The following is a 144,179-nucleotide window of genomic DNA, read 5'->3' as shown; positions in this document are numbered from 1 at the left end:
TCTTACACAGAATATTTGCAAAAACCTGCTTCCCTGAACACAGTGTAAACAAACAATAGCAGAATGCTTCCTTGCTCAGAAATCCTCAAATCTGACACTCGGCTTCCCAAGCTCAGGCTGCCAACTGCATCACAATTAAACATCACCACAGCCCAAACCTCAAAAGCCCAAGTCAGTTGGCACAGGCCAGCCATGGGTGTTGTGACAGACTCAGCGCAGCTGGCTACAATAGTTTGGGGGAGGGCAGACATACTAGGCGCTGCGTGAATGCTTCTCTGTTTTCTGAATAAACTGCAGGAGACTGCAGACACATAATCAAGGCAGGCAGGCAGCTGAAGCTAATTAAGAGCTTGCCTGAAGCAGCAGGCTAATCAGACACCTGCAGCCAATTAAAGCCTGCTGCACTAACTTTAAAAAGTTTCCCCTCAGGTAAGGGAAGAGGAAGGCGAAGAGTGAAGGACTGAGAGGAGGAAGTGTGGTGCTGAGAAAGGAAATAGTGGTTGTGCTGAAGCAGGCAAGATTCACTCAGGTACCAGGGACAGGGTATATGGGGAGTGTTTGGGGAAGTGGCCCAGGAAAAAGGCTGCTGTACTGGGACTAGAGAAAAATCCCTGTCAATTGCTGCTACCTGGGTTGGAATCCGGAGTAATGGGTGAGCCTGGATTCCTCCCAACCCTCTCCACACCACTAAAATGTCTAAGCCTGGAAAAAGGAGGCCCAGGATTACGGAGGGTCTCTCCGCAATCCTTTGACTTTGCCAATGATGAGACTGGCTCGGTAGACTGAGACAATGAGCCTCTGAGGCATATAATAACCTCCTCGAAGCATGGGACTCATGGGGCACGCCAGAGCTTTGTCACAGCGTCTAGTTGCAGTGTGAATATACCCAAAGAAGCTCTGTTCTTCTCCCTCTTAGGGTCACTCTCACAATGCCTTCTCTTGCCAGCACATACAGCCTGTAACTGATATCCGTGCCCTTGCGTACATTAACAGAGAAACCCCTCAGTTTACACTGCTTAGATCTGATCTGCCATGTGGCCCAGTACCTCAGGTGATAGCCTTCCAGCTGGTTTTATTACATCATGGGGTTAAATTGTTTCATCTGTTGAGCCTGGAAGAGTGCTTTGCATGTCCATCGGCTTTACCAAGGTCTGTAATTGTCTTTAAATCCAAGTCTCACCTGCTGGAACCCACTAGCATTTTTTCAGCAAAACAGATAGAGCCAAATTCAGCTTAAACCAGATCTTAACTTGGCCCACATATTTTTTTTCACCAACTATGGTCCACCCCAGTCAGTAGTGACTTCAGGCTGTCATCAGCAATGTCTTTTAGGTGGCATATATATGTGACATGAATTTTGTGGTCTCAGTCAAGTTCCCAGCAAATGGGAGCCCACATCTCCAAAACCACCACCACCCTTGGCATCAATTAGTATCCTTGTTTGCTGGCTCCTTAGCAAGACCAAAGACTGGATGGACATAAAATATTCCAGCATTCTACTGTAATGGTCCAATGTACTGCAGTTACATCTGTATAGAATGTTTGGTACAATCAGTCTAGAATGCTGGACTCTTTTCTACCATATCACCATATTACAGTGTGCTCTTTACAGTGGAGCAGAACAACATCTTCCCCAGAAAAAGATATATTGACACCATCTAGAGAAACCATCCTAGCATCCCTGGGAGGATCCATCACTCTGAGTCAGCAAGCTACTAAAACATGCCTGGCTTTAAGCCTAGAGAGACTGGATGAGCAACGAGCTTTTTCACTAATAGAAGTGCATCCAATAAAAGATATTACCTCACCCATCTTGGCTCTTTAATATCTTGGGACCCACATGACTACAACTTCACTTTAAGCTATTCCTTTGAAATCAACAGGCTCATGACAGAAGAGAGCGGACTAGTAGACTAAATGAAATTTTTTCATTTAATGTATTGCTTGGGATTGAGCAGGAGGGAGTGTACCTACAAATACTTCTTTGATGTACGTTATTAATCTATGGACCGCAGCTGCTTCTGTTATAAATCATTTTGCCAAAGGGAATTTAACTCCTTCATAAAATCTTCAGGGAACTCCATGTATGTGTGCATGCGTGCTAACATGAAACCCCTTTCTGCAGATGTTAATTGTCTTAAACAATACAAAAGTGATTAGACAACATTTTCTTGCCAAATTAATATTTTTTTTTTAAAGATACTGTTTCGTGTTTTAGGAGTGTTAACATTTTACTTATTCATTGGCCAGTTTGTGGCAATGACTTAAAAGGGAAAAAACCCTCACCTGAGGCTTTTTTTAATAACTCTATGTACTGCAGATTTGTTTCTAGAGAAAGCCAAAGTTAAAAAGAAAGTACTATACAATTTACTGTATCTCATGATTGGATAAGTATTATATTTATACCTTTTAAATAGCTGGAGTTCAGTCCCTGAGGGAAAAGAGAACCAAGAGGAGAAAGAAATGAGGATACAAAAATGTTGAGGTAGATGTATAGCAGGTCACTGCTTTTCTATCATTAAAATCACAGGCAATGCTCTTGCAAAGTAGTTGTATCATGAGAATCAGAGTGTCTCTTCTTTCAGCACTTTGGACACATATGAACTTACATACTGTTGTCGCACTCTAATCCTCCAAATACTCACAGATCACTAGGGACATCCTTCTAGCAAGGTCAAAGGGTTTACAGACTTTGACACTGTTGACCGTTTTTTTCTTCCACTTCCTTCCTTCTTTTGACTCCACTGACATTTTGCACTCCTGCTTCTCCTCCTGCCTTGCTGAATGCTCCTTTAGTGTCTGTTTTGGTAGCTCCTAACCTTCTTTTCCTGTTCTTACCGGAGGGTGGTGGCTATTGTTGTTTTCCTGTCCATGTAAGTAATCCACCTCCCCAAGGAGCAGGAGGTAGATTGATAGAAGAATTCTTCCATCAACCTAGACATGTATACCTGGAAGGTAGGTTAGTTTAACTATAGTTAACTGACGAGTAGTTCTGTGGCACGAAGGGGTATGTCTACACTAGCCACCCTAGTTCGAACTAGGGTGACCAATGTAGTCATTCAAACTTGCAAATGAAGCCCAGGATTAAAATATCTCAGGCTTTATTTGCATGTTCCCGGGCGCTGCCATTTTTAAATGCCTGGTAGTTCGGACTCCCTGCCCACGGCTACATGCAGAATGGGCTAGGTAGTTCGAGCTAAAGCCCCTAATTTGGACTACTGTTACTCTTCATTGCAGGAGGAGTAACGGTAGTCCGAATTAGGGGCTTTAGTTCAAACTACCTAGCCCATGCCGCATGTAGCCGCGGGCAGGGAGTCCGAACTACCGGGCATTTAAAAATGTCGGTGCCCGGGAACATGCAAATAAAGCCAACGATATTTTAATCCTCGGCTTCATTTGCAAGTTCAAATGACTACATTAGCCACAATAGTTCAAACTAGGTTAGCTAATGTAAACATACCTAACAAAAATATATAGTATCATGAGACTAACAAAAATATATAGTATCATGAGCTTTCATTTTTTCAAACTCCTGAGAGCAGTAGCTATGCTGCATTAACATTTAAGTGTAGAGAAGGCCTCAGTCTTTCCAGAACTCAGTTGCTTATTCGTCTTCCTACTCTTCCTACTCTTTGTCTACTGCCCCAGCTCTATAATACCTTTGATAATTGCATCCTCTTTTGTATGTCCCCAGGTTTTCAGACCCAAAAGTGTCATCTTTTAGTCTCTTTTCCAAAAGCAGATTCTCATATAACTTATTCCCAAAACATAGTTGTTTTAACATAATTTTACAAAACCCATTTCAAACAGAATCACTCAGAAAACAGGTATGTGGGGAAGTGGTAAATAACGAAGTTTTTTTTTAAAGTTATTTCTCCAGATTTTTTTTCAAATTTTGTTAAACCTCCAAATAATTTCATCCCACACACCACACTAGTAAGAAAAAAAAAACTGGTGAAAAATCTTGGTTCCTTTTTTCAAAACTTGAAGCTCCTAAATTAAAATTTCATCAAACTTTTGAAATTCAAAATCTCTGCCTAGAAAACTTTCCATGATATTTTCATTTCAATTAAACTTTTTTTTTTTGTACCTCAGCACTTTAAGGGAATGCTTATCACACAACAAAAATGACAATAGGTCACTTTCTGAGAATTAGAAAGAGAAATTGTTTATAAATCAAAGGGTATGTCTAGACTACATGGCTCCGTCGACGGAGCCATGTAAACTAGTTTACCTGGCATAGGCAAAGAAGCGGGGATTTAAATAATCCCCACTTCGTTAAAATAAACATGGCCGCCACGGTGTATTGACGATCAGCTGATCTGGCACAGCGCGGCAGTCTAGACGTGGACCTGTCGGCTGGGGAAGCCTTTGCCGACCGATCCCTTATGCCTCATGAAACAAGGTTTACAGGATCAGTAGGCAAAGGCTTCCCCAGCCAACAGATCTGCGTCTAGACTGCCGCACTGTGCCAGATCAGCTGATCATCGGCACAGCATGGCGGCCATGTTTATTTTAATGAAGCGAGGATTATTTAAATTCCTGCTTCTTTGCCTATGCCAGGTAAACTAGTTTACATGGCTCAATCAACGGAGCCATGTAGTCTAGACATACCCAAAGTGAAAATGACCTGTCTCACTTGACTGCTGAGCCAAGTGAAATGAAAAAGTAATAAGAGATATACACCAGAAAAATGAATTAGAACAGATATTTTTAGTAGCTTGTTATTGATCACACAGGGAGAGATGTGCTTTATTATACAAATATAGACCGCACTCTTGCAATCAGATATGATAATGAGTGAATGGGTCTTTGTGGCCATGTGAAGGCCCACTGTAGGATCAAGTGGTCAGTAGCATGGTGGTTGCAGTGCAGGCTTACAGAAGCAGGTATGGCCTTGTGCATCAAGTGCTACACGGGGACTTGAGAGACCTGCATTCTACCCACAGCTCTGTTGTTGGCTTGCTGGTTGATCTTGAGCAAGTTAGTTCATAAGATTTTTTTTGCCCTTAAAGCCAATCTCTAACTCAAATTCCCAATGCTTTTCCCAGTGTGCTTCATCCCAGTGACAAATTAAAAGTTATCTTCCCTTTGTGCTTTTTTCTATAATAAAATCAGATGAAAAATATTGGGCTCATTTTTATGGTTCTGATGTGTCCCACCACCTGGCTATGGCTTCCTTGAATATCCCTATTGTCTGCTGCCCACAACTGCTTCACTTCACTAAGGCTACGTCTACGCTGCACAGTTATTTCAGAATAAGCTACTCTGGAATAGTTATTCCAAAATAGCTTATTTCAAAATAGAACATCTGCACTGCAGGAAAGCCTCAAAATTAGTCTGAGGCAGGCTTCCCTAATGTAGACACACTATCTCGATATAGAGCCCCAGGAGCAGGGCCGGATTAAGACCTTTAGAGGCACTAAACACTGAAAAGATTATGGTGCCCTCCCATATGTAATTCAAAATAAAAAACAATACTATCCTGTCAAATCTCTCTTTTTTTTTTTCTTTTTTTTTTTTTGTGCCCCTGCTTTGCTGGTGCCCTAAGCACATGCTTAGTCTGCCTATTGGGTAATCCAGCCCTGCCCAGGAGGAATAACTTAGAATGGCCCTTGTGAGGGGCTATTTCGAAATAGCAGAAGTGGAGCCTTGCTATTATTTTGAAACACATGCCTTATTTTGAAATAGCTATTTTGGAATAGGTATTATTCTTCGTAGAATGAGGTTTACAGCAGTCGGAATAAGCCATCCATTATTTCAAAATAATTTAAAAATAACAGAATTGCAGTGTAAACATTGCATGGTTATTTCAGAGTAACGGCCGTGATTCCTAAATAAATTTGCTGTGTAGACACACCCTAATAGCTCTATTTATGTATGTATTCTATGACAATGGTAATGTCTTAGGTGGAAGAGGAGTAGAAACAGAGACATGAGTGAAGTTATCAAACAGCTCTCTGGGGAAGGCTGACAAAATTTTATTCTCAAAGATCCACATCTAGGGGACTTACATAGCAGAGTGTTGTCTTGTGGGTTGCTCTAACGTCCCCAGACCAGAGAAGACTCTCATCTAACACCCATATAAAGTGAGATAGATACATCAGCCTCTATTAACCCTTTCCTTTAGGCCTCCTGTTAACTAAGAGTGGAACACAGGTGCTTTCCTTGTAGCTCCACCTCTTGTCATCCAGGATAAAGGGGCAAAGCCGACCACCTGCCTCTCCCTAAGAAAAGACGTAATGATGATTACACTGTTGCCATGACAGAGTTGTATGTTCTCTCAAGTAAGATTTGAATCTTTTCCTAGACAAAAGATCTATGAAAAGTAAGTTGGAAAAAATTCTTTAAACCTGTTTATAAAAGGTCACATGGGGGTATAATAGTCCAGATCCAATTAAAGGGGTAATAGAAGTTTCTCATAAGGTGATAAAAATTCCCAGTGAAATATTAAAACTTAACTGAGCTAAGGGTCTGCTGACTGCAGTCTGAACACATTTTACAGAGAACTGTTTCCCTACAGCTGTGCAGTAGGTAATATAGGCAGCCTAATTTGTGCCTTAGTCATACAGTAGCTTTCTTGGCTGGATTTTTCAGCTAGTTAATTTCTGTCACCTTATTGTATTCTAGACCATTAAGACTCATTTTCCCCATAGGGATCATCTTTTGAGGTTATACTCGTTGTAATGTAGTTTAGTGCAGTGTTTCTATCTACATTTAACATACTGTCTACTAAAATTTCCTTGGGTACCAGAGCTAGAATATTGTAGATTGCTAAGAAGAAAAACAAATCCCCAGGCTCTGCTGATGCCAACAAAGCCATGGGAAGAGTGCTCAAAATCAAATCTAATTTTACATGATCTTCACAGATCCAGGAAGTGGACAGGTCAGAGGGCTGGTAACAAAATATAATTCTAGGTTCCTGGCTTAGATCTACCCCAGATAAGTAGTGATTAAAAATTGTTTTCATCCAGCTATTCAGGAGTCAGTGTGAAAAGAATTAATGACCTCGGACCAGTTCCTAGCATATTGGTGCCCATATCTCACAGGACACCATAACTGAAAGTCTTCCGCAGGCACACCATTAATCTCCTAGTGACTGTTTCTTTCAGGCCAGAGTATAGGTACAAGCAACGTGGTGTGTGGGGTCTTTGTTGCTGCTGTCTGTGCTGTGTCTGGTTTGTAAGGAGATCTTTAGGAGGAGATCTATAAATGAAAGTCATAAAATGAAACCAACAGTTAGTCATTATCTGCAACAGACTCATTTGTAAACCAAATGTTTACTACTTTGCAATCTCATCAGGACATGAGGAATGAATTCCTCCTCTTCCGGAACCTTATAAATCCCTCCTCTTCTGGAACCTTACTGGACTATTTGTCCAGGGTTTTTTTTCCAGAAAAGCTGTAAACTGAAAGCTGTCATCAAGAATCTTGAGCTCCTGCTGTCCTCTGTCCCACTTTACAAGTCTGCAGCTCTGCAAGGGATTCCACTTTAGGCTGTGTCTACATTGGCACTCCTTTCCGGAAAAGGGATGCCAATGAGACCAGTCGGAATTGCATGAACATGACTGCCGCTTTTTTCCAGCTCGGGGTTTTGCTGGAGAAAAGCGCCAGTCTAGACACGATTTTCCAGAAAATAAGCCCTTTTGCGAAAGATCCCTTTAAATCTCCACTTTATTTGCACTTTTGAAAGTAGGAATAAGGGATCTTCTGGAAAAGGGCTTATTTTCCGGAAAATCGCATCTAGACTGGCGCTTTCCTCCGGCAAAACCCCGAGCCGGAAAAAAGCGGCAGCCATGTAAATGCAAATGCCGCGGGGGATATTTAAATCCCCCGCAGAATTTGCAATTGCGATGTGTCTCATTAGCATCCCTTTTCCGGAAAGGGGTGCCAATGTAGACACAGCCCCATTGTGTATCTGGTGTGTGATAAAACCACAAAATTGTGTGAAATGTTCTTTGGATTTTAAGTCTTTGGAATAGCCTACAGATCCTTTACTTAAAGAGTCATTACTTTTGACTGGACAGAGATATAGTATTTATGAAATCACTCTTCTCTAAAAGGCTTTTTGGAGGGAGGAAAGGGAGACAGACAGCAATTTCCCCTTGATATGTTGTAGCAGAACTCCAGAATTACAATGAGGTATAGTCTGTTGTGAAGGTATTTTTAACATTTACTAGGATTGATTTGCTTTGGGGAGCGAGAACAAAGCCTCATGTCATGCCACTCAACATAATGTTCTGGGCCCCCCACTAGAGAAAGGATGTGGAGAGGGTCCAGCAGAGGGCAACCAAAATGATAAGGGGGCTGGAGCACATGACCTATGAGGAGCGACTGAGGGATTTGAGTTTGTTTAGTCTGCAGAAGAGAAGAGTGAGGGGGGATTCGATAGTAGCCTTCAACTTCCTGAAGGGAGGTCCCAAAGAAGATGGAGAAAGGCTGTTCTCAGTAGGACGGATGGCAGAACAATGGTCTCAAGTTACACTGGGAGAGGTCTAGGTTGGATATTAGGAAAAACTATTTCACTAGGAGGGTGGTGAACCACTGGAATGAGTTACCTAGGGAGGTGATAGAATCTCCATCCTTAGAGGTTTTTAAGTCTTGGCTTGACAAAGACTTGGGTTTGATTTAGTTGGGATTGGTCCTGCCTTGAGCAGGGGGCTGGACTTGATGACCTCCTGAGGTCTCTTCCAGCTCTATGATTCTATGATACCAAAAGAGAAGAATATGGGTGGAAAATAGAGATTATTTTCAGACCAAGAAGTACAAGCTGGGTTTGACATGGTCATGCAGTATGTTTCTGCCTCATTAGAAATGGCTATGACATGTGAAATGCAGTGGAGAGGGGTAGGATAGGAACTATGAACAACTTTGACACAATCTGTCAGCAGAGGGATGTAAATGAAGCACTTCAAAAGTGCAAATGAAGCAGGGATTTAAATGTCCTGCACTTCATTTGCATAATCACATAATGGCGCTCTTTTGAAAAAGCACTATTTCGAAATTGAAACTGCACTCTAGACATGCTTCTTTCGAAAATGGGTGCTTTTCCAAAAGATCCTGTAAACCTCATTTTTTTACAGGATCTTTCGAAAAAACTCCCCATTTTCAAAAGAACCGTGTCAAGACTGTGGGTTCAATTTTGAAATAGCACTTTTTTGAAAGAGCACCATTACATGATTATGCAAATGAAACATGCAATATTTAAATCTCCACTTTATTTGCACTTTTGAAGTGCTTCATTTGCATCCCTCTGCCAACAGAAGGATGTAGTCTAGACATAGCCAATGTGGGGGAGAACAGAAGGCATTTCTGTACTCTGTAACTCTTATGGTGTGTCTAGAATACAACCGTTTCCACATTAGGGTTGTACTGGTGAATTGATAAAACCAATTCACATCCTTAACCAACATAGTTATACTAATTCAAAAACTGGTCCAGAAGTTAGGATGGGATATCAAACTGTTTCATTATGTATTCTGCTGCTCCATTCTCAGTGTTGTCCCTTGTTTTCAGTAAGGGTGTGTCTAGACTACATGGCTCCATTGACGGAGCCATGTAAAGTAGTTTTCTTGACATACTCAATGAAGCGGGGATTTAAATAATCCCTGCTACATTCAAATAAAAATGGCCGCTGTGCTGTGCCAACAATCAGCTGATCCGGCACAGCGCTTTTTAGCCATCGGGGCTTTTTTGCGGAAAACAGTACTGTGCTGTCTACACTGGCCCTTTTGCGCAAAAGTCTTTTGGAAAAAGACTTTTGCCTGAACAGGAGCAGCATAGTATTTCCAAAAAAGCACTGACGATCTTACATGAGATCGTCAGTGCTTTTCTGGAAATTCAAGCGGCCAGTGTAGACAGCTGGCAAGTTTTTCCGCAAAAGCAGATGATTTTGCGGAAAAACTTGCCAGTCTAGACACAGCCAGAGGGTATATCTACACAGCAGGGCTAAAGTCAAATTAAACTATGCAACTTCAGCTACATCAGTTGTGTAACTGAAGTCAAAATACCTTAACGCAGCTTTTGGCACTGTCTACACAGCAGGAAGTCAAAGGAAGAACACTCTTCCTTCAACTCTCTTTACTCCTCATGAAATAAGGATTACCATGCGTTGGAATAACAAGTAGACATTATTTTGAAATAAAGGCTTGTGGTGTAGACGTGCACTGTTATTTCAGAATAATGCCAGCTATTCTGAAATAATGCTGCTGTGTAGACATACTCTTAGAAAACATTTAGGGGTAAATTAGAGCTAAATAACAGCACAGAGCACTGAGAGCCAGGACTGGTGGCTATGAATAAACTTTATGGGACTGCAGGAAACCTGGCCATATCCATGATAAGTGGACATTCAGCTAACTAAAATCATGCCAGACTATGGATGTTGCTGGACCAGAGTGTGCCGGACTAGAGAGGTTCGACCTGAATTTGTAAGAGCCTAGTCGTGGAACAGGACCCCATTGTGCTAGATGTTGTACAAACACAGAACAAAAAGAATGTCCCACTCTGAAAAGCTTACAGTCTTACAGAACAGAGGAGACTGAAAGGCTCATATCTTTGCTGATGGGAATATCCAGTCACAGCTCTACGTTGCTAGTTCAGATCCAGTCGAGATTCATGGTGACCAAAAAATTGTTACATTTGTGTGTTGTCTGGATGACTGCTATTATAATTATTTTCATGATCACAATTCTATTTACAATGGACACAATGCACACAAGCACAGCACTGTAGGTGCTAATTTGCATCCTTACTGGCAGTTTCAAGAGAAAAGTCAAATATTGAACTAACTTGGATTCAGAATTACCCCTTCACCCACAGAGATGACTCCTCCAAACTGGTGAGGGTGGGAGATTTTGTGCTGCTCCTCTGCCCTGCCACTTCTATAGATAAAAGATTTGGGTCTCCAGTTTTCTCACTCTGGAACTTTTCACTTCATAAGTTATGAAAGGTCTATGTTATCTTTAAGGTCTAGAACACTCTAGGAAGGCAGAGTTCCAAAGACTTTCTAGTTGGCACTGGCAACAGTTGCTCCAGCTACAGACTGAAATGTAGAATCAAGTGTGGTCATATATAGCTAACAAAGTCCCTTTCATTGTCCAGTTTACATATAAATCCCACATACAGTCCTCCTTTTGCCCTCCCCCCCCCCCACCATATAGGAACCATCCCAGAATAAGGCTACGTCTACACTGCACCTCTTTTGTGCAAAATCCTATGCAAATGAAGGATGGATTAGCATATTGTGGAACTTCATTTGTATACAGGCAGTCCCCGAGTTACGCGGATCCGACTTACGTCGGAACGGGGCTTTTTTCGCCCCAGAGGACAGGAGCAGCGGGACGCCCAGATGCGCCGCAGTCCGCCACCCCCGTTCTCCGGGGCGAGAAAAGCTGCTCCCCGTCTCCCTGGTCTGCAGGGAGACGGGGAGCAAAGCCTTGGAGCACGCCCGCAGCGGGACAGCCCGGGCACGCTTGAGCTGTCCCCTTGCGGGCGTGCTCCGCGGCTTTGCTCCCCGTCTCCCAACCAGCAGACCAGGGAGATGGGGAGCAAAGCCTCGGAGCACGCCAGCAGTAGGACAGCCGCAGCGCGCCTGGACTGTCCCGCTGCCCACGAGCTCTGCGGCTTTGCTCCGCGTCTCCCAGGTCAGCAGACCAGGGAGACGGAGCAAAGCCGTGGAGGACTTGGGCGGTCCCGCCACCCCCGTCTCTCTGGTCTGCTGGGGGAGGGTGCAGCTAGTGCCCCCCCCCAGCAGGCCAGGCTTTTCTTGCCTACCCCTGGGGTAGAGCAGCTGGGGGCTGCCGGGTTGGTCCCGCAGCGCCACTCTGGACCAACCCGGCAGCACCTCAGCTGCTCTGTCCCAGGCGTCCTGATTCAGCCGCTGCTGGTCAGTTTCAGCAGCGGCTGAATCAGAATGCCTGGGGCAGAGCAGCTGGGGTGCTGCTGGGTTGCTCCAGTAGCGCCGAGGAGCTGCACTACTGGAGCAACCCAGCAGCACCCCAGCTGCTCTGCCCCAGGCGTCCCCAAGTCAGCCGCTGCTGAAACTGACCAGCGGCTGACTACAGGAAGCCCGAGGCATAGTTGCTCTGCCCCAGGCTTTCTGGAATCAGCCGCTGATCAGTTTCAGCAGCAGCTGACTTGGGGACGCCTGGGGTTCTTAAGTTGAATCTGTATGTAAGTCAGAACTGGCGTCCAGATTCAGCCGCGGTTGAAACTGATCAGTTTCAGCAGCGGCTGACGCCAGTTCCGACTTACATACAGATTCAACTTAGGGACTGTAGGTTTGTTCTTATCTTGTATGTAACCCGGGGACTGCCTGTAATTAGTTTGGGGCTGTTTTTGCGCAAGAGGCTTTTGCGCAAAAAGGAGCTGTGTAGACAGCTCCTTTTTGTGCAAAAAGCCCCTCTTGTGCAAGAGCTGTTCTTCCTGAAATACTTTGATCAGCCACCAACATCGCATCTAAAATCCTGAAAGCCTCCCTGGCAGGAAGCAAAGGGAGTCACAGCCAATGTCAAGGAATTATGGCAAGCTGAATGGCAGCAAGTAGACATCCCAAACATCTTGGGCTCGTCTACATTGGCCCCTTTTCCGGAAGGGGCATGGTAATTTTTGAGATCGTAATAGGGAAATCCGCGGGGGATTTAAATATCCCCTGCGGCATTTAAATAAAAATGTCCGCCGCTTTTTTCCGGCTTTTAGAAAAGCCGGAAAAGAGCATCTACACTGGCCAGATCCCCCGGAAAAAAGCCCTTTTCCGGAGGATCTCTTATTCCTACTTCAAAGTAGGGCTTTTTTCCGGAGGATTTGGCCAGTGTAGACGCTCTTTTCCGGCTTTTCTAAAAGCCAGAAAAAAGCGGCGGACATTTTTATTTAAATGCCGCGGGGGATATTTAAATCCCCCGCGGATTTCCCTATTACGATCTCAAAAATTACCATGCCCCTTCCGGAAAAGGGGCCAGTGTAGACGTAGCCCTTGTGTCAGATCCCACCAGTGAGCAGAAAGGCTTCGATCTTCCCTGGAGACTGTGGTGTGTCCTAAACCGGCTTAGGACTGGTCAGGGCAGGAGCGGTTATCTACTGCATAAATGGAATTTGTTGCCATTTCCATTTTGTGACTGTGACAGTCCACAAACCATGCATCACATTGTTGGGGAATGCCCAACACGAAAATGCACTGGCTCATTGGAGGATATCCACAGTCTAACCAGCGACACTGTTCACTGGCTGGAGAGCTTGGACATCCAACTTTGATGAAGAAACACAACATTCGAAAGAATAAGAAGAAGTGCCTACATGAAAACAGAGCAGTTATAATATATGGGACTTTTACATGCCCTGAGAAAGCATGATGCTGAAACACTAGAGTGAAGTCACCTTAGTACTTTGGCGCTTTTATAATATCTTCTGCATGGTTTGTGCATTTAAACAAAAAAAGTGCTGTTAGGTCTCACATGAAATTAAAATGGCTGGCAGGAAGAAGAGTTAGAGGTGGCTTAATTTGGTTATGTTGTTTTGTTTTAGTTTGACATATTCTTTCCATCTTATTTTTCAGAAAGCTTATAAATAAAAGAATTCTTTAAAATCATTGTTCCGCTCACAGTTCTTTCAAAATCAGTATCTGATCTTTCTGTTCTTTCTTCCAATGATGTTTTCTCAGCTTGCTGCATTGAGAAGTAAACTATATCCTCTTGTAATGATTCACACATTCTGAAGCTAAGTGGAATCTTTTTTTCTCACTTCCCTAAAACTTTCTGTAAACCAGTATCAATATATATTTTTCCTCGTCAGTAGAAAGACTTAGAACTACTTAGTTCAAGAAGCTTTATTTGGAGTTTATTTATAGTAGCCAAACATAGAGGGATTTTTCTCACTTCTATTTCTGGCTCACATCTTTGTTCAATATTATCTTCAAGATGATTCTGTTGGATCATCTGGAAAATTACACAGGATGATTGAGAATGTTCAGTCAGACCTTACCAGAAAATTGGTATAAAGTTACATGGGAGATTGACCATAGGTTCAGTTCATAATTCAGGCTATTGAACAGCTATAGAAGACTTAAATATTTCATGATTTTTAGCACCTCATCATTTACAGTTACAGGTTGCACCTCCATAAACTGGGACTCTCTGGTCTGGCAACATCCATGGCCCAAGAGGACTGTGGATGTTCCAGGATCAGAGTCCTGGTGTACTGCGGGGGAACAGGAGCCCACTGTGATGCACCTGGACTGCCCAAGAGGGGCCAGGAGCCTGGCACATAGCTCAGCTTGGTTGCAGGAAGGGAGGCGAGAAGCCCTGTGATGCAGCAGAGCAGGGGATGGGGCCAGCAGTGATACCACCATCCTGCAAGTTGGCAAAATCCCTCATCCGGGACCAGTCTGGTCCCGACAGTGCTGAACCGGCGAGGTCCAACTTGTAGAAAATATAACTATTGTTTCAGTTGAGATCACTTTAATACAGCTGCAGTGATATCTAGACAATCTAGTGTTTTAGAAGCAAATAAATGACTTAATACTAAATTAACAATTCAAATATGGTATCAAACACATTAATGGCTTTGGATTATTTTGCTTCTTTAGACAGTTATAGTTATCTAGACCTCAGTTGTTCTCAGTCTTTTTCATGATGGGTCTCCTGACAAGGATCTAGCTAGGACTCACCTCCCATTTAATATGAGGAGAGCAGGGTGTCTGCGATACCTAAAAACCTATCTTGGAGCAACTGTTTCAGGCTGTTTGCAGACATCCTTGCATCAGTTTATATTTGGCTCACCTGTCTGAGATAACTAGAAGAGGTAGAAATAGTTATTTTTTTTAAATGAAAGGGAGGAAAAGGGATGGAATTTGTAAAACCACTGTCCCAAACCTGATTCACAACCCCTAGGCCTAGTTATAGGACTGGGAGTGCCAACCAGAACTGTACACACAGTTCTACCACTGTTGTGCTGTATGGTGCTGAAAAGTTTCAGGGGAAAAAATCAAAAGTGATTTAGGGATGTAAGTACCATTATATTTGCATAGGATGTAGACTCCTAAGACACTAAAATGCTTTTACATTAAGGCCGGTTTGGTTTATAAAAGCAGCTGAAGTACCCTTGGTTCTTGACTTCTAAAAGAGCGGGGGGTACCCTGGACTTCTGAAAGTCTAACCCTTAACCTCAGTGGGCTTTTATCTATTAGGACTGAGGATCAGTACCCTTGGATGATGTGCTGTATGATATAAAGAATCCGAGTTAGAGCTTTGAAATCAAATAGGGAAGAGGTACAATTGTATCCTCCCATTGCTTTTTTTCCTTGATTCACAAGATATATGCACTACTTACTCCAATGGAGTAAGGAGGAGCTATATACATGGCTTTTGGAAAGTTTGTTTGAATTTCAGTAGTTTGTTCTGAGTTCATTCAGCATATCCTATGCCACTTTGCTACAGTTCACTGAATTAAATTAGCTACCACCATAGTTAGAAAATAAGGGCCTTTGTTTTTCCATTCATATTCTCTGTTTCTTATTTGGCCATTGCTGATTCACAGTATTCTTCCCCAATAGTTGGAGGGCATTTTCATTGAAACATGCCTTCAGCATAAACCCCGAAGTATATAGTCTTAAATAAAGTTGTAGGAACCTGAAATACTTGCTCATCTGAAATTCTTAAATAATAGTGTTTATTGTCTCTGAATAAGCATTTACTTAATATTCTACATTTATCTTTTTACATAACTTCAGTAAACATTGTGCCAGATTTGGATACTTCCACCCATCTTGAGCAGTTACACTGATTTCATCCTGAGTAAGGATATCAGAATCTAACCTGAGTTACAAAGCCAGACCTCAAACAACCATAGTCTCCAGTAGTTACTCAGAGCTGTGTTGTGCCTTTAGGCCAAACACCACAATGAAGACTGGGGATAGTTGCACCACTACACCTTGGGAAGAGGGAAGCCTCCCAGGGAGAACACCCATTGCATCACTCCATACGTGGGAGGAGCATGGCCCCTTCATAATCTCACCTTCTCCTTCGAGTGGTCCCCGTGGGTGCTCCACTCTGCGTGGGTGCTCCACTCTGGGTGCTGGTGCGTCCTCGCGCCGGCGACCGGAGACTTTTCTAGCTGTTTCTGCCGCGGCGCGCAGGCGCCGTGGCGCCCTCTAGTGTTGTTCGACTGAAGGGCGCCTGCGCGCGCGCGGCTCCTCTGTTCCTTCTCTACCGTCCTCGGCAGCAGACGGAGCTCTCTCTCTGCCAAATCTGTCAGAGGAAAACAGTTAAAAATTATCGTTTTTACCCCCCTCTTTCCTCATTATCCAAGTTCTTAGACCCCCCCTAACCAGTTAAACTAAAAAAAAAAAAAAAAAAAAAAAAAAAAAAAGTTTTTCCCCCGTTGCGGTTCGCCGCTTGTTCCCCAGCCCTTCATGCCCGGCTCGCCGGGCTTTAAGCGCTGCGAATCATGTCGGGACGCCATGCCGGCGTCCGACGGACACTCTGCGTGCATTAAGTGTCTGGGGGAGGCACACCAGACGCAGAAGTGCCAGCACTGCTCTAAGCTAACAGCCAGAGCGCGACGTGACAGAGCCAACAGACTCACGACTCTCTTATACGAGAAGTCGCTCCGTCCCTCCTCAGACGACTCGCCTCAGCAAGCTAAGGGTATGGAGAAAGATCAGCCTCCTACCCATTCTTCCTCGGCGACACCAAAATCTGCTCTCCCTCCGGCCTCAGCTATGTCCTCAGGATCGCCGGTGAGCACTGTGGACATGCCGGGAACCTCCGGTACGCCGCGGTCTAAGACGCAGGCACCGCATAAGAGAGCTCATTCTGAGCCGAATCAAAAGGCAACGGCACCGGCCGCCTCGGCACCTAAGCCGTCATCGGCTCCGACGGCACCGTCTATGGAGCGCTCGGTACCGAAACAACACCTAACGGCACCGGGCCCTGCACCGAAGAAAGCCCGCACCGAAAGCCTATCCACTAAAACCTCGGTGCAGAGAGGTGCGTCGGCACCGACATCACCGCCGAAACCGCACCGCTCGGCACCCTCTCACAGCCGAAGTCGGTACCGATCCCCGGTGCGGAGTCACACCTCGTCGGCACCGCCATCCCCGACTTCCTCCATCCATTCTACCAGATCACACCATTCTTCAGCTAGTGGCATCGGAACCGAACCTAGAAGCAGATTCTCGTCACAACATTCCAGCCCGTCTCAAAGACTTCCATCCTGGCAAATGCCTGCGGTTCAGTACGCATACCCTCCCCCCCCGCACCAATGGTATCCACACCAATATCCATATCCACCACCACCATACGCCACACAATGGCAACCGTGGAGTCCACACCCAAAGAGGTCTCACCACCGACCCTCATCTACAGTCTCTAGGCCACCTCCAGCCTCTCCTCCTGCTACCACATCAGCTACAGAGCCAAACTCTCCTGCTCCTTCAGATGGCCATGATTCACTTTCTGACGGCGAGACCAGATCTCCGATGCATAACTCCTCTTCCTCCCCAGACGAAGCGGTCACCACTGATGCCCCACCGTCGGGAGATGACACTAAAAAGTTTCAAGAGCTCTTTAAACGAGTTGCACTAGCTCAAGAAAAAGATCTTCAGGAGGTCCAGGTCAAACAATATCGACTTCTCCGCTCACTTCAACCCCCAACAGCTACCAGAATCGCCATCCCGATGGATGAGGCTATTATGGACCCAGCCAACAACATTTGGCAAACGCCAGCGTCCATTACACCAACAAACAAGAGAGTAGACCGCAAATATTTTATCGCTCCCAAGGATATGGACTTTCTGTTCACCCATCCACCCCCTAACTCCCTGGTAGTAGATTCGGTCCGACACAAGGGTAAACAGCCTAATTTAAGATCAACCCCACAAGACAGGGATCACAAAAAGGTGGACATTATGGGCCGAAAGGTCTATTCTTCTTCCACACTACTCCTTAGAGCGGCCAATTATACCGCTATGCTGGCAGACTATGATAATGCCAATTACGCGAAGCTCCAGGACCTTCTTCAACATCTCCCGGAGCATAAACGCCCAACCCTCCGTAGCATTATGCAGGAGGGCCTGGCCATTTCACGCACAGCTTTACAGTCAGCCATGGACGTGGCAGACACTGCGGCTCGAATTACAGCCTCCGCAATAGTCCTACGCCGAATGTCATGGCTACAACCTTCTGGTGTCCCTAGGGACCTTCAACAAAAGGTCGAGGATTTACCCTTTGATCGCACCAATTTATTTGCATCCAAGACTGATGAGGTGCTACATTCTATGAAGGACTCCCGTACAACCCTTAGAACTCTAGGAATGTACACTCCTCCTTTTAGAAGGAATAGATATCAGCCTTACCAACGGCCCAGGGAACCATTCCGTCAACAGCCCAAATACGATTTCCGTAAACAAAGACCACTTCGCCGTAGACCTCAGCGTCAACAGCAACATGCCACACCTCATCCCCCGGCTGGCAAGCAGCAGGTTTGAAGGCCTGGTCGAGAGCCAGGAGGCCAATCCGTCGACCCTCCCGATAGCTACCCTACAATTTCACTACCCCCTCCGAGCCTTTTTCCACCAATGGTCCCTCATTACCTCGGACAAGTGGGTTTTGAATCTAGTCCAGTCTGGCTACGTCATCCCCTTTACCTCTACCCCGCCCAACCACCCTCCTACCCTTCCCTCTTTCAGGGACCCCTCTCACGAAACCGCACTCCTACAGGAAGTCTCACGCCTCATTCAACTGGGCGCAGTAGAACACGTACCAACACAATTCCGCGGCCGGGGATTCTACTCGACGTACTTCCTAACCCAGAAGAAGACAGGAGGCTGGCGTCCCATTTTAGATCTCAGGCGCCTCAACAAATACATCGCGTACCACCGTTTCAAGATGGTTACCCTTTCAACTATCATTCCCTCTCTCGACCAACACGATTGGCTTTCGGCTCTCGACCTTCAAGACGCGTACTTCCATATTACAATTCATCCTGCTCACAGACGCTTCCTACGATTTATAGTGGGTACCCAACATTACCAATACAGAGTACTCCCGTTTGGCCTTTCTACGGCTCCCAGGGTATTCTCCAAGACCCTATCAGTCGTAATGGCCTTTCTCCGACGCCAAGGCATCATAATATTTCCATACCTGGACGATTGCCTCATAAAAGCTGCGTCTTTCCAAGAAGCAAAGGCCATGACAGACACCACAATAGACCTCCTACTCAGTCTCGGGTTCCACATAAATTACGCAAAATCCACTTTGCGTCCCACACAGAAACTGGAATTCATAGGCGCCCTCCTCGATACAATCACAGCAAGGGCCACTCTTCCCGATCACAGGTTCGCAACGATATGCGACCTTGTCAGAGCAACACAGGCGGCGCCTACTGTCACGATCCGCCATTGCCTCAAAATCCTAGGGCACATGGCCTCTACGACTTACGTCGTCAATCTCGCCAGACTCCACATGAGGCCCCTTCAGTCCTGGCTCGCTACGGTATACAAACCTTTCAGAGACCAAATGAGCAAGCATGTTGCGATCCCACCTCGCGTTGTCAATTCCATGCTCTGGTGGACAACCCCTCGAAACATGCTACACGGTGTCCCCTTTCAACGTCCAGCGTCTACTCTAACACTCATAACAGACGCATCACTCATGGGATGGGGGGCTCATCTGGGAACCATCACAGCCCAAGGCAAATGGTCATTCGTAGAGCAAGCACTCCACATCAACATTCTCGAGCTACGGGCAGTCAGATACGCATGCCAGCATTTCACTCAGCACATAGCTCACAAGACCATCACCATTATGACGGACAATACCACATGCATGTATTACATCAACCGTCAGGGTGGCGCTCGCTCCCCTTCTCTATGCTCGGAAGCCACCAAATTTTGGACCTGGTGCCTATCCCATGGGGTCACCCCCTCTGCAGTATACCTTCCCGGAATACTCAATGTCACAGCAGACACCTTAAGTCGCACATTCATGGACCAGCACGAGTGGGAGATCGACAAACGCGCCCTCACACCGATCTTCCGTCTTTGGGGCCATCCAGAAGTGGACCTTTTCGCTACAAAGTACAATCGCAAGTGCCACCTCTACTGCTCCAGGGGAGCCCTGGGCAGGAATTCCCTCGGAGACGCCCTTTCCATCGCATGGAACGCCTCCCTCCTCTACGCCTTTCCTCCCCTCCCACTTCTGCACAGAGTCCTAGACAAGATCAGATTGAGTCAGGCACGCGTGATTTTGGTGGCACCTGCTTGGCCCAGACGAACATGGTATCCTTACCTCCTCAAAATGATGATAGCAGAACCGTATCCCTTCCCTCCACGCTGCGACCTCCTCTCACAAGATCACGGTCAAACCCTTCACCCGGACATCACCAGACTGAAGCTCCACGCTTGGCTCCTTCATGGCTCCATGATGCCGAAACTGCCTGCTCAGAACAAGTAAGACACATATTAATTAATAGTCGCAGACGCTCTACTAGGAAGACCTACCGCTACAAGTGGACGCGCTTTTCCCTATGGTACGCTCAGACTCATGCAGACCCACCACACCTTGCTCCAATACATGACTTATTGGACTACTTACTCTCTCTGAAACATTCCGGTCTAGCACTTAGTACTATTAAGGTCCATGCCGCAGCCATAGCAGCTTTCCACCATCACCCTCCAAGCTCTTCTTTCCTCGCTGACCCAATAACCAAGCGCTTCTTCAAAGGCCTGCAGAACACCTTTCCTCCGGTTCGTCCGCCAGTCCCCATTTGGGACCTCAACCATGTCCTCAAAAGCCTCACAAAACCCCCGTTCGAGCCGATAGCAACCTGCTCATTCCCTCATTTGTCGATGAAGGTGGCTTTCCTAGTCGCCATCACCTCCAGTAGGAGGGTGAGTGAGCTTGCAGCTCTGATGGCTGACCCCCCATATACCGTGTTTTTACAGGACAGGGTGGTACTTAGACCCCACCCTAAGTTCCTACCCAAAGTACTCTCTCCCTTCCACGTGAATGAACCCATACACTTACCTGCATTTTTTCCTAAACCACACACTGAACCGTCCCACGCCGTGTGGCACACTCTCGACGTCCGCCGAGCTTTGGCGTTTTACATAGATCGCACGAGACCATGGCGGGCATCGCCTAGACTCTTCATCTCATACGCGGACAGATCTAAGGGACAAGCAGTCTCATCTCAAAGAATCTCTAAATGGATTACATCCTGCATCAAGACCTCTTATACTTTATATAACAAAGATTTACCTGGACTTATCACAGCTCATTCCACTAGAGCAGTGGCTGCCACGACCGCTTTTCTCCATAATGTACCATTACAAGACATTTGCAACGCCGCTACCTGGTCATCCGACCATTCCTTTGCACAACACTATGCTCTCTCCACCTCGATAGCATCTTCTATGGCGGTTGGGCAAGCAGTGCTGTCTACAGTTACTACCACACGGCTCCAAACCCACCTCCGCGAGCCGACAACTGCTGTGTAGTCACCCAGAGTGGAGCACCCACGGGGACCACTCGAAGGAGAAGAAAGAGTTACTCACCTTGTGCAGTAACGGTTGTTCTTCGAGATGTGTCCCCGTGGGTGCTCCACTACCCTCCCTCCTTCCCCTGCTTGGAGCCTGATGCTCTGGTGGGTAGAGAAGGAACGGAGGAGCCGCGCGCGCGCAGGCGCCCTTCAGTCGAACAACACTAGAGGGCGCCACGGCGCCTGCGCGCCGCGGCAGAAACAGCTAGAAAAGTCTCCGGTCGCCGGCGCGAGGACGCACCAGCACCCAGAGTGGAGCACCCACGCAGAGTGGAGCACCCACGGGGACACATCTCGAAGAACAACCGTTACTGCACAAGGTGAGTAACTCTTTCTTCTTCATTTTTTGGGTGACTAGTTCTCCTAGCGATACACAACTTTGTTGCACTCAGCTGGGCATAAGGACTGTGAATGAGACTGTGAACTTTGTTGCACTCAGCTGGGCATAAGGACTGGTCAGTGTGGGCAAATGAATGGAGAAGCTGCTTGTTTTACCCTCATTTCCCTTCTGCATGCACAATACTGCCCCATATATAATTATTTGCTACTATACAAGTGTCCTCATGATTAACTGTTTTCACCATGTCTACAGCCCTCCCTCAGGCAAAATGGGAAGTAGACATGGTTGAAATGTGCATCTTGAAACTACAGAAGCCATTTATAAATAGATTTTATTTATAAAGTCAATTTACATAAAATACTCTTTAAAAACTGCTTATGTACACACTTAAGAAACCCTTGCGAGTGCATATAAAATGCCTTCAAAACATTAAACTTCAGTTTTCAGATAAGTGAACCTTCACACCTGACAAGACTTTGGACACCACATTTAAGACAAAACATACATTTTTACAGTCCTTAGTAAAGTGTTGGAAAAAAATATTATCTAAACTGTGTAAGTTCTCAAAACATTCTAGCTGGCAGTGTTAAGGAACAAGAGGATAGGATTTACTAAAATAATTCCTCCTCCCTGTCCCCTTTTCTAAAGTTTCTTGTACAAAAATAAGTCTTCATATTGATAGTGTTCCCATAGGCAGTTCAAGTTACACATAAAATAGAATCTTTGACATTACAAAAATTCCCTCCCCCTTCAGAAAAAAGGAAGCATCAAGTGTTAATTTTTCATCCCCTCCCAAATACAAAAAAAAAAAAAAAAAAGCACGTGTATGGTAAAAATTGGAAGCCTGGTAGATTTCAACCTATCCCTTGAAACATGAGTATACCAAATCATTTCATTGGCAATTAAAGCCTTGGAGGGTACCATAAACTCCTGTACAACAGCAGTTAAAGATACTGGTCCCTATAACCTATTTACATAATTGCACTTTCACAAAAAAAAAAAAAAATCAAGAGCCATAGTCTTTTGTTCGGAGTAAGAACCCTGATAGGTAGATAGGTAAGCCCAGTCCCTAAAGACCTTGGTAATAGGGCTCCTTGAAGGTAGAACACATGTAAAAAAAGAGTCCATTTTACTCTTCTGCATCATACTAGGCATCAAGGACAATGAGGTACTGAGGTCCTGCACATCTCTGCTTTCAAGGCTGCTACAAAGAAAAAGAGAAAAAGCCATTAGCACTGCAGCATGTGACTAGCAAGCCTCTGCCCCACTCCTGGGAGAGATGCACAGCTTCCTCGCTGGCCCGGTTTCTACTCTCGTTAATGTCCGTGTAGTTTACATCTCTTCCAAAGCCATGTGCCAGTGATTTAGTGCCTTTATCAAGTACAAGTAGAACTTGCCCCACATGGCCAATGTAACCTTTCCACTCCACCCTTCCCTCAGAAAGCGACTGCTATAAATTCCGGTTCCTCGTTTATTTTGGATGCTTGCCACCCAAATCTGAACGTTTTTATTCTCTACTTCACTTCCCCCCCCCCCCCATCTTCACAACCTATAGGTTGCAGCTATTTCCACTTGGGACTCACCGGGGACCTAAAAGTTTGGGGAAAAGTTTCTTGCAACCGAACTCACGGGCAGCATGTGCTTCAACTTGACCCACACGTTTCCCCCCGGCTGCGTATTTACGAGCTGGCTTAAAGGCCAAGTCCATTCACGTTTGCGATTAAACTGGTTTTGGGGGAGGAGGAGGGGGGCATGCAACCCCACAGCTCCCGGGGCCAGTGCAACCGACTCGGGCACGCGAGCGCGGCAGCCACAAGCTGTTTGCAGCGTCACTGCCCCTACTGCACGCACGGGGAAGGATGGGGGGGGGGGGGGAGGTTGCACGGAAGGTCACACGCCGGCCGCTTTACCTGCGGGGAGGGCACGCGGCGGTCAGTAGCTCCCGATCCAGCTGGTGAAATCCAGCAGCTCCCGCTCCTCGGGGCTCAGCGCCCCCTCGTAGCCGCTCTCGTCCGAGGAATAGGCCGAGTGCGGGGATCCCGGCACGGAGCTGCCCTCCCGGCCGCCGGAGGAGGAGGAGGAGGAGGCGAAAGAGGGCGACGCGGAGGAGTAGGAGCAGCCGCCGGGGGCTGCCCGCGCGGGGGGCAGGAGGCCGTCGTGGAAGGCGGCGCTGACGGCATCGTGTTCGTCCAGCAGCTGCTGCAGGGCTCGGATGTACTCCACAGCCGAGCGCAGCGTCTCCACCTTGCTCATCTTCTTGCTGGCGGCGCCGTTGGGCACGTGCTGGCGCAAGGTCTGGAAGCCCTGGTTGACCAGCTTCACCCGGTTCCTCTCGCGCTCGTTGCGCCGGGCCACCGCTGCGGCTCCCCCCGCCGGGTGCGGGGGTTGCCCAGCCAGCCCCGGGAAAGCCAGGCGCCTCTTGCAGCGCAGGAGCTCGGGCGAGCCGGAGCGCCGCTTGGAGCCTTTGCAGCGCGTCGCGGAGGGGCCGCTGCGGTTCTGCGCCGGGCTCTTAGCGGCCCCCGGCGGCGGCTGCACCGAGCAGGAGGCTGCTGCACCTGGCATCGGCTGGAACTTCATCCCCAAGGAGCCGGCGCCGCATCCGTGCAAGGGAAAACTTGTGCAAGGCGGGGATGGCTGGTGCATGGCAGCTGCTACTGGCCCGCCGTTCATCTCGGGGCATCTACCCTGCCTCAGCCTCCGGAGGCAGGTGACCGGGGCGGGGCTGCAAGTGGGAGAAAGTTTGCAAGGGGGGGGACTTGCAAAAACAGGTTTTGGGGGGTAAAAAAAACCCTGCCAAATATTTCCCCCTCCCCTTTAATTGCAAACAGTGGGAGCGTGCCCAGCGCGTGGAGCCGCGGCTGCCTCGCTCAGTCCCAACCCCGGCGGCCGCTGCTTCCGTAGCCTGCCCCCTCCCCTTCTTTCCAGCCGTGCTCCCTTGCGCGCTGTCAGTGCGCCTCTGCAGCAGTTTCCTCCCAGCGCTGCCCCTTATCAACACGCGCTGCTGCTGCCGCCGCTCGCGAGCCCCCGGGAGCAGCACGCGACGCACCGCGCGCCACACACACAACAGCCCCCCCCCCCCTCTTCCCCACCCGCCCCCGCACTGCTCCCGAGCCTCCTCCCACCCAATGGGGAATTCGCTTGGCAGCTTCGTACGCCTGGCGCGTGGCTCCCGGCGGAGGTTCCATAAACAATCCCTCCCCCCAGAGAGGAGCACGCGCTCTGCCTTATTTGCATCCCAATGCAGCCTGCTTGGGGCCTAAGAAGGCTCTCGCTCTTGCATCTGTAAGCAACAGGCATAGAGGGAGACCTTCCTTTCCTTCTGCTCCTGCACGCTTGCACTAAGGGGAGTGCACTTTTCCTGCCATACTATCTTCCCCAGAGAGACACAGGAGAAGACCTTCCCTCATTCTCAATTTCACCCCGCACATGAAGGGACCCGTTCCGTTCCCCCCTACCCACTCCTCCTGCCCTGTAAACCTCAGGACTGTTTAGCACTAAATCTCTCACCCTCCTTGCCAGACACGCTGCTGAGCCACAGATATGCACCGAACACACCACAACATTATTTTAGATATTCAAAGCCATGTTGTTTTTCCAGTACACACTTGCAGCAGTTGCATAATAATTTCCCCTCCCCACGAAATGTATAGACGTAAACGTTACAATATAAAATTATTTTGCATAGCCATGTTTGCAGAATAACCAATACTGTCTGTAACACCTTACCTGACTAATTGTCCTATACAAACTTTCTACTCAAATATCACCTTTGACCTGAGACCAAACATGGAAATGTCAGCTCAAAAGAAATTTGAAAAATATATGAGGAAAAAGAAGTGGTCACGGAAGTTGGACTGTATTGCCACACATAAGCAATGGACAATCATGCATCAGCCCCCAGGTAATTATATTATTACACTGAAAATCACAATAAATGATTTTAAATACTTTTTGGTTTCTGAGGTCTTCAGCGCACACATTTCGTGTTCAAGCTTTTCTTTGCAACCATGAAGGCTAGAAAACATTTTTAATGAACCTTGGGATTCTCATTCTTTAAGTCTAGATCTTAAAAAAAATTCCAAGCGTTGGTAGACGTGAAATAAAATCGTGAGAACTGGCAACACTGTTTGCAACTCAGCCTCGATCACTGCATTTGCTACCTGTATCTGTTTAATAAGTGTTTCTTTTGAATCAACTATATGTTCCCAATATACTTGGCAGGCAGATGGATTTAAATGATACAATAGAACCTTTTGTATTCATAAAGCGTCCATAACCTTTGTAAAGTTATAGCTATAGTTACGGTACAGTAATTATAACAAAATGTATCTCTCAAAATGTTTTGCAGTATTAAAAATGTACAATAAAATATATTTTTATACTTAAGACATTGACTGTATGGCAGTTATAGCCACAAATTACATTCTGAACTCATATGTTGTATAATAAAGTGCATCTCTAACAAGACACATTTTGCAGAAATAAACAGTGTGGGGAGAGAAAAATGAAGTCCCTGCCAGTGCAAAGACCAGTGAACTTGTTTAAAATCAAACCTTCCAGTAGTCTCTTTTGACTACAAGTTAAGTGCTTGGAGGATAGGGGGCAGGAGGGAAAAGATGATTTCAGAGAGCTGAAATTAAAAGGTGGAGCTGATACAATAGAGCTAAAGAAAAAGCATTTTCAGGTTCACTATCTGTGTCAATTATCACTATCTTCCCCAATTATCACCCCTAGTATCATTATCTCATAGATACTAGCCCTCCTCCCTACCCACCCCTGTTCTGATCTAAATCTGATTTGTCAATTTTATAATGTGTTCACTTTTTTTTTCATTGTATTCCTTTGGTATATATGGTCTTGCCAATTCTCTTCCAGAATTTGATCTGAGGAAGTGGGTCTGGCCCACAAAAGCTCATCACCTAATAAACCATCTTGTTAGTCTTTAAAGTTCTGCATAGTCCTTTTGTTTTATCTGTGTCAAGATTGTGTAGAGAAAGAGAAGACAAGGCAAGTAGTCTATAGCAGAGACAATAATCTTATGTTTAAGGAACTGGATTGGAAGAGAGGCGATTGTAGTTCCATTTCCAGCTCTCTCACAGACTGGGGATATGTCTACACTACCGAGTTTTGTCAGAAAAACTGCAATTTTTCTGACAAAACTTGAGTAACATCCACACTGCAATCGTGTTCTTACAAAAGTAAATTGAAAGAACAGAAGGGTTTTTACGGTGTTGGTAATCCTCTTTCTACGAGGAAGAAGCCTTTTTCTGAAAGAGCTCTTTCGGAAAAAGCGTGTGTGGATGGGGAAGAGGGAGTTCTTTTGCAAGAAGAGGGAAAAGGAAAAAGCAGAAGTGCCCTGGTGGCCATTCTGCCCATAGTAATCACATTTTACATGTGAGATAGCATCCAGTCAGTGTGGATGCTATCTGTCAAAAAAGCAGATCGCTTTTTTGATGCGCTTTCGCAGTGTGGATGCTCTCTTTCGGAAGTTTTTTTGGAAGATCTTTTCCAGAAAAGCTTCTTCCAAAAGAGGCCAGTAGTCTAGATATAGCCTGCAACCTTGGGGAAATCACTTAATCTCTCTGTGCTTCTGTTCAGAGAGAGAGAGAGAGAAAGAGAGAGAGAGTTAAATAGAAACTGCCCTACTTCACAAGTCTGAGGATAAATTAAGATGATTGAGTCATACATCAAAGGAAAAGCCTACACATGAAAGAAGCTTCATGGGCTATGTTGGAGCAAGAAGATGGAATGGATAGGTGATTTTGGATTGAGCCCTGAAATGAAAGGGAAATCAAATGGTATTGGCAAGAAATGTGGTATGATTAATCCTAGTCTGCAAATACTGGAATTATAGTACCTTGAATGACAGGGAAAGCCTTCAGAGCAGGAAGCAATGACTTCCCTTCCCCATCTCTCTCTTCCATTTTCCCGAATATTCACACACTTCCTCTCAAAACAATATTGTTAGTTTAACTAAAGTAAAAACCAGTAGCCTCAGTCCAAGTGCCAACATTGGCAGCTTGGCAAATTTCAGAAAGATTATTTCCTGCAGTGTCTAAAGAATATGAGCTTAAAAGGGAAGAATTTAAAAAGTGTTAAAATTAGTGTGCTAATACAATGTAATGCAGTAAGTGATTTTTATAGAAAAACTCATCTGTTCTGGATTAAAAATAGTACTTAAACACATTTTCCCAATGCTAGCTTCTACTGGTTGAGAAGAATGCATTTTAAATAAGTAGAATATGCTCAATAAGAGAACTAGATGAGTAACTTTATTCCATTTTACAATAATCTTACTGTCTGCTTCCCTTTTAGTGATATCACCAGAATATTTTGCTTAATACAGATGTGAGCACTAGACTCCCATCTCACAGGCCACAAAGCTAGTTTATAGCTTTTGACTTCTATACATTGGCTGCCCTGGGTGGAGAGAGCCCAAATTAAGATCCATGTTAAAAAACATGTTTCATCATTTATCTGTGAATTTATTAGAAACACTGTAGCAGCTTTTGTCAAGTATGATACACATTTAGTACAGCAAACATAGTGGATGCTAGTTCTTTGGGAGGAGAATCCAGAAGAGACAGCAGGCATGGTTCTGTTCCAGTTATTAGAGTGTGGCCCCCTTCTCCAACAGATTCACAATTTGGGGGAGGGATCTTACTGGCACCTCATTTTCTGATAGAATTAAAGGTGACAACGTACTTATTAACATGTATATGTATACTTCAGACTTTTGTCAGATATAAACTTTGCCATACTAACCCTTGCCTTCATTTTCCAGACGGGGTTACTACAATGTGGGCTATGGTGCTACACTTAGAGGCCACTCAGAACAAGTGAAAACTGATGCAAAATTCTGCTGCCTGTTTTCCAGTATTAGATACAGGAAACATATTGCACCTGCTTGACAACTGCATTGGTTTCCAGTGGTAATTCAGGTACTGACTTTACACTGTAAGCATGAAGCCCGCTAAAATTTATCAAAGCTTTTACATGGACCTCTATGGGATTTACTCTGATGCTGTGTGTGTTTTGGTTTCTAGCTGTATCATAGAGCTTTTTCCATATGCCATCACAACAACTGAGTTGGGATGCTTGAATGAATGGCCCTTAGAGTTAGGCACATGAGAGATGATTTCACTGGAGGATACTCATCTTTTTTGAGATTTGTTCTGCTATGTATCACTGTAGCGCCTAAGCACCTTCCATGTAAAACTGTGAACAATGCTTTCCTTACTAGCCCAAACTTACTGTTGTTGTTGCCATTCCTAGCATGGTGAAGGACTTACCTTGTTTCCAAGTTGTTTGCCAGAGTTGGATTGATGGAATTCAGTACTGGGTTCCATTGTTTGGGCTAGGCAAGCCTTATTTGCTGTGGAAAGATTGTGTTATTGTAGACTTCGTATGTGCTCCCTGCAGTGCTATGACTTGGGGGAGGCAGAGAGTGGAGGAAAGATGGGTTATGGAGAGAGTTATTGAAGTATGAAGTCTTGGTCTATGCCTAGGGCTCCTTGACATTACCATGCTGAAAAAATTAATTGCATATTGTTCATATATGGCTTCATTATTTATGGTTTGTATTGCAGTAGCACTTTAGAACTCTAATCATGCTGCATGACTCCAGAACCTAGCTATAAAAACAGATTTTCTATCAGGATATGTCTACACTGCAGAGTTTTCTTGGCAAAACTTTGCTTACGTCCATACTGCAATCACGTTCTTTCAAAAAAAAATCAAAAGAACAGAGGAGTTTTTCCGACATTGGTAAACCTCTTTAAATGAGGAAGAAGCCTTTTTCCAAAAGATCTCTTTTGGAAAAAGGTGTGTGTGAACAGGGAAGAGGAATTTTTTTCGAAAGAAGAGGAAAGAGGAAAAAGCACAGGTGCTCTGGTGGCCACTCCGTCCATAGTAATCACAGCTTAAATGCAAGATGGCATCCATTCAGTGTGGATGCTATCTTCTGAAAAAGCAAATCTCTTTTTCTATGCACTTTTGCTATATAGATGCTCTCTTTCAGAAGATCTCTTCCCAAAAAGCTTCTTCTGAAAGAAACCTGCAGTCTAGACATAGCTCCCCATCTTCTGTTAAATATTCATCCTACAAAGGAGTATTCATATGGCATTATGTATTTGTAGGCCAAATGTTTGGCTTGTAGGCCAAAAATGGCCACTGAATTTGAATGCTGAATCTGGCTGAATCTGTGCTTGAGGATTTGGACCTAAGTGAGTAGAAGTAAATTCAGTAGACATTCTTATAGTAGTGAAATTAGGTTCACATTACATTTAAGAAAGTACTTCCAGTGCTTGGAAACATTTCAGTTTTAAATCTCTTTATAAAGTTGTTATATGAAAAAATAAATTTTCTACACTGCAATTAAGATATAGCACAATACAGTATATGCTTATACTACAACTACTTTGAATAATTAGGATCAAAAGCTGTTCAGAGAATACTCTATCTCCAGATGGGGAACATATCTCCCTTTAATAAACAGCAGCTGTGAGTTGAAATTAATAATTATCACTTATATTACCCTACACCAGTAAGTCACAAATAGATCAGGATGTTTTTGTGCTAAGCACTATACAATCACATAGTAAACAATGGTGTACCTAATATAGAGGAAAATTTATCCATCAGAGGTTGCAATTTGTGTCATCATTTGCACCAATCCAAAGTGAACGCACAATGCAATCAAGTAATTTTGCACAAGTGCAAATGACAATATGCTGGGGAAACAATGGGTGGAGCCCTGCATGGATACAAAATTTGTATCTGCATCCACACCTCCATCCGCAAAAATGAGCTGCAGATATCTACATTGACATATACAGATGTGAATACCCATGGATATAAAGTGGATATCTGTGGATTTGCAGGGTTCTAATTATGGGGATTCAGGTGTGCAATGACCTGATCATTATTATTGTGTTATGGTAGCACATAGAACCTCCAGTCTTCATGTAATACAAGCTCCCCACACAGTAATCCAGTTCACTTCATCAAGGATCACTTACATGAGAATTATTTAAGTTACTAAGGGTTCTAGCACCTGACGTTGACATCAGTAATGTTGTACAGGAAATTGTGATGAAACATTAGCTTAAGCATCTAAAAATGAAAATAAATATAGTGCATCCTGTCAATGGGACTGCCAGTATACTCAATGTGAAGCACATGTGTAAGTGTTCTTAGTGTTGAAAGACTTAAAAAACAAAGAATGGTCCTGTAGCACCTTAAATCCACCCAGGGAGTCATCTGAAGAAGTGGGGTGTGCCCACAAGAGCTCATGACACTATCTACATTTTTTGTTAGTCTCTAAGGTGCTACAGGACTATTCATTGTGTTTTTTTAATTTCTTTCAGTTAGGCACGTCTGCAAGGTTTTTGCGCAAAACAGCCATTTTTGCACAAAAACCTGCGGCACGTCCACACCTCAAGGCTACGTCTACACTGGCCCCTTCTTTGGAAGGGGCATGCTAATTTTGAAAGTGGGAATAGGGAAATCCGCGGGGGATTTAAATATCCCCCGCGGGATTTAAATAAACATGTCCGCCGCTTTTTTTCCGGCTTGGGGAAAAGCTGGAAAAAAGCGTCTAGACTGGCCCGATCCTCCGGAATAAAGCCCTATTCCGGAGGATCTCTTTGAAGTAGGAAGTACTTTGAAGTAGGAATAAGAGATCCTCCGGAATAGGGCTTTATTCCGGAGGATCGGGCCAGTCTAAACGCTTTTTTCCAGCTTTTCCCCAAGCCGGAAAAAAAGCGGCAGACATGTTTATTTAAATCCCGCGGGGGATATTTAAATCCCCCGCGGATTTCCCTATTCCCACTTTCAAAATTAGCATGCCCCTTCCGAAGAAGGGGCCAGTGTAGACGTAGCCCAAATGTGCTTTTGCACAAGTAAATCAACAGAACAATGGCAGAACAGAGGGTTTTTGGCAGTGTGGTTAAACCTCCTTTTACGAGACATAACTCTTTTTTCACTACAGCTGTTGTGCAAAAAGGCAAGTGTGGACACGCTGCAGGTGTTTCTTGTGCAAATAGAGCCTATCCGAAAAAGCACAGGTTCTCTGATGGCCATTCTGCGAATGGCCATCAGAGCTTTCTCATACAAGAGCGTCCATGTAGTGTGAACACTCTTGCGCAAAATCACATTGCAAAAGCAATGCACTTTGAGGTGTGGACGCGCTTTTGCACAAGAAGTTTTTGTGGAAGATCTCTTCTGCAAAAAGCTTCTTTGGCAAAAATCCTGCAGTGTAGATACAGCCTTACAGACTAACACAGCTATCCTTCTGAGACTTAGAATTGAAGCTTTTATCTCAGTACATCCTTTGGAGGGAGCAGAATTAAAGTTGTGTGTTCAAGTCTATTATTTGCATTCCGTGACTTTTGAGTGATTAGATTTGTAACCTTAATTTACTTGAATATGTATGTTTTTTAACAGATGCTTATGTTCTTATGGCTTTGGGGGTCTTTTTTTTCTGATTATATGTTTGTTCTTTACAATTTCAGAAAAAAACTTGTTTTTAATCCCCCCTCCAAAAAAAGAGAGATAGAAATGTGGTTTATTGTTCCACAGATTATGGTCTCTGAAGTTGATGACGCTTTTATCTATTTCCCTAGCACCCTTCTCACTCATTTAAAATTCATTTGAAAATGCCTGAGACTCGGTCTAAGGTTTCTAAGACACATTTTGGAAATTTAAAAAAAAATCCTTTTGGAGGTTTTGTGGTTTCTCTTTGGTTTTGTTTCTTTTAAGGCAGCTACAGGCAAACTTTGTTTCCATTCATTGCAGAGTTGCATCGTGAATTTTAAGCTTGGCAAATGCAATGCCCTCCCCCTTTCCCTTCCTGAAAAGAGACAGCCCGGGTTTAAAAGTTTATTTTAGCTTTGATTGTGTGTATGTGCTATATGCATGTTAATCAGCCTTCACAATGCACCCTTCTGATGAGCCAAAGAATGCAGACTTTGGCTGTGGGGTTTCTTTGTGTTTATGTTCTCAGGTAATTGTGATGGGTGAAGGAGAGCTTGCTCTAATTAATTTAGCTTGTGTGTGTTTTGGTAAGGGCAGAGTTGGGTGATTTACAGTGTGGTACTTTTTATTTAGAAGCAAGTTCTAAAGGGAGTATAACCATATTAGAGACAGTAGGGGAAAGACTGAATGGGTTGAGTCAGACCCAGCACCCCCCTAGTAATTCTGTCACATTTGGGGGCTAGTTTCTACAGCAAGGAGAAAGTATTTTGAGGAAACAATGCCCTGGTTATTTGGCTGCCTGCAGTTCTGCATACAGAGTGTCTCATAATGACCATGAAATTATTTTTCTCCCTGTTCTCAGTCCTGAAAGGCAGCCTAAGAGATTAAAGCTTATGTGGGTTCCATAAGTAGTGGTGGTTCCTTCTGCCAGCAAAGTACTTCATTTGGGGGGTGATGCTTCTGCCCCCACAACAGCAAATCATTAAAGGAATAGGAGTCGTGTGTTTGAGGAAAGAGGGGGCTATAATCTCTGAATCACTCCATTTGCTGCCTGGAGTAGGGGAAGTTTGACTATGCAGAGAAGAGTTCAACAAGCTGTCCTCTTCTCTCCATGCACTCCAGATGCTGCCGATGCCCATCTCCTACTTGGGCCCGTTCCATCACTAGTTCACAGAGTAGGCAAGAAGCCATGGGAAGCTCTATCATGCTCTCTCCCTACATCCCAGAGGGTATGTCTACACTACCCCGCTAGTTCGAACTAGCGGGGTAATGTATGCATACCGCACTTGCTAATGAAGCCCGGGATTTGAATTTCCCGGGCTTCATTAGCATAAGCGGGGAGCCGCCATTTTTAAATCCCCGCTGCTTCGAACCCCGTGTAGCGCGGCTACACGGGGCTCGAACTAGGTAGTTCGGACTAGGGTTCCTATTCCGAACTACCGGTACTCCTCGTGAAACGAGGTGTACCGGTAGTTCGGAATAGGCACCCTAGTCCGAACTACCTAGTTCGAGCCCCGTGTAGCCGCGCTACACGGGGTTCGAAGCAGCGGGGATTTAAAAATGGCGGCTCCCCGCTTATGCTAATGAAGCCCGGGAAATTCAAATCCCGGGCTTCATTAGCAAGTGCGGTATGCATACATTACCCTCCTAGTTCGAACTAGGAGGGTAGTGTAGACATACCCAGAGAGTTTGCTGAGGGACTGTGCCTCTCTGAAGTCCAGTCCCTTCCTGAGCTCCCCTTGGGATGGTGTGGCTCCTCATTGTCCCCTACTAAGAGCAGTCTCCATGAGGCAGAATTTATCTCATAAGAGTGTGAAATTGCTGTGGGTGTCAGCTAAGTGACTGAGCTTTGTTTTCGAGTGATGGAGGTTGGACTCGAAGACGTCTTGAGGTCTCTTCCAACCCTATGGTTCTATGATTCTATGGCGTTGCCATTCATTGTTAGTCTGTTGGCTGTGCTACATACATTATGCATCGCCCGTGCCTTCAAACTTTCCCCCACACAGGTGCACACAGTTCTTATCTGTAAAAACAACAAAGAATCTCATGGCACCTTTAAGGCCAGGTCAACACTAGACCTGGAAGGTCGGCTTAAGATAAGCAAGTCCAGCTATGTAGAATACGTAGCTGGAGTTGGCTTATTTTAAGATGAGTGTGGCACCGTCCTTCCAGTGGGAGGCCAATGGGAGCAAATGCTCCCATCTGCTTCCCTGACTCCTCGCACGTGCTGGAGTATAGTCACCAGTTGGAGCTGCCCTCAGCATTCAATTCATGGGTCTTAACTAGACCCACTAAATCAAATACCAGAAGGTCGACCTCTGGCATGGCAAGTGAAGATGTGCCCTAAGACCAAGGAATTTATTTGGGCCTAAGCTTTCATGGGCTGAGACCCACTTTGTCAGATGCATGAAATGGAAACTAGTTTGACAGGGATGTATACACAAATACAAAGATGGGAGTGTTGCATTGCTATGAAGAGGACTAGTGCTAACAAGGCTAATTCAATCAGTGGACGTGGCCCACTTCCAACATTTGATGAGAAGGTGAGAATACCAAAAGGGGAGAAATTACTTTTGTAATGAGCAGTGTTTCCTCTATTTTTTCCCACCACTGAGCAGAATCAATTGTGTTATGTGCACCAGAGGTGAAAGTAAGCAGATGTGCCATGGTACAGAGCTCTGGCAAGAGCTGGATGAGCTGCAGCAAAAGCCAACAGGGAGCTATTTCAAGAGCTGGAAGGGACCTAGGTTGAAATAGGACAGTACCTGTAAGAATTTTTAAATTACTTTCACCCCTGATATCCACCAATATGGAGGTCATGTGCAACACGTCACCTTTATATTGATGCACATAACAAAATTCATGTGGTGGGGGAACAAGAGGTTCATAGTGGAGGGGTGGGTCAGAGGGTTGGCGGTATAAGGGCATAAAGATTCTGGCTGGGAGTACAAGCGATGGAGTGTGGCCAAGTTTGGGAGGCGTTTCAGGTGAAAGAGAGTGCTCAGGGGCTACTACAAGGACAGAGGACTTCCCCAGCTCTCTCTCCTTGGAACAGCACCATGGCAGCTCTTGGGCCAGGTTGCCCTGGCTGTGGCAAGGTCTGGATGGGCTTCCCCAGGATCAGGGATGGGCTGTAGCTAGGCCACCCGAGCCATGGCAGGATCAAGGCTGGGGCTGGGCTCTGGCCGTGGCAGAGTCAGAGCTGAGCTGGGCCACCCCAGCTGCAACAGGATCAGTGCTGGGCAGTGCAGCCCTAGGGCGGCAGGGCTGAGGAGATACTGTAAATAGGTAACTGCATGGCCATGCAGCTTACATGGAATTTAGGAAGTGAGCTAGCCTAGTCTTTAAAGTGCCACAGGAGTTCTCATTTTTGCTGAAACCAACTAATGTGACTCCCCCTCTGAAACTTGTTCTTATCCGTGATGCCCTCTTTCTTGGTCAACCTCCCTACGGTGCATGCATTGTGCTATCCTGACTTGGCATTGCCCTGGAGCAAGCCACAAGTAACCACAATTTTATCATGTGTCTTTTGACCTTATCTCTAATTACCAGTCTGAGCGGTACCATTTGAGTGCCATAGGCTAAAATTGCTAGGGGGATCCTCCAGTTGCTCTTTAATCATTTCACTACTACCTTGGATAGGGTACAGCAGCCATTTTTTATTATTATTATTTTGTTGAACCAACATTCATATGACAAGGCCAGCTGCACTGAAGCTGAAAGTTTTTGCAACATTCTCCAGTGCAGAAAACTGAATTGTCTTTTGATGGGCTATAACATAACCTTTTTGTCTCCTGTTAAGTGTGTGGAGAAAGCCCATTGTCAGTGCCCAGCCTGAGATACTATAAAACGCCAGTACAAAAATAGGTTTAGTATTTGAGATACTAATACTGTGTTGGGTGAAGTGTGCTTCACTGACAAATCTTTTATGAAGTCGGCTGCATATACTGACCTTTAAATTTCCAGTTGCCTGTACAGTAAATTGTGACCCACTTGTAGAACCCAGAATCAATTGAGTAATTTAATCCTAAATTGCACCATGGATTGGAGAATATAGTGTAAGGAAGAGTCCTACTTTGGCAGTGGGAGGGACAGGATAATCTCTACTCCTGCAAGATGTATCACGCTGTCAATAGGTTCTCAGTTGGGCTCAGTCTCATTTAAATGCTATGTTTCTCTGATATTCCTCTGGTTGTTTATCAAAGAGATCAATGGTGTGTTAGTACAGTGGTTTTCAGCCTGGGGGTCAGCAGATTATGTCTAAGTTTTCCAAAGGGCTCCGTGCCTCCACATGACATTTTTTAGGAGATTTGCAAATGAAAAGAGATTGAACACCACTGAGTTAGTACCTTCCAGGAGGGGAAATACTGGCTACTCAAGGGCACTTGAACCTCGCAGAGAGAGGCATAACAAGAACCAGTGGCTGGAAAACCAGTGGAAGCTAAAGCTAGACATCTTCAAATTAAAAAATTAGTTCAGTTTTAACCTCAGGGGTGATTTAACCATTTTATAAATTACCAAGGGAAGTGGTGGGGTCGTGTCCCTTTGTCTTCAAAAAGGCTGGGTGCTTTCTGGAATAGATGACAATCGAGTCACATGCTTTACTGGGCTCAATAGAGGAGCGTTGGTTGAAATTCTTTGGCCTCTGCTATGCAGCTGGTCACTCTAGATGACTGAATGGTTCCTTCTGACCTTAAAATCTAGTAATCTGGGCTACATCTGGTAACTTTGTGCGTTTCCTCTTTAGCTTGAATAGCTGAAGGTGAAATCTGATAATGTGTTGGGAGAACAGCTTCTGTTGCTTCACAAACTGGAGCTACTTGTATTTCGTACAAATTGCACCATGTAAGTAAAGCATAGCTTTAAGCCATAAGGGGCATCCATATTTTACAGTTAACCTGGAGGCCACATCTTTTCACAGCCCCACCCTTGCCCATGTCTCTGCTTGCCTTTGAGTAAGATATGATGCAGCATTTTTTTTCAACGCTGTGAGGAATAAAACAAAACTGAAGTGCCCCAAAACTGAAAGCCAGTTTAAATAGCTATCGGTGTTTCAGGCATGTGCAGGCTTCTGAGGGTATGTAGGCTGGAGTACCCAAGCTAGCTTGAATCCACTTAACACAGGAAACACTAGGGCTACATCTAGACTGGCATGATTTTCTGCAAATGCTTTTAACGGAAAAGATTCCGTTAAAAGCATTTGCGGAAAAGAGCGTCTAGATTGGCACGGATGCTTTTCCACAAAAGCACTTTTTGCGGAAAAGCGTCCATGCCAATCTAGACACGCTTTTGCACAAAAAAGCCCCGATCGCCTTTTTCGAGATCGGGGCTTTTTTGCGTAAAACAAATCTGAGCTGTCTACACTGGCCCTTTTCCGCAAAAGGACTTTTGCCCGAACGGGAGCAGCATAGTATTTCCGCAAGAAGCACTGATTTCAGACAATAGGAAGTCAGTGATTTTGCGGAAATTCAAGTGGCCAGTGTAGACAGCGGGCAAGTTTTTCTGCAAAAGCAGCTGCTTTTGTGGAAAAACTTGCCAGTCTAGACACAGCCTAGCAACGAGGACGTCACAGAGCAGGCTTCCGAGCAGGTAGTGCAAGCCCAGCAAGATTCCTGGATATGCATTGGCTTCTTAATCATAGAATCATAGGATTGGAAGGGACCTCGAGAGGTCATCGAGTCCAGCCCCCACCCTCAAGGCAGGACCAAGCTCCGTCTACACCATCCCTGACAGATGTCTATCTAACCTGTTCTTAAATATCTCCAGAGAGGGAGATTCCACCACCTCCCTTGGCAATTTATTCCAATATTTGACTACCCTGACAGTTAGGAATTTTTTCCTAATGTCCAATCTAAACCTCCCTTGCTGCACTTTAAGCCCATTACTCCTTGTCCTGTCCTCAGAAACCAAGAGGAACAAATTTTCTCCTTCCTCCTTGTGACACCCTTTTAGATATTTGAAAACCGCTATCATGTCCCCCTTTAATCTTCTTTTTTCCAAACTAAACAAGCCCAGTTCATGAAGCCTGGCTTCATAGGTCATGTTCTCTAGACCTTTAATCATTCTTGTCGCTCTTCTCTGTACCCTTTCCAATTTCTCCACATCTTTCTTGAAATGTGGCGCCCAGAACTGGACACAGTACTCCAGCTGAGGCCTAACTAGTGCAAAGTAGAGCGGCAGAATGACTTCACGAGTTTTGCTTACAACACACCTGTTGATACAACCTAGAATCATATTTGCTTTTTTTGCAACAGCATCACACTGTTGACTCATATTCAACTTGTGGTCCACTATGACCCCTAGATCCCTTTCCGCCATGCTCCTTCCTAGACAGTCGCTTCCCATCTTGTATGTATGGAACTGATTGTTCCTTCCTAAGTGGAGCACTTTGCATTTCTCTTTATTAAACTTCATCCTGTTTACCTCTGACCATTTCTCTAACTTGCTAAGGTCATTTTGAATTATGTCCCTATCCTCCAAAGAAGTTGCAACCCCACCCAGTTTGGTATCATCTGCAAACTTAATAAGCATACTCTCTATCCCAATATCTACATCATTGATGAAGATATTGAACAGTACGGGTCCCAAAACAGACCCTTGCAGAACTCCACTTGTTATCCCTTTCCAGCAGGATTTAGCACCGTTAACAACAACTCTCTTACTACAGTTATCCAGCCAATTATACACCCACTTTATTGTGGCCCTATCTAAGTTATATTTGCCTAGTTTATCAATAAGAATATCATGCAAGACCGTATCAAATGCCTTACTAAAGTCTAGGTATATGACATCCACCGCTTCTCCCTTATCCACAAGGCTCGTTATCCTATCAAAGAAAGCTATTAGATTAGTTTGGCATGACTTGTTCTTCACAAACCCATGCTGGCTATTCCCTATCACTTTATTACCTTCCAAGTGTTTGCATATGATTTCCTTAATTACCTGCTCCATTATCTTCCCTGGGACAGACGTTAAACTGACCGGTCTGTAGTTTCCTGGGTTGTTCTTATTCCCCTTTTTATAGATGGGCACAATATTTGCCCTTTTCCAGTCTTCTGGAATCTCCTCTGTCTTCCATGATTTTTCAAAGATCATAGCTAAAGGCTCAGATACCTCCTCTATCAGCTCCTTGAGTATCCTGGGATGCATTTCATCAGGACCTGGTGACTTGCTGACATCTAACTTTCCTAAGTGATTTTTAACTTGTTCTTTGTGTATCCTATCTTCTAAACTTACCCTCTCTCTGCTTGTATTCACTATGTTAAGCACACCTCCAGACTTCTCGGTGAAGACCGAAACAAAGAAGTCATTGAGCATCTCCGCCATTTCCAAGTTTCCTGTTACTGCTTCTTCCTCCTCACTGAGCAGTGGGCCCACCCTGTCCTTGGTCTTCCTCTTGCTTCTAATGTATTTATAAAAGATCTTCTTGTTTCCCTTTATGCCTGTAGCTTGTTTGATCTCATTTTGTGCCATTGCCTTTCTAATCTTGCCCCTGCATTCCCGTGTTGCTTGCCTATATTCATCCTTTGTTATTTGTCCTAGTTTCCATTTTTTATAGGACTCCTTTTTTATTTTGAGATCATGCAAGATCTCCTTGTTAAGCCAAGCTGGTCTTTTGCCATATTTTCTATGCCTTGAAGACCACATGACTCTGTCTTTACTGCTATTGTTACCCATGCTAGCTGGGGGAGGATAGTTCATTCACAGCTTTTTCTGTTTAGACATCCCATAGAGCAGGAGTGGGAAATAAGCTGGATGTGGCTTAATAGGTTGTCAATGCTTTACTTACCTGCACCTCCACAGGAGCTCCCATTGGCCATGGATCACCATTCCTGACCAGTGGGAACTGTGGGAAAACCCAGTCCTGGTCTCTGCTGCTTTCTGCAGCTCCCATTGGCTGGGCAAATGGGAGCTTCAAGCGACCATACTTGCGGAGATGCAGGTAAACAAAGTGCCAATGGCACACTAGGGTCTAACCTGGTGAATCGCATCTGGCCCACAGGCCAGTTATTGCCCACCATTTCCCTAGAACCTAATACCCCAGAGTACACTCTCACCATTGGAGTGCTTTTGCATTTGAACTAAGAGTTTTCCATGCCCAGAGTACATGAATCAGTTGTGGGCAGCTGATGAAGTATAGCTATACCACTGAGGCGAAGCATATCTATCTCCTTCTTCCTATGATCCCATCAGCTATAAATTGTACAAGTTCGTATTTGGTTTTCTTTGAAGGCCTTTGGCCTAGAGACTACAGGGAGTAGAACTGGAATGAGAGGCACATTTCCCTTATAATCTGGTTCCAGGGTGCTAAGTTATACTGTGCTCAGGAAGGTGCTATCTTTCATTTCAGATGTAAAATAAAGGTCCTTTCTACTGTGGCCATTTAAAAATCCATGCTACTTATTACAAGAGTTGAGCTGTTCACGCTAGCATCCTGACCAAAACTGCAGCTCTGACAGTTACAATTCTTTCTGCTCTTTTTAAGGATGACACGCAAAAGATTTCTTTACAATTGGGTTTTGTCCCTGTTTTCCTTTCTTTATGATGTATAAAGAATGCCTGGAAAACTTATTTTAGGGTGAAAGCAGAAAAAAAATCATCTGATTTCTTTGCTGGTTTTGCAAACGAACATTTTGGTTGTTATTGTAGAGGTCTAAATATATATTTTATGGGCCCTTATACTTAATTTCAAGAATTAGGGATTCTGTGTCTCTAAGGGTATGTCTACACTACAGCGCTAATTCGAATTAACTTAGTTCGAATTAGTTAATTCGAACTAAGCTAATTCGAACTAACGCATCTAGAACTAAAAACTAGTTCGAATTAGCGTTTTGCTAATTCGAACTAGCACGTCACATTAAGTGGACCCTGAAGCGGGGTTAAGGATGGCCGGAAGCAGTGCCGGCAGGGCATCAGAGGAGGAATTAGAGCGTGGAGATGCTGTCTCAGGTTAGCCGAGGGCTGTGCTTAAAGGGTCCAGACCCCCACCCCGGACAGACAGTTCTCAGGGGTGCCCTGCTTGCAAAGCAGTCCTGGCTTGGAGTGCCCACACTGGGCACATCACAGCACTCAGCCATCAGCCCGGCTGCACTTTCCGCAGACTGCCATCTGGGGAGAGGGGGCAATTGGGGGGCTGCAGGAGAGCTTCCACCCCCAAAAGCCCGCAGAGCCAGCCCAGTCCTCCCCATCGGGGGCTCGTGCCCCATTCCTCCCTCACCTCCTTCCACTTACCCTTCCCTAGCCCCTCTTCTTGATGTACAAAATAAAGATAACGTGTCTTCCAAAATGGAATCTGTCTTTATTGAACAAAACTGGGGGAGACTGGGAAAAGGAGGTAGGAGAGGGGAAGAGAGAGGCTGGGAGAGGGGAGGGCAACTAAAATGATCAGGGGTTGGGAACAGGTCCCATATGAAGAGAGGCTAAAGAGACTGGGACTTTTCAGCTTAGAAAAGAGGAGATGGAGGGGGGACAGGATAGAGGTCTCTAAAAGCAGGAGTTGGGTGGAGACGGTGCATACAGAAAAGTTCTTCATTAGTTCCCATAAAGAAGGACTAGAGGACACCAAAGGAAAGGAATGGGTAGCAGGCTTCAAACTAGTATCAGAAAGTTCTTCTTCACAAAGCAAAGAGTCAACCTATGGAACTCCTTGCTGCAGGAGGCTGTGAAGGCTAGAACTGGAACAGAGTTTAAAGGGAAGTGAGATCAAGTCATGGAGGTTGGGTCCATGGAGTGGTATTAGCCAGGGGGTAGGAGTGGTGTCCCTGCCCAAAGTTTGTGGAAGGCTGGAGAGGGATGGCATGAGACAAATGGCTTGGTCACTGTCTTCGGTCCATCCCCTCCAGGGTCCCTAGGGTTGGCCGCTGTCGGCAGACAGGCTACTGGGCTAGATGGAACTTTGGTCTGACCCAGGACGGCCATTGTAAGCTCAGGGCTCAGGGTCGGGGGTCTCAGTGGACCCCCTTGATTCTCTTGCACACCTGCTCCTGGGTGGCCAGGTTGGCAGCTATCCTGCCCAAGCCGGCCACTTTCCCGTGCCTAGTGCGGAGATCGTGGATGAGGTCCACGATATCTGCACTATACCAGGCGGGTGCCCACCTCTTGTGGTCCCGGGCAAGCTCCCAGGAGCCACCGGCCTGGTCCCGGGAAGAGGGGGAGGGCTGGGGGGCATCGGGTGGGTGCCTCGATCCATGCCAGGTGCAGGGTCTGCTGGCTGGGTGCTGGCAGGCTTGCACCTGGCACGGGCACCGTAGCCAGCCCGTGCCCCTTTAAGGGGTCCGGGGCCGGGAGGGGGGCAGTAGAGTTTCCCTGGTGTTGGCCAGAGTGGCCACCAGGGAAACCTGGGGAGGGCTAGCCTCCCACTAGTTCGAATTAAGGGGCTACACACCCCTTAATTTGAACTAGCTAGTTCAAACTAGGCTTAATCCTCGTGGAATGAGGATTACCTAGTTCGAACTAAGCGCTCCGTTAGTTCGAATTAAATTCGAACTAACGGAGCGCTAGTGTAGCGCCTATGAAAGTTAGTTCGAACTAACGTTAGTTAGTTCGAACTAACTTTGTAGTGTAGACATACCCTAAGGGTACATCTACACAGCAACATTATTTTGAAATAACTAGCGTTATTTTTGAATAACTTAGTCCACGTCTACCCAGCAGGCAGTTATTTCACAATAATGTCGAAATACTGTCAAGCTGGAGGACTTCTTATCTGACTTCTGTAACCCTCATTGTACGAGGAGTAAGGGAAGTTGGAGAAAGAGTGCTCTATTTAGAAATAAGTGCTGTGTAGACGCTCCCAATTTTTAAATAAACTACGCAATTGACGTATCTCAGTTTGCTTAGCTCATTTTGAGTTAAGCCTTGCTGTGTAGATGCGCCCTCACTGACCTGTTTTCCATTGGAATGTGCATGCGGTGTTGGAATTAAATAAGTGTTGTAAAAATCTGAGTGAAAATCCCTTCCCTCTTCAGTTGTCCCAGTTAAGTCCAGCTCCTACGCATAAATTCTATTGACTTCAATGGTATTTCAGCACGTACTTAAATGCTTTCCTGAATCAGAGCCTAGTACTTTGGTAACTGGAGAACTAGAGAATTGTAACACTACAGTCTCATCCAGAATAGATGTGAACTTATAATTTAAAAATAACCAATAGAAAAAGCTTCTTAGAAAAAGCCTTTCAAGAGAAAATGGGGAGGAAAAAAGGAAGTAGCCTAATCAATTTTTATATATATATATATATATATATATATATATATATATATATATATATATATATATATATATATATATATATATATATATATATATATAATATAGTAGTGTGTCTGTCTGCCTGCCTGAGTCCATTTGTTCAAGAACTCCTCCTAAACCGTAAGATCTAGGACTATCACATTTGGAATGTAGCTTCCTCTTACCCTAACTTAAACCAAGGTCAGGGTTTGGTTGTGCCTGGAAAACAGGAAGTGCCAGGAATGGAACTGTTTTCGATAACATGGAAAAGTAGGGGGCAGAGAGCAGAGGGTTGTGATACTGAGAGTGGCCACTGTGGGGAGCTGTAGCACAAAGAGAGTGGCCAGCGGGGCTGGAGCTCCACCATCTTGCGTCGCTCCAGACCAGGTAAGGAGCCCCCCCGTTCCAACCCTGGAGCCTGCCCTCCCTATCCCGGAGAGGCTGTAAGTGGCAGGGGGACCACTGAAGGAAGGAGCAACCCCTGGAGCCTCACACACACACCCAGACAGCCTGCAGGACATGGGGGGACCCACTGAAGCTTCATCACCACCCCCTCAACAGTATGCAGGTGGCAGGGCCCCAGAGCCTATGCCCCTCCCAGACAGCCTGGAGGCCGTGGGGAAGCTCTGAAGGCCAAGAGCAGTCCATAGAGCCCCCCTCGAGTACCTCCCAAACAGGCTGCAGGATGAAGAGGGCTGCTGGAGGCACCGGAAGCAGCCCCGGAAGCACCATTCCCCAGACCAGCTGCAGGGCAAGGGGGCAGCCCACAGAGCACCACCTCCCCTCCGAAAAGCTACAGGACGGGATGACCACTGTCCCAAGCAAAGCAGGAGGCATAAGGGATCTGTTGAAAAAGGCTTTCTGTCTTGACACATCCCCCTCTAGACTACCGCTTTTTGCTGACAAAGTGCTGAGTCGGCAAAACACGGCGGCCATTTTAATGCAAATTAGGTACAGGATATTTAAATTCCTGCCTCATTTGCAATGTCAACCTGCCTAATCTGCATCCCTCTGCTGACAGAGGGATGCAGTCTAGACATACCCTTCCGGAAAAGCTTCTTCCAAAAGAAGCCTACAGTCTAGACGTAGCCTTAGAGAAGGCAGGTCAAAGGAAGTGCACCTTGCATTTGGAATGGAAAGTGGTAATGTTAGTGACGGTCCTTAGCTCCTGGGGAAGTTCATTACACAGTCTTGAGCTAGCCCTGAGAAAGCTCTGTCTTCTGCACGAGTTTTATCTTATAACAGTAAATTTGAGTATGCCACAGGTGCAAAGGTATTGATCATGGTCTTTATCCCAGAGCTTTAGGCTAGGTTTACACTAGGGGATAAGTTCTAATTAAGATACGCAACTTGAGTTAGATTATGTTGTGTAACTTGAGTCCAAGTATCTTAAATTATATTTTGGCGCTGTCCACACTGCAGGAAGTCGAAGGGAGCACACTCTCCCTTCAACTTCCCTTACTCCTCATAGGAGCAGGATTTCCAGCGTCGATAGGACCACCCTCTCAGTTAGAATTAGCGTGTCTTCACTAGACCCACTTGTGACAGACCCCCCGATGCTTTATGAAATGGACTTATGGATATGAATATACATAACTCAAAGGTGCTTTGAGCGAATTATTTCGTGTAACCCATCAATCTTCATGTCACAATCCGCTGGTTCTGTTTATCTTACTTTGATGTATGTATCATTTGTGTGTGTAAAATTAGACATATGAAGTGGGGAATACTTTGTGGGTTTAAATGTGTGAATGAGAGACATGGAGGGTGTTACCCTCAAAGTCTTGATAAGCAACTGTAAGACTATCTCTTTTGTCCTTATAGTGATAGAAAGACTCTAATTATCTTAACCATTACAAAGATAGCTTCCCCAGTTATCACCTCTAATATCATTAGCTTACAGACATTTACCTCCCCCCCCACCCCCTTCTGTTCTGAAATTTGATTTGTCCTTTTCATGTGTTCATTTTTTTAATTGTATCCTTTGGTATATATGGTTGTGACAATTTTCTTCCACTATTTGATCTGAGGAAGTGGGTCTGGCCCACGAAAGCTCATCACCTATTAAACCATCTTGTTAGTCTTTAAAGTGCTACATAGTCCTGTATTTTGTTTCTTTTGTCCTTAAGTCCTAGCAGTGGTTAGTAGGGAAGGGCCTCAATTCCTTAACAAAAAGAATAGGAAAGCAGAAGCCTAGTTCTTTTGGCTAGGCTGCACCTGAAGGAAAGGAGCCAAAGACCCCAGGGTGGGAAGACAGCCCGGGTTTGGATGGGCAGCTGGAAAAGAGGTTTTAGGGTGTGTTTGAAAAGTTTGTACTGAGGTTTTAGTGTAGAATTAGCCAAGTGTTTTTGTTTCTTTTGATTTGTAACCTACTTTGCTCTGCCTGTTCTCACTTATTACCACTTAAATCCTACTGCTTGTACTTCATAAAATCACTTTTATTTTCTATCAAAACCCAGTATAAGTAATTGTTACCTGGGAAGGCAAGCAGTGTGCACATTTTCCCTTTCATTCATAAAGGTGGCTTACCTAATTCTTTGGGGTGTAATCCCATCTGGGGAGTGCTCTCTCAGGAGGCTGGGCTCTAAACTGCACTCTTCTCGGACCTGAAGAGGTTCAGTGTCTGTACTGCTTCTCAGGGGGGCAGGGATCTCAACTCGGTGCCATGGCTGGGGGAGACCAGCAGAGCTGGCCCAGCAGGACTGGGCGGTGAGGAGCCCCAGAGAGCAGGAAGGTGAGTGGCAGTGGCCGTGTCAGCATCCCGGGAGTCACCCCCAAGAGGCCCTCTGTGACCACACCCCATCACACCACTCATTTGAACCCCGGAAGAATAACTACGGCTGCTTCGATCTTTTTTGTAGTGTAGACATGGCTTAGATACATTGATCCAAGACAACCGAGCATCTTAAAGATAAGGACTGGGACCTTGAAGCTGCTGATGGGAGTGGAGAACAGGTCTGGGGTGTCTTTCCTAGTCTGTGAGGCCAAGGAGACTTGCTGTAGCATTTTCAGGATGCTATTCCCATGTAAGCTAGGTCAGGTGACGAGAGATCAAATTAGAAATGTGTTAACTCACCATGCACACATCCAGTAACATTGCCTGTTCACACCCGCTGTGCAATGTGTCTTGGGAAACCATCATACCTAATCAACTGAATGCTTGAATTCTTAATTACCTCTGGTTATAAATGACATCACTTATTTCAGACCCAAATGTTCCTAAAATAAGCTAAGATTACAGCAATATATTAATATGGTAAACAAAATAGTCACATATTATTTCAAGCCTTTTCTAATACCCTGTCTTGTCTTGGGATTGTCATTATGATTTTTTCATTGCACAATTGGATTGTATCCGTTTATTTGGTGATAGGGTATACAAAATGGATAAAATGAGCAATTTATTCAGAGTAATGTGTAATATTTGTGTGCATATGGATATGTGGTATTTCTTTAGTTAGATATTCAGCTGAAGTTTCTTAAGGTGCTTGTTACTGTCTTTCTAAAATAGGTATCTCCAGATTTTCTAATCAAAGCTGGAAGGGCAAATTATGACTATGCATGGTTATAACTGAATACAACATTTTGTATAGAAGTTGAAGTACAATTTACTGTAGTCAAGATAGGAAGGTATATGGTCAAGTATTCGTGCCTTCTGTTTTGCTGGATGTAATATGGTAGCAATGAAAGGTTTCATATCTCATTTCTGTCCCCTAAATCACTTTTACAAGAGCTGACCTGAAACCCCAACTAAATTCATATAGGCCACCAGACAGCCAGTTGATGGTAACAGTTTTTATTCATTTTTAAACCTGGCAGGATTAATTTCCCCACCATGCTTCATGGAGGACAGAAGTTCCATTTCACAAAAAGATTTCTAAATTTGGCTTCTGTCCAATTTGGAATGAAGACTGAAGATTTTGAAATTCTTCTGGGGAAAATTAGGGAGAAAACGTTTGGGTTCAATTGAACGGTCTCAACTTTTTTTTTTTAATGTTGTATGATCTTATAACATATAATGCAATTTTTTTTAAATCAAAAGAATGCATTACCAGCATGAAAAATCAAACCATCTCATTCTGAAAACACTTCAGACAAAACAAGAACCCCAGCAAGGCAGAGGGGAAAATTAAACAAAAAGGATTTTTTCTTTAGAATTTATATATTTGCAACGGTAAGCTCCCTTGTCCAGAATCAGAGAGGAGAAAGTAAACAAACACCCTCATTTCATAGTAAATCAAGTCTTCATTTTTCTCTAGGGTTTAAAGTAGTTTTCTCTCCTACAATCTGCAGGGCTGGAGAAACAAAAGTACCAAACTCTCCTTATGATTTAAAATAAATAAAACTCACCTTTCTTCCAGAAAGAGCCCCTCTGCAGGCAATACAGCGTTGCTAGATTACCAGGCACCTTGTGTGTTCCGTCCAGGCTCACTTCCAGGGGGCCTAGTGAACTCCTGTTGTTTCCAATACTTGCTCATTAATGTTTACGTCCCAGCATAGAACCTGAGCTTTAAATCCCAAGGCTTCTGGGTTCTCAGGGAAGTAATAAACATGATGGCTACATCTACACTGCAGGCTTCTTGCGCAAGGACTGTTTTGCAAAAAGTTCTTGTGCAAAAGGTCTTGCACAAGAGTACGTCCACACACCCTCTTCTGAAAAAGCTTTTTCAGAAAAGGGCTTATTCCTCGTGGAATGAGGTTTACCGCCATCAGAAAAAGCTGTCTGTTATTTTGACTTTCTGTCGAAATAACGCAATTGCAGCGTGGACGCTAGTATTGTTTTTCCGCAATAATGGCCGTTATTCCGGAAAAACGGTGCAGTGTAGACACACCTGGGCTGTGTCTAGACTGGCAAGTTTTTCCGCAAAATCATTTGATTTTGCGGAAAAACTTGCCAGCTGTCTACACTGGCCGCTTGAATTTCCGGAAAAGCACTGACGATCTCATGTAAGATCGTCAGTGCTTTTCCGGAAATACTATGCTGCTTCTGTTTGGGCAAAAGTCTTTTTCCGAAAGACTTTTGCGCAAAAGGGCTAGTGTAAACAGCACAGTAGTGTTTTCCGCAAAAAAGCCCCGATCGCAAAAATGGCGATCGGAGCTTTTTTGCGGAAAACCACGTCTAGATTGGCCACGGACGATTTTCTGCAAAAAGTGCTTTTGCGGAAAAGCATCCTGCCAATCTAGACGTGCTTTTCCGAAAATGCTTTTAACAGAAAACTTTTCCGTTAAAAGCATTTTCGGTAGAGTAACTCAGCCTCTGCTTTACTAATGGGTGCAATGAGAATGTATCTGGTGAGAAAATATGAAGCTGAATAGTCAATACCAGTACTCAACAGCAGAGCTGATGTCTCTCTGAGACTTTCCCTTCAATAGGTGGAGTGCCTGGGCATATGACGGGACAAGAAGAAATGTCCAAACTGGGATTCCACATCTGCTTCCCTTCTTCTAATCTACAGGAAGACATGCTCCCCTGCTGATTTTTCCCCTGCTTTCCAAAGAAGCAGCACCTTCTGCCTCCTGTTTTCCTTTCCCTCTGGTGGAAAAGGAAGACTGCCTTGAGCTTCCCTTCTGCAAACCAAAATCCAGGAAAAACAACCAATTTTTTTCAGTTATGTAAGAAAGTCTCTCTCTCCTCTGTCCCCCCTCCTTCTTCCCCGTCTCCCCCCCCCCCCCCCCCCCCCGCACTGCCTTGTGGGAAAATCTAGTGGTCAGGGAATGTGAATAAGGGCCAACACCTGCAAATTGTATCATACAGGAACCCCACTAAAGCTGAGATCAAGGATCTGTCCATGCAGAATGCCCAGAGGGGCTGGAGTCAATTGTCTACATACAGAAAGTGGTGAAACTGCCTATCTACAATATGCTCTCAAATGCAGAAAGTGAACATTGAAAATAGCAGATAACAATACTTTTTCCCTCCTAATCTCATCCAGTTACAGTCATTGTAGGGAGTCCATGACAGCAGAAGTGAAGATTTTCACACAGGAATGTGATTGGTTTCCCCTCTCCTCTAAAAGGACACCACCAGCTTAAATTGATTAGATTCTAATAATATATTTAGAATCCTTGTTCTACTAGTGGCCTGCCTGTCTGTTTTGTCTAACTATGTGGTTCTCAACTAGTGGCCCATGATCAGAGGGGTAGCCGTGTTAGTCTGGATCTGCAAACGCGACAAGGAGTCCTGTAGCTCCTTATAGACTAACAGATGTATTGGAACATAAGCTTTCGTGGGCAAAGACCCACTTCGTCAGATTCATGCATCTGATGAAGTGGGTCTTTGCCCACGAAAGCTTATGTTCCAATACATCTGTTAGTCTATAAGGTGCTACATGACTCCTTGTCGCTTTTCGTGATCCATGGTGACTTTTTCAGTGGTCCACAGGAACATTGTCCAAAATCACATGGCGTGAGCAGGTGCTGCCGTTAGGCTGTTTTACATCGTGTTCACAAGCATGTGGTGTGTCATCCATAGCGTCACCTAGGACGCAACTGCGTTGTGTTGCCAGTAACTTCCGTCTGAGGCTCTGAGCATCAGTGTTGCTGCCGCCGTCATGCTGAGCGGTTGCTGTGTCGTTCATCCTGTGCTACATGTGCTGTTTTACAGGTGTGGTATAGTTTATTTATAATGGCAATGACAGGAAGAAATGTCAAGTGTAAGTATTCGAAGGACTACATCAAATTTGGCTTCACTTGTCAAGAAAAAGAAGGCATGGATTTGCCACAATGTGTTACTTGTTTCAAAGTCTTGGGGAATAACTCAATGAAGCCAGCTAAGCTGAAACTCCATCTCAAAAACTGTCACCCCAACTTGTTGCAAAAGGATGAAGACTATTTTTGAGCAGTGGTTATCAGGTCTGAAACGGCAGCGCCTCAACTCAACAAGTGCATTCTACAATAAGACAAGCAATGCGGTGCGCACTTCCTACATTGTTGCATACAAAGTTGCACAGGCCAAGAAGCCTCATACCATTGTAGAGCAACTTGTGCTCCCTTGTGTCGATATTTTTGGAATCTTGAACAAACTGCAAGCTGCAAGAGAAAGGTGCAAATCTGTTCTCTCACCAAAGCATCATCAAGGCTTTTCTTGACAAATTGGAACTCTGGATCATAAGAGTCTAAGGCAATAATTTGGTTCAATTTCCATATGTGGATGCCATGGTCGGGGAAAAGTAAGCCATTCGGACACAAATTCTTGATCATTTACGGAAGCTACAAGACGAATTCCAACGATGCTTTCCGGAGATGGACAGGACAAGGGATGGATTATCTTTCATCAGCAATTCATTTACAATAGATGTTAATAGTGTTCCAGAGGATCTGCAGGAGGAACAGATCTTGGATCTGAAAAATGATTCTGTGGCTCAAGACATGTACCAGCAGTCTACCATAGAGAAATTTTGGGCCAGTGTGACCGGGAGTTACCCAAATCTGTCAGCACAAGCAGCCAGATTTCTTTTGCCATTTACATCAACTTATATGTGTGAGACTGGATTTTCCTGCTTGTTGCACGTTAAGTCCAAACAGAGGAATCGGCTTGCAGTGGAAAGCGATATTCATTGTGCATTATCAAATACTACGCCAAACGTTGAAAAGCTTGTCAGTGAGAAGAGAATCCAAAAATCTGTCAGTAAGAAATAAATTTCAAACCAAAATGTTCATTGTCTGCTCATTTTTATCATGTCTCAAAAAGGAAGTGGTCCACGAAAATTTTTTGATTGGCCTGGTGGTCCATGGACTGAAACGAGTTAAGAACACTGGTCTAACTTTTGGCAGGTGAGCCTCTCAGCATCATTTATTAACAATGCAGAGAGAATGCAGATGCAGTGTTATTTCGAAATCTGGGATGCTGCCATCTGCAGGGCTTCCATAGAGAGACAACTGGAGCTGCTGCTGTACAAGCCACACTTCAGGAGTCTTTAAATGTTTGGGGATGTTATAAAAAGGAGGGTGATCAATTATTCCCCATGTCCACAAAAGGCAGGGCAAGAAGTAATGGGCTGAATCTACTGTAAAGTAGATTAAGGTTAGTTACTAGGAGACATTTTCTAGCTATAACGATAGAGAAGCACAGAAATAGACTTTCAGTGGAGGTTGCAGAATTTGCAAACTTCATTGGAGGTTTTTAAGAACAGGTTTAACAAACTCCTGTCAGGGATGTTCTGGGTATACTTTGCCCTGCCTCAGTGTAGGGGGTGATGTACTAGTTGATATCTTGAGGTCTCCTCCTGCTTTGCAGTTCTACAATTTCTATGCAGTCCTGAAATACCCATCCCTGTGAAATTAGGTGAAAGCATAATCTCAGGACTGCCCCCTACTGCTGTGGAATGGGGGGGAGAAGGGGACGGGGAGAAGAAGAAACTTACAATAAGCTTTTGAACAAAACATCTTGGCTGTGTCTAGACTGCACCCCTTTTGCGGAAAAGGGATGCAGATTAGACACATCGCAATTGCAAATGAAGTGGGGATTTAAATCTTCCCCGCTTCATTTGCATGAGCATGGCTGCCGCTTTTTTCTGGCTCGGGGCTTTGCCGGCAAAAAGCTCCAGTCTAGACGGGGATCTTTCAGAAAATAAAGCCTTTTCCGAAAGATCCCTTATTCCTGATTTTAAGAGGAATAAGGGATCTTTCAGAAAAGGCTTTATTTTCCAAAAGATCCCCGTCTAGACTGGTGCTTTTTGCCGGCAAAGCCCCGAGCCGGAAAAAAGCGACAGCCATGTTCATGCAAATGAAGCGGGGAAGATTTAAATCCCCGCTTCATTTGCAATTGTGATGTGTCTAATCTGCATCCCTTTTCCGCAAAAGGGGTGCAGTCTAGACACAGCCCTTGTGTGGTGGATGGGGTATAAATCCTATTCCGGGTCATCTTCTACCGCTATTATTATGTAGAACAAAGAGCATAATTCTATGCCCCTCAAATAAAATGCTGTATCCTAGGCTATATCTGTTCTAGCTCGCATATCCTGTGTGAAGGATCAAATGTCTACGCTGCAAGCCTTTATTTCAAAATAATGTTGAGATGGAGGACTTCTTACTCCGACTCCTGTAACCCTCATTTTACGAGGAATAAGGGAAGTCGAAGAAAGAGAGTTCCTCCTTCAATTTCCTGCTGTGTAGATAGCACCAAAAGACAAATTCAGCTGTTTAGACTTAAGCTACGCAACTGACATAGCTCAAGTTGCGTAGCTTATTTCAGCTTTAGCCCTGCTGTGTAGGCGTGCACCTAGCAACCTACTGTAACAGAATGACATTCTGGGTATTTGAGGAAAAATTCCTACCAGAATTATCAGTCCCTAACATGGCCCTAAGGGAGCCCAAAGGTAGACAAAACTTCATTGGTTTCCAGCATTTTTACCTCCCTGTCATCTTGTAATTTAAATGCTGCATAAAGCAGTGGGGGCAGCCAGCAAATCTCTCTTTGCCCTAGGGCTCCAAGTGTTATTTACACCGATAAAGCTCTACCATTGTTGGAAATGGTGGGGAAGCTTTGAGACACTACCACATCTTGTAAATAGAACCAGTATATGCAGATAATGGAGGGAAAAATCAAGTTTTGTCACAAGAATTGAACTTGACAGGTTGGTTACTTGAAAATGTCAGTCCATTCTCCTAGCCTGTGAGGACCTCTAGTGGGCAATGTGAATTTGCTGCCTGTTTTCTCTTTCTATATGTCCTACGCGTTATGGAATTTGGGTTACAGAAGGAAACTAAAGAATAGAAAGGAAAAGCAGAGGATCTTTATTTTTTAAAAGAAGAATACCTAATGTTCATTACCATTTAAAGGTGCAGTTGGTTTAAAAAGTCACTGAAAGGATGGGGTTTTGTGGTTCCTTGTGATCTCTTGCATATTATTCTGTATTACAAAATCTCAGAAGGGTAGCCATGTTAGTCTGTAACTTTAAAAACAGGGAGTAGTCCTGTGAACCAATGAGTGTTTTGCCCATGAAATCTCATGATTCTATATATTTTGGTTAGTCTTTAAGGTGTCATGGGACTACTTGTTTTTATTCTGTATTAAGTCTTTCATGATGTGTCAATCTCTAGTTGCTGTGCCTGAAAATTCAATTTGGGATGTGGCAGTCAGGCTGGGTGCTTTTTTTCTTATTCAATGTCACTTGCAATCAAGCTTCTGCTGGCTAAATTACACCTATGTGCAACTAAGTTGTCCAGTTATGCCCTCACTGGAATCTATTTAACTGCCTTCAGTGGCTTTGCACTAGTTGTGTCAGGGATTTATTTTCAGGATGTACAAGAAGGAATTGAAATAAAACTGTCTCTCTTTTGATCCTACAATACTAAAAGGAAGCAATACAAGTAAGCACTTAAAAATTATGTACCACCTACAGCTAGCCTTAATTGTTTCCATCTTGTAAGTTGCTGTATACGGAGCTGGACAAAATTTTCAGCCAAAACTCTGTACCAAAAAATGTGGTGATACTAAAACATATAATAAAATGTTTCAACTGCACCACCCTACTTTGTCAAGGGAGGGAGAATAAGAAAAGTTGATAAATCAATACATTTTATTTAAATTTTTTAGAAAATGAACTATTTTGGTTTTTCAGTTAAAAACTGCATTGTTTCAAAAATAATTTTAATTTAAAATGTTTGTAAATAGTCACAACTAAGAGGAAGCTTTTTGATTTAATCAAAATATATTTCATTCAAACTGAAACAATTTTTTGACTCTTTGATCCACCAAAAATTTCAAAAAAACATTGTAGAGGCAGTCCCCGGGTTACGTACAAGATAGGGACTGTAGGTTTGTTCTTAAGTTGAATTTGTAAGTAAGTCGGAACTGGTACATATTGTAGGGGAAACTCTAGCCAAACATTTCTCCAGAGCTCAGTTTTATTCTCCCACACCTCACTTCCCTCAGTCCTTTATTCTCAAGCTGAGGTGTCTGCTGAGAAAAGCTGCTCCGCGTCTCCCTGGTCTGCTGGGGGGGGGGGGCGCTAGCTTCGCGTCTCCCTGGTGTGCTGGGGGGAAGCGGCTAGTGCAGGGTTGCCTCACCCCATTTGTAAGTAGGGATCCGATGTAAGTCGGATCCATGTAACCCGGGGACTGCCTGTAGTTCAACCTAAACCCAGAATTACCAGGAAACTGAAAAATGGTGCAGTTCTAATTATCTGGCCTCCACTAGCATAGTATCTCAGCACCAGGCAATCATTGATGTACTTATTCTTGCCCTGCTGCTGCTGGGAAAGCATCATCTCCATTTTATAGATGGGAAATAGGGCACAGAGAAATTAAGTGACTTGCCCAAAACAGAGAATTAAACCAAATCTCCCACTTTTCAGTTTAGTGGCCTAACCACTGGACTGACATTTCTCTTGCTACAGCTAAAATAGGAATTTCTTCAGATATAAGGCATGCCCATATTTCCTGCAATTTATTTTCCTTCTCCAAAGATCACCTTCTCACAAACAGTGGTGGTAAATTTCACTCAAATCTTGCAAGATTTCCGGGTTGCAAACCCACAAGAAAACTTTTGCTTTACTAAATACTGATGCACTTGAGATGGTGTAATGTCCCGTTGTTTTCCCAGGCCATCGTTGTGCAATCTGTTTGCTCTTTGATGTTCTTTCTCTCTGTATCATGTAGTTTCCATTCTTTGCCTATTTTGTTTCCTCCTCTCCTGGGCTTTTTCATCCTTACCAACTGATGAAGATACTGTTACCTGTAAAATCAGTCAGTAGAAAAGGGAGACATTGTTTTTTACATTTCTTACATTCTCTTCTGGCCCTGAAGCTAAGGATTATTGTGTCTATGGAAAGCAGTAAAGAGGACTCCTGTTCAGACCTTCTGCACATGAATGAATTTCATTCTGAATGCTTTGATTTCATCCTCTCTTGGTGTCACACTGCATCTAGATTGTCCTTAAAGCTGATTGTGATTTTCATAGGGAAAATATAAACTTGGATTGCCTGTTTGAAGTGCAGCATTACTAGACAGGTCACTGTGGAAATGGACATGTGTAGGGGAGAGTCCATGTTTGTCTCTAATTTTCATATCAAGTGTGCTCTGTTTTCAGTTAGAAATATTCTTTTTCTTCTTCCAGCCCTGCAAATACAAACAGAAGTCTGAATGTCAGCTTGGCTCCTTTCCTTCTCCCATATCATCAGCAGCAATAAAGATTCTGCAGGTTTATTTATTTATTTTATTTATTTAAATATTTTTACCCCGCCTTTCTATTTAAAATATTCAAGGCGGCTTAAAATAACAAACAAAAACTACAAATATATATAAAAATTTAAAATATGAGAATTTAAAATATGAGACCTCAGAGGGACATAACCAACTAAAAACATAGAGATGAGGAACACACACATACAGACTCAAACATTAATAAAAGCATGAGTAAAAAGGGTGGCTTTAGCCTGACGCCAGAACAACGCTAGCATTGGCGCCATGCGAATATCCCGAGGAAGAGAATTCCACAGCCTGGGAGCAAAAGTTGAGAATGCCCTGTTCCACGTAAATGTTAATCTTATCTCCGCAAGTGGGGGAACATGAAGCAAAGCCTCCCCAGCTGACCTCAATCCCCGGGCAGGTTCATATGGGAGAAGACGGTCCTTCAGATACCCTGGACTCAACTCATTTAAGGCTTTATAGGTCATAACTAAAACCTTAAATTGTGCCCGGAAACATACCGGACGCCAGTGCAGCTGCCGAAGTACTGGCATAATGTGCTCCGTATAACTAGTGCTGGTTAAAACTCGAGCAGCCGCATTCTGGACCAGTTGAAGTTTCCGAAGGCTCTTTAGAGGCAGCCCTACATAAAGTGCATTACAGTAATCCAGTCGGGATGTAACAAGAGCATGGATCACTGTGGCCAAGTCATGTTTGTTCAGTAAGGGTCACAGTTGGTGGATTAAGCTAAGTTGCCCAAAGGCACTCTTGGCCACCAAAGAAATCTGATCTTCAAATGTTAAAAAAGGGTCCAGGAGGACTCTCAAGCTGCATACCTGTCTAGAACAGGTGCCATGCCACATTCACACCACATTCTACCCTCAGACATACGTGGGAAATTCTCTCTTTTCCAGGAATATGGATGTTACTAGGTTCTTGTGTCAGAGAGGATTGTATTTTGGGGGTGAGGCAAATAATATGTTGTTATCCAGAGCAGGCAGACGTTTTTAATAGAAAACAGTTTTCATCAAACAATTTTTTTCCCAAACACTCCAAAGCTTTTTGTGAAACTTTTTTTCAAAATTGTTTCTTTTCCTGGTGACTTATGTTTATCAACGACATTACAAAAACTTGCTGTTTTAATAATGTTTTTGATAAAATATTATACATTTTAATTTACCCAAAACACTAGGTTTCAGTAAAATGACAAATTTCAATACTCATTTTGATAAATATTTCAATACATTTGACTTTAAAATCATGTGACATATTTTTTAAAAAAGGTTCATTTCAAGCTCTCATATTTATAGCTAATAATAAAACTTATAAACATGGAGGACCTTGGATGAAAAATGCTACTAATAATAATCCATTCTGGGGAAGGTATACCAGTTTGTAGTAAGACTACACTTCCCAAGATGCACTTCTGCCAGCTTCTCCTGTGAGTTGCCTCAGCTTAGTAGCAGCACTTTTCTCCAGGGACTAGTTGCCAGAACTGATGAGAAGAGGGTAACATGGGACGGAAACACTGGGTCAGGGCCACCAAATGCCAGCTGCTAGTGACCAGCCTCTTTGTCATGGTAACAGCCGTAAGAGGGAACCTGTATACAACTTGGGATAAGTAAACTGACCACCTTAACGTTCTTTCTTATAGAGGAACGGTAAAAGTTGTTTCTCTCAGTTGAGAAAGTCTGGGGCGAAAAAAGTAAACTGTATGAATTACTGCATCCTGAACTGTTATCGCTGCTCCCCAGCATTGCCTTCTGTCACTGATAAGCTTTTAGTTTCTCAAGCTGTCACTGTAATGCAACTATTTCACAATTCTGGGCTAGCCTTCAAGTAAGAAATATGTTTCAGCCATCAGACAAGGTAGTTTTAAGATGAGGACAGGGATATCTTCTCTTGTTTCTTTCTTTTAAAAAAAGGTATTTTATTACACGTGTGTGAACAATTTCTTGAGGTATTGGATAAGCTGGAACATCTTTGTAGTTTGACATAAGGCTGTCTACTGATGTGGGTATTGGATGGAATGTAACTTGGAATCGTCTAAGTCCATACTGCAAACCAAATGTAATACTATAGATCTATAGATCTGGAGAAGCAAATGTGATGAAATGTGGTGAACGCTTACAAGGAGTTCTGGGAAAACTGCACTGAAATTAGCTCCTCTTTTTAAAAAAAAGAGTGAAAGAAAAATGAATGAATATTTGAGTTCTATAGTTGGTTGAAAAGACTGGGGAGAGAAAAAGTTTTGGAAAAAGTCATTGAAAAAATGTAAATGCTAAATGTAGTTGACCAGCTCTTATTGTAATACATTGTTCTTCCTTCAAGCTGTGTCTAGACTACATGCCTCTGTCGGCAGAGGCATGTAGATTAGACACATAGGCAAAGGCAAATGAAGCTGCGATTTAAATCATCACGGCTTCATTTACATTTACATGGCTGCTGCACTGAGCCGACAAACAGCTGATCAGCTAGTCTGGACACTCCCCTGCCGACATCAAAGCCCTTTGTCGGCAGCCCCATTATTCCTCGTGGAATGAGGTTTACCGGGGCTGCCGACAAAGGGCTTTGATGTCGACAGGGGTAACGTCCAGACTAGCACGCGAGCCGACAAACAGCTGATCAGCTGTTTGTCGGCTCAGCGCGGCAGCCATGTAAATGTAAATGAAGCCGCGATCATTTAAATCGCGGCTTCATTTGCCTTTGCCAAAACAACAAATCTACATGGCTCCGTCGACGGAACCATGTAGTCTAGACGTACCCTCAGAGAGGGATTCTCCTTGTGCTTACGAAGTCTGTGACTCTGAGAATACGCAAGGTAGAATTGCACTCAAACCAGCTGCAGGGGGAGTTGCTTAGCTCAAGTTTAGCTTATTTTGTATTCTATGCATATGGATACAAACAATAACATGCAATTGTGAAGTTATGAGGATTTGTTTAGATTGGTATTTCTGCAGAAAATCTGAGCTGATTCAAGCTAGACACAGCACTACATTCAGGCCCGTGCGCAGGAGATGTGTGTGGGGGGGTGGGGGGGTGCTTTTTTTGTAAATGTGGACTGCAAGGGTATGAATGCACCCTCACCACGGTCCCCCAAGTAAGCAGGGAAATCAGCCCCAGCCTGCCCCTGGCTGCTCAGAGCATGGGGGAGGGAGGCTTGGGGCAGTGTGCTGCTCCTGCCTTCTTCTGGCAGGCCAGAGCATGCTTACTTGGGAGACCTCAAGGGGGAGCTTTCCTACCCTTCGCACCCCCTCTGTATATGGACCTGATACTGTGTATGAATAACAGATTCTCAGTTGCAAATAACCTAAAAATTCATAATTGTTTTTAAGTTCTATTGTACTGAAATTGGGGGTAATTGTTACAGTATATGTTGCACTCCAGAATGGCACCAACAGTTGTGAGACACCTCACTGCCACCTGCCCATAGTGTGATGAAGTCCGTCTGTGCCTGTTGTAGCTTAGTTCCTGGAAATCACCAGCTTCTATCAACCCAAACACTGCCTTCCTGGCCATAGCAAGCCTTACTGTCTCTGTGCAGGTTCGTAATAAGTACGCTCCAGCCCTGGAGTCCTTGGAGTATTCCTGCAGTGTCCAGTCCTGAACGCTCACAGATATACCAGGTCTATTAGCTCAAGGGGACAGTGTACACACTAGCTTGTTTGAGTCAGCTGAGGATCAACTCTTACATAACATCGCAGCACTGAGATAGTGAAAACAGTCATGAGTTTATTATCAAAGATTCAGATTTACACGATAAGGTTAATAATGGAAACAGAAACGGTTACATATAACATAAAAAATATAACACACTTCTTAGAGTCTAAACAGATTAAACCCTTGTCTAAATTAGTTTCTCACTTAAAGCAATCTCCCAGCAACATGGCTGGGATCTTGCTTTCATGAATGCAAAGTGAAACTGCCTTTTGCCTTCTCCTTACATTCCCCCCAAATCCACAGTTTCATCCCCTGAGTCAGGGTAACATCTGATGGTTCAATTTAATCTCCAGTGCCTTGCCTTGCTAACTTCCCATGCCCTTGTTCAGTTCATATATAAATGGGGCTTCCATTGTGTTGGCTTACAATGCTTAGTCTTCATGGCTAGCAAAGGGTATGTCTACACTGTGGGCTAAAGCTAAATTAAGCAATTCAACTTAAGCTATGTTGAGGCTACGTCTACACTGCAGGTTTCTTGCGCAAGCACTGTTTTGCACAAGAGTTCTTGCGCAAAAGGTCTTGCACAAGAGCATGTCCACGCTGCCATGTGCTTTTCCACGAGAGCGTCCATGGCAGTGTGATGCTCTCTTGCACAAGAAAGCTCTGATGGCCATTGTAACCATAGGGATTTCTTGCGCAAGAAACCCTTGTTCCCCGCCCACACTGTCTCCTTGCGCAGGAGATCTTGTGCAAGAGGGCTTATTCCTTGTGGGGAGAGGAATAACTCTTGCACAAAAAGCCCTCTTTTCTGATGCTTTACTGTAAATTTACTTGCACAAGAACACGCATGCAGTGTACACTCTCTGCAAGTTTTTGAGCAAGAACAGTTGTTCTTGCACAAAAAGCCTGCAGTGTAGATGTAGCCTGATTGTGTACCTGAAGTCAAAGTAGCTTATCTCAGGTTTTCAGATGCGCTCTTTTGGAAGAAGTTTTTTCAGAAGATTCTTCCAGAAAAGCTTCTTCCAAAAGAAACCTGCAGCCTAGACAGAACCTAAATGCTACAGGAATTGGTGCCATGTAAATACATTGAAAGATATGTCTGTGAAACCCTGATTCCTCTGTTTTTTCCCAGTAACTGTCCCTAGGATTCTGGAGCAGAAGAAATGCTAGAGTGCGTGGTTTCAGATGCAGTAATTATACAGATCTGATAAGAGTTTAATCTATTAAAGTGCCCAGAGGTTCCCATCACATGTGACTTTCAGGCATATACTGTAAACTAATTCTCTCTGGGAACAGGTTGTTTCTCATTTGGCATGGCTTAAAATATCTGTGTGCGCTTGATAAGCTCTACGGTAGTTTTTCTGTGAATCCTTCATTTACTACTTTCCTTTCTCAGTAAAATCTCTGTTTTTCAGCTGCTGGGGCTGTCAGTCACCGTACTGACCATTATCACCCGCTATGGGGCTCACTTCAGCGTAATCAGTGGTGTCTCCTCTGAAGCAAACCCCTATAGAATCTTCCACAGTGTAGGTAAGTGACAGACCTTTGTTGTCCAGCAGAGATTTCCTGGGAGGGCCAACTTTTTTGGAGTTGCATAAAATTAGGGTGTAGTGAAAGGAAATTTGAAGACTCCACATGAAGTGCAGTCACTATAGACGTATGGTTCCTCTTTTCTGTATGAGACACATGCTTGGCTTCATATGAGGAATAATGGAGGAATGAGTCTACTAATGTTCCCCAGGCTTCAGCTACTGCAGACCAGACCTAGAGTACCAGCAGGGTCAGCGAGTATCATAGGCATGGGAAGGCACTGCCTTCCCAAACTGCCTCATGTGACCCCGCCCATGCTCCACCGGAGTCCCCCAGACCTCCTGTCTCAGCCTGCTGTTGTCATGTGAGAGGCAAGGGCAGGCAGGGTGGGGGCTGTGTCGTGCCACCGGTTCTTCCAGTGCTGGTGCCACTCTGGCCATCCAGCATTGGGGCTGGTGTCTCAGCTCCTGAGGGTGCAGGCTACAGCCGTGCCACCCGCCGGCTCTCCAGAGCAGACTGCAGCCGTGCCACCCGCCAGCTCTCCAGAGCAGACTGCAGCCATGTCACCCGCCAGCTCTCCAGAGCAGACTGCAGCCGTGCCACCCGCCAGCTCTCCAGAGCAGACTGCAGCCGTGCCACCCGCCGGCTCTCCAGAGCAGACTGCAGCTGTGCCACCCGCCGGCTCTCCAGAGCAGACTGCAGCCATGTCACCCGCCGGCTATCCAGAGCAGACTGCAGCCGTGCCACCCGCCGGCTCTCCAGAGCAGACTGCAGCCGTGCCACCCGCCAGCTCTCCAGAGCAGGCTGCAGCCGTGTCACCCTCCGGCTCTCCAGAGCTGACTGCAGCCGTGCCACCCTCCAGCTCTCCAGAGCAGGCTGCAGCCGTGCCACCCTCCGGCTCTCCAGAGCAGGCTGCAGCCGTGTCACACGCCGGCTCTCCAGAGCAGACTGCAGCCGTGCCACCCTCCGGCTCTCCAGAGCAGACTGCAGCCGTGTCACCCGCCGGCTCTCCAGAGCTGACTGCAGCCGTGCCACCCTCTGGCTCTCCAGAGCAGGCTGCAGCCGTGTCACACGCCGGCTCTCCAGAGCAGACTGCAGCCGTGTCACCCGCCGGCTCTCCAGAGCAGACTGCAGCCGTGTCACACACCGGCTCTCCAGAGCAGACTGCAGCCATGTCACCCGCCAGCTCTCCAGAGCAGACTGCAGCCGTGCCACCCGCCAGCTCTCCAGAGCAGACTGCAGCCGTGTCACCCGCCAGCTCTCCAGAGCAGACTGCAGCCGTGTCACACGCCAGCTCTCCAGAGCAGACTGCAGCCGTGCCACCCGCCAGCTCTCCAGAGCAGACTGCAGCCGTGTCACACGCCGGCTCTCCAGAGCAGATTGCAGCCATGCCATCCACCGGCTCTCCAGAGCAGACTGCAGCCATGTTACCCGCCAGCTCTCCAGAGCAGACTGCAGCCATGTTACCCGCCAGCTCTCCAGAGCAGGCTGCAGCCGTGTCACACGCCAGCTCTGCAGAGCAGGCTGCAGCCGTGTCACACACCGGCTTTCCAGAGCAGACTGCAGCCGTGCCACCCTCCGGCTCTCCAAAGCAGGCTGCAGCCGTGTCACACGCCGGCTCTCCAGATCTCTGGGGCCAGGAAAGCAGGGTGTGTTACCCTAGGGCAGGGAGGGGACAAAGGCCAGTGGCCACACTACAGGGGCAGGGCACGGGCCAGCAGATGCCACAGTGTGGGAGCTGGACTCTGGTGGGTGAGGAAGGGGCAGGGCTTTGGGGTCTTGCTTCCCTAAGCCATGGGGGTCACCTGCTGGCCAGGAGTACTAGTGCAGTACATTATTAGCCATGAGTACTAGGTTGAGGAACTTTGAGCATCCGGGCATTCCCTGAACCCTCCCAGGGGATATCAGAACTCTGCTCTGGCCCGGAAGTAGGAGACAACTGTTGCAGGAGACCAGCCATGCATAAGATCCTGATAGTGGGTACTGGAACACAAACTCCCCTTGAACATACCGTGATTCAGTAGGATCTTTATCTGACCACAGAGATAATTGTAAAGAGAACTTGTGATCTTCTGGCAAAAATAACAGGTACGTGAATCTGCTGGAACTGTGGGAGCAAAGAGGATGAGGCGTGGGGACATCACAAAAGTTGATAAACGTAGTGTCATGGGACAAGGAAGCCATATACAGATGATCACTGGATGAGTTGAAAGGCTCTTGCATTTTCCTGCAATCCAATCCCTTTGTATCTTTTTAGCCTCTGAGCTAAGCTTGTGCATGTGCTTAGCTTCGCACACAAAAATAGTCACACTGAAGTCATTGGAACTACTCATGTGCCAAAAATTAAGCATATAGGCAAGTATTTGTGGGGCCAGGACCTTAGATTGTAAGGTCTTTGGGGCAGAGACTGCCCCTTATTTTGCATCTGTACTGTACCCTGAAGAGCAAGCGTCTGCCATTATCTATATTACAGTAACATCCAATATGAGCACTCTTCATATTGCAGTATTGTAACTGATTTTTCTTCAGTGCACACACAGGACTTAGCTATACGTACACTTGTGCTCATGGCAAACAGGGTATATATCTGCCCCATACTAGTCTGCTGTGCACTAAGGGGCTACGTCTACACTGGCCCCTTTTCCGGAAGGGGCATGTTAATTTCAGCTATCGTAGTAGGGAAATCCGCGGGGGATTTAAATATCCCCCGCGGCATTTAAATAAAAATGTCCGCCGCTTTTTTCCGGCTTTTAGAAAAGCCGGAAAAGAGCGTCTACACTGGCCCCGATCCTCCGGAAAAAGCGCCCTTTTCTGGAGGCTCTTATTCCTACTTCAAAGTGGGTTTGAAGTAGGAATAAGAGCCTCCGGAAAAGGGCGCTTTTTCCGGAGGATCGGGGCCAGTGTAGACGCTCTTTTCCGGCTTTTCTAAAAGCCGGAAAAAAGCGGCGGACATTTTTATTTAAATGCCGCGGGGGATATTTAAATCCCCCGCGGATTTCCCTACTACGATAGCTGAAATTAACATGCCCCTTCCGGAAAAGGGGCCAGTGTAGACGAGCCCAGGGTGCGTCTAGACAGCGGCGCTATTTCAGGATACTTCCAGTATCCTGAAATAGCTATTCTGCAAATAGCTATTCCGCATCTTTGAAACAAGCCCATTATTTTTAAATATTACAGGCTCACTATTCTGACGTCCCTGTTAACTTTGTTGCACGAGGATTAAGGGGTGTTTCAGAATAGTGGTTTTATTTCAAAACTTGGCGTTGTATAGACAGCACCAAATTACGAAATAAGTTATTTCAAAATTAACTCGAAATAAGCTATGCAATTTGCATAGCTCAAATTGCATAGCTTATTTTGAGCTACGGGTGCTGTGTAGATGCACTCTAAGTAGCCAACCAGCTGTCCCTCTTGCTATGCACTAAAAGTTTCCTAGAGCACTGTGCTCTATCCCATTTCAAAATGGCATAGATAAAAATATTTAGTGCACAGTTTAAGAACAGTCATATGGAGTCACGCCAAAAGGTACGTCCACACAGCACCCTAAACTCAAAATAAGTTAAGCAATTTGCACTATGCAAGTTGCGTATCTTATTTTGAAACTATATCGAAACGCTATAACGCGCTATTTCTAGCCATCCCCAATCCCTCATGCAACAAGGTTTACCAGGACGCCAAAATAGCATGTCCGTTATTTCAAAAAATATTTCAAAATAATGGGCGGCTTGTGTAGACATGGGGGTAGCGATTTCAGGATACGTCTGGTGCAGTGTAGAAGTACCCAAAGATTCCTCTAGCCCAGTGTCCTGTCTTCTGACCATGGCCAATGCCACACTCAAGCTGGGTAGATTTACATTACAGCTTGCCACAAACTAAGTGTTCATACAGAAAAGCCCAGAGAGGGCATTTTCCTGTTGTTGTTGGGGGGTTTTATTTTTTTTCATTTTAATATTATACACTTTGCATAAATAAATTATTTCCATTTGCCAAGATTACTTTTGTTATCCAAGACAGCCAGGGATGTAACCCCATGCTCTGGATGTTCTTAGCCTCTGACTTCTACAGGCTGGGAGTGGACAACTGGGGATGGATCACTCAACTGCCTGTTCTGTTCACTCCCTTTGAAGCACCTGGTATTGTCACTGCTGGAAGACAGGATACTTTGGACTAGATGTGCCATTGATCTGACCCAGTATGGCCATTCTTATGTACACCCTTTAACACAGTCCTTTCTTTTCAGGCTCAACAGAGCAAAATGGCATCAGTTTCCGTATGAAAATTTCTGTCCTGTCACAAAATTATGTCACCCTTTTTCAGATTTCAGCAGGTTTGGGAGCAGGCTGGGGTGGTGTGATGCTTGTTGTATGAGATTTTTTTTAGCTCCATGATGTTCTCAGACCTCCCAATCTAGTGGCTTGAGGAGCAAAAATCCAAAAGTTCCTCATGACATGCAAGTTCTCCTGAGAGCTTTAGTTTGTAGAACTTGCTTGTCAAAAGGAACCTAACTCTGCCCAAGGTAAAACAGAAGTTCCCATCAGAGAAAGGCAGCTAGGACTTCATGTCTTATTAAAACTCCTCTGTGTGCCTTTCCCCCAGCATTCTCCAGCGGGATATGTCTGAGTATGACTCTGGTCCTTGCAGCCCTTCTGAGTACTGCTGCCACAGTGAGAGAATCAGTGTGCCTCATGGCCATGGTAAGTGTTTGGTTATATGGGCACAGGTGGGTAGGTAACTGCTTTCCCAAATTCTGTGATAGCACCATGATGTGGAGATACAGGGAACAGGGCCGGCTCAAGGATTTTTTGGCACCCCATGTGAACTGTGACTTTGTGCCCCCTCTCCCACATTCTATACAGAGAAAAATTAAAAGCCTCGAATGAAAACTTACCTTCATTTACTTGGCATTCGAAATGAACAATGTATAAATAAAAATAAACATGCTTATTGATTTCTTTATCCTTTTCATTCATCCTAGCTCAATTACACTATATGGCTGTGTCTACATTGGCACCCCTTTCTGGAAAAGGGATGCTAATGTAGACTTCGGAATTGCAAATTCCGCGGGGGATTTAAATATCCCCTGCGGCATTTGCATTTACATGGCTGCCACTTTTTTCCGGCTTGGGTATAAGCCGAAGAAAAGCACCAGTCTAGACGTGATTCTCCGGAAAATAAGGCCTTTTCCGGAGGATTTCTTGAAAGCAGGAATAAGAAATCCTCTGGAAATGCCTTATTTTCCGGAGAATCATGTCTAGACTGGCGCTTTTCTCCGGCTTATCCCCAAGCCGGAAAAAAGCGGCAGCCATGTAAATGCAAATGCCGCGGGGGATATTTAAATCCCCCACGGATTTGCAATTGCAACTTGTCTCGTTAGCATCCCTTTTCCGGAAAGGGGTGCCAATGTAGACACAGCCTATAGGTAAACCACCCAGTAGCTGACACTACTAAATACAATATTTGATACTTTTGTTTATAAGATAACATATTAATAAATGTTTTAAATAGAGAAAAAAATCACTTCTGTTTAATTTAAAGTCTGGTGCCCTGGGTTGGGCCAGCCCTGACAGGAAGAAGCTATGACTGTATCCCACATGCTCCCAACACTTGGCTTATGGAAAGTTAAATGTAGTGTTTTTAGTGCTGATTAATTGTTTTGCTTTGTACCCCCAGAAACATATGGGGGAGAAGACAGCCAAATCTGCTTTTCAAGGCACAATTGTGCTTAACCTCTCAAAGTGACTCGGGGGAGGGGAGGTGATTTTATCCATATGTGACCTCTTTTTTCAGAGGTGCTGTCTGCATATGCCTCTGATTGGGGTCAATGGGAAATGCCTATTTGCCAAGATGATCATTATTTCTGGTTTACATTCTTCGATAGGATGTCCTTAATGAAGTGTTTCTTTGTTTTTCTGATATTTGAGTCAGATTTGGAAGTCCTATGTTCCGCCCTGTTGTGTAATAGCAATCTTAACTCCAGTGAACTGAATTACAAAATGAAGTGTTTTGTAAACATTTATATTCATGACTAGAAGATTTACCTGGTGTTGCTTGAATCCTTCATTCAAATATATTTTGTTTTTCTTCATTTATATCATTGCTCTGGGGTGGGCCTAGGGATGAAGGTTCAGTTTGCAGCCTGCCCCAGGGAGGGAGGACAACCTCTCCCACTGCAGCAACCTGGGCTAGGTGAGAAGTGCCAGTCCATGGTCATTGCAGCTGCAGCAGGCACAGCTGGGAAAGGGGTGCATGTCCCCCAGCTGGGAGATAGACACACAGATAAACAGATATATAAACTCGCTCTCTGAAATATATAGTAAGTAGCTGTCCCTTTATAGCCCAATGGGGTTATAGTTGTCCTGGTCCTTATCTCTGGCCTCTCCCTGTGGTCATTCTGCAGTATAACTGTCCGTCCTGCCAGACCGCTCCCTTTCCACTTCATGAGAAATGATCAAATTCCAGGCATATCCCATTGTCTTGGCATAACCAAACTTCTGACCTTGCTTTAAGTTCTGATAAGAAGCAGCTGCATACCAAATGTGGTGGTCCTGGTTTTTACTGTTTAGGAGGAGTTTTTGAATAAACAGACTCACAGACAGACAGGCACACATTTCTAAAATATATAGTAGGATTATTGTGAGCTTAGAACTTTTGGTGGCACCAGCCCAGTTTTGACTGCATTAACTGTGCTAGCATGCTGTCAAGGCCAACTTTCTACCTAACACAAGCTTGTAAGAGAAACTCATTGGTGTTCATCAGCTGGTATATGCATGAGATGGACATTTTCTTCTCAAAATGTCAACTACATAGCCAATTGAAAAGAAATAAATGTATAGTTTAGAATAGAATGTATAATTGTGTGTGCAGGCTAGGGATGTGAAGGACTAGTTGATTATTTGACTATCCAATAAGCAAATGCTTAGCGGATAGTGGACATGCTAATTAACCAGTCACTTCCCCCCACCCTTGCTGCCTCTATCAGAAAGAGGCAGAAATGTATAGATAGCTTGATTACTGCTGGTATGGAGAACAAAACCAAACCCTCTAACATTAGGTTTCCTCACAATGAAGTATTGAATACAAATGAAAGGTTATACACTTCCAAAAACAATAGAGACTCATTCACAAACATAGTCACATCAATGACTTTTTAAATTGAAATAGATGAGAATAGCGTGGTTTTTGTAATTGAAAGAATAAGGTACATATTAACCCTGTCACTTAACTTTTTATTTGACTCAATGATTGATTAGTGGTTACAGCATGTAGAAAATAAGGGGAAGTGACATTTTATAGGCAAGTTACTTTATATGTGAGTATGCATGGTAATTGCTACAGAACAGTGGTGGAGAACTTTTTTGGGTCAGAGACCATTGACCCACAGAAAAATCAGGAGAGTAGCCCTGAGCCTTGGGGGTTGGATCCAGGCAAGCCGAGGGCTGGATGTGGCCCCTAGGCCTTAGGTTCTCCACCCCAGCTATAGAAGGGCAGCCTTATGACTAAGGCACTGGAGTGAGGCTCATCAGGTCTAGGTTCAGGTCTGTCACAAACTTCCTGCGTGACCTTGGGTAAGTCTCTGCCTCAGTTCCCCTCTCTGTAAAGAGACCATGACGCATCCTTTCTCCTCCCATTTTTGTCTTTTCTGTTTAGACTGTAAGCTCTTTGGGGCAGAGGTCTCTCTGGGTATGTCTACACAGCAATGTTATTTCAAAATAACTTAGTCCACATCTACACAGCCAGCAGTTATATCGAAATAATGCTGAAATACTGTCGAGCTGAAGGACTTCTTACTCTGACTCGTGTAACCCTCATTGTACAAGGATTAAGGGAAGTCTGAGGAAGAGTGCTCTGTTTCAGAATAAGCTGTTTTGAAATAAGCTATGCAATGGACGTAGATCAATTTGCATAGCTTATTTCCCGTTAAGCCCTGCAGTGTAGACGCACCCTCTCTGTGTATGTACAGCACAAAGCTCACCAAAGCTTCCTTCTTGGTGGGAGCTTCTATATGCTAGTGCAGTACAAATAATAAATTACCATTATTTATTTAAATATAAGGTATGTACCAGCCTACCGACAGGGGGAAAACTGCCCCAATTCAAAGAGGTCTCAGGCCCTTTAAATTGCTGCTGGAGCTCCAGTGGTGAGCTACAGAGCCCTTGGCGGTGCAGCACACCACAGACAATACTGGCAGGGGGGCACAGTCCCGGTGGCACTGAGAGCTGGCTGCCCCAGCCCTGCCCCTTCCACGCCCTGCTCCTGCAGCCTGCCCAGAGGCCTTGGGAGACTATTGGCTCACCTGGGAATGTAATTTACCATAAGTCTTCAGATCACAACTCTCTAATGACTCAGGACAATCTTGTCAGGCCTATTTTGTACTATTAAGCATGGCACCTGCTAAAAAGTACCTTTGCGTTGCCCCATTTGTGGGTAGTTAATTGGTGACAGTTGATTACTGAACTCTCCTCTGCATTATTTTTAATGTGTTGTTTATTGCAAACTATCGTGCTTCCTATGAGAAGTCGGGGCTGGGAGCGCACCCTTTCCCAGGTCACATATATTGGTTGCCAACTGCTGGTCGTTTTGGTGGTTTTCTTAAAGCCCCATCTCAGGTATATAAGGGAAAACAATCCCATCTTGTGGGCTTTTAATTATTTCTCTTTTGAGTGTGTGTGTGTGTGTGTGAGAGAGAGAGAGAGAGAGAGAGAGAGAGAGAGAGAGAGAGAGAGAGAGAGAGAGAGAGAGAGTGCTTCTAAACCTCACAGTGGTGAGATATAGCTGGAAAACAAGACCTGAGTGCACCCAAAAGACAATACTGCTAAGTGCCTGCCAGAGCTGTTCAGATACCAGTTGACAATCTTCCTCTTTCTGTCCTTTTTCACCTGTCTCCTAACTGCCTACCAGCCAGCTGATACACTGACGTTGCCTGCCCATCCATCTTCTTTACCCTCCTTTTAGCTTGTCCTTCTTCTCATTCAGATTTGATATACCTCTTACTTTGTTTTTTGTTTTACTCAGCCTGCAGCTAGGGAACTGAAGTGAGGGGAAACATCAAAGACAGTCCAGGGGAGAGTTTTGGCAAAAGTCAAGCAGGATTGTCACCTCTCCAGAGACCTGACTTGTCTCCCTTTCTTGAACTGAAATTTTTGTTGTCCAACAATCGGTATGGTAAACACCAGAGGATGAATCATTGTCCTATGGGTTAGCAAACGAATAAGATGAGGGTTTCAAAGTTGACAGGGAATTTAGGGAAATGGCTCCTGCGAATATTCAGGGGAGCTATTGTGTGTTTAAATCTCCCAACAAGCATTGGACATCTCAGTCCTAGTTTTTAGTGGCAAATAACTGTGTCCTGGCCATGCCCACGTCTGCCACTGCATGTGTATGCATGTCTATGCATCTTCAGAGACTTGGATTCAATGCTGCTGAAAATATGGTCTGCTTTCTAATTCAACAAAAACTATTTTAGCTTCCTAAAGCAATATGGTATTTTGTTTGGGACATGGTAATATGCCATGTCATTTGGGACATTGCTGCCAACCGCCTCTAGCAAAACAATCCCATCAGGTGACATATGAACCATCTGGTTTGCTTCTTTGGGGATTCCCAGGGCATCCACTGTGCTTCATCTTTCAGGTGTTGAGCTCTTCAAAGCATCCCTCTTGTGTCTTGTAAAGCACCAAGCATGTTAACAAATACCACTTCTGCAGGCGGAGAAAGGAGGGAGACGAGAAGGCTGTGTTTTGCTGTGGGAGTGGAAGTTGTGTGTGTTTCAGCAACAGAGTCTTAGACACTGCCTTGTTGTTTGTGTTAGGCCCTACTCATGGAGATGCCTTGGCATCAGACAGTCCTGCAGTGCTGGAGGCAAGAGTGGTGTGTGTGCATCTAGGACAAGGGAGAGGAAAGCAGTGGAAGAAATGCCTAGTAGCATATGGGGGTAGGAGAATGTGCTTTTTCCCCTATTGTAGGAGTAAAATTGGTGAACTCAATGGTAATGTGCATGTGAACTGCAAAGGCTGGGAGTCACTAGAAAGCCCATGTGTACGTAGGCAACTAGTGCCTGTGGGGAGGAAGGAGTGCAGAGAGAGCCACCCAGATGAACAGGGAGGGGACATGAGGAGCCATCTCATTGAGAAATTACAATTTTGACTGGGCCATGGGAGGAGAAGTGCACAGGTCTGTGTGTACGTGTGTGACCCCCACTCTGGTTTTTCACCCACTGTTCCATTTCACAATAATCTGATGCCATTCATAAGTAGTAGCCTGCCATGGGCAGTCAGTGCAGCTGAGCCCCCACCTACAGCCCCACCCCCTCTGCTGAGGCCCTGCCCCCACCATGGGCAGGGGAAGAGCATATGCTCCCCAGCCTCCCCAGAGAGGGAGAAGGCAACACGGACTGAGCGGGCCTGAGCCTTCCTTGCCCCCGGAGGGCATGTAGCACACATCCCCAGCTTCCCCAGCCTGGAGCAGTGGGGAGGGCAGGCGCTGGGGAAAGCAACATTCTGTCCCCAGAACATCTACAGTAGGTGTTGGGGGAGGGGAGGTGGTGGGCAGGGCAATGCCTAGCAGTTTGGGAAGGCAATGCCTTTCATTGTCCTGCATTTTGCTTCAGTTTCCCCACCTATGATTCTGGATGCCCATGCAGCCTGCCTTCTGTGCCTCGTATTTTAGGATAAATATTTAATCTAAAATAATCCATTCCCCACGTAGCTCTTCAAGGAAGGGCTTGGCCATGGGACTGATCATGGTAATTCCCTTTGTAAGGGGCAGAGACTCTAGCAGGCCCTGCACCCAGGGGAGCAAAGGACTGAGCAGCTTCCTTCATGTGCCCCAAGGACATGTCTGGTCCCTTAATCTCCTGACACTCCAATTCCGCCCCCCTGTCTGACTATGGAGAATGCGGTGGCTCACAATCTCACCCTGTCACAAGCAATGTCACAGTTTGCAGCAGCAAAAGCATCTTGCTGAACAACATTTTGTATTTGTTCTTATTCATTAGTTTAGTGTTTTGTTTAATGTTTAGTTTCTGACATTTTATTATTTTAATAAAATTGAATCAAATTTTGTGTCTTTATTTTTAGAAAAGTTATGAAAACTTTTGAGATTACCACTTTATTTCTGAAATTTTCACTAACACTACCACATACTAAACTCAAGGGGCACCAAAATATAAGTTTGCCTAGGGCATAATTTGTCCTAAGGCCAGCCCTGGACAGAAGAGCCCAGCGACCACCTCTTTTTACCTGGATCTGCTGTGACTATGTCTATTGGGGAGGGGTCATAAGGTCCAAGCTTCTTGTTGACCCAAACAAGGAATCAGAAATATGTAGTTCTAAGCAGAAAAACCTTTAAAATGGCTGGAGTTTTCCTTTGAACTAAACAAACTATGGACTTATCCTCTCTTCCCTGCTGCACCACTAGAGGGTGTCAAGTTCTTAAAATAAAACAGGAGCGGCCTTCAATCTGGTTACTAGAGTCAGTATTTTCTTCCAAATCTCACCACCATTTTGTCTGTTTTTTCTCTGTATTTGTCCCCTATAGTTCTAGGAAGAGCATTATCAGACAGGACAGGTCGGATTGTACTGCCACGCATCTCACCAGCCTCTTACACAACCACCGCTCTGCAAATAAGCTTAATGCTGTTCATTCGGTGGTAAAGTTTAAACTTGTTCTGTGTGTTAATTGTGAAAGCCTGAGTCCAGAGCCAGCTGTACTGGCCAGCACGTCTGCTGAACGATGGAAAGTTCAAATAACTTCTTCAGATTTCATACAAATTTCGTTATTTATTTGTATTACAGTAGTACCTACAGACCCCAGACAAGGGTTAGGACATTAATGTACAATCTGATAACACTAGACTCTGTCCCAGAAAGCACACAATATAGGATTTAGACAATAAGCAGCAAATAACAGAAGCAAGCACAATAGAGAAGGTGAGGAAACAGTAGAGACATGTGTGCGTACATGAACTGGAAATCACAGTAGTTCTTGTAGACACAGAGGCTGTGTCTACACTGCACCCCTTTTCCGGAAAAGGGATGCAGATGAGATAAGTCGGAATTGCAAATGAAGCGGGGGATTTAAATATCCCCCGCTTCATTTGTATAATCATTGCTGCCACTTTTTTCCGGCTCGGGGCTTTGCCGGAGAAAAGCGCCAGTCTAGATGGGATCTTTCGGAAAATAAAGCCTTTTCCGAAAGGTCCCTTATTCCTCTTAAAATCAGGAATAAGGGACCTTTCGGAAAAGGCTTTATTTTCCGAAAGATCCCGTCTAGACTGGCGCTTTTCTCCGGCAAAGCCCCGAGGCGGAAAAAAGCGGCAGCCATGTTTATACAAATGAAGCGGGGGATATTTAAATCCCCCGCTTCATTTGCAATTCTGACTTGTCTCATCTGCATCCCTTTTCCGGAAAAGGGGTGCAGTGTAGACACAGCCAGAGGGTTGCCAGCTTAGTCAATACCAAATTCTCAGAAGAGTTCCGTTAAATTTGAAAGAACTCAGGAAAGAACTCGGGAGCTCATTACTAGCAGCTAAACCTTGAGCTCCTCTTACTGAAGAAAGTGTCTCTGATACTGGGTAGTAGAAAAGTTTTCAGAAAAAGATGCAAGAAATCCTGTAATAGCCAACTATAGCATTATCTGTCCAAGGGGGAAATTCCTTCCCAATCCCCTTAAATTAGTAGCTAGCCAACATCTTCCAGAGTTTGTATTCCTTATCCTTTTTTTTTCTATATGTAAAATGTTGCAGTAGATGTTGTTCATAAAAAATGTCCTCTCCTTGTTTAAATGGTACTCAACTGTTGGCCTTTATATTTTGTGACAATGAGTTCCACAGGTTAATCCTGTGTTTGTTTATCCATGCAAGTGCATTTCAGTAACAACTCCTCACAGTCCTCTGAGCCCACTAGGCAATGAAAGCAAATAGGTTAAATGTTTACCTGTAACAATAGAGAGAAGAGGAGATGTAAGGACTGGGATTAGAATTTAGGACACATTAGCTCCAGATATGGTCTCACAGCACTGCAGCATGCTCCTGGGTTATGAAGTGTTAAACAGCAACAGTCTAAAGTCCCTTTCTGTAGCTTTTTTGTTTGTTGATGAACCAATCTTTTCTCTTGCATTAGGTATTGATTTAAAGAGGTCTCTCCATATAAAATGTATCTTGCTAGGAGGATTTCATTATTGAATCTAACAGAGGAGGAAACTAAGGCATTGATGTTTGCATACTTGTGAAACTCAAAGAAAAGGGATAGGGCCTGCTGCACTGAGAATATTGCTGCTGATATAGCTAAACTGCTGCCAATGCACAATGTAGATTAATTGCTTGGATAGACCATCAACATGGAGTCCCTGTGGCCCATTGGATAGAATGCTGGACTAGCTGCCCAGAGACCAGAGTTGTAGTACAGTCTCTGACACTGTCTGACCCATGAGCAAGTCACTTTACTGCCCTGTGTCTCAGTTTCCCCTCCTACACTTCGGCTGTCATTTCTATTTAGATTGGGCAAAAAGCTGTCAGTGGGCTGAATCCGGCCTACCAAGCACTTTGATCCAGCCCACAGTAGCTCCCGGCTCTGATGCTAATGTGTTGCCTGGCAGCAACTAGCCCTTTCAATTGCAGTAATTGAAAGGGCTCCTGGCACGCAACTGTCCTGCCACTCCCCTCCCCTCAGGCCAATCGAGACCTGGGGATGGGAAAATGTGAGAAGTCTCCTACCCCCTCCCCACCAGGAGCACAGGGCACCAGAGGGAACCGCTGGCTGTCTTCTCTAGGCACTGCACACTCCTGGCAGGGCAATGGGGGCGGAGGCCTAAGACTTCACATGCTCCCCCACCCCCAGACCAATTAGTGTTTGTGTGTGTGTGTGAGGGGGTAAACTCTTCTGGCCCCACCCCTTCTGCCTGAGGCCCCGCCCTTTCCAGGCAGCCTATGACCACTTCAGAAATTCCCAAAATGGCCCCCTTTCAAAACTTATTGTCCACCCCTGTTGTACAGAACGAGCTGTGTGTTAACACCAGTGGGCACAGTGCTTAGCACAATGGGGCACCTCAGTCTTGGTTGTGGGCCTCTAGGGCTATGTCTATACTGGCATAAAACACCTGCAGCTGATTGGGCACTGGGATCCTGCAAGGGAGGAGGATCCAGAACCTCCAGCTCAAGCCTGAACCATCTACACTGTGGTTTTATAGTCCCACAGCTCCAGCCTGAATTCAGCACACAAGGGCCAATTACAGGCATTTTATTCCAGTCCCTCCCCCCCCACACACACACGCATTGTGGTGTAATGCACGCAATGATACGGGACTTGCAGTAGTGGGGCTTACCCTGATTTCAAACCAAGGTAATTCACATTGAAGGGAAAACTCATTTCATACCAATGCAGCACACCTACACCAGGGCTACGTATAGACTGGCATGATTTTCCAGAAATGCTTTTAACGGAAAAGTTTTCCGTTAAAAGCATTTTCAGAAAAGATCGTCTAGATTGGCACGGACGCTTTTCCACAAAAGCACTTTTTGCGGAAAAGCGTCCATGGCCAATCTAGACGCACTTTTCCGAAAAAAAGCCCCGATCGCCATTTTCGCAATCGGGCCTTTTTTGCTCAAAATAAATCTCAGCTGTCTACACTGGCCCTTTTGTGCAAAAGTTTTGCGCAAAAGGGACTTTTGCCTGAACGGGAGCAGCATAGTATTTCCGCAAAAAGCACTGATTTCTTACAGTAGGAAGTCAGTGCTTTTGCAGAAATTCAAGTGGCCAGTGTAGACAGCTGACAAGTTTTTCCAGAAAAGCGGCTGATTTTCTGGAAAAACTGGCCAATCTAGACACAGCCCAGAAGTTCGCTCTACTATATTTCCACTACACATATGCCCAGTATAGATAGGCCCTATATACCTATCTAATTTTGTAATTTGATATTTAAAAGAAAAGTGTGAGTGAACCTTACAGCACAGGGTGGTGGTCAGACCCTCAATTAGGAGATGCATGTGGAACTTAGGTTAATATTCAGAGCTCAGGCTGTGTTTCCAGGGAACTGGAAATGGTGGTTTAAGGTACTGCGCTAGTGTCCAAAAAATCTTCAACCAAAGGGCCGGTGAGAGTTTTATGCTTTGTCTGCTGAACCATGAGGAAGAAAAGAAAGGATACAGTTTCCAGTGGCACACTGCATATCACTGAATCTAAATGTCCTGTCATTCGAGTAGTGCCCAGAGCTGAAATGCAAGGGGAAGGAAATAGCAGTCTCTCTAGAACAGTTAGCATAAAGTAAACATCTTCGACTCAAGTGATTCTTCAGATGTGGGGTACTGAAGTTCTGGCAGAAGTGCAAAGGAAGGGAGAGAAAAATAGAGCAGTAAGTAACATGCCAATCAGAATGGTGCATCTTGAAAATCCAATAACTGAGCTTTCTAGGGCTGGAAACACTGCTAGGCCAGAATGGAAAGTTTTCAGGACCAGTAAACTCTGCCAAAGACTGGTTCCAGCCCAGTGATCAAGAAGAAAAACCCTCAGTCCTGTCTGATCCAGCTCAGCTTTTCAGTGTCATTGAGAGTGACGTACCACTATGGCAGGCATTTAGCAGAAGCCGTTTGCTTTACTGCTCCCAGATGTATAATTGTAGGCAAGTGTGTTAGGGATTCATAAGAGCACAGCAGTGCACTTCCAATGCCTTGCTTTGGCAGTCATCTGTTTCCTAGGCTGAGCCTGTACTTGCATCAATTATGCACCAGTCAATGAGAAATCAGGCTACCTGGACTCATGGAAAGCTGCACTCCCTCCTGAGGAAACTGGCAGAGGTAGAGCCAGCACGACACTGAAATCTTGCTGCATTCAGTCAGTCAGCACTAAATTGGTGTCTCATGCAGATGGAGCTCACAGCTTCTTAGCAGATCATATGGAGAAAGAGAAAACCAGAATACAGTTTCCTCTCAATGGATAAATGGGGGAGTATTTTTTTTCTTTTTTCACAGATTAAACAGATGATTAAATAAAAGATCCTGTCAATGGAACTGTACCGTAAATATACTGTGTGTGGTTAAGTGTTATGCAAGGATAGTTGGAAGCCTGCCTACCTACCCCCCGATCCTGGGCCGCTGTGTTGGGCCCAGTCACCTGGCATAAGAGCAGCCTTCACTCTAACTTACTGTAGCTTTCTGTATCCCGAACGAGCTGTTACAGTTTGTGGGGATTCCTAAAGCATAGGGAGGCCTTATTCTAGCTCCAGGAGACTATTATAGGTGCTGTTGAATGGAATCTGGGCCACCAGAGGAGTCTCCTTAACCCAGAGTGCCCCTTCTGTGGCTAGTTCTGCTAGTTTGGGTGGTGTTTTGCATTAGTTGAGTAGTGAAAATCAGCTCCATCACAGCTGAGGATAGCACCATTAACTGTATGCAGCATAAGATCTGAGTTTCACTGAATTGAATAAAAAGGGAAGTTGATGTCTAGCAAGGTTTTTATTTGAAGGGTAAACGTGAGAAAGGTAGATAAAAAGATAGGCCAGTCGGGGGACTGGAAGACATTTCTATGCCTTCGGCCACGTTTACAGAAAACAAATTGTTCCTTGCAGCAAGAATGAAAAGAAGGTAATTCGTAAGGAAGGAATGCTTGCCCAGTGACAGCACTGGATGGGGCCAAATGTCCTAGATCTCATAAAAGAGAATGTACTGCATCATCTTGCAACAAATGTATCACTGTCTTCTTAGAATTGTGGGGGAGTGAAGAAAAGGCAACCAAAGCTGTTTGCACTTGAACAAACCTACATGCTGCTTTTAAGAATACCTTCTAAAATAATTATAGAGCTGCTCAGGCCTCAAACCTTCTGGCTAGAACATGAACAAGCCGCCTTTAATTCATTTATGAGTACCTCTAGGAGCTATATAATTATATATCATAGAGCAGATGGAAGGAGATCTCCCAACAGGGTGTGAATATCAGTACTGGCAACAAATTGCATAAAACAAATACTGGTGGAGCAGACACTGACAGGCAACGGACTGGGTGGACATAGTGGGAGATGTGTAAAAGGATCCTAAACTACATAATAATCTGATATATTTGAAAGTTTTGATGAGTAGTAGAACTGGTTGGGGAGAACTCAGAAAATTTTTGTGCCACATTTTGAAATTCTTTCCATTCCAGTTTTCAGGAGGGTGGGGGAGAAAAGTTTGAGAAGGCTATGGATTTATTTTGATTTTGTATTAAAGTTTTTCATGAAACCTTTTTCATAATCATCATTTTTTTTCATTTTCTGAAAACCATATTTTCATACTGATATTGAATACAAATTTGAGTTAAAATGCCTTGGAAAATTCCATCAAAAGCAGGAACCTTCAGTAATGCTGATAATCTCTCATGAACAGTGTTGTTGTTTTTTAAAGTGGAAAAAATGTGAAAAATTCAACCAGCTCTAGTGAATAGTAATCAGAACACGTCTTGGAACTGTTTTTGGGTACACTTCACCTCTCCTCCATTCTGGACTCCGGTTCTGCTTTTGTAACCCCTCCTGTTCACTAGCCCAGTGTGAGGTTATTCATAGGGGGAGCCTTGTGACTTCTTACACAACTGTGGGAGGCTAGGCCTGCAGCTCCTTGGTGTGCTCTGTGTTGTGTATTACTATATGTGCACCTCAGACCAGACCCACTCAGAGAAACCACCAGTAACAGGCTTTATTCTCTCCGTAAAAAAACATAGAATAGGATCACAGTTCAGCAGCCCCTCCTCTCTGCATGAAGCTTCTAACTCAGTCCCTGCTGAGACTCTGCTCGGGGCAGAGGGTACATCCTGGCAGGAACCAGGAAATTCTCCCAACATGCCGCAGTTTGTAGTCCACAACTTGTAGTTCTCAGGGCTGCTGTTGAAGCACACTGGACCTTACACCTTCAATGGTTAAAACTTCACCACTGCAGAGTCAGTTTTGTGCTATGACCCAGCTGTAGGAAGTGGTGGCGAATTGTCCCTTCACAGAGCACAGAGGGGTAGTGTTGTCTTTGGCCTCTCTCAGAGCCATGACATCACTCCTCATCGGCCTTACCCAGAGATTCTGCACATTGTTGCAATTCTTTGCAGCAGCTGTCAAACAGCACAACAGATAGCTCAGTGGCTGCGGTGATTCCCAGCTTGGTTTCCACTTAGGGACACATATGAGTCACCCTTCAAGTTCAAGTTCTCTTGGCTACAAAGAAATCAAAACCTAGCAAAGGACAGCTCAAAGAGAAACTTCTCTGCTATAGCTGAACCACCTTCTCCAATCTATTATATTGTATAGCTCTCTGTATTGACACCTGATAGCATTTCTATCTACTTGCCCAGGGGAGCTGATAGGCCCCTGGATGAGAGGGGTGGGGGGTTCTACACTCCTGGAAGGGGTGGGGCCTCAAGCAGAAGGGGCGAGTCAAGGCAGCAAGCATGCTACGCCCATCCTCCCATAGCCCTTACAGCTGTCCAGAGATTGGTACCCCCCGAGCACTTATAGCTGTTCAGAGAGTGCTACACAGTGTTCCGACAGCCATTTAAAGGGCCTAAGCCTCTGGGCTCCAATCACTGTCTTAGCGTTGCCAGGTGTCCAGTTTTCTACTGGACAGTCCAGTTTTTTGGGGCTTTGTGTGGTAAAAAAAATCCAGAAAATACCGGACATGTGCAATGTCCGGTATTTTCTGGTTTTCCAACTGGACGCCTGGAAGCTTGGCAGGGGGAGTGGCTTGGATGCAGGATGCAATCGGCACTGGGAGCCCTGGTTGCATGTGAGGAGGAGGGGCAGTCCGGTCCGTGCTCCTGCCTGCTGGTCAAGCGCGTGGTGGAGCCGCAGCCGGACTAAACTCGCACTTCGCCTGGACCGTGCGGGGGGCGGGAGCGCCCTGGGATCTGCACTGCCTGGGTCACTCCCGCTCCCCTCCGGCTGATACGCTCTTCCCTCCCCCTCCCTCCCACCCCCTTCTGTTGGTTCTCCCCCACTTTTCCTCCCGATCTTCCCCGGCCAGCCCCGCAGCACCCGCCACCAGCCCTGCTTCCGGCAGCCAGTTCTCCCCTTCTCCTCCTGAGCTCCCCCGGCCAGCCCTGCTCCCGCTGGCCGCCCCCACTTCCCCCCGATCTTCCCCGGCCAGCCTTGCTCCGCCCTCCCTCCTCCCCCCACTGACCAGCTCTGCTTCCCGTCAGCCGCCCCCCCCCCTTTCCTCCCGGCCAGCCCCGCTTCCCTCCCGGCCAGTCCCTCCCCCGCCCATGAAGTGTGTCCGGTATTTTTTTTAAGACTACCTGGTAACCCTATAATGTCTTTAAAAAAGAGTGGCTTTGCATTTTCATTTACTCGCATGACACGCTCTTTTAGTTTTAAAGTATGGATTGCTGTATTATGCAATAAGCGCCAAATTGCACATGTAAAAAACAAACTAAGAAGTACAATATCCCATACTTAAGTTTGTATTTTTTAAGTAAAGTGTAGTTGTTAATTTAAAAAAAATTAAGTTTAGTTAAGTTGTAGTTTCTTTAGTTTGTTTGATGAATAAAAATAATGTCCTTTATGACTGAGTATTCAATAAATGTTTGCCTAAAAAAAAAAAAAAAAGATTCCCTGGGTGCACTCCCTAATGAAATGTGCTGCACACACCTATGGCACCAGCCCTTTAGAATCACGGGGCCCCAGGACAACTGCCATCTTTGCCCCCCTCCTCTGAGACAGGTAGGGTTGCCAGATGGTTTCAGGAAAAATACCGAAAAAAAGGACCCGAGAGTTGTTAAGCAAAAAAAGCAAAAACAAAACAGAAAACCATCATGGCCCCTTTAAGAAATGCATGGTGAGGCTTTTTGGCCCTAACAGACTGCCGGCGGCTGCCCGCTATCTTGCCTCTCTGCGCTGGCCGGACAGCTCCCCTGCAGATCCCAGTAAGCACCCAGAATTTTCGCCTCCTGGCCAGGAAAAAATCAGAAAGTACTAGAGATTTTAAGTGTCCAGTATTTTCTGAATTTTTTTTTTACCAGACAGGAGGCGAAAATACTGAACTGTCTGGTTCAATACTGGACACCTGGCAACCCTAGTGACAGGCCCGTACTTGCCTTATTTTGGGAGTATGGGGTATTATAATAGTTCAGCTGCTTATTGGACACTGAGACCTCCCAATCCAGGATGTCAGAGAATTGCCCTGGAGAGCCTGAAATACTGTCAGTAATGCTGTGTATTTTCAACCTTTTCTCATAAACTTTAACCTCAGAAGGGACCATCATGATTAGCTCCAGTCTGACCTTCTGCACATTGCAGGCCACAGAATCTCAGCCACCCATTCTTCTAATAGACCCATAACTTCTGGCTAAAATACTGAAGTCCTCAAGTAATGATTTAAAAACTTCAAGTTAGAGAGGATCTGCCGTCACTAGGCCTGAAGAAGAATACAAAAGATTTGTGCAGTATCCACTGTCCAGACTGACTCTAACTTTATCAAAGGAAAGCAAACAGATTGCATTTTTCCTGTATCAAATTCTTTTAAAGTCCACTTTCATCACCATCTTTTGTCATATTCAGCCATATCATTCGAGCACTTGATTGATTTACAAAGGTGCATAGTTGTACATGGACAAACGTGTGTACCTGTTTCTTGGCAGCCTAATTAATAATGAATTCAAGCCTCATCTGACCAGATCAAAGTGTGCTTCTTCTCCAAAGACTGACTATAAAGCAGAGCACGGGTCATTCTGGAAGAGCTGAAGCAGCAATACAGTCCTTCAGACAATTATGAAGTAAAGACATGATTATTCATGCTAAAAAATATTGGAATTTTTATAAAAAAGCCTCTTGCAAGTATTTTTATATTCTTGTTGAAATCATGGGTTCTGGGTATTCTCTTTTTAGTGCTTATATAAAAATTGCATTGAGGGTTGGGGTAGTTGCCTGATTACCTATTGCTATTGCATTCTATGGCTGAGGTTTAAAAAGGCTGGGTATCTTTTTAAAAACATAATTATGGTTTCATTCCTTATTAACAAATGATAGCCCAGATTCTCAGCTGTACTAAATTTTCATTCAGTGCAGAAGAGGGGAGGAAGCCACAACAGAGCTAGTTATGGCATTAGCCAGTATGCCAGGGTCCTGGCAGAGTTAAAAGAAGCTTGAAGGCTGCTCTGTCTACCAGCATCTAGTCCTCAGGGATGCTCTGTCCACAGCCTTCTCTGCTCTCAGTGAGGTCACTAGCGTAGGAACCAGTTACACCAGCTGTACATACTCCCCTAGTGTCAAAGGGCATCAGCTGTGTTGTGATCAGATTCCATTCCTGCAGCACAAAGTTAATGGCGTAAGCCAGTAGCCAGAGACTTCTTCAGCCTGATGTGTCTGAACGTGAATAAGCGGAGGAGAGCTAGAAGTCAGGAAACAAATGAAGCCCTCCTGATCTTGGGAAAAAGATTCCCAGGGTTATACCTGTCTAGCTGTTCTGCTTTAATTCAAAAGCATGAGCACCGTGCTCAGGGCAGACTATTACAAACAAATCCCATATTGATTGTAAGATCTATACTGATTTCACCAACCAATTATCATGTGTAAACTCCTTAGGCATTGTAACAGCCTAAACATGATATAGACAGATGCCTTCAATACTCTGATCTGTCTTGTCTCCCAAAGGAAAAAAACTCTTATATTTGTGATAGATACACCACATACCACAGTAACAGTCAGGTTATTACCAGTCCCAAAAGACTAGTCATTTATCCCAAGTCAGTTGCATTTTAGATCTCTCACCAAAGACAATGTTCGAACTACCTAGTTCGTGCCCTGTGTAGCCGCGCTGCACGGGGTTCGAACCAGCGGGGTTTTAAAAATGGCGGCTCCCCGCTTATGCAAATGAAGCCCGGGAAATTCAAATCCCGGGCTTCATTCGCAAGTGCGGAATGCCTACATTACTCCGCTAGTTCAAACTAGCGGGGTAGTGTAGACATACCCTTAGGATTTACTATACTTAAAAAGGAAAAGGAAACAAGAGCTACTTACTGGGTTAAAGCAGATAAGCACATAAACACCCAAATGAATTCCAATCTTAAATTTCAAAAAGCAATAAAAGCTTCCATGAAAAACAAGTTCTATATGTCTTTTATTACTACCCCAGGCAGAGTACAGGCTCAGAATGCACATGGGAAGTTTGGATCTCTTGAGTAAGATGGTTCAGTTTTTGTCAGTCTTGCTTTAGAACAGAACCACTTTTTAAATCTAATTTCTAGGGCTGTCAAGAGATTAAAAACATTAATTGTGATTAATTGTACAATTTTTAAAATCTTTTGATTAAACTACAATAGAATACCATTTATTTAAATATTTTGGGTGTTTTCTATCTTTTCAAATATATTAATTTCAGTCACAACACAGAATGTAAAATGCACAGTGTGCACTTTATATTTATTTTGATTACAAATATTTGCACTACAAAAAAAACAAAAGAAATAGTATTTTAATTCACCTCTAACAAGTACGGTAGTGCAGTCTCTTTAGCATGAAGTTGAACTTGCAAATGTGGGACAATGTACAAAAAAACTGCATTCAAAAATAAAACAAATGTAAAACTTTAGAGCCTAAAGTCCATTCAGTCCTACTTCTTGTTCAGCCAATTGCTCAAAAAAAGTTTGGTTACAATTTGGGGGAAATAATGCTGTCCTCTTCTTGTTTACAATGTCACCAGAAAGTGAAAACATGCTAACATGACACTATTGTAGCCAGTGTCACAAGATATTTATGTTTCAGATTTGCTAAAGAATCTCTTCATGCTTCAACCCCCATTCCAGAGGACATGCTTCCACACTGATGACAGGTTGTGCTCAATAATGATCCAAAGCAGAGTGGACCAAGCCATGTTTATTTTCATCATCTGAGTCATATGCCACCAGCAGATGGTTGATTTTCTTTTTTCTTTTCCTTCCCTCTCCCCCCCCTCCCCCCCGAGTTCTACAGTTCCTGCATCAGGTTGTTGCTCTTTAAAAGACTTCTGAAAGCATGTTCCACACCTCATCCCTCTCAGATTTCAGATGGCACTTCAGATTCTTAAACCTTGGATTGAGTATTGTAGCTATTTAGAAATCTCACATTGGTATCTTCTTAGCATTTTGTCAAATCTGCAATACAAGTATGAGACTGCTAGAACATGGAATATATACCATTTGGTAGTTATGGTCCCTGTTAGGGAATTTTAAAGCTATTGTGTAGCTAGCTTCCTTTAAGCTCCTGAAATTTGGAGCTCTGCTTAAAAAAAAGTAACTTTTAAATGTCACTTGCATTAAGCCTGTCAAAGCCAATGTAATTGACTAGTCTCCAGTTGTGTTTTCACATAAATATTTTCAACCGCTGAGAGGAAACGCTGTAAGTAACACTGCTTTCTCTTTATCCTCAGGGATTCTTCTGTTTTGCCATTATATTCTGTGCACTGATACAGGCTGCATTCTGGAGATACACTAACAACAGTGAAGTAAGTAAAAGGTTTCTTACTAAGAAAAACCAAGAACCAGTCATTAGATGGTATCCAATAGCAATGACTGCCACCAAAAAAGAAATATCTGGGAGGAAGATTTTATTTCAAATAATTTCTTTAAAAAAACATAGAAGGAAATAAATATTGTGCTAAACTATTTGCTCCTTTCAAAAGCCATCTTTTGTCTCAAACCTTTTCAATTTCAGACATTTCTACTAATGTCAATCGGGAGTTTTGCACAAAGATTGAAGATAGTTTCTGACCAATCTGAATTTCCCCTTTACCGGCAATGATAGGAGATAGAAACATCCAGCTAATGTGGGACTGTCAGCAATGAAATAGTGAAACCACCAGTTTTAATATCATTCTTGGGTTGCTGCCACATTGAAATGAATGAATCAGGGGCAATTCATAGCTCTTGAAGTCCTCATTTCAGGTTGTCTGTAAACTCAGGAAGATATGGCATAGCTCTCATCTGGAAGACCATATTTACAAAACAGCTGTTCCTAAACTGTGGACCATGAACCCACAGTGGACTGTGCAGAGTAGTCCTTCATGGTGGTATGCTGAATGTCCCATTTTGAGAATCAAGTAGCAGGATAGCAGGGAGGATGAGATATTTCCCTTGCCAAATGGCCTACTGAATGAAGAAGCTAAAGAGTCACAGTTTGACACTTAATTCCCCAGGGTACCTTTTCCTTTGTGGCTGAGTATTATATCATGACATGTTCACTCTGTCTCTATTGGAAACCTGTTTGTGGAGTGGTGGGGTGAAGTGACATAGGGGTACGTCTTGACTACATGCCTCTGTCGCCAGAGGCATGTAGATTAGGCTACCAGACATAGGAAAATAAAGCGGCGATTTAAATAATCGCCCCTTCATTTAAATTTACATGGCTGCCGTGCTGAGCCGACAAACAACTGATCAGCTGTTTGTCGGCTCAGCGCGATAGTCTGGACGCGCGGGTGTCGACATCAAAGGCATTTGTCGACCACCCACGTATGCCTCCTGGGATGAGGTATTGTGAATGATACCAAGATGGGAGAGGTTGCAGGTGCTTCAGAGAATAGGATTATAATTCAAAATGATCTGAACAAATTAGAGAAATAGTCTGAGGTAAATAAGATGAAAGTCAATAAGGATAAATGCAATGTTCCTTCCTAAGTGGAGTACTATCAGTTTCACACATACAGAATGGGACTGTCTAGGAAGGAGTACTGAAAAAAGGAAACTAAGAGGGTCATAATGGACCACAAGCTAGATATGAGTCAATAGTGTGCAACTGTTACAAAAAAATAATTCTGGGATTTATTAACAGGAGTGTTATAAGCAAGACACAAGAAGTCATGCTTCTGCTCTACAGTGATTAGACTCCAAGGGTATGTCTACACTACCCCGCAAGTTCGAACTAGCGGGGGTAATGTAGTCATCCACAGTTGCAAATGAAGCCCGGGATTTGAATTTCCCGGGCTTCATTTTTAAATGCTACATTTTTAAACGCGGCTACACGCGGCACGGACTAGCTAGTTCGGATTAGGCTTCTAATCGTTCCATGAGGTGTACAGCTAGTTCGGATTAGAAGCCTAATCAGAACTAGCTAGTCCGTGACGCGTGTAGCCGCGCGGCACGGGGTCCGAACTAGCCGGCATTTAAAAATGGCGCCGGCCGGCTTCATGCAAATGAAGCCCGGGAAATTCAAATCCCAGGCTTCGTTTGCAACTGCGGATGACTACATTACCCCTGCTAGTTCGAACTAGCGGGGTAGTGTAGACATACCCCAATTGGATTACTGTGTCCACTTGTGCGCACATATTTCAATAAAGAGGTGGACAACTGGAGAAGGTCCAGAGAAGAGCAACAAAAATGATAAAGGTCTAGAAAACATGAGCTATGAGGAAAGACTGAAATAATTGGATCTGTTTAGTTTGTAAAAGAGAAGAATGAGAGGGGACATGATAGCAACTTTCAAGTACCTAAAAGGTTGTTAGAAGCAGGAGGGGGGAAATTATTTTCCTTAACCTCTGACGACAGGATAAGAAGCAATGGGGAAAATTGCTGTGAGGGAGTTTAGGTTGGGCATTAGGAAAAAACTTTCTATCAGCCGGTGTTGTTAACCACTGGAATAAATTGCCTAGGGAGGTTGTGGAGATTTTTAAGAGCAGGTTAGACAAACATCTGTCAGGAACGAGTTAGATGATGCTTGGTCCTGCCATGAGTGCAGGGGACTGGACTTGACCTCTCAAGGTCCTTTCCAGGTTTAGTATTCAGTGATTCTATGAACTGTGGATCCCAGAACTGGACACAATATTCCAACAGTGTTCACTTGAGTAAAGGTAATGTAACCTCCCTGGGCTTACTTGATGTTCCCTTATTTATACATTCAAGGATTTCATTAACCCTTTTGGACATAGTGTTGCACTGGGAGCTCATGGTCAGTTAATTATCCACTATGACTCCCAAGACCTTTTAACTCCACCCCCCCACACACACACCCTCACTGTATGTACAGCCTATATTCTTTGTTCTCAGATGCAGTTTGGCCTAGGGTTGCCAGGTGTCCAGTTTTGAACCGGACAGTCCAGTATTTGAGCTTTCTGTTTGGGAAACAAATTGAGAAAATACTAGACATATAAATTTCTGATATTTTCTAATTAAGTACGTTTTATTGTTATCATGAGTATCAGCAAGTAGTTGTGTACTGCCTGGCGGGTAGACACACACACACTGCGTGAGCATATCCACCAGCCAGGCAGTACGCAGCTACGCAGTAGAGAGGAGGGGGGCAAGAGAGGAGGGGGAGGAGGGAGGGCTGGGGCGGGATGGAAGCCCTGCGGCCAGACTCGCCTGTGCGCCCCTCCGGGACCTGCATGCACCTAGGTCAGTCCCGCTCCCTGCCAGCCGGTTCCCCCCCAGCCAGCCCCGCTCCTCCCGACCCCCTCCCAGCCAGCCCTGCTCCCCGCTGGCTGGTTCCTTCCCCTGATCTCCCCCAGCCAGCCCCCGTCCTCCCGACCCCCTCTCAGCCAGTCCTGCTCCCCTCTGGCCGGTTCCTTCCCCTGATCTCCCACGGCCAGCCCCGATCCCCATGACCGCCTGCCAATCAGCCCCCCCCCCCCTCCCATTCTGAGATTGTGTGTGTCCAGTATTTTTTTGAAAGCCATCTGGTAACCCTAATTTGGCCATATTAAAGTAGATATAGTTTGTTTGAGCCTTGCTTGCCAAAGAATACAAATACCTCAATTGCTACCATTTTAAAATGTCAGTACTGCTAAACTATTTGGAACTGGCCTTTATTTCCTCAGTGATTAAAGCCAACCAATAGCCTTGTTACCATGAAATGCAGATGCTTTATTGAGTTATTGCTTCCAGGAACATGAGCTCTGAAGAAGTCAATTAGAATAAGACTCCAGCTAATAATTTCCCAGAACTCAGATACACAGAGTAATCACCAAAGCCTTTAAAATATTCTAGGTTAGAAATGAATGATTAGAATAATCCTGCGAGGAATCTTTTAGCGAAATAGTAGGGTGTTGGAAGGCCTTGTTATTTTTATGTGACACACAGAACAATTTCCTTAAATCCTGTCACTTTATGGTATGACTGTTCTCTTCAAACCTTAAAGCAGGACTAAAAAGCTACCCTTTTTGGCCAGATTAGGCTGGAGGGGAACAAAGGTTAATGCAGGTTATCACTGGCCTGGGAAATGTGTCCTGAGCATCCAAAGTCTGCAGCCATTCAAATCCCCATAAAAGCCACCTGGGTCATTAAAAGACCATCTATTTATATCACAAAAATCACCACTCGTCTGTCAGCCTGTGAAGGCCATCCTCGCTATAAATCCATGATATGTTCCAAAGAACATGGACTTATCACAAAACAACTTAAAGAGGGGATTTTTTTTCTCATGGCTGACTATTTTTTTTGGCACGACTTAAGTGCGGGAAATGGGAAGACTTATAATGCATAAGTTCCTACAAGCGTCAGCGACTTTAGTGTGGAACAGATGTACACTGGGGCAACTTATAGCAACTTATAGCCCTGTATTTATGGAAGCCCAGGGCCTCCAATAATTAATGTATTGCCTATCACACTGAGCATGCTGAGAAGGCCAGAGAGGATTTTTGCAGTCTTTATGAAACAGTTTCGTGCCATTTCAACCAGAAAGGACACTGTCTCAACGACTTAATTATCTGCAGCCTGCTTCAGAAGCCTTTTAAATCTGCACTTGAAAGGGAATCCTCTGAACTGTCATTCATGCTAAAATTCGACACTCTACGCGTCGGTCTCAACAAAGACCCTAACTATCTTACCCATTACAAAGATAGCTTCCCCAATTATCACTTCTAATACCATTAGCTCACAGACATTTACCCTCCCCCCCACCTCTGCATCCCCCTTCTGTTCTGAAATGTGATTTGTCCTTTTCATATGTGTTCATTTTTTTAAATTGTATCCTTTCGTATATATGGTTGTGACTATTTTCTTCCACTATTTGATCTGAGGAAGTAGGTCTGGCCCACGAAAGCTCATCATCTAATAAACCATCTTGTTAGTCTTTAAAGTGCTACATAGTCTCTAATGTAGACCGTGCTTAGACACTAACCAAAATGTATAGAATCATGAGCTTTCATGGGCAAAACTAACTTCATTAGATGAACTGGAGTGGAAATAACAGAAACCAAGATAGATAAATATAACAGCAGAAGAAGTACCTGTCAGTTGTAGGACCGTGTTAATGAGGCTAATTAAGAGGGCTGTATGTGTCCCATTCATAGCTTTTGATGTGAAAAATGCAGATGTTAATGGCAGGAGAGATTGGCTTTGTAATGCACCAACCAGTTAATGTCTTTGTTGAACCTCTAGTCCAGCACTCTCTGGTCTGACAACATCCATGGTCTGGCATGAATTTTAGTTAGCCAGCTGTCCACTTATCATGGGTGCAACCAGACATCTGACAACCCTAGCTTTGAGTGGGGTTTTTTTAAACCAAAAATGTTTCCTTTTTGATGAAATGGCTTTTTATTTTCAAAATAGGTAATAAATGTTTTGAGAAATTTTCAGCCTTTTTTTAATCAAATTGGAAAATGAAGAATTTAATTTCCCCTACTCACCCCTCAATTCTCATTCTTCCTCCCAGGCCCATTTTAAGTGAGAAATTGGGGAAAGGAATAAAATGAAACTAAGCCACAAATGGGGAAAACATGCAGAGTGAAAACTACTTTAAATTTTTCTGAAATTTTCTCCTCTTTCCCTCATAGCTTAACCACCTCTAAGTTGTCTTTGGCCTTGTGAAAGGGTCAGTTCCCGCTTAGCAATCCAATATCTTCTCCATCACAGAGAAGTAAGAGAGAACAAAAAGAAAGAACAGCTTTTTCTGCGTTGCTAAAAGCAGTAAGGAGCTATCCCACCACTTCCCTTGTGTGGGTAAACATGCACCCTCTTATTTCCCCCAGTTCCTTATCTGGTGCAGTGTGGGTGCCCACTCCTCCTTCTGCCTGTTATAACTGCATTGTGAGGTAGCAGCTTCTTCTCATTTCTCAATGGGAAGAACTAAATTTGCCAAAATGAACATATGTCCTAGAAGAATGTATTGAGCCAGCTGCTAGCAAAGTTCTTTGCTTTATCTGTAAATGACACCGTTTCCATGAGAAAAGGAAACCATCCTGCTTATCACACACATCCTTTAAAAAGCTCAGAGAGCTAAAATCTGGATTTACCAGAATCTTTATCTTTATAATGTGGCCTTTCACACAAGACACATTGTAAAATGGTTCAACTGCATGGGCTTTAAAAAGTAGGTGGCAGCACCATTTACTCTGCTCCTTGTCTTTCCTATTATACACAGCTTCTTACACCATTAAGAGAGAACCCAATTTTTCTCAACAACGTGGAGCAGTGATCTACAGTAAATTTCACCGCTTCCAAGATCCAGCCTTGCTAGCTTAGTTGATGCATCACTATGGGATAACCTGTGCCTTAAAAGCCAAAATAAAGCAGATATTAAAGATGTGGCGTTGGTAAAAGGGATAGTCAGGATAAAGGACATGATACATGGTGGTAGAAAAGCGTTCTTTGAATGCATTTGTAAAAATTACAAGGTCAAGCGGCTCTCTCTCGCAACAGATATTTCCATAGATATAATTACAGATAAATAGAGACTTTGCCTTAACAAAATATACTGTCCATAATAAGAGGACTTATTAACAAACACGGTAACACAATCCACTTCGCAGGACATCTCCTAAATGGGCTGAACTCCCTGCAGTAGTCTGTTAATGATTAGCCTGAGGAAAATGAAAAGAGCTGTCTTCCTATTTCAACAACAGACTGAACACAGAAGACACTGCAAGCTCATTCTCTTTCAGATATTCTTAAAATAAAATGTTAAACTGGTACTAATGCTCTCCTAAAAGCATAGTCTAGGCTGGTTGTGTCAAACAGAGCAGATTTGGAGATACAGACAAAAAAAAAAGCCAAACTCTTGTACTATGTCTATTTGTAAAAAGTTTCACAACTACTTAGAGCTATATTAGAAGCACTTTCCTCAAGGTTTAGCACTAACATTTTATTCTTTTCCAGTTTGTATGAGCTTGGGATATTAGATGAGTTGGTGCTCCAGTCAACACCAACAAATGGACTGCAGATAAATTTAGGGGATATAAGTAGAGCTGGCTGGAAAATGGAGAAAACTTCTACTTTTCAGCAAAAAAAATCAAAATATTTTGACAAAAAGCCAAATAGTTCAATCTGGAAATGCTACTGCAGTGTCTCATGGAAGTTTTAGTTCAGGTACCTCAACCACCTATTCTCCTTCATGAGCTATGTGGCTCTCATGGCCAGACTAAATCTCGCATGATACCCACTGGTCTCTCCTCTTGATGAGGGGAGGCCAAGCATCATGAGCGAGTTCAAGAAGAGAGGAGCACTATGCATTGAGAACTGAATTTCAGTTCAGATGAGGCATGGTGACCACATAGTTTAATCTAAATATTTTGGATTTGGGGCCAAAAACTGTTTTCAGTTTTCAGTCATATTGTTTTTTGACAAAAAAATTGAAATTTTCTGCAGAAAGTAGATACTTTCCATGAAATTTCTCATATAATAGAGATCTCCGCTTCCACTTACACAATTTCACTTTCAACAGAACATTTTGAAACCAACCTAGACAGAAGTGTTTTTCAAAGACTTTAAAAATAGGATGTTTTTTCTCTTTCTCCATCTTAAAGATACATCTACTGACAATGGAAATAACTCATGTGATTAGGTAACATTGTATGCCTCAAACATCATTGTAACTCAGTTTGATGAATCTACTTATTTCATATCTGCTTGGTTTTTCCACAGAAGGCTTACCTCTGAAATGTGCCTTATTTTGTCCCAGAATTACGTATATTCCACACAGATTTGATGTTCCCTCTACTTTTAATGTTAAATTATTTATATGGATAATGTAGAAACATGAATGTGAGGTAATGTGAGGTTATAGTGATCTATACTGATATGATGAATCCTTCAGCATCTTAAATTTCTTTCATTTTGTTTTGTTTTTGGTATTTTATGGTGTCCCACATTTGGGTTGATTTAAAGCTTTTCTGAGCTGAGGTCTCTAGGCCCTGGTCTACACTAGGGAGTTATTTCAAAATAACAAGCAGTGTGTCCACACTACTAAGCCCATTATTTCAAAATAAGGGGCTGGCTATTTTGAAATAATAACTCCTGCTTTCCTTGGGGAATACACTTATTTTGAAATAGTTATTTCAGGAGTTATTATTTCAAAATAATTTCCTAGTGCAGACATGCCCTAACTTTTTTACGTGAGGGTACTTCTAATAAGGAAAAGAAGTGGTGCATGTCCTTGCACTCTATGATTATATGGTAGATTCTGTCCTGTTCTGTTTTCATAGAAAATGATAAAATGTTTTGGGAGAAATGTAAGGAAGGAAAACAGAAGTAATCAGTTGGATGCAACAGGGTGATAGACCCTCAAATACTAAGTTCTTTACCCAGCCTCAAGTGTGCACATATTGTACATTTCCTGTTCTATGATTGCATAATCAGTAGTGATTAAATCCTGAGTGCTGAAGATTGTTGGAATGTAGGAGCCTAATAAATCCCAGCTCTGCAGGGCTGTGGATTAGGATGTTCTAATTATGACAAAAGGAAAGCAGCCAAAGTTGATCCAATTCAGAGGAGATATGTAGGAGAGCTAAAGATGTGTAGGTCAGCCATGCTGCGGTAAGTGGTATGTGCCTCTTTTTCTACTTGTGCTACAGAAGACAAGAAAAGGAAGGCTAGGAATGGGTATGAACTCCCAATCTGACCCTCACAAGAAAACACCTCTCTTTCTGAGAGCTCTACGTATTACAGTATGTTGTAGACTCATTACCTAGATCAGGGGTGGCCAACCCTTTCCGGACAAAGAGCCAAAATCCAGCGCAAAAAGTTGTAGAGAAAAAAAAAAAGACTGTCTCTTTAAAAAGGTTTTTTGGCCTCAGGAGGCTCCGGTTGCCATATTGGATCCACCATTTTGATCAGGACGGCTTCCCTACCCTGGTGAGCCAGGAGGCATGGGCTGTGCTCAGGGGTGGCTTCGCAAGCTGCACTGATGGGGGAGGGGGGAAAGAGCCACATGCGGCTCGTGAGCCGTGGGTTGGCCATGCCTTATCTAGATTAACTCACACATGCTTAGAGGTGAAAGTAACTTGAATGTCTTACAGCACTGTGGTATTGCAACTCTCCCCTAGGCGGTCAGAACTGAGAGTTAGGGGGGTTGTGGTAGGACTGTACCTGTAAGAAATTTAAGTATGGGATGGAGTGGGGCAGGGGGTATCACTCAAGGTAGGAAGGAGGTTGTGGGGGTGGGAGCTGGATGGTGTGGGAGTGTACAGGAGTGTGGGCAGGGGCTCAGGGTAGGGTGTTCAAGAATCAAGGCAGGGGTGTGGACAGTGTAGGGGATTGTGGAGTGTGCAAGGGGCTCAGGGCAGGGGATTGGGGTATAGGAGGGGTCAGGGCAGGAGGTTGCAGGGGAGCTTGAGGCTGGGAGTGCAGTCGCAGCATTGCAATGCTGCTATTCCTCAGGACACTGTAGGGTGGGGTGGGAGGAAACCATGCTGCGCAGCCTCCTGAACACCAGGGCTAAAGTCGAGGTGTGCTGTGGCCGTGCCAGCCAGGGTGCCAGAGTGGATGAATGGTGGGATCCTGCATAATGCCCTCTATAATATAATGCTTTGTGCTAAAGCTGAAGCTTTTCCTACGTGTGACTTTCCAGGTCTGCACCTGGCAAAGGACTGCTCTGTCATTCACCAATGGTGCTGTGTAGCCAGGGATTCTGTTTGGCATAGAAAATTAACTCCCAGAAGTTCCACTCCACAGCATCCCAAGTCATTAGCGAGCTTTCCAGTCCATCCCTCCTAAGTGCTGCTAGGGATAAAGAGACAGGAAGTTGCTGTTGCAGAGCTGGGGTTATCCCTATATGGGTACATTTTCCCTTCTACTCTACTATGCAGCCACAGCTTGCTCACATGCATTGGTGCTAATGAGCCCTGGCAGGTCTGTTCATCTCAGCAGAAACAGCACTTGGAAGCTGCCAGGTGGAGCCACATGCTTGCAGGGGCCAGGCAAGGGACGTAAAAAGGCTCAGTAATTATAGCAAACCAGGTGTATCTCAATTTTGGCAGCTCCATTGTTGTCATTATCCCTGGAGTAGAGGGGGGACAGGTGTTTTCACCAACATCTTGCCTAGCCCTGGTAAAATGGCCTTTCTATCCTGTCTACATTTTCCCTTGTGTCACAGAAGGATCTGTATTGTTGCAAGGCAAACAATGGGAGAGATGCTGAAGTCCACTGGGGTAAATCAACTCAGAGAAAGCTGTGAAGTGAAAACTGTTTTGATTTTTCTTGTTCATTCTCAACAAGGTCAGCAATCGACCCTACCCATTCCCAAACACAGTATGAACTCACACCTCATCCCCAGCTCTGCTTACCCTCACCATGCAACTCTTACCAGTTCACCCCAATCAATCTAACTCTGCTCTATCACCTGTTAGTCTAATTCTAGGTCTGGTGCCCTTCAGTCCTACAACCCCTCTGAAATTCTAACCCTGAGCCCTCTCTGAAGTAATTCAGGACTCAGACAATCAAATATATTCCCACCTGTGACCTATCATGTCTGGGGAAGGCTCATGTGTTATCTTTACTTCTCTATGCTCTGATTGGCTAAATGCTCACAAGCAGCAAATGTATCCCTTTGAATTTTTCAGAGCAGTTAGTTCTAGAAGAGGGGAGAAGCTGCCTTATGAATATCACTGACAATACCATACAGTAAGGAAATCTTGTACCAGGAAAATGAGTCATGATTGTTGTGTGTGTGTGTTGCTTTAATTGGACAGATTTGGGTCCCACCATGAGAGTGAAATTATTTTATAGTTTTCAGCTACATTAGGAAAGTCTGGATCCAGAAATCAAGGGATTGACTTTTTTTCAGAAAACAGGTCACTGTCCTGCAGTGTTCCCTCTAAGCTGCAGCAGCACAGCGTCCCAGGTGATTAATCAGCCCCACCCCATCAGTCAGCTCCCTGCACAGAGCCCTAAGCCTCTGACTGGGAGTGGCTGGTTAATCGCCTGTGAAGCTGTGCAATTGCCCAGTTTAGCAGGAACCCTGCTGTCATGCCTGGTGTAGTTCCAGTAATTGCTCTGTGTTTAAGTGGGCTCACCTGTCACCTGTGTGCTAACTACAGTAAAACTCCAATAGTCCGGCACTCCTGATAGTCCGGCATCAAAATGGCAAGAGCCTAGTGAGTGAGCTTCGGCAAAAAAATGAGTCACAAGGTAACAGCGGCAGCAGCTGAACTGAGAAAAGAGGGTAAAAAAGGCTTAAAAAAACTAAAACATTCCAGTATACTGTATACGGTATGTACAATAAAAAGGGTTAAGAACACTTTATATACAGTATATAATGTATACAGTATATATATAACCAGCTTATAGTACCTCCTGATAGTCCAGCATGTTTGATAATCTGGCACCACCTAGGTCCCATAGGTTCTGGATTATCAGAAGTCTACTGTACTAATATTAGGCTTTACCAACTGAAACCTTTTTTTTAAGCTTCCCCTTTAAAGAAGCAAGGGAAAATATGACTTATAAAGACAGTACAGGCAGTCCCCGACTTACGCGGATCCGACTTACGTCGGATCCGCACTTACGAACAGGGCTTTCTCGCCCCGGAGGTCGGGGCGAGAAAGCCCCGTTCGTAAGCTGCTCCGGTGCCCCTGGTCTGCTGGAGACCGTCTCCAACAGACCAGGGGCACCGGGCGGGTTCCTGCGCCTCTGAGGCTTTGCCAGAGCAAAGCCTCAGAGGCACGGGGAACCGCCGCTGCTGCAGCTTCAGTCTGGGTGCCGGAGCAAAGCCTCAGAGGCGCGGCACCCCGCTGCCGCTGCGGCTCTGCTCCCCGTGTCCCTGGTCTGCTGGGGGGGGGGCGCAGCTAGTGTGCTCCCCCCCCCCCCCAGCAGACCAGGCTTTTGTTTTGGACTCTGGGGCAGAGCAGCTGGGGCGCTGCCGATTGGTCCTGCAGCGCCGCTCTGGGCACTACTGGACCAACCCGGCAGCACCCTAGCTGCTCTGCCCCAGGCGTCCCCAAGTCAGCTGCTGCTGAAACTGACCAGCGCTGACTACAGGAAGCCCCAGGCAGAGTTGCTCTGCCCCGGGCTTCCTGGAATCAGCTGCTGATCAGTTTCAGCAGCAGCTGACTTGGGGACGCCTGGGGTTCTTAAGTTGATTCTGTATGTAAGTCAGAACTGGCGGTCAGTTTCAGCAGTGTCTGAATCTGGACGCCAGTTCCGACTTACATACAGATTCAACTTAAGAACAAACCTACAGTCCCTATCTTGTACGTAACCCGGGGACTGCCTGTACTTATAAACAGGACTGGTTTAATTCCAGGTCTTCATTAACCACCAAAATCTGGATTTGTTTGGGGATCTCTGGTTCAGAAATAGGTAAGAGAAATATCACTGTCAGTTCTTGATCATCTTACCACTGCCAGCAGTAACCTTGAAACCCTTCCCATGAGCTCAGGAAGTTTAGGTCCCATCTCAGCAAAAATAAAACAACTGCAGCAAGAATGGATTTTTGCAGTCAGAGCAGAGTTTTATGAGCATTGATCAAAAAGCAGGTGAGGTTGAACATGGGCATAAAACAAAGCCTTCCCAACCCAAGTTTCACAGAGTACCTGTTACAAATAATTCTCCTAGGCACTCTCCCCATTCTCATTCTCTAGCAGCTCACCTTCCAGCTCTTCCCACTGCCTACCTGTTGGAGAAGAACAGTGAAACTGGAGCTAACGCCTCCTTTGCTTGCCCTGCGTCATTCACAGATCCTTTGCTTGGTGTGCATTTACCAGCTCTTGGATGCAGTAAATGCTGGCTTGTAGGAAAGCTAGATTCCAGAAAGTAAGGAAATTGTCTTATATTGCAACGCATTTAGTTCCAGCACGTGCATAATACTATCCAATTGGACTTTCCGGGACCTTATTGTGGCTCTGTCAGACACTCCAATACAGTACTCGTTTGTAGAATGGGCATTAGCTTGGAACAGCAGTGGGGGAGGGATGAACCTTTTTTGGTTTGGGGGCTGCTGACACACAGAAAAATCAGTCAGGGGCTACAACTGAGAAACAAAAAAAAAAGCAGAAGCACACTCCCCCACATTCCCCTTCCAGGCAGAGACTAGAAAGGCCTGGGCTAGTAGTTTTTTTGAGGGGGTGGGAGAAGCCTCCGGGCAATGCTTTACAGTGCCAGCTGGGGTGAGGGGGAGCAGCAGCATGGGGAGCTGCTAGCTAACCCCACCAGGCAGAGCCCATGGATCAGATTTAGCTGTGGCTTGCCTTACTCCAGCCCGTGAGGTTCGGGACTCCTCCCCCTGCAGCGAGGAGACAGTGCTTGTGCTTCAGCTCTGCAGGGGAGAGTTGAAGAGAGAGTTTGGGGCTGGAGCACCAGCATGGGTTCCCCAATTCCCAATCCTTGCGGCTGGATCCAGGCAAGCCGAGGGCTGCATCTAGCCCCTGGGCCTTAGGTTTCCCACCCCCAGCCTAGAATTTAGACAAGAAATTTCTTTGGTCCTTTCCCTGTTGACTCAATAATATTTTCTCTGGGTGTTTCAGCGTTTGTCTTTTCTTCAGCTAATTCTCCTTTGAGGGGGCAGAAAGGGATGTATGTGTAACATCTAGCACAATGGAGGCCCTGCCTGGGACCTGGAGGTGTTTTGCCATGACATAAATCAATAACGAGACATTCCATTAAAAATCTCCTCAGCTGGTTTCTGGTGGCTGTCCAGATGGAAGTTGAAAATTGAATGGCACTGTTGGAAAAAAGGGAGAAACAGCCCTGCTGTCCTGGCCAATAACCTGAGTTTCACTGGCAGGTTCTGATGTAGCTGAATATGAGCTATGACTGCTGCGTGCATAATGTTTGCTCCTTTAGCTTATACATACACTGCGGCTACATCTACACTGGCACCCTTTTCCGGAAATGCTTAAAACGGAACAGTTTTCCGTTATAAGTATTTCCGGAAAAAGCACGTCTACATTGGCAGGATGCTTTTCCGGAAAACCACTTTTTCCAGAAAAGCATCCGTGGCCAATGTAGACGCGCTTTTCTGCAAAAAAGCCCCGATCGTCATTTTCGCGATCGGGGTTTTTTTGCAGAAAAGACTACCGGGCTGTCTACACTGGCCCTTTTCCAGAACAATTTTTCCGGAAAAGGACTTTTGCCCGAACAGGAGCAGAATAGTTTTTCCGGAAAAACACTGACAATTTTACAGTAGATCATCATTGCTTTTCCGGAAAAGCAAGCAGCCAGTGTAGACAGCTGGCAAGTTATTCCGGAAAAGCGGCTGCTTTTCCGGAATAAGTGGCCCAGTGTAGACACAGCCTGCAAGTATAAGCCAAACTGCTTTGCTAGGCTGTAATTCATCATGTGTAAGCACTTTGAATTAAAGCATGAAAGCTATCTATAGAGTAGAGCCACATTAAGTCTGTATATAACCTATTTTTGACGGTGCTGAAGTACGCATACCTTCCTGTACCTAAATGGGTATATATTCTGTGTGTATTCAGGGGCTGCTGCATGTCTAAGTAGCCCCATACATGGGGGTGAATCTGGAGGGAAATACGTGTGCAGATATTTGAGTACCATGACAATATTTTTCCTATCACACTAGGGCATTGAGGCGTAATTTGTTAATGTAAGTGAATTGGTCAGAAATTGTACCATGGCGCTGAGCATCTTAGAAATGCCAGTGAAAACGAAAGCCTAATTCTTTTCAAATGTAGCTAGTGATTTTGGGTGCCTCAAAGTTATTGCTTGTCCATCCTGAGACACCTTAAAAGGGCCTGATTTCCAGAGGGCAGGTGTTCAGCACTTTCTAAAAATCATGCTTTCCTAAGGTATCTCAAGTTAGACTCCCCAAAACTGAGGTATGAAAATGGACGCCCAGACTAAAAAGTGTATAAGTGCTGTAGCGGTCTGTAAATACATCTGAAGAACTGGGTCATGCCCACAAAAGTTCATGATACCATCTACATGTTTTGTTGGTTTATAAAGTGCTACCAGACCATTTGTTGTTTTTTAAGTTTATCATGTAAATACTGAGTGTGTTTTTGTGGTATTGTCCATGAAAGGGGCCTGTATTTGTGCATGCTTATACCACTTTTGTTGATGCTGGCTATTCAATGCTAATACGGCATTCTTGGGAATTCGGCTTCATAAATTCCTGTAGGGTTGCCAGATGGTTTAACCAAAAATACCGAACATCCCGTACCCCCCTCCGCCAAAAAAAACACCAGGGAAAAAATTCTGTTGAGGGGGAAAAAAACGGGGAGACCAAAAAGGACCCCGAGAGTTATTAAGCAAAGAAAAAACAACAACAAAAAATACAGCAGCATTAAAACAGCATGGCCCTTTTAAGAAAAGTCTTTAGGCTTTTTGCCGGCAACCATCTTGTTTTCTTGATTGGAGCCAGAAGGCAGCTTCCCTGCAGAACCGGGTAAGCGAACGGGAGCCGAGGGCCAGGCCCAGTTGCTGAGTGTGTGTAGGGTTGCCAGGTGTCCAGTATTTTTGCCTCCTGGCGGTGGAAAACAATCAGAAAATACCGGACATTTTAAGTGTCCAGTATTTTCCTGAACTTTTTTTACCGGACAAGAGGCGAAAATACCGGACTGTCCGGATCAGTACTAGATACCTGGCAACCCTAATTTCCTGTTGTTTTTGTTACTTTTTTTTTAACCTTCTTCCATTTCTTTCTCTTTGCTTTTTATTTTCATCTTCTCCATTTCCAAGTTGTTGTGTCTCTTCCTACTTTTCCCCCTTCTGTCATCTCTTCTCTTTTCCAGACAATCAGAATCTTTCCTCTCATTCTTTCTCTTCCCTATTAGCGCCTTTTTATCCACTTCATGTTCCCTCACTCCTCCTGTTTTTCCATCCTCTGTTGTCTTTCTCTCCACTCTAGTTTTCTGTTTCTCTCCCCATCCACCTCCCCCTCTTCCCCACCAAAGGCAGCCCTTTTAGCTGTGCTAATCCCCCTCCCTTTAGTGAGTCTATCCTGTCGTCTAACTCTTACCTTTCTGGGAGAACCATAGTTGCTGGTAAAAGGGGGCCAACTCCTTCCTTCCTCTGCCTTTCTGCCTATGTTACTTCCTCTCTTATCACAAAAGAGCTGCCACCCCTGATCGTAGGAGTAGGAGCATCCTCTCTTTCTCTTCCACCTCTATCACATCACCCCATATCTGCCTCCACTGTTCCAGCACTTGAACTAGTTCCTCACTGAACTGTGACTTCTTGTGGCCAGAGGCCACACTGACAGCTGGTAGGTAGGAAAGAATTCATGTTGTCCACGTAGTATAATCTACAGAAGCCCAAGTATTAAATCATTCATGGAATAATTAAGGAACCAGGGATTTAGCAACTCCTTGTAGACTGGCCTTGAATGACTGCAGCATGTGCCATTAAAAGCCAATACTTTTTCAGAGATTCTTCCATAACCAGCTCCTGCCATGATCCATCAGTGTATAATTTGCAGGGGCTCTCTGCAGGAGAAGGGCTGGATTTGGGCTTAGGATCATTAAAGGGAAGTTGAGATTAACATTAATGATTACATTCTCCAACATTCTAGTGGCCTGTGATTAGGGTTTCCAAATGGCTTCAGAAAAAGTACTGGGGGGGAAAAAAGGACTCCAAGAGTTGTTAAGCAAAAAAACCAAAACAAAACACTGTGGCCCCCTTTAAAAAACACGTGGTGAGGCTTTTTGGCCCTAACAGGCTGCCAGCGGCTGCCCACAATCTTGCCTCCCTGCGCTGGGCCAGACAGCTTCCCTATGGAACCCGATAAGCACTAGGGTTGCCAGTCTACCTCAGTATTGAGCCAGACAGCCCAGGATTTTCACCTCCTGTCTGGGAAAAAAATCAGAAATTACTGGACATTTCAGGTGTCCGATATTTTCTGAAATTTTTTACCGGACAGGAGGTGAAAATACCGAACTGTATGGTTCAATATAGGACACCTGGCAACCCTACCTGTGATCAAAATCTTTGAGTCCAAAAGGCCTATATAACCAAGGCTCCTGGTTGCCCATGGATCAGTATGTTGCTTGAATATGAACCCCATCTCTTTATGTGGCAAACTCATTTCATTGTTTACATCAAGCCTTGTATTTAATAAGTTAAGTCTTTTCATAGGAAACAATTTTCCCAAGTGCCTTTAAGTGGACATAATGATTAGACCACTTCATTCTGCACTGTATGGTGCATATCTAGGGGGATGAATTAATAGGTTAGCTTTTGTAGAGTGGTGAATGCCATACACAGATTTTTCACAGGAATCTGCACACAAATGCTTATGATCTTCCTTTATACCACAACAAGAGAAGCTGAGCCTTTTATGCTCCAGGACTTAGAGCTAATAATGTAAGATTGTCCCCTCTCTATTTATAAGATTTATAAATGTATTACCCACCTTGATGTCTGTCCTCAGGAATATTGCAATCAACTAACAGCAATCTCTGAACCTGTCGATCTGCCATGCATTCCTCACCTCCCTCTGCCTCTTGCATCCTCCTTCAGAGCCTGGGAGACCACTCAGCTTTTCTAAAGGGCCGAATTCAGTTGAAGGCATCTCACAATAAAGCAGCATCTGAATATTTTATTATTGAGCAGGGTAGCATATTTAAAACTGCAGCTTTGTAACAACAAAATGCTAGAGTCTTAAATGCTAAGCAAAGGTGAAATCCATTATACATCACCTTTGCAAAAAAATTATTTATTAAATTTGTGGCATTTTATAAAAAATGTTCTAATTGGGAAAGATCAGAAACACTGGTTCACTTTTCAATTTGCATTGAATCAAAATTAGCCTTGTATAAGCTACAATTCTGAGTGCGAAGATGAATATTTCAAAGGAAGAAGCAGCAACGGGTATATGAAAAATGTAAAACTCAGACTAGCATGCACAAAACACTGCTCCTTGCAGGGACACGTGCTGGGGGCTGAGGTAGCTGTGAATTATCTGTGAACTCTCCTTCAGTGCCCATTTAAAGGCAAAGATCAGAATAATGGATTCCAGAAAAGCACTTTCTGCATGTTCTCAAAGGTTAAAGTCTATACCGGGAAAGTTTGGCAACAAAAGTGCTACTGAAATTCAGAAGTCACCATAAGTCAAAACTGGTGAAACCAGTTTTTCTGCTTCCCATTGTCGACATTTCGGCTACGACTACACTGAACGTTTTCTCCGCAAAAAATATGCTAATGAGGGACTCATTTGCATGGGTCACAATCTCATTTGCATATTTCCTGCCGATCCATTTTTGTGCTGGGGTTTTTGCGCAAAAACAAGCAGTGTGGACATTTTCTTTTTGCGCAAAACCCTTTTTCCACAAAATCGGTATACCTTGTGGCATAAGAATAGAGCAAAGCACTGTGGGTAAGCATCCCACAGTGCAGTATTAAGGGAAGGTCACTGCACTTTTTGGGATTCCCTCATAGCTCTGTGAGCTGTTCATGCTGAGGAATGTCAAAGCAGCATAGCAATCTCTCCAGCCCTCTCCCTACAGCAGCAGTTTTCCTGCTGTTGTGTTCCTGTCAGGGCAGAAAAGAGGCATTACAGTGGTTTGTTCTTTGTTTGTTCCCTAAAGAGAGCAACTCACATAGCTATCAGATACCTTCCCAGAGCTTTGAAAGAGGAGAGGTACATGTCTGTAGGGCAGCAGAGATCACAGAACGCTGCTTCTCAAGGCTGAAGTTTTCCACACTCAATCGTCAAACATTTTTCCTTCTCTTTCAACTTTATTTTTGGCTTCCATGGAACTTTTGGCATCCAGCAACTCATCCATTTCTTGGTGGGATCATCACTGCATAGAGACTTCGGCTATGTCTAGACTACGTTCTGTTTTCGAAAGAGGATATGCAGATTCTGCGGGAATTCACATATCTTTTTCCAATCTCACTTTCAAAAGTGGATCTTTCAAAAGTGAAAGTCTGGATGCAGTTTTTTGGGGGAAAAAACCCTTTAAAAAAAAACCCCACTCTTCCTTTAAAAATGAAGTTTATGCGATTTTTCCGGAAAAAACTGCATCCACACTACTTTCACTTTCGAAAGATCCACTTTCGAAAGTGAGACCAGAAGAAGATATGCAAATTCCCACAGAATTTGACAACAGAATTTAGTTTAGATGTACAGTAAAACTCCAATTGTCCGGAATCCAGTGGTCCAGCACTCCTGATAGTCCAGCACCACCTGGAACCCGGAAGTGCTCCAGGCAGCTGGACAACTGGAGCCGCTGTGCCCTGGGCTTCCCCGAGTCAGCCGCTGGTCAGTTTCAGCAACAGCTGACTTGGGGACGCCTGGGGCAGAGCAGCTGGGGTGCTGCCGGGTTGGTCCCACAGCACCGCCCCCCCATGTCCTCCACCCCACCCCAGACCCCTCATAGCCCCCCCTTCCAATAGTCTGGCATATTTGATAATCTGGCACCCCCTGGGTCCTAAAGGTGCCAGATTATCGGAAGTTTACTGTACCTTTATTCGTGTCTGAAAAGCAGATTTTCCTCTTATTTCAACCAGTTGGGTTCCAGTAAATACTTCTTTTAAATGAAGAAGGGATGCCTATATTGTTCTTTTACTACTACATTTCCACGTTACGGGAGGGTCTAAAGATTTGTGGTGGACAAAGCAGTAACTACTTCAAAGACTTTGAGGTACAGGATTTCAGAGGTTAGCGGTTGCAGTTCAGGGCCCAAACAGCACACCACAGGATTGCTTTCACTTAAAACTAAACTTTATTCAGTCTTAAGTGCTTACACATATCCGTCACAGCTTAGTAAAACATTCCAACCCTCAATAATTACCGACATTGGGAGTGGCTCTCAAGTGACATAGTGGCAGTCTTCTGACGGCCAATCATCGATCTGCTGGAGGGAACCACAAGATGTCTCCAGAGAGACAGCCCCTCCCAAAGAATCCAACTACTCTAAACTTTTCTTCCCTGTTTATGCATTAGTATTACAATAACATGCCACTCAAAGAAAACTTAAGAACTCAATTTTAAAGGTTAGGGAAGAGGTTGCCTTCTGATCGTCAGTTATCCAGATGTGTTTTTTCAGAGTTTGCATGCCTTGAGGCCCTGACAACCACATCCCTGTGGGGACATACGCATTTAGAAAACTGAAAGCTTGTCTAGCTCAGCACTTTAGACAGAGACCTCATCATCTGGAAGGACATGGGGTCAAACTGAACTTTCTGTGACATTGAAATCCCCTCCCCTTCTGACACGGTCATGCTGAGGCTGCTGCATACACCCATTTTCGGCTTGCTACCTTGGTTGCTTTTAGCAATAAGCAGTAGTGGTTCAGATACTGGTTTGCCTAAATCTCCCCATACACACTTCCATCTCTTATTCCCCCCCTTTCTCGCCCACACCATTCCATCTTCCCACTCCCCGCTTCTTGTGTCACTGTGCTTTCTGCTCCACATTCCCACTTCTGTTTTCTTCTCAACTTCCCTGCCCCAGTTTTGGAAGGATCTTTGCTTGCATCCTAGACAGGCGTACACAAGAGAGAGGGGAAAAGGTAGCTCTTCCTTAAGCAGAGAAGCTTTATTTCTTTTCCTACAGTTTTATTTGTGTAAAGTTACTTACACTCCATGGATGGACTCCTAAAGCCCTCTCCATTCAGGACAGTAGGCGTTTTTCTATTGACTTGAATGGGGAGCAGGATCAATCTCTTCAGCCAACATTTTCAATACTGATTGTCTAATCTAAATGTCTGGATGTATACTAGATGAATAATGTGATCATTCTCCAGACCTCATGGATAAAGACTTCCTTTTGTGTTTCCATTCATTTGCAAATTAAGTACACTAGTGACACAGTGTACAAAAACTAGGACTACTGTCAAGGCTGATTCCCCACTCATTATAAATGCAGAAGTGGGGGCCTGCAAAAGTTCCCCAAAACCTTCTCTCCAGGCTTTGGTATAAAACTTCCCCCCAAAATCCTAAAAAGCTAGATTTTGGGGATAAAAAAATCTGCTGCCATCATCAAGTGCTTTTGAACCCACAAAGAGGATACTTGAAACCAACCCCAAAGCACCCCAAGCTCTTTTCTCCAAAGAGCTTGAAAAAGAGAGAAAATATAAACTGCAGTCTGTGGTTGCTGTCCTCTAGTCAGAGACATGCAGGAACCCACAGACAGATTTTCCAGGACAGAGAACTGAACCAATACCAGGTTAATAAAAAAAGAAAGAACTTTTATTATCAAAACAATACTCCTGTTGCAAGCATAATGACTAGATGGAAAAGTCACCAATTAATATACTCATGGGGAATTTTCCCATGGGCTCAAAACTTACAAAAGGAAGGAAACCCCATTTCTAACAGCACAGATATCAGATCCAAAGTCCCACAACAGAAAACAATAAAACCTAATGGATTTATCTAAACTTTACCCTACTTACACATTTTGAAGAGTTTTTTTCTTGGAGAAAGACATGTCTTCCGTTTCCCTCAGTATCTAGAGAGCAAACTGGCACAGAGACAAAGGAGGGAAAACCCCAAAATTCCTTTGTCTCAGTTTGAAATCCCTATCTGCATTTCTATTGGCTGACTGCTACCTGGCTAGGTACAGTTAACCCCTTAGTCCCCAAGCTGCTGCCCATCCCTCATGACCATGACAACTACATATAACCTTCCAAAGAGAAAGCTTCCTCTGCAGATTATGGCTTGGATCAATCAGTTATGGAACACTGATCCTCAGGGCACATCTACATCCAGCTTCATCTGGAGTTAGGATGGTCTCCCGGCTGCACTAACTTACTGCAGCTGAGGACTCGCATAGTGTGACTGAACTCTGCTGCTGTGCTCTGTCATATCCTCTGTGTGGGAGGCTCAGGAGGGGAAGTGTTCACTGATGAAAGAGCAAGCTCTACTAGCTTCCTCTGGGGGAACTGTTTACTGGCCCGTTAAGTGAGATTCTGGCCTGTTATCTGCTGTTCATAAACAAGGAAATGTGTGTTTAACTTTTCTGCCGCTATAGTTTATAAACAAGTCTGCTCACAGAGGAGTAATGGTATTAGACTCTTAGGGTATGTCTACTCTTAGGGTATGTCTACACTGCCACCCTAGTTCGAACTAGGGTGGCTAATGTAGGCATTCGAACTTGCAAATGAAGCCCGGGATTTAAATATCCCGGGCTTCATTTGCATGTTCCCGGGCGGGCGCCATTTTTAAAAGCTGGTAGTTTGAACTACGGGCATTTAAAAATGGTACCCGCCTAGTAACATGCAAATGAAGCCCGGGATATTTAAATCCCGGGCTTCATTTGCAAGTTCGAATGCCTACATTAGCCACCCTAGTTCGAACTAGGGTGGCAGCGTAGACATACCCTTAGAAATAGAACTAACAGAATCTTATTTGGGGCATCAGGCAATATGCCGCATTTATTGTGAAGGCAGAATTCTTTTACTGACCTTAGTTACTAAAATTACCCACCAGACATACACATGCTCACACACATGGTTCTACAAATGGGCTATAATTACCAGCCTCGGTTGCTCATGCTAGTCCATTGGCCAGGGGCTCTAAACATGAGGGGAGACAGGTTGTGTCAGTGCGCACTGATCTTCCTGAAGGAAGATTGTAGAACCAAAAGACCCAATACTTTAGTTTTGCACTCATCTTTTTATATGTTTTAGTCCTGTCCCACTGCCCCAGGACACTGTGGCGACATCTAGACTGCATCCCTCTGTTGACAGAGGCATGCAAATCAAGCACATTGAAATTGCTAATAAAGCCGAGATTAAAATATCCGGTGCTTCATTAGCATAAACATGGCCGCCGCTTTTTTTCAAAACAGTTTTTTCACACAAAAAATGGCAGTCTAGATGTGGATCTGTCAAAAATAAAGCCTTTTTCAACAGATCCTGTATTCCTCAAGAAATGAGGTTTACAGGATCTGTCGAAAAAGGCTTTATTTTCCACAGATCCACGTCTAGACTGCCGTTTTCTCTGAAAAAACTGTTTCGAAAAAAGCGGCAGCCATGTTTATGCTAATGAGTAGGGCTCGACAAATTATGCAAAACCCTACTTGCCAGACAAAAAAGGGACTCACCACCCCCTTTGCATGACCCCCACCGGAGAATGGGACGACCGGGACAGCATGTTTGTCCGCCGCACTCCTAAGGAGCCCTATCCTGGGCTACTTCCTGCCTCTGCTTCTCTTTTCACGTCCTCTGCCCCCACACTCTGCTCTCTGCTCCGCTCCCTGTCTCCCTCCTGCCTTCTTTGACCTCCTCCATCCTCACCCTTCAGTCCTCCACCCACCGCCGTCTTCTAGTTCACTCCTCTGTTCTCCCCTCTCCCTCCATTACTCTCCTCCATCTTCATTCTCCTCTGCCTCCCTCCTCTCCTCTCCTCTGCCTCCCTCTTCTCTTCTGCTCTCCTCTACTCCCCTTTTGAATGCAGTGCTCTCTTGTGCTGGCACCTCTCCCCCTGATGTCAGGGACGCACGCACACTCTGCCCCCACCCTAAGTCCGTGTGCGGCCCCACCCCCACTTCCGCCTCCCGTCCCAGGACTCAGCCCCCCTGCACGCCGCTCGGCGGGGCAGCTGCATGGGAGCAAATGACGCAGATTGCTGTCAGAGCGCCGCGCTCCCCATGCAGCTCGCGGGTCGGTGCCATTGGAGTTCAGGACAGGTCGCCCTCGCTGCAGTGGGCCAGCTCGCCAGCTGCTAAAATCTACTCGCCATAGGAGAGTGGGTAAGAGGTTTTGTCGAGCCCTTCTAATGAGGCATAGAATATTTAAATCCCTGCTTCATTAGCAATTTCGATGTGCCTAATCTACATCTCTCTGTCGACAGAGAGGTGTAGTCTAGACACACCCTGTGTGACTATGAATCATCAGTTAACGGCAGATGGGACTTTGATCTTTTCTTGATGGGGTTTTTGTTTCTCTTTCTTTGTGGGTTCTTTTACGGGACTCACTGCCACTGTTCTTCTGCCATCGAGGTAGTGCTGGCAGCTGGTCACCCACACAGGACTGATCCCTTTGCACCATGGATGGGGAACGTCAGGCCCGGGGGCCATAACTCAGGGCCCCCTCAGCATTGGGGAGCCCAAGCTGGCACTCCAACCCCTCCTCCCCGTGGGGCTGGAGCACACAAAATCTATTAGTCTGCGGCCACCTAGGCGCTGGTGTGTGAGGGAAGTGTGAGAAGTATCCGTCTCTTCAGTCAGGGGCCACAGTGAGGGTTTTTTACTTGTGTGTGGCCCCCAACTGATTTTTCCATGGGTCGGTGACCCCTGACCCAAAAAAGGTTCCCCACCCTTGTTTTACACACACATTCACACTTCTAAATAAGATTACCATGGGTGGCGGGTCTGGTAGGCGGGGGAAGGCATTGCCTTCCCAAACCACCAGCCCAGCCCCGCCCCGCCCACATTCTGCCCCCCCCCCCAAACGCCTACTGGGGTGTTCTGCGGGTGGAGTTTTGCTGCCCCTGAGCACCCATGCTCCAGGGTCAGGGCAGTTGGAACCACCCGCCACCTGCTCTCCCCATGCTCCAGGGCTAGGGCACACCTCCTGCCCTCTCCATGCTGCAGGGAGGGCACGGTGCACTGTCCTGCCCTGCCTCCCTGTGGTGGGAGGAGAGGCGGGAAGGCTGCTTGTCTTCCATGGTGAGTGGAGCCTCGGCAGCAGAAGTGGGGGAGAGGCTGGGGGCTGGGCTGGGCTGGGGGCTTTGCCCACCGCCTATGTAGATTACAGATACACACCTAACTTTAAGGCAGTAGAGAGTTTAAAATGGGGTTTCAGTTACAATATGGAGTTAATGCTAGTTACAAGTGTATTAACAGTTTTAAATAGTGCTTTAGTTGCAATATAAAAAAAGTCACACTAACTGATTCTTACAAGGCAATTCTTGCAAGGCTACTAACAAATTCATCCCAAAGTGTTTCCAATTCATGAAGTTACCAATACATGAAGTAATGGCAGACTGCTAGCTATAATTCAGTAAAATGGTGATTTAATTTTTCAGCCCCACAGCGGGAACTTACCAATGAGCTTGCAGCTCTGATTCTTGTGTGGGTGTCAGGTAGCAGCAGAGTTCCGGAAATAGTAGATGGATCTTTAACTACTGAGGGATTATCGTGTTCGGGTTTTACCACTGTCAGAAGCCCTGGTGGTCTTTCCAGCAGATGGCCTTGCTGTTAATTAGGGCACTGCTTGAATGATCAAGATCCAGTATCCTAGACTCTCATCATGGCCTAACATGCATGGCAGTAGTAATTTCTGTCAGTTCTGACTATTAAGGTTTATTAGTGTGAAAGAGAATAAGCACAGTACTACAGTGCAACCATTGTTTACTCCTGTCTTCACTAATTCCTATTTAAATTCCCTGCTGTCCTTCCCACCTGGGTCTATTATGTTTTCACCCTATTATATTTAGCTCATATAATCCCACAGAGCAGGGAATTTGCTTTTTAATGTTTCCAGGATTCTGAAGTGTGATGAACACACATGGGTTTGCACTTAAAAAAATTTAGTACCTATGGAATTGTAAAAATCATTTCCTTATTCAGGTTATGAAGGATTAGAGTGGCAATGCTCTAAAACTGTTAAATTTGAGAATATTTTAATAATAACATGCTACAGACCACAAGGAGCTTGAAATGATCATATCTTTTGCGGCCACTATGAATGATCTCAGTTGTGGCCTCTCAAAGCCCCACCCCTACCCCACCAAAAAGAAGTAATCACTCTGTAGCAGAATGCTTCCATAACTCTGCTTTATCAGGACTTTGCTGATGAAATAAGAATAAGTGCAGCGCCATCATTTTTCAAGAAAATGGCCAGTCATTTGATGATGATAAAACTTCATGTATCTGTCCTCAAATTCCAGGTTTGCTAACAGATTACTTAGTAAACAATCTTCATTGACTGTTTTAGGTAAAAGTAGTCTAGGCCCATTCTTGGTGCAGTTCTAAACAGGTTAATTTTTCCAATAAGCCATCGGCTGACTTGCTTAGGTTGCCTAAACACTGATGTTCAGAAGCAGTTTCCCTTGGCAATCTTTAGCATGACAAGGGTAAGGTAAAACATGAAGACAGACACTCTTGTGTAATGCATATATTCCAATTTCCCTAAAAATAAAATCCTCCTTTACAGCTAACCGAACACTGTTCAAGTGCAATTTCTGACTTAGAGAAGATAAGTAATAGATAAGGATGTGATTTAGTCTCTAGAGGAGACAAAGAGGCTCTAGTTTCTAGTAAAACCCCAGTTGTATTTAAACATATTGCTCACTGGGATAGCCTGAAAGGGGATGGGGATGGGAGAGAAAGGGATGAGAGAGACTCCTGGAGGGTGACAAGCACCCAGTCTTGATCTCATGTGGAACAAACTCATGTGCAGTTTATATGCCAGACACTGCACAAATAACCTTGATGTAAATGAGATGAGAGTACCTCACTCAACATAGAGCCTACTTGGGCATGTCAGCAGGCTGGAAGACTAATTTGAGGTGTTTCAGCAAAGAACACAACTGGGAACTGAAAGAAGTGGTAGTTTCTCTTGCTCCTGCTTAGAATTGAAGCTGTGTATTGGAAGCAGGGTGAGGGGGAGCTCCAAGAAGAAGCACATGCATGGTTTGCCATGTTTATAGACAGCCTCGGTATCAGGATTGCAGGGAGCAATCTAGAAAGTGACTTGACCCCAGTTATGCTGATATGAGTGCTTTTGGAAGCCTTTTTAAAATAAAGGTTGATACAAATCAATCCCAGGGACTTCTTGTTGAAACTGATAAATCCATTCTGTAGTAGCCCCAGGTCCGTGTTGAGGCTCTTAGCACATCTGTGGTTTTCTTAAAGCACATTACTAACAATATTAGCATCACCACTCAAACTGGACATTAAAAGGCATCCTGTGAGCTGAACTGTGAGTGACTGCCCTGCATTCTCAGCACCTGCCTTGGGAAACCCAAGGAAACAATCATTAGGTTTGAGGTAATGGACCAGTTACTGTCCTTCATTGTAACTGTACCACTACCATGAATCCAGGGATCAAGAGAGAACAACAGTGCGAAAGAAATTAAGCAGGCTAGTTTACCAGCATGCCTTGCCCCTTGCTTGAAAAAAATCCATGGTGAAACTCTGGCCCCATTTACATCAGTAAAACTCCCATTTGACATCATTGGGTACAGAATTTCAGTGTGATGTTTCAATCTCACATTTTCTTTCAGTTGCATTTTTATCTTATTTTATTGTTCTTACACAATATCTTCCTTAGAACACATATAGAGGGGAAGTTTCTCATCCATGAGTTTGCATCCCGTTTTCAGCTGGATAGGAACAGCAATGCAAAAGAAGCAATGTGTCAAGTGATTCATTTGCCCTTACCCAGGAATGGTGTAGTCTGGATCTAAACAAGTTCCTACCCTAACACAGCTCCTTTTTGTAGGTGTTTATCTATTGCCTCCGATACACACTATGATACGGTGCTTTAGAGGAAGAATGAATCCACTCTCTATGCAGCTGTGACCATCACGTACCAGCCAAGCATGCTGTACTGTGTTCTGCAACAAACAGCTGTGAACATCTAGACTACTGCATTTAATCTATGCTAGGATTGTTTGCATGTGACATGAGTGTGTGACATTCTGAAAAGGGCTTCTAGGGATAAAGTTCATGATCAATACAGAATATGTATGAATGTTCACCCAATTTGACTATTGAACTGCCTGCATAATGTCACTCTTTTGGAAAATAACTATGGTCACAGACTTCCGTTGTCACCTGAAGCATACTGAGGGCTGGGGATTTCTTTAACTACATGTACACTTTAAGCAGCAGCTGATGCTGTCTTGCCTCACTGATGGTTTAGGAAACACTGGCTCATCACTGAGGTAAACAACTAGCAGCCTGACACAAAAATAATTTAAGTTAATAAAAGTCTTTCTGTTTGTTTTAATGGGTTTTAAATAAGGCAAAGACCAACTACATCCATGCAAGCTTGAAACCTCAGAACTAACTAAACTTCCCAAAGTATCTTCTCCAAATATTTACTAGATCTTAATATTAACACTTCTGGATTTTTCACACGTTCCCTGGCTTGTTTGTTCCAAAATTTTAGTCAGTACCATGGAAAGGGTCTTTCCAGGACCCTCAAGCCAAGATTTTCAAAATATAGGAACCTAAAGTTGACTTTCAGTGGGTGTTAAACATCTAAGTTATTTAGATCCTTTTAAAAACCCCAATTTTAGATGTCTCTTTGGATCTCTTTTTTTTAACTTGCCTAACTTATTAAATAATTAACTTCATTAACTATCAATATTAAATAGCATGATAATTGTATATAATAAAATTACATTTAGAGCACCATAAACCTTCTCAGGATTTTGCAATATCCTGTTAAATACACTCTCTGTCCCAAAAATATAGTCCACAGTGATGTGCTTCAGAAGGCCAATCAAAGTCCAGATTTACAAAATAAGAGGTCAGCTCAGTCCCAGACCAGCTCTATATTTGTGTCTACCACTTGGAGTGGTAAAATTCAAATAAAGTTAATACGCTTCTTGGCAGGAGAAACAGATTGGCTTATTCTTTCTCTCATTCACTTCTTTGTTTTTCCAGAAGTATATAGTATTAAGAGAGTAAATCAGGAAACTAATGGAAATTTTTTCAGGTATTTTTGTTTTAAAATGTCTCACTTTTCAATAAAAATAGGAATCTTTTCATGAGGATTTTTTGTTGTTGTTTGTATTGAAAGGCCACTACTTTTAGGGAATTAGATAAAAATGTGACTATGTGATGCGTTGGATCATAAACTCCTCATGGGGTTGATACCCAGTCTAATCAACTCACTGAGCCCTCCTTCCTGCTCTCTGGGGCTCATACCACCTTGTCCTCCTATAAGCTCTTGTTTCCATCAGCCAATGCACGGATCAGCTCTGGGAGGGCTCAGCTATAAGGCTGCTGATAGCACCCAGGAAACCAACCCCCAAATGGGACCAAACCCCCAAATAAATCTGTCTTACTCTGTGTAAATGTTTTATATTGAGAAAGCTCCTAAAGATATTTGTCCCCTTTAACAATGGAAGAGAGATATGCACAGTGGTTGGTCCCCCATGTAACAATTATTTACACTGGACTTAATAATAAACAAACCTCGTGTATTAAGTATAAAAAGGAAGTTTTAAGTGATTACAAGTGAAAACAGATAAAAGTAAGTTACCGAGTTAAAATAAACAAAAGACTCCAGCTGATTCTGACACACTAAGAAACTTGTAATGTGCAAATTCTTACCCTAAACCAGGGGTTCTCAAACTTTGTGATACCACGACCCCCTAAAATGTTAAATGAATTTGTGTGATCCCCCGCTTCCACCCTCACTGCCCTGGGTCTCTTCCTTCCCACTTATCACCAGACTCCTTGCCCTCCTGGGGTTCCTTCAAGGCATTTGCGGTCCCTTCTGCCCTTCCTCCCTGCAGGCTCCTCCCCCCATCTCTTTCTCCTCTGTGCCTCTTTTCTGCTCCGTGTCCCTTTGGGGTTTCCCCCCCTCCTCTCCTCTGCCTCCTCCTCTGACCCCCATGTGCCCTTATTTACCTCTGGGTCCTCTGCCCTAACCCTATCCCCCAGCCTGCTGTCTGAGGGACCCTGCCCTCTCCCAGCTGGAGAAGCATTCAGTCACCCAGCAACCATGCCCCAGCTGGCCCTTTGCGCGTCTGCTCCTGCCCCGGCGCTGGCCTCACTCTCCCGCTGCCTAGCCTCCTCCTGCAGTTGAGCTGCACTCCTGGAGTCCCGCAGCCCCAGCAATGCTGCACGGCTTGCCGGCAGCTGCCTTCCGCCACCTTGCCGCTCTTCATGGCCCGGGAGAGGGGGTCACAAGTGAAAAACCGAATCCAGCTGCAACCCCCCCCCCCAAGTTGCTCGCGACCCCTCTGGTTCTTTATGTGTATCCTCTTAGGCGAGGTGAGGCAGTTTTGAAAGCCATCTGAATACAAAGATCTGATTGCTTCTATTCCTTGGGCCTTCCTCCCGGTCAGTCTCCCCATCTGCATGAAAAAGTATCAGATTCGAGATGGATTCCAGTACCAAGTGGCACAGTCACATGTCTTTCTAGGACCAACAACAGTTTGGGCTTAAAGGAAAAATAAAACCATTCGCAGGTTGGAGGTTTTAGTATTGAACCATTAAGTTCCTAAAGTATCACTAATGACCCTCATTAGCACATTTAGAATTAAAAACAGAGTCACACTTCATATTTCTAACTTCACATACTTGCAGAAAAATAGGATGTACAGATTGAGCAGATGGTAACTTAAAAAATTATGTTACATGGCCTGTTTTGCATAAAGCATCTTTGAGTTATGCATATTCACAAACTAATTTTCTTCAAGAATGGAGGGGACATGACAGACTGGTTCTAGAAATCTGTATTAGAGAGCTGGCCAGGTAAAGCTCAGTCTATATAGCCACTAATTACTGTCTCATGACAGGTTGCTAACAGTTCATCTCTTCCTTTACGCCCATGGTCACCAACCGGTTGATCGCGGTGGCTCCGTAAGTTGATCATGAACTGTGCGGCTGTGCACAATTAAGTTTTTAGATCAGCTCTTATTTTCAGAGCAGCACCCAGAGATCAGAAGGTGAGTAGTTGTGGCAGCTTGGTAGGATCGGCTGGGCAGTGTCTGGAGGGCTGAAACACCCCGGCTAGCTGGGCTGGATCAAAGAGGGGCAGCCACCCGGCTGGGACATTCAGCCTGGGAAGGCCGCACCTCACTCCAGCTGGGCTGGAGCAAAGAGGGCAGCCACCTAGCCAGCAGGAGTGCAACGCAGCCTCCCCCGGGTGAACGTGGTGCAGCTGGGCTGAAGCAAAGAGGAGCGACTGCCCGGCCAGCTGGCCATGGGGTTCAGCCCGCCGAGGCTGCACTGCAGGGGCTGGGTTAGCTGATTGCAATGGTGCTTTTGGGCTAAATAGCCATGAAGCGATTCACTTTCAAGTGACACAAACCACGAGCTGCTTCTTCCCCTGCCTGTTAACTGTTGGGACTCCCTGAGTGCAGTCAAAGCTCTTCATGACACAAACCCCAATGCTGCATCGTCCCTTCGTGTCTCCATTTCCGTCTCCTTCACTGCAGTTGTTTGTCTTTATCGACATGACCCAATGCCTGGGGTCTCTCCACCACTTTCCCCACTGGCTCTATCCGCATGCAAGATATTCATTAATTAGTATTGCAGAAAGGAATCGCCTTCCCCTTTACTCATGGCAGCTCATTTCTACTGGCGGCATCTGTGCCACTGCTGGAGCGCACCAGACCCTGCTAAACCGGCACATTGCACTCAGTGGAAAGGCTTTTCCTACAGCCCTGTGACCTCCCCATTCCATCCCACACATGACGACGTGTTGCAGGCTGCTCCGCCAGACAATGCGTCCTGCCTTAGATATCTCTTTATCATCTTATAGCCGCTGGGTGCAACCCGCATGCAAATCCCTGCCCAGGCCTTGCTGTTTAAATACAAACCCCCAGATTCAAGGAGCCTCGGTCTCTCCCCAGCCACAGATCTGCCCGGCCCTGCCCACTAGGGAGTTTCCCTCAGTGCATGGGAATGAGAATGGAAGGGCTGGAGTGGATGGGGTACACGTACCCATATAATGGAAATACACGCGCTGCTCCATCTTTCCAAGGCCAAGTCACCATATATGGGAGCAAAGAGAGGCTACCCAACCAGCTGGAGCATGGTGCAGCCTTGGCAGGCTGAATGCTATGGCCAGCTGGTCAGGTAGCTGCCCCTCTATGCTCCAGCTGGAGCCAGGACACAGTGAAGCTGTCCCTGCTGGATTCCAGCTCCAGCAGACCATACCATTTTGACTAGTGTGCACAAAAAAATTATGAACATTTTAAATCCAAGCAGCAGTAAAAGCTGTCTTCAGTCTGACCCTGACAATACTATCACCACGCTGTACCAAAACACAAATATCACACATCTGGTAGTTAGTGCTATCTTGCTTTTTATTTTAGCTATAATGTCCCTGGCTGGTGATAACGATGAGTGGCCAGCTTGGGCCACCTAAGAAGTCGAAAATGTACAACTTCCACGTAGAATGGGAAAATGAATTTCTGTTCACAAATGTAAAAGATAAGAGTGTATACCTTATATGTAATCAAAGTTTATCACTAAGTAAAAGGGGTAATTTAGAACGACACCACACAACAGTATATAGTCAATTCAAGGACAGTTTTCTCTTGAACAGTATGCTTCGTACAACGAAAGTTAACATACTGAAGGCCATTTTGAAAGCTCGACAGTCATTCTTTCAACCAGCAGCAAAAGGCAAGGCCTGCACTGAAGCATCATTTCGCATTTGCCACCTGCTGGCAAAACATTCACAGATGGCAAAGTAATTAAAGAAGCAACGACTGTGGCCACTGACTCTTTATTCAAAGATTTTAAAAACAAAGAAGAAATAATGTTAGCAATTCAGAGCATGTCACTTGATGCTTCCGCAGTAGCAACACGAGTGGAATCTTTGTCTGAAGACGTCTTTTAGCAACTATAGCAGGACCTGAAGGACTGCAAATGCTTATCACTGCAGTTCGATGAATCTGTCGACATGACTTACAGAGTCCAGCTGATTGTTTTTGTGTACATGGTTTTTAAGGATATGGCAACTAAGGAGGATCTTCTCACCCTTTTGCCCCTTAAAGAGAGAACAAGAGATGAGGATATATACAATGAATTCAAAAGGTATGTGCTCGAGAAAAACATTCCAGTTAAGAAACTGGTTTCCATCACAACGGATGGTGCATCAGCCATGCTTGGTGCAAATGTTGGCTTTGTCGCATTTTGCAGAAATGATCCTGATTACCCTCCTTTTGTCAATTATCACTGTATAATCCCCCCGCAAGTATTAGTGAGTGAAGTTATGGACTTCTCTCATGTAATGAAAGCTTTTAAGATTGTAAACGCGATTCGAGCAAGACCCTTTCAACATCGCCTATTTAAATTCTTACTTGACAAACTCAATGTTGCCCACAGTGAACTAATCCTCCATGCTGATGTGAGGCAGTTAAGTCGAGGGAAGATCCTGCAAAGATTTTTAGATCTGATGCCTGAAATCAACTTTTCTTAAATCAAGGACTGAAGTGTGAAGTGAGTTGTCAGACAGTGCATGGTTGCTAGACTTCGGGTTCTTTACAGATATAACATCAAAACTGAACAAGTTGAACTGTGAACTACAGGGAAAGGACAGAGACTTAGCACATATGATCAGTGCTGTGAATGCATTCAGTTTGAAACTGGGCCTGTGGTCCTCCCAATTAAAGGATAAAATGCTACATCACTTCCCGAGTCTAGAGAGAATACTAGAAGAAATCAAAGAGAAAGAAAAATGGTTCCACCAAGAAAACTTTGTGCACACCTGAGGAAATTAGCAGAGGAAGTCAACGGGCAAGTTCAGGAATTATATGTGACGGAACAAATTGTCATGTTTGTCTTGAATCCATTCCTTCTGGTAGAAAACATTGGCAGGTTGGCTACCAACTTCCATTAGGTGTTTGATTTACAAAGCAGTGGAGTTGATATGGAAATAATGATATGCAAATTGATATTGAGCTGAAAGTCAGAGCAAGGGACAGTGATTTTGGGGGACTTGTAAACAGAGAAAAGTACCTGCTTCTATCATCTTGTGCTTTCAAAAGGCTTACTTTGGCTCCACATACCTCTGAGAGACAGCATTCTCCCAAATGAAGATAATCCAGTCCAAGCATCACATCCGCCTCACAGATGCCCATCTGATGGACTGTATACGACTAGCAATCTCAAACTACAACCCAGACTTCAAGGCACTGGCAGATAATGTTGTCACAGGTGTGTCACTGAGACTTGGTGAATAGAGGACAAAATGTATAATTAAATACTTGATTTAAGATTTACATAGCATACATTTAAAATAGACTGTTTATCTACAACATTATCTTAGGGTAGATCTTGGGTTGCACATAAATTCAAAAAGTGATCTTGGGCTGAAAAAGATTGGTGACCACTGCTTTACACTCACTGTTTGAAATCTAGTCTATTCACAATAGCATGTCTGTGACTAATACATAGTTTTCTTAGGAAGAGCAGGACTGTGGCAGTACTGCAAAATAGAAAACCTGGAGTCCCAAATGATCAACCTCACTCTGTTCTTCCATCTTGAACAAGCAGATACAACATGTATCATGTGGTGCAAGGGCAAATTTTAATTTCCTGGGAGCAGTTTGTTTTACCGCATCTGACAGTTTTGTATCTTCATCAGACCATTGATCAGTGCATTACTAGGTCTCTCTACCCACACCTGTTATGTTAATTGATTATATTGTGTGTAATAGCAAAGCCCCATCACCCTAAGGAGATCAGAGGTATTCTGTGGATTAGAACTGATGGATGAACCAACTGGACTGCAAATTACCAGCTATTTCCTCTGCAATTCTCTGAATTTTGTGAAATTTTCTCATTCTACCACTTCTTGCTTTCTTAGCAAGGTCTATGAAGCCCTTGCTACGAAACTAACAATCTCCTTAATATGCCCCATAACAATAAAAAAGCATCTCAAAATCCCTTTCTATCTATTCCTTGTTGATACCTTTGGGGTAGTATTTTGATACCTGCTGTGAATTAAGGCCAAAATTAAGTCATCTCTGTTTCTCCAGCCTCCTCCTTAATTATAAACCCCTTATAGTGACTTGTAATTAGGTCAGCCATGCAAAGCAGAATAATGTCACAGTAATGGATAACATTTTCTAATGATCCCTGTTTCATTGCTGAGCTGCAAAGAATACTACTGTCTTTTTCTAAGTAATTTTCTAAACAGAACCCTTAAGACATGATGCAAAACCTTGCTGAGAGATGGGTTTGCTCCAACTGCACTTGTTTCCTCTCCTTCCCCTTACTGTCAGTCTGATTAATTTTCTGTTCTAAGAGCTAAGCTTCAGCTTTCGACCTATTCAGATCAATATTGGGAAGAAAGAGAAAATGAAAGAAAGAAGTAGAATTTTTCCAGCTCCCTGCTAGAACCAAGGGCAGTTGACTTGTTTGTTTGTTTAATTTTGAAAGCTGATCAAAGGTTGGTTGAATTTCTGAAGCTGAGATTTCACATTTTCAGTTAATATTTAGGGGATGATTCCCCACTGTATTACTCCAGTTTTACACTCACGTAAGTCCACTGATTTAGAATGGAGTTACTTTTGTATTATACTGGTGTAGCTGCCTATCCACGGAACTTACATGGCACCCATTATCAGAATGTTTTAGCATCTCATACTCATTAATGTGTTTTTCCTCACCAACCTCAGGGGGCAAAGGGGATAGTTACCCTGGGGCCTGGAGATTCAAAGGGGCCTGAGGCTCCAGCCACTGCTGCTGCTGCAGTCACAGCGATGGCACCTGAAGACCCAGGCTCATTAAATTGCTGCCAGAGCACTGCACCGCACACTCTGAGCAATGCTAAGGGGAGGGAGCACACCACACTCTGGGCAAGCTGAGGGTTACCTGGGGGCCAGAGTGGTGCCTTCCGGGACGTGCTGAGGGCTGGATGCCCCTACCCCCACCCATTGCAGAGCCTGTTGGCTCTCCGCCCCTGCGAGTTGGGGAAGTGTTTTTATCCCCATGTTACAGAAGGCAATACTTGTCCAAGGTCACACAAGAAGTCTGGGTCAGAGTAAAGAAATGAACCCAGGTTTCTGGCTAGTGCCTTAGCCATACACAGCAGTGGGGGGAACAAGTGGGGTAATTGCCCCAGGCTCCCACTGTCATAGTAGCAGTGGTGGCTGGAGCCCCGAGCCCTTTAAATTGATGCTAGAGTGCTGTGCATTGCACTGAGGACAGCAGGGGGGAGTGGGGTGGTGCAGTCCTGAGCACGGGCTGTCTCTTTCTCATCCATCCCACCTTCTGGGAGCACAGAGTTGCCCTCCTCCTCCACCTTGCCCAGGGTCCTGGCGAGTCTGTCGGCTCCCCAACCTTCTCTGGATTACATGGTGTTAAGTTAGATTGTTTCAACAAAACACCTCAGAGCTGGTCAAAAACTGTGAACTATTTCGGTAAATCTTTGTATCAAAAGACTTAGAGCTAGAGCTAGCCAAATACTTCAAGTTTAAAAATGTTAGTGCATAAAAACAAAAAGACCTTGGCTCATAATGATGTCACATAGAAGAGAATGTAGGAATAATTATTCAGCACAATTCCTGGGTTCGTCATGTAACTAAAATCAATTGTAATGGAAACCAAACAGGTAATGCTCTGTATATTGTACTGAATATATTATACCTCTTAGTACTAATCCCAGAAACAGCTGCAGTCCTTTCCATGGACGGTGTTTAAAAAACACCCTCCCTAGATTTGTAGGAACACTCTATTCCAGGCAATACAAGAAATGCAGTTCAAATTCCTCTTATCTATATTTGAATTTCATTAATAGATCTGAGGGAGCCCTCTACTTATTTGGCTTTATTAGTTAACCCACTTAGCCTGGTGTGACAGCGCATCGGGGTTCCCCTGACTCCTGCACCCCCGTAACGGCACAAACAGACTCTACCAGCCAGTAGAATAGAGGGAGTTTATTGCTTCTCCAGGATACAGCACCTCATAGATGCAATCTGGTTACAGGGCAGGCCTAGGATGCCTCAGCCCCCCCTTGAAATGGGGGACACTGGGCCCCTAAATACCAGCCCATTGCTTAGGTTGGTTCCTCTATGATACCAGACAGAAAACTAAAAATCTCTCCCTCCAGCCAGGTGCTGGTCTCCGCCCTCCTTCCTTTGTCTCCCTCCCTGGGAGGCTGAGCCTGGGTGTCTGGGTTAATACACATTTGGGAAAGTCAATAAGAATCTCCCATCACAGCGCAGGGGGACCCTGGGTCACAGATCAGACACCACCCCCACTGCGCCATACCTGGGAAGAGTTCCTATGTTTGCACCACAACAATGGAAAGTAGCTTGTCTGGTAAGACCCCCCCCCCCCTCCCTACCTGGACATGTCTTCTTTGTAGGTGGAAGATGCCATGATGGATGTGTATGATTCTGTGTACGAGGAAGTGAGGAGGAACGTATCCAGCTTCAGGCAGCAGGAACTAGCTGCTATCCATGAAACAGTAAGTCGCTTTGCTTCCACTCTTGATATATCCAGGCTCAAGATATGTTGTCCTTCGCCGTCTTTACATTGCCTTCAGTTAGCTTTGGATCAGAGCTATATTTTCTGTTGTCTGAACTGCACAAATACCACAGTGGTGGGATTTTTTCCCCCTTCAATCAGAACATTCCTGCTCAGTTCTCCTGAGGCCACTAATGCTATTGCCTTTCTGTGCTTGGCACTGCCAGGTTTTGCTGGCTGAATTAGCAGCAGGGTGAAAGTAGGACTTTCATAGGACTACAGCGGATTATGTACTATCAATATTAAGACTTGCAATCATCATGCTATGGTAACCTTCCCACCCCCTCCCCAGTTCTCAGTGTGAAGATCCAGGTTCCTGATAATCACTTTCAGCCAAATACCAAGAGCCTCACCTCCCTGAGTCGGCAGTTCACTCCAAAACCCCCATGTAGTCACTTTACTATTCTATGCCAGGTCCTTAATAGTGGCTGAATAGCCTATACACCTGAAAGCTAGGGAGCTCTTCTTGAAAGCCCTTGTTACCATTCCAGAATCAATAGCCTGGGGTGCTCCAATGTGTGAGGGTGTTTGAAGGCGTAACTTAAGCAATACAACCAACTGGCAGTAAATTTCCCATGTAGCAACATCAGGGCCAAATGTCCTGTGTTTTGTTTTGTTTTGCAAAGGTTTAAGCCACTGACATGTTAAAAGCAAGCCACCTAGCTCTGAGGAATCCTGACCTTGCAGCAAAGCTTGTAGATTTAAAGGAGATCTATCACCCCGATTCTGTGGTTCAGTAGGTAGATTAATGTGACTGCACAGAGCCTAGGGATTGTTTCACTTATTGTGTACAAGAAGAGATAACACAGTGGTAGAGAGAATGTTTCCTATGGAGAGAAACATAGGAGTCCTCTATAGACAGCTGAGTAAAGGAAATGCCATCCGCTTGCACAGCAAGGTCAGTTTGAATAGTGATCTAATGTCACGCTGTGGGACTGGAGGGAAAGGTCAATGCTGCTTATTTGCTTCTGGACTCCTCCCTCTGGCTCTCAATTTTCTGTCCTGATTTCTCAGCACTAATATGTGCTCGTGTATGTAGAATTGTTTCCATCTGGGCTCCTCCAAGCACTTTACAGGCAATAATTATAACTCTTGCAACACCCATGTGAGGCTGGAGGAAGTATTGCCCTCTCCATGTTTCAGAGGGGGGAGACAAAAGTACAGAGAAGTTCAGTAACTTGCTCAAAGTTTTCTTGGAAATGAGAACCATGCAGAAACCCTCTCTCTTCAGATTTCTAATGCTGGGCTTTAACCACTAGATAAAGCTTCCTCTTTTCTTACTAGCAAATCATCAATGAAACACATGGGGAATGACTCCACTACACTCACAGGCTGAACATGGGTGACTCTCCCTGCACTGCTGATTGGGTGCTCTCAGTATTGTCAGAACCCCTGAGGTACTGGTAACTAAGCCCAACACTTTCACCAATGGCCACTGATTGTAGGTACTCATCAACAAATAACCTAGGCCCAGCTTCCAGGAGGGCTGAACACCAGCAGCTCCTGTGTGTGGCTTTGTATAGAGTTGCAGGTGCCCAGCACTAATGAAAACCAGTCCCTAGGCAATGTTCCCTCTAATTCCTGCCCTCCATGTGTGGAATAAGTTTTGTTATGTGCACTAAGGTGGTGTAGATGTGCACCACCAGTAGAAACACATTCTGCTGGCTGTGGACTCTGCCAGTCAGCTGGGCAGCATTTGAATTTCTCCTGAGTGGTCACCCAAGTGCTCAGCTTACAGGGAGCACTGGCCCCAAGTATCTGTTGTTGAGCACGCAAAATCAGCAGCAGCTTTTTAAAATCTGAGTCCAGACATTTGAGAGGTACAGATGAGGAGCAGAGGGAATGACAGATTAGCCTATGGCTCTGTGAACAGAGAATTTAGGACCTAGTACAATGCCAACTGTAGTCAATGTAAAGACTTCCATATGTTTCAATAGAGTTTGGATCAGGCTCTAAGACATTTAACCTCTGATTTTAACTGCTATAATGATATATTTATAATACTATTCATCCTCTGAAGCCATGGGGTTATGAAATCTTAGCCCAGAATAAGGAAGATAGAGAAGTTTTATCTCCCCTGGATGCAACTCATCTTGCCGCAGTCTGCCAGAGAGAAGGTTGGTAAGAGAAGAACCCAGACAGTAATGTAGTTTCTGTTTCTTGTGTCTCAGTTTCTGTGCTGTGGAAAGCAGTCACCTTTTGGAGAAACAGGAAGCATTGAAAATGAGACATGTTCATCAGAACAAATGGGCACAGCCAAAGAAGTGAGTAATCCAGGATCTGTTCATACTTGTCAGATGCCAAGAAAGACCCATTATTTTTTAGCTGCTAGTTAACTTGAGTAGGGGGGAAAGTACCACTTCACCTAGTCTAAACTGGAGCTTCAGTGGATAGCCAGGTTAGTCTGTTACAGAAAAAAAACACATGGTCTGGTAGCACTTTATAGACTAACAAAACATGTAGATGGTATCGTGAGCTTTCGTGGGCACAGCCTACTTCTTTAGATGACCGGAGTTATGGACTGTGCCCACGAAAGCTCACAATACCATCTACATGTTTTATTAGTCTATAAAGTGCTACCAGACCATTTGTTGTTTTTTAGTCTAAACTGAAATGGCTACATGTGGCAGAGAGAAGCAGTGAATGAAGGCCTCACCCTTTAGCTTGGTCAGCTTTTTCAACCCAAGGCAGTACTATAACTAAGGTTACCATGCTGTTTCCTCTGGATGACTCTATTGACTGGTCCTCTACATCAACAGACCATTATTAACTTGCGTCTTTTGTCTAAATGGCAAGCCATAGCCTTTTGGGCCAGTGCAGCAACAGGATGCTCATTATTCCCAAACCTTTCCATGGAGCTACTGACAAGAGCATCTTCCATCTCACCTAGACTCCATGCTCCCAGTTCAAAGCCAGTTCCCCCCTCACCTGCCTCTATTGTCTTTGCACCGTGACCAGGTCTCTTAGAGCTTTCTGACCATATTTTCACATACATTTTCTCTACTACTGAAGGGGAAACTTCAGATGGAGTGAGATAAATGGTGACCTTTTGAGGAATAAAGTGGTGGGAAATTACCAACCCTGTCCCTTGCTATCATGCCTACTCCTACTTACTGGCTGCCAGGAGACACCTCAGATGTAGCCATTAAAAGAAGGGTATTGATTTTTTTTTAATTAGAACTACAAACTGGCGTCTTGCTGACTGAAAACAGCAGCTAGAAGAGCTGGCAGTGGCTCAGTGGTTCCCTGAGCCACAGATACAATTCCATAGCTCTTCCCTCATCTGGTTTGATGTTTGCAGTCCTAAAGAGCCTTGGAAATGCCTTGTCTTTTCAATTTGTCATGTCTCAGAAGCTTCTTTTCTTGGCCTCGGACTTTGAAGTGGACATGTGACATCATGCTTCTCTGTGACGTCAGATGCCCATCAGTCCATTCAAACATCTCTATTTGTAGTTAAATTAGGAAACATGAGAGGTACTTTGACTGCTGATAGCGCCAAGTTGAACATGCAGATTTCCATATGTAAAAAAATTTTCAAGGGTATTAGAGAATTGCTAAGAATTCACAGGAAATTGCCTAGCTTTTAGGAATCCAGAAACCTGGTTCCCCCTCCCCCCCACCCTCTCTTTCAAGGGCATAGACCACTTTTTGGTTAGTTCTACAAGGTTTTGTTTTTTTGTGTGGGGTTTTTTGAGAAAGCAAATTAACAGAACTAATAACAGATAATCTCTGCTGTGAGACTGTAACTTGGATTTTTCTCCATAGATTTCCCTGGACTGTTTAATTTTGTTCTCTGTTTGACCAGCAGTGCTAATTAAAGTTGCCATCTTAGTATGTACATTTGTCCTAGGAGGCAAAATGATTGTGTTGCTATGGTAATGCAAAGGCATCCTGTATTAATGCAACATCATCACACATAGGGTATAAATTCAGAACATTTTAATTACCTTGCTTGTCAATTTGCAGAACATGGGACAAATTCATGATGATTCAGGGTAACCTGGGCTAGCAATCTTTCTAATATGCCCATCTTCTGACAACTGAATTCTGAGGTGTAATTTGCAGAACAGGCTGCACCTGAGAATAATACGGGTCCTGGAAAGGAAGTGATGGGAAGAAATTTGGCTGTTGTGTGGTGGTGAAGCAGCAGGGTGCTCACATAGCTATTATGCTTTGAATTCCCTCCTGCTGATAGTAAAGGCAGATAAACTGCAGGGGTTCATTCTGTAGTATTTATGGGCATGAAGGAAGTGACTGTGTGTCCTAGCAGCTGCAGCTCATTTTATCTTGGTTTCAGTTCCATGAAGTTCTGAGCACTCTGGCCTGATCCAAAGCATTTTAGCAAGTGCTTAACTTAGAACATATGAATAGTCCATCTCCCTCTAACACTCATGCTTCCGTGGGACTGTTCATATACTTAATTTTAAACATTAGCTTAAGTGCTTTTGCTAATTCCAACTAGAGCGCTCAGCATCGTGTAGGACCATGCATAGCAGACTAAAACCACAGCTTGTCAGAGACAACATTATTGTGCATTTCAAATGCCTTCAGCCCATCTTCCTTTTTCTTCCCTCTTTGCAAACACAATTCATTCTTTCATTCTCTCATGCGTGCGCTCTCTCAATCCTGAAATATATGTTACCTGGTGTGATCCCAAAAATATCACGGTAATGATAGATATACTACAGGAAACTGACTGTGGAGAGCACCAGAGGGCAACAGAACAAGGAAGATATAGACCCCATTCACCACCAAGTATAACACAATTTGCAGCAAGGCACTGGTGCCGGAATTCACGCTGCATTCAGGAGCAGGTAAAGTCAAGGAGTATTTGCAGGGTTGCTGCAGCACTCTCTGTGGGCTGACGATAAGGAAAGCAGGCTGGAACAAACCTAACTGATTGGTGCTGTTTAGACAGGCTGTCTGTATGATGCAGGGTCTGAGAGAAACAGGGCTTGCAAGCTGCTTCTGCAGTGAGGGACGATGTTAAATCCTGTCAGGCAGAGAGAGATGGGGAAGAGGTGAATTCCCCCAAGCTGTCACTATGCTTTCATACACTCTCTCTCTCATTTCAGGACTGCCTCGAAGAGATCCAAGACTTCCTAAAAAAACATATGGCTTTCGTCTCTGTGCTACTGATCATCACAATCTGCTTTATGGTAGCTACGTTTGTTCCTTTAGTACACTAATTTTCTAAATAGGTGAGGCAGGAATAGTTCAGTGGCTTGGGAGAGCCGGTTGCATTGAAAAACTCACATCCAGGAGACCGGTTTTTGGATGTGGCAGTGACGAGCCAGCAGCGGGGAGTTTAGTAGCAAAGGAAATAACCTTGAAGCTGTGAGTCACCACAGAGACGAGGGGAGGAGCTATACTGTCTCCCGGGTTAGATGCCAATAGGGCTTCCCGTCAGTCTAGGGATCACAGCCAGTTCTCTGTTGCAACAGGCTTACTAAAATCCTGCCAGCCATAGGTTCTACACTGAGCTTGGGGAACAGCCATGGAAACTGGCTTTTTCAGAATCTGAATCCCATTGTCAAGGTGTGGAGTCTAAATATTATGTCCTGTGGCTGAGGATATGCCACATTCTAACCACCACATGAGCCAACATTGTCTTGTGGTGCTTAGAGCTGATCTAAAGATTGTCATCAGACACTTCTGCCCCTCCCCCCCCCAAAAAAAAATCTTTTTAAACCTTGGAAACATTTGTCAAAGAAAATGTTCATCTTGCTCAAAATTTTTTGAAGAAACATCAAAATTGTTTTGGTAAAAGTTTGACTTCTTTGAAAACTGGTACCAAAACCCAGATACTTTTACCAACTATGTTTTTTAAACTACGATTTTTTTTGTGGAAAAAAATTTGAAAACTCATAATGGGAAATGTCTCAAAAACCTCTCATAATTAAGCTTCCTACAAAAATAACAGTTATTTGCAATGTTGTTAGATAGTCAAGACAGTAACTTTCTGAAGGAAGAAGTTGTGGAAGCTAAGCCTATGATGGACTGGAGGTCAGCTGTCTCCCAACTGAGGCTGTGAGGCCAGGTTTCAGGTGATTACTTGAAGATTACCTGGTATTAGGAGAACCAGCAAGTAGTTCAGTTGAGCTGGAGAACTGCAGTGTATAGAAAGGCTGCTGCTGAGAACAGAACCCAGTGTATGATGAGACACTCAGGCAGATGGCCTGTGTAATCCTGTGAGAAGCAGGCTAGAAAACAGGAAGCAGAGAGACTTGTCTTGACTCTCGGGCATTCTGTGAAGTGCAGTCCTGTAGGGAGTAGATTCGCCCCTGCAGAATACCCAAGCTCAGGAGAAAAGACAACTGGTGTGCTGAACAGTTTTGTTTTAGAAAACCACGCAAGTCAGCAGGGCCGGATTAAGGAAGGGGCTTTTGGGGCTGCAGACCTGGGCCAACCTCCTGCCCTGAGCCCCTCCTGCACTCTAACTCCCTCACAGACCTTGCACCCCCACCTCCTGCCCTGAGCCCCCTCCTGCACCCTAACTCTCTCACAGATCCTGCATCCCCACCTCCTGCTCTGAGCCCCCTCCGGAACCCTCATTTCCTTTTAAACCTTCCCATCCCAACCCCAGAGCCTGCTCCAGCACACGGCCTCCTGCTCAGACCCTACATCCTCACCCCAACCTCCTTTCCTGAGCTCCCTCCCACTGTCCAAACCCTGTGGGCCTCCTGCTGCACCCCAAATGCCTCATCCCTGACCCCACCCAGAGTCTACACTCCCAGCTGGAACCCTCACCCCCTTAGTGTCTTAGCACCCACCCTCCTGTCTCAACCCGCAGCTTCCCCCTGCACTCTGAACCAGTGTTCCCTGTAAGCTGAGAGCTTGGGCGGCCACTGGGGAGGGATTCAAATGCCACCCAGCTGATTAGCAGAGTACCCACAGCCAGCAGCATGTGTTTCTAATGGTGGTGCACATCTGCACATGCTTTGATACACATAAAATTTATTCTACCCATGGATGGAAAAAATTACAAGGAACACTGCTTTGAACCCCTCATTTTTTGCCTCACCCTGGAACCTAGGCAGTCCCCAGAAGAGTTAGTCCAGCCCTGGATGCTCTGTAGAAAAAGGGTCAGGAATCCAGTGGCTGGAGAGTGTTGTTGGTGCATGGGCAAGTGAGATGATATCCCACTGCATTACAGATGCACAGACATGGTGCATCTAGCAGCCAATGGTTGGAGAATGCTGCTAACAGTACAAGCCTGCTGTAGTGTCTAGTCACCGCTTGGCAGACACAATGTACATTGATTATGTCTACAGAAGGATCCTGGGCTTGTAATAAAACATGTCAGAAGACAGAGTGCGTGTCTTGAGGCCTGTTCCATGCATAGAATATTAAGTTTCATCTGCTCTAATAATTCTCCAGAAAAATCTTCCTTCAATAAGTGAATAAGTCTGTAGCTGCAATTCAATTTCAGACTGTTTGCACACAGGAGGAGACTTAACTTTGTTGTGGCAATGTGAATACTGAATCTCCTGTTTTAGACTCACCTCTGATGTTATGGTATTGGAACTGAAATGAGAGCCCCATTATGCTAGATGCTGTACATAACAGGCTATGTCTAGGGTACACTGATCTATCGGGAAAAGGTATGCAATTTGCATACCTTTTTCCAGTAGTTTTTTTGGAAGAGGCTTCTCCAAAATTTGGCCTGTTTACACTGGGCCAAATTTCAGAAAAGCCTCCTCTTTTAGAAGAGCCCTTCTTCCTCGTGGAAGGCAGAAGACAGGACTTCCAAAAGACTGCATCTGCTCTTCCACCAAAAAAAGCAGAAGAGCAGACGTGTTCCCTGGAATTGGCAAAGTTTTTCTGGGATACCTCTGGTATCCCAGAAAAACCCCGTGGTGTAGACATAGCCCCAGTCTCCGCCCCCAAATAACTTTCAGTCTAAACAGACCAGGAAGAGGATGGGAAAAAGAAAGTACCGTCATCCCCATTTTATAAATGGAAAATTCAGGCATAAAGATAGTGATTTGTCCCAGGGTCACACAGGAAGTTTGTGGAAGAGCAGAAGTTGAATTCAAATTTCCAGAGTCTCAGGAAAGTGCTTTAACCACAGTATTATTCTCTCTGTTAACATTTCAACCTTAGCATTTCATTTCATGACCCTTTTTTGTGTATGCAACAGCCTGATACAGTAGCTCAGAGAGACCTGTGTATTATCTTCAGTACTGATGTGAGTTTACTCCTGGGCAATGGTTTTGATAAAGTAACATCCAACAATCAGTCCTGATATTTAATTCTTTGTTTCTCTGATTCCTTGCCTTAGGTTTATGGGATGATTTTAACTTCATTCCTCTGGTTCTCCATCCACTTCAGCAACCATCTGGACCGGAAAGGCAAATACATTCTGAGAGAGAGCTAGAAAAGAGTTGTCCCGCTTTCCCACCACAGCAAGGATTTCCAACCTTTGAATTGGGAAACCATCTGAAAGTTATCCACAGAGTTCCCAAAGAAGCTGGTGGCTAGGCAACTAGAGCTTGGACCGGATACCTTCATGTTTCCATTTACTGCATTACCTGCTTTTTCTGCATTGCCAGCTGACTAGTGGAAATGATCATGGGGTAGCACAGGGCAGGAAGATGTGACATTTCTGAAAGACAGGCAGGAAATGTGACAGGCAGCGAGCTGTGGAATCAGGGCCATGCAGAGACACAGACAGGCCTGGTTAGCATTGGTATGAGATGTGGACGGTTGTGAAGAACCAGCCTTTTTTCAGGCACTGGAAGAAATGATTAGATTAGGGTTTGGCTTTTGTCTAGCTGGGATAGGTGTTAAAACAGACCCTAGCAACAAAAAAACTAAAATGCCATCAAGAAGGAAAAATAGTCTAGTTAATACTCTCAGCCAGGAGAATGTCCACTCAGCCACTGCCAAAACAAACACACCAAATCAATCAAACTCCACAAACCCTAGCAAAGCAACCACTCACATTCAGCAACCTTGCCTACCCTCCCCCCTCCAAATAACTAATTTCCCCTGGAAGAAAGAAATACATCAGAACGCACATGGAATAAGTAACTTAATTTAACTGATTTACAAGTTTCCCATAGTCCATTTTGTTCCTGAACAAAAACACGCACTAGAGAGCTTTAGTAATTTATAAATGTACCGACCAAAATAGATTTTAAAAAGCAAATAAGAAATTTTGGAAAGTAAAAAAAGATTTATTTTAACATGGGATTTTACAGTGTATCACAAGAAAATCAATCACATAAATTCACGCTGAGTGCTCTGAAAAACCAGGCACTGTTCCTCTCAAAAGCGTTGTCTAAACTATGAGACCCTTGCTGAAGAGAAAATGCAAATGGAGCACTCATTTGCATATGTTGTACTTATTTGCATTTCCTCTTCCTTTCCCTTTTGTGCAAGAGGTTTTTGCGCAAAAAAGCGCTGTGTAGATGGCTGTGAGGCACTGCTGTTTTGAAACTCTGTGGCGCCCTTTCAAGGTGGCATCACTGCATGGAGCCCGGGGTCAGCGGAGGAGTCCCCGGCTGAACTGGAGCTCTGCACGGTGCTGCCACTTTGAGGGGGGGGGAAGGAGTGACTAGCTGGCTATCCTGTCGACTAGTCCTTCGCATTCCTAGTGAGGACAATCACTCTTAATCTTTCTGAGAGGCGTCTCTGCTATAGGACAGGATAGCTTAGGACATACCAGTTTTTGCACTATACATTTTATACATTTTGGTCATATACCAGCTTGCAACATCCTTTGCCGCTATTGCTGCATTTAGTATAATAGTCTTTTAAAAGACAATTGCTAGTGCAGGCTCCAGTCAGCAGTTGACTTCCACAAGCTGCTCTTGTAGGCTTCTCTTGTAATATATCTTGAGTAACTTTGCATAGTTCCTCCTCCTTTCCCAGGCTGCAGTTCCATCAGCATATTATAGTTTGCAGAGATATCCACTTTCAACCTCTTGTCTTTATATGGAGTCTCATGGCATTCCTTGATGTAGTTGTTCATTACGCAGCAATATGAAGTTACTTGACCCATTTCCTTGGTTCAACACCAATAATGAAACAATCAGACAAAACAGCCATATACGGCTATATACCAAGATGGTTAGATAACCTGAAACAATTTAACTGATAAAGTCATCTACTAGCCATGCTCTTTATCACCGGTTATGGTCATTTCATCCTTATAGCTATTTGGATAGGGTCACCATAAAGATTTTTACTTCACTTCGGCTGTTCAGTATGCTAATTGACATATCACCTTCTTTAGCATAAAACAACAAGGTGTTGTTAATGATGAATTAGCTATTTCTCGTGGTTACATTTCTAATTTAAAAGGGAAACATTATCCTAACTATAGGAAATATCTTGTGATCACAGCTCTCGTTGGCAAGGCCCTTTGCTGAAACTGCAAGGTTCCATTTCAGAACGTTTTAGATTACTTTAATTCTACACATAGGATCTATATCCTCAGCTGCAGATTTGCCCCACTGTTTGTTTCAATCAACTTCTTAAGTGTATGATAGACAATTGTAATGCCATATTACACAGTTAAATTGATGTTCTCTGTGTAACATTGTCAAACCCAATGCTATGCTTATCCCAAAGGCCAGCTAGAAGGTCATGTGACTCTTGAGTACTTCATTAAAAAAATTATTTCCTGTCCAAATGCTACCTTCCTTCACTCCTGCAGGCGCACAGGGCTGTTTGGGTGGCTGTGATGTTTGTATAACGAGGTGTGACAATATTTCTTTTGGTGTTGAGAAGCTGCATACAGCTGGCAGTCGCTTTGGCATACAAGCACATCCTAGCAGTGAAAGACAGAGATGTCTGAATCAAGCGTTGAGGAAGGGGAACAGGCCAGCCAGCTCTGCTTCTGTTCTTTGTTGCTACAGTAATCCACCTCCCCATACCAGTAACCAACTAGGACTTAGATCAGGAGCCAGTAATTTGGAAGGAATAAAGCAAGCTAAAACAGAACAAGTGAGCATCTAACTACATGTCAAGAACATGGACGGAAGGTTTGTGGAGTTTTTGTTTATTTTTGGCTGGAAGATTCCATGGTGACTGGAGAACTAGTACAAGTCTGACCTCACAAAATGCAAGAGGAAGAGATTATGATTTGCCTATTTGTTTAAAGAGCAATTAGTTCATTACTTGTTTTGTCACATCTATTTAACTACCATATTTAATGAACACTAGCAGATTCACCTGACATTGCCTGGGCCCAGGAGGGGGGAGGGACGGGTTCTGCGCAGGCTCCCTGGGCTGACCCAGGGCTGAAGGGGGGACCACAGGTGGGTCCAGTGTAGGGTAGATGGGCCGATGGATGAAGTCACAAGGAAGAACAAGGCAAAGGGCACCCCACAAACCTCTCACTGAGAGTAAGACGGGAAAGAGCAACAGCCCGCAGGGTGTTACCTGCTCCAGCACGTGGAGAGCTCCGCACCCCCGGCCAGTCCAGACTCCCCCAGCAACCATAGGGTGGCCGAGATCCCCCTTCAGATAGTGCCCCCCCAATTCTCAGGACCCCAGGTCCCCTCACCATGTAGGGCCGAGCTGAGATCACAGCTGCCACCTCAGGATCGCCTAAAAATTGGTGGCAAGGCAGCAGAAGTTGCTGCTGCTGCCATGGACAGCCTGGAGCCAGGGAAAGGGGGGCTGGGGCTGGGGCAGGGGCCAGCAACAAGGGCAGGACAAGCAGCAGCGGTACCCGCCACCGAATTTCTGACACCACTTCTGGGACGCTGCCCACAGTTCCCCCATTTGGCGAGTCAAACCCCTCGTAACTCTAGCTCCCGAGGCACATTGCGGCATCACAAAGGCCTGCCCCTGTGGGAGAGCCAGGACATGTCGCTAGGGGAACGTGGGGCAACACGCCCGAGGGAGCTGCTAGTATATATTAGATTTCTAGAAACTTCTCAGGTCTCCCAGTGTATTCTCAAATGTTCTCTGTGACAGATGGTGTGATGGACACCTCTCCTTTTATAGTAGTTTAGATTTGGGTGTAAGGATGACATTGTTAAAGTCAGCACCACCACCCCCCCACCTTAAAATACTAAGCAGATAACGAACATCAGAGAAGCCACAAGAAGTTCTCCTGCCTACCCAGGGAAGACCAGTCTGTTCTTTCTAACCTAAGGGGCTGGTGAAATCGTTTCAGCCGCCTTTATATTCCATAAATAAAATAAGAGAGCCCAAACCCAATGATTAAGTCTTTCATGAATCACTAGATTTACACTGTGGGAAGCAAGCAAGTATCCAGTATTTGTCACATCTGCAAATGGTGTGATATCCATGCATTGTGTGTGCCAGTGAGGTCTTGTGTTTTGGAGTTTGCAGATGTAGGGGGCAGGGAAGCGAGCTGGCTGGGATTTTTTTCCTCCTGCGAAATGCATGTTAAGCTTTTTGCTTGCTGTCGTGGTGGGATTGGGAATCTGGTATGCATCCTTTTTATAGAAGTCTAGTGCATCTAGAGTACAGCCAGTTATGTGTCTGATCAAGAAGCAGACTTAGAGTGCAGACTTTTGTTCAGTAAGGTGGCCAGTTTCCCCCTCCTTGCTGAAGTCAGGACATTCAGCCAGGAATCCTCAATGAGTTTTGCCCAAAATCTATTGAAACAACAACAATAATTGTGGACACACATCACACCAACAGCCTGGCCAACAAAAACAAAAAGGGTATCCCAGATCCCCTCAAATATAAATAATGAGTACATCAAAATACACTTTGGGTTATTCCTCACAGCCCTTCCAGTGCTGAACAAATGATTTCCCCATTTCCCTTTATACCCACCTTTAAATAATGCCCCCCCCCTTTACAATCACAATCTTCCATACAGAAGATTGACAGTAACTTTCTTTTCTGCTGCTCTTCATTCAGTAAGTTGGGTTAAAGCTGGAAAAGGTGTTTTAAAAGGCAGTAGTGGCTAGTGGTTCAAGCAAGTGACTGGGATCCAGGACTCCTGGTGACAGATTCTGTCCTCTCACCCTGGCTCCCGTACGCTACTGTGGCAAGATACAAAGACTGTAAGGGCATTACAAGGGGTCAGGGACGCAACCCACAATCCCTAAATGGCCGTATGTTTCCTCCTTCACATGCCACAGCACAGGAGGGCTTGGAATGGCACCATAGTTCATGCTTCCACAGCAGCCCATAGGAAGCAAGGGATTGGCTATCATAAATTACAGAAGCCAGTGACTGCTCTAAGTCAGGGGTCTCTAATCTTTTTAAACACAAGATCACTTTTTGAATTTAAGTGCAATCCAGGACCTACCTCAAACCCCAACACCCTTGCTCCACCTTCTTCCCGCCCCTTCTCTGAGGCCCTGCCTTTGCTCACGCCCTCCCCCATTCTCCCACCAGGCGGGGGCAGAGGATTGGGACAGGCTAAGGGATTTGGAGTGTGAGAGGGGCGCTGAGCCTGGGGCAGGGGCTTGGGGTGCAGGAGGGGGTTCATGACTGGGGCAGGGGATCAGAGCTGGCTCCAGCTGGACACTGCTTATCACAGATGGCTCCTGGGTGGTGGTGCAGTGGGGCACCACCCCTGCCCTGGCCCTGCACCACTCTCAAAAGCAGCCAGCAAACAACCTCTCTCCCAAGCTCTGTTGTGCCCCCGCTCTGTTCTGTGGAGGTAGCATACAGGGCGTGAGGGGGCACACTGACATCAGCTCTACCTTCCTGCTCTGCGCAGCAAGCAGGAGGCTCCCGGGGGTGCGGATGGGGGGAGGGAGAGGCAGCTCCAAGGCAAAGGGCAGGAGATGAGCAGCAGTGCAGGGAGGAGCAGCTCATTTGCTGGCACTTGGTAGCCTCGTGGCCAGACCAGTCAGGATCACCTGTCAGAGGCTCCAAGATCTACCAGTAGATCCCAATCTACTGGTTGGTGACCACTGCTCTAAGTTATTCCACACGCTGTTTTGGCCCCCAGTATAATCGCCCATTCCTCCTTGGTTGTACCTACTGGAAACATTCTTCCTTGTTCTGGTCACCCCCTCCCTGATTGCCATTGACTTGCTGGGTAAACTTCGGGAAGTCATGTTATGTAACCCCTCCATGCCTCAGTTTACACATTAGTCCGATAGAAATTAAATAATACCTACCTCCCAAATCTGTCAACTGGCAAGTCCTGACTGATGAATGACTGGAAAGGCTTTTATATCCTTGGCTGAAAGACACAGCAGAAAAGCCTAGTATTATCATTTATTATGAAGCTGTGCTTTATAAACTGGCAGTGCACATAACAGAATCACTTTTATTTTTATGAGTGTTGATGAAGAAAGGGAAGGCGGTGTTATGAAAGACAGTGATGCTGTGTTTATAATGACTTTGTTAAGCATCCCACAGGACAGAGTCACTTTGAGAACTCAGGAAGAGGTAGCAAGTCATAAAAAAGCAAGCTACAAAGCACCAATTAATTGAATCACTGTTAATTATTAAACTAGTACTTTTATTTTAGGCACATGAAAACAGAGAAGTTATTTAATGTGGCTGTTAGATATAAATGCAAGGAGCCTCATTACAGAAACAGAAAAATGAAATCTTATGAATTGTGAGTCTGCTTCCATCTGCTTAAAAGAATGTGTGGTTAAATACATCTGTCCTGAACTGTGAATAAGGAGGAATAGAGCATCATTATTTGTCTTCACTGTTTCAGGAGTACAGTCTGTGTATTCCTCCCCCATGAATTCTACTCCAGGCATGCCAAGTCCAGTCTTACGTCACTTGTCTCTGGGCAGGAACTCGTGTCCCACTTGCTTCTGACTGGGGAATTGCAAGTCTGCACAGATCTCCAGCCTTTCAACCGTGAAATGATATTCGCAGCAAAGCCAGTCTGCCCAATGGCTAGCAGCTGTGTGTTGCCTTTTCTCTGAGGGCTGTAAACAGCATCTTGCCTGCAATCATATGTTATCCCACAGCTCTTTATAAGCAAGCACCTTTGTTAATAGGGCAAAAGCATTACAGAGAAAAGACAGAAAAAAAATAAACAGAGTTAGACCCATAGAAAATGTACCAGAAATCACCCATGTTCCACAGGGAAAGACTAACGTCCCTTCCAACCGGTCAGTGAGAGTTTGGGATTCCCCTTCAAAGGACAGCCATATCCATTTGCTGAATCAGAATGAAGACCGCTGGTCAGGTTAAGCTCAGCATTTTATATTTTGCCTCCTAGTCTCTGAGGGGCGGGATGGAGCACAAATCAGGAGATATGTGGGAGGAGGAGGGGGAGGTGCAGGGCTTCAGTACCCCAGTGTGTGAGAGGTGCGTGGGGGAGGGGCAGAGCCAGGGAGTCCATAGGCCGCAGGTGGAGCCCCCACGGGTCACAGGCTGCCCACCACTGCTGTAAGAGTTGTGTAGCCCTCCCTCATGAACAAGTAAAACCATTCGTAAGTTTGATACAGTGGTCCCTGAAGATACTGCATAGAGTTGCAGTATCTGTCACCCTTGTCAATAGGGCCATGTCTCCACAGGCAAAAATGCAATAGGGATGTTAAGATAGCGTGTAATTGAATAGTTGCGTAACCGCATAACAATTTAGTGGTTACACAACTATTCAATAGTCCCTGGGGCAGGGCCAGCAGCCAGTGCACTCCTGGCCCCACTCCCAGGGAGCCGCCTGCCATTCTGCGCTGTCTGTGGGGTGACAGACAGAAGCTGGCCCGCAAAGGGAGGCAGTTTAAAAAACAGCTTCCCACGCAGACTGACTCCTGCCTGCTGCCCTGCACTCCTGCCTCTGATACAGAGACAGCAGTGTGGGGTAGCACAGCACCTCTCCGCAGGGGGGTCAAGATCCCCGCAGACAGAAGCTGCCCTGTGGCAGCAGCTGCAGTCTGGGGTGGGTGTCCAAACTCCCCACAGACAAGGCTGTTATGCAGCAACAGCCCCTGTCTCTGAGAGGGTCTGAACTCCACACAGACAGGGGCTACATCGTGGCAACCTGCCCTGTCCCCCCCCCCCGTGCTTTTGCCACTAATAGAGGACCCAGGAGGTGGGGTGGGGTGGGGTGGGGTGGGGAAAGCAGGAGGCACCACAGAGCTGGGCTGGAGGAACCAGCCTTTAAGCTGGCTCCTTCCCAGCACCGCTCCTGCCTGTCCCCCCACAATGTCTCTGTAGGAGGCAAGTGGGTCTGCGGGAGCCGATACGTGTGGGGCGCTGGCATGAAAGCCATCTTCCCACGAGTATGGGTTCCAGCCTGCCCCCCTCACCCACCACGCTGCTGCCTTTCTATCTTTTAAGCCAGCTCTTCACATGCACCAACTCCTACTCCCCTACGCTTCCATAAGATTAACAGATAAGACCAGCCCACCTCCTCACCAGAGCCACACAGTGGCTGCTCAGCTGTTCCAGGCCAGGGCCATGTGGTGGACAGCTGCCCTGCCCCAGGAGCAGCAAGGCAGCCACCACGTGGCCCTGGCTTAGCTTCAGCCCTTCCCCAGCACTGGAACTAGGGTTGCCAGGTGTCTGGTATTCTACTGGACAGTCCGGTATTTGCACTCTTTGTCCAGTACACAAATCAGAAAATACCGGATATGTGCAATGTCCGGTATTCTCTGATTTTTCCAGCTGCGCACCGGACGGAAGCCTGGCTTGTGGGGGGGAGTGGCTGGAAGGCAGGGCCACGATCGGCACTGGGAGCCTGTGATTGCGCAGAAGCCTGGCGGGGACAGGGGGAGTATCTGGGAGTCCCAGCCACTCCCCCCACCCCCAGCAGGCTTCTGCGCAATCACAGGCTCCCAGCGCCGATGGGGCCCCGCCTTCCAGCCACTCCCCCCACCCAAGCTGGGAGTCCGCCCCCACCAGGCTTTTGCACAATCACAGGTTCCCAGTGCCAACAGTGACCCCGCCTCCCAGCCTGGGAGTCCCAGCTGGGAGGCAGGGTTGCAATCGCCATTTATCCCGTGTTTTTTTTTCTCTCAACCAAAAAATACTAGGTGTCAGGTATTTTTGGGGAGACCATCTGGCAACCCTGGCTGGAACTGAGGGCCACGTGGCAGGCCATGGCTTCTCCGGCGGCCGGAGCCATGTCACAGGCAGCTGCTCCTCCTGGAGCCGTGTGGTGGGGGGGCAGCTCTGGTGGCTGCTTCAGCAGCCTTGCCAGGGCCATAGCTGGGGCTGCGTGATGGGGGGGCAAGGCTGCTGCAGCCAGGTCCGCATGGTGGGGGATGCGGGGCTGCTCCGACAGCTGGGGGCCGAGTGGTGGGGGGGCCAGATTGCTCAGGCAGCAGGGCCGCATGGTATGGGGGGAGCACTATCTGGTAGAGTTTCTCGGGGAGCAGCACCACTGGTGGGTGCCACAGTGGCACACATCCAAACAAGGACACACGACCTCATGGTTTGCACACAAGACAAAACACACTCCACTCATGGTTGGAAACTCTTAGAAGGAACACTGCTTGAAGCCTGTTTGCAAATGCTGCAGAAACAGACTCCATGTTGCTGGGAAACACAGAAAGCGCATGCGCCAATGCTGCGGCTGAAGAGGAGAACCAGCAAGGGAAAGCAGATGGGTCAAATGAATGAGGTGTATGATGGAGTACACTTCCTGGCTCAGAAAGCTGTGGAGCTCAGCAACAGAAAGGCAGGGATTAACCAGCAAGGCTCTGAAGCAGCTGCAGCCTGTTAGGCTTCCTAGAGCCTGTGGGTCAGAAGTCAGCTACAGGAGTGGCTCAGTCTCCAAACTGCTACCTGAAAAGACTTCTCTTCTCTGTGAGTTTGGGCTTTTATGTTACATTTTACATAGGCAAAACCAAACCCTGGTTAAAAAAATACACCATCAAACTTGCAAAGCCAAGCATTGCAAAGTTAGAAAATGCCAGAAGGAAGGTTGCCTCTGCAATCTTAATGGGGTCTTCCTGTGTGTATTCCGTAGGTCCAGTTTTTAATTACTTGATCACATGCTGTCTCCCCCCTCCCCCGCACAGAACCCCTGCCTCTTTCAGTGCACAGAGTAGATGCTGCTAATTTAAAAGTATAGCTAGTCAGTATTTTATTTTCTCTTTGTTTTTCAGTTTGGGGCTTTAAGCTTTATTTATTGCATAAGATTCAAACCCTTCTGTGAATACAGAGTGCTTATTGTCCTATGATGTTAGCATCTCAGAGGCTACGTCTAGACTGTAGGCTTCTTTTGAAAGAAGCTTTTCTGGAAGAGATCTTCTGAAAAAACTTCTTCCGAAACAGAGCATCCACACTGCCAAAGCGCATCGAAACAGCAATCTCCTTTTTTGAAAGATAGCGTCCACACTGAATGGACACTATCTCGCATGTAAGCTGTGATTACTATAGATGGAGGGGCACCTGTGCTTTTTCCTCTTCCCTGTCTCCACCCACCTTTTTTGCAAAAGAGTTCTTTTGGAAAAAGTTTTTTTCCTTGTAGAAAGAGGTTTACCAATGTCGGAAACCCCCTCTGTTCTTTCGGTTTTCTTTCAAAAGAACGCAATTGTAGTGTGGACATAAGTGAAGTTTTTCAGAAAAACGGCTGTTTTTCTGAAAGAACTCTGTAGTATAGACATATCCTGAGTGTTCGACAAACATTAATGTCTTTATTTTCACACACCCCTGTGATGTCACAGGATATTATAATCTCTGTTTTACAGAAAAGGAATTGAGGCACAATGAGATTAGGGTCAAAAGCATCCACTAATTTTGAGTTGCTTAGAGAAAGATTTGTTTTTTCAGTGTATTTTGCATATAGCATTGTCTGTGTTCAAAGCATAGCTTAAATTGACTTTAGCAGCACCTGTGAGGGACCAGGAAATCTTCACATCTGAGCTAGGAAAATAGAAAACACAATTAGTGATTCCCCATGAAAGGCTTGGTTTAAGTGACTTGTCCAATGTTACACAGAAATTCTGTGGTAAAGATAGGGATAGAATCTAGTTCCCTTGGCAGCATTCAGTTGTATTAATCATGAGACCATCGTTTCCTTTCCTACAATCTGCTGCCTTACTTCACATCTTCCAACTTCTGCAGTGAAAGAAGCAGCTTTCAACCCACTACAGCCTCCTTCTCTGCACACCTATATTAATTCCTAGAGCAGGGTCTCTAAAAATATCTCTGCTCAACACGTGTGAAGTGTGATTTTTAAAAGACATATAACATGGCCATATAAGGGCAGATTTTCATGGGGATGACACAGAGACCACCCCTGCCAATGTTGAAGTCCCTGCTTCAAAGTAGGAGGGAGAACACGAGCTTTTCTAAAAAAAGTTTGCCAGAATATTTTTAACATTGCAAAACAACACATTTTCCTCCTGCCTTGATCTTAGAAACAGCTGAACAGTTTGGGCTGAAATATTCCAGAAGAAGTCAGCCCGAAGCAGATACCAGGCTTGGGAAATTTCTGCTCTAACAAGTAAAATTTGGCAAAGTTATAAGCAGCTGAAAATGTTCTTGAAATGGGAAGTCACTAGGGTCATGTCTACACTAGCAAACCTTAATAATTGGTAGTGCCAACCTCTCTTATTTGTGCTATTTATTTCCCTTGTGTTACAAGAAAGGGTTTAAAAGACAGAACCTCTTCTGGAAGCATTAGCAGCTAGTAGTAAATATCATATTTGTCAATCAAATTGTTACAACCGGTAGAACAGTGGAGAAAAGTACTGAAAAAAATGGTGAGGCAATTTGAAGAGAGAGTACACTTTGGAAATATACATATAGCTTTTTGTGGTGTTTTACATGCGGCTTGTAATTATTAGAACTGGAAGCATTGGCTGTTGGGAGTCTGGAAGCACAGGAAACAGGAAGGAGGGGGAGAAGATTGGCAGGGGCTGAGTGATAGCTACAGAGGGCTGCAGCAGCTTCATAAAGAGATTCCACTTTTGGTAAATAAAGTTCTGTTGAAGTTTGTTACTACCTTGCTTGCATAATACAACACTTTTAGAACTGGCTATTCAAACCCACAATAAGTTATAAGTTATGGGTCTATTGGAGTGACAATATGGGCTCTAGGACAGCATGGTCTTTAGATTGTGTTTTCAACTACAAAATTTGAGAGATACTCCAAATCCAATTAGCTCTTGCAAAGGTTTCAAGAACTTTGGATTGTTTGATCTTATTTTATCATGTGGTGATAGGAATGAAGATACAATGAAGATCAAATTTTGGGTGAGAGAACTCAGGGCAGAGTTCCATGAAAAATTATGTGCTATCTTTATCTTGCTAATCTTAGTCTACTGGCATCTTTCAGGCTGCCAAATAAATGAGTGCTTAGGGAGAGCTAGACATCACCAGCATCAAAAAAGTTAAACATAAGAGCACATAAGAACACTTCTCTTTATATGGCAGAAATATAAGGCTGTTATTCAGTCTGTGAGAGTTCTGGAGTAGAATGTTCCTGAAGGAATGTTATAAATTCCAACATTGTAAACCCCAGACCTGTCCACCAATAAGATATCTTTTCTTATATAAAAAGTGTTGTCTCCCTGAGCTGGACAAATATAGAGGAAAAAATGTTAATGATTATTCCTGCCAATCAAATGAATATTCTTGTTTCAATGTTTTTATCTGCAGTATTGTTCATTAAAAGCAAAAGTCACCAAGATGAGTTCAAATATTTGAATGAGAATTTGGAGCAGGTGTGTCTTCACAGCCACTCTGAAAAGGCAGGTGATTTTATTTGCACAGGAGTCATTGAATCATTTTCAATAGCAAACATATTAGTGAAAATCACCATTTGGGAAGCCTACTGTTTATTAAGCTTAGGTCCAGAAATTATACTAGATAGTTAAAAAAGAAAGGAAAGGAAGAGATTTTAAGATATGATCTTGATCTACTCGTGCACTTTATGCTGGCCTTTTATTCCAGCTGTAAATTCCTTAGGGCAGGGACTGTTTCTTTTTCTTGGACAAGGCTGAAGACGCTGCTTGTGCTTTCCAACTAATAAACATATTCTTGACATCTGCTGTATGGCACATTCCAGGATGCAATCCAGACCAATGAACAATTGTTGCCGCCTACCCCACAAGCTAGGATGCCTCAGATGCTTTGCTGTTGTAGCTCCCAACCTGGGCTGCTCACAAACAGCCTAACAGCATGCAGCTCACAGCTTGAGGCTTTGTCTACGCTTCAGGGTTTTTGCGCAAAGAAGCATTTTGCAGAAGAGTTCTTGCGCAAAAACTTCTTGTGCAAAAGCACATCTGGACCTCAAAGTGAATTGCAAAAGCAATGTGCTTTTGTTCAAGAGAGCGTCCACACTGCATGGACACTCTTGCACAAGATGGGGTTTCTGATAGGGTTTCTTGCGAAAAAAAACCCTCCAGAGCATCCACACCTGCCTTTTTGTGCAAGAGTTGTAGCACAAAAAGGAGTTATTCCTCATGGGGAGAGGAATAACTCTACTGGCAAAAGCCCTCTGTCGATTTTCTTGCGCAAAAACGTGCTTGAGGTGTGGACCCGCCTGAGCCATAGCCTGAGAGCATGTCTACACGAGAAAGAAGATTGACCCTTTGGAGGGCGATCTTCTAGCCTTCGATTTAGCAGGTCTAATGCAGACCTGTAAATTGAATGCTGAGGGCAGCCCCCATCAGTGTCCAGTACTCCTCATTCTGCAAGGAGTAAGGGAAGTCAACGGGAGCATGTGCTCCCATCAGCCTCCTGCACTGTGGACGCTGTGTGTGCCTGATTTAAGGTAAACCGGATCCAGCTACACATTTTGCCATGTATAGACTAGGCCTGAGTGTCTGGGTATAGATGTAATTCTGGCCCCAGCAACCTGTCAGCATCACTCCAGTCACTGAGTCACACTCTAGCTTCCACCAGCCTTGGTTACTACTTCTGGGTGATCCCAACACACTGCCAGATCTGAATTTTCTAAAAAAAGTGTCTGCACTGTCCAACATTTTCCTGGGAAGATCTGATATGAAAGGTCTGTTTCCCCTGTAAAGGGTCAGTATTATTTAACAGTTTGCTATTTTGACTAGAATAATCAAACAGTTCAGTTTAAATACCACACTACATTATTTTAGATTAGAAATAAAACAAATTTAACTACCAATGGAGAGTACAAGTATAAGGTAAACTCAGAAATGGTTACAAAAGAAATAAAGATAAAACGCTTTCCTAGTGGCTAAAACTTAACAAGCTAGATTTGGTTCAAGGTAAAATCCTCACCATGTGTACCCAGCAACCATATAAGGTTCCTTTATTATCATAGGAAAGAGAGAATGCACTATAGATTGGAGTGGTTTTTCCCCTTATTGTTATAGTCCAGTCACCTTTGGAAATATTTTCCGAAAGGTTACCCCTAGCTACAGTGTTTACTAACAGTGACGATGGGGATGTGGAGTCCCATGGCGAAAGAGATTCAATTATGTTGGCTAAAATGCAGATGGATCTATTCCTGCTCTCCGTCATTGCCAAAGAATGGCCACTTGATAGGCAATTGCCAATCAACTAATGACACCTAGCTAGTAGGGATATTTGAGTGTAGACAACTAACCATTTAACGGATAAGCTGATGCTTCTCAGTTAATGATGTCAGTTATACTCAGCAAAGCTATCTCATCAGGAGCCAGGCGGGCAAGAGCTACCAGCTCTACTTCTGGGGAGGAGGCTTCACTATAGCAATTAAGTCACCTCCCTGGGACCCAGGCCGGCAGAGGCTTGTAGCCTTGCTTCCAGGGAGGCTTCACTGTGAGCTCTTCAGTATAAAGCTTATCAAAGCTTTATACTGTAGAGCCTGCAGCATGTAACCACTGCAATTTTCAGCAGTTACACGGTTACCTATTTAACCCAATGGCAACATCCCTAATAACCAGAGGCATCAAATTGTCCTTTGATTTTGAGAAATGAGTTTAGTCCCTCCCAAAATGTATCACAATTTCAGTTGATATTTATAAGTGTTCAGTACTTACATTTAAGCAAGACTATTGTCAGTGTGTTAATTTTAAATAATATCTCACAAGGCATGTTTTGTGCAGATATTATTAAAGTAACACACAGAATGAGAAAACAAGGGTGCTTTGAATCACACCATGACTCCCAGAAATCTGCCTATGGGATAACCTCACAATGCTCCTCCTCAGATCTGTTAGTCAGAATAATGAACTATGCTCTTGGCACATTTCCTTGCAGATTTCACTTTAACCTTCATTTACATTATTTATATTTCGGAAAAGAGAGAAATCCCCTCTTTGCCGCCAAAGCCTAATAGGCATGTTTTTGTTTAACTCTTCAG

At 44.8% G+C, this 144,179-nt stretch overlaps 3 protein-coding genes and 4 long non-coding RNA genes across 8 annotated transcripts; 2 read left to right on the top strand and 5 right to left on the bottom strand.

The window, feature by feature from the left end:
- Positions 1-16,052: 16,052 nt before the first annotated feature.
- Positions 16,053-21,129, bottom strand: LOC142829244 (uncharacterized). The gene is made up of 3 exons (XR_012903671.1): positions 21,021-21,129; positions 20,283-20,430; positions 16,053-16,241 (listed from the first exon to the last, which is right to left on the bottom strand). It is a non-coding gene; the product is annotated as an uncharacterized LOC142829244 (long non-coding RNA).
- A 1,059-nt stretch (positions 21,130-22,188) lies between these two features.
- Positions 22,189-24,607, bottom strand: ASCL2 (achaete-scute family bHLH transcription factor 2). 2 transcript variants are annotated; one of them, XM_075928148.1, is made up of 2 exons: positions 23,785-24,607; positions 22,189-23,078 (listed from the first exon to the last, which is right to left on the bottom strand). In XM_075928148.1, exon 1 carries the CDS (start codon positions 24,542-24,544, stop codon positions 23,807-23,809), a length of 738 nt encoding a protein of 245 aa, XP_075784263.1. In that variant the 5' UTR covers positions 24,545-24,607; the 3' UTR covers positions 22,189-23,078; positions 23,785-23,806. The 2 variants fall into 2 exon arrangements, with proteins under 2 accessions (XP_075784263.1, XP_075784264.1); XM_075928149.1 differs by having other exon boundaries at positions 22,189-23,075.
- Positions 24,608-54,950: 30,343 nt separating this feature from the next.
- On the bottom strand, positions 54,951-105,830 carry LOC142829242 (uncharacterized). Its single transcript, XR_012903669.1, has 2 exons — positions 105,312-105,830; positions 54,951-55,636 (listed from the first exon to the last, which is right to left on the bottom strand). It is a non-coding gene; the product is annotated as an uncharacterized LOC142829242 (long non-coding RNA).
- TSPAN32 (tetraspanin 32) lies at positions 57,174-132,540 on the top strand. Its single transcript, XM_006134912.4, has 8 exons — positions 57,174-57,285; positions 60,781-60,895; positions 65,492-65,589; positions 84,240-84,314; positions 120,876-120,977; positions 123,208-123,300; positions 126,112-126,195; positions 129,321-132,540. Exons 1-8 carry the CDS (start codon positions 57,220-57,222, stop codon positions 129,414-129,416), a joined length of 729 nt encoding a protein of 242 aa, XP_006134974.2. The 5' UTR covers positions 57,174-57,219; the 3' UTR covers positions 129,417-132,540.
- Positions 60,903-63,543, top strand: LOC142829240 (uncharacterized). The gene has a single exon (XM_075928147.1). It carries the CDS (start codon positions 61,456-61,458, stop codon positions 62,734-62,736), a length of 1,281 nt encoding a protein of 426 aa, XP_075784262.1. The 5' UTR covers positions 60,903-61,455; the 3' UTR covers positions 62,737-63,543.
- LOC112547731 (uncharacterized) lies at positions 115,712-121,915 on the bottom strand. Its single transcript, XR_003091543.2, has 3 exons — positions 120,855-121,915; positions 117,571-117,732; positions 115,712-116,549 (listed from the first exon to the last, which is right to left on the bottom strand). It is a non-coding gene; the product is annotated as an uncharacterized LOC112547731 (long non-coding RNA).
- Positions 130,456-136,974, bottom strand: LOC142829243 (uncharacterized). Its single transcript, XR_012903670.1, has 2 exons — positions 135,109-136,974; positions 130,456-133,620 (listed from the first exon to the last, which is right to left on the bottom strand). It is a non-coding gene; the product is annotated as an uncharacterized LOC142829243 (long non-coding RNA).
- Positions 136,975-144,179: the final 7,205 nt, after the last annotated feature.

This window comes from Pelodiscus sinensis, chromosome 4 (assembly GCF_049634645.1).
Source record: "Pelodiscus sinensis isolate JC-2024 chromosome 4, ASM4963464v1, whole genome shotgun sequence".
NCBI lineage: Eukaryota > Metazoa > Chordata > Testudines > Trionychidae > Pelodiscus > Pelodiscus sinensis.
The sequence above is the reverse complement of the archived record's forward strand: the minus strand, read 5'-3'. Positions and strand labels throughout refer to the sequence as shown.

Bases quoted from the DNA above. Each gene is read 5' to 3' on its own strand.
- ASCL2 (XM_075928148.1), bottom strand. From the start codon at position 24,544: ATGAACGGCGGGCCAGTAGCAGCTGCCATGCACCAGCCATCCCCGCCT.
- TSPAN32 (XM_006134912.4), top strand. From the start codon at position 57,220: ATGGGACGGAAACACTGGGTCAGGGCCACCAAATGCCAGCTGCTAGTG. The intron at 57,286-60,780 runs GTAACAGCCGTA...TCTGTTTTTCAG, and splicing joins TGACCAGCCTCTTTGTCATG to CTGCTGGGGCTGTCAGTCAC. The intron at 120,978-123,207 runs GTAAGTCGCTTT...CTTGTGTCTCAG, and splicing joins TAGCTGCTATCCATGAAACA to TTTCTGTGCTGTGGAAAGCA.
- LOC142829240 (XM_075928147.1), top strand. From the start codon at position 61,456: ATGTCACCCGCCAGCTCTCCAGAGCAGACTGCAGCCGTGCCACCCGCC.